We start from the raw sequence: 144,179 nt of genomic DNA on the forward strand, positions 1-144,179 counted from the left end.
ATTCACACAAGTGTTGATTAACTGACTCACTGAATGTGTGGATCAATTTATTTTACCTGTCATAAAAATGTAAAGGGTTTGAGAATGCTTGACATCCCTTACCATTAGTGTTGATGGATGCTACTCATTGTTCTGTGTTTACTGTGGCTTGGGCTCCTCTGCATGATAACTCAGATTAATGCAGACAAATGTCTTCAAACTCTTAAGAAAAATGTGCTCCCAGAGAACATAGCCAATTTATCACCAAAAACCAATCCTTTAGATCATTACAGGGGAAATGAATAGGCCTGACAAGAATTTGAAATACTTAAGGAAAACTTGATTAAAGTAGGCTTCATGAATGATTAATTATAAAATTTAATATCTGTGGGAGTTCTACTGACATTTAAATAAATGCCAACAACACAAACTGCAATTAAGCATTTGCCATAGCAAATAAGGCACTGTCAAGGTATTCATTCAGAATCACAAAAATTTAAAGATGTTATGTGCAGCTCAGAAATAAATGTCCATGGTTGCATGGTCAGAGTCTTGCACTGTGGATGCTTTGTTTCCGCCTGATAATTGCAAGTCTTGCTGTACAAAGGGGGAATGTCCTGGCCTCGTTCCCCTTGGCTCCTAGCTCCTCAGTCCTTTGCCGTTTGCTTTCCAGTCATCTCTTCTTTCATTGACACTTTTTCATTAAATCTCCAGTGACCCTCTGATGAGTAATTCCGAAGGCCCCAGCCTTCTTGAGTCTTTGGGATAGTTAATACATTGAGTCAACATTTCTTTACCATCTACTATGAGTTAGTGTTAGGCACTGGCTGGGGGCACGGTAATAAAAAAAAAGTCCCTCCTCTCAAGAAAACCAACCTTAAACTAAAAAAAACAACAAAAATATAAAAACAAAACTCAACCAAACTGAGCAACAGCAAGGTGTGTTTTAAAATCAGACTTGGATCCTGACCATAAATATCTTCTCATCTGATGGAAAAAGAGACATTAAGTAAATAGGCACTGAGATAAGCCTTTGATTAAAGTGTGGTGAGTGCTATGAAAGAGAAGCATGGTGTTCTGAGAAACAATAAAGGGGAACCCAATCTACATTGAGGATCAAGGCAGTCTCTCATAGAAGGAGACCTGAGAGAGGAGAAAGAAAAATAATCCAAATGGAGACAGAAAAAGGAATCATAGCCTGGAAGATGTGTTTGATTAGATAGCACTTGGAGAATATGAATCTTGTTTAGCAAATAGTTCTTTCCAATAGCAGAGACATCGTCAGCTATCACCAAGACACCAAATACCCATGGTGATAATGTAAAGGGAGCAATGACAGATGTGACTCAATTTTGGATGAGAGAGGCACTTTAAAAGCAGACATCTAAACAGACATGGGAAATAACAGGCTTCTCAGAGAAATAAACCCCTTACCAAAATAACAAAATGCAGCTGCACAGTGTGGGTAGTGGGCCCCAAGGCCAGGATGAGTTGGGCAAACTTCCAGGGCCAGGATGAGCTGATCAGACCCTCCTGGAATGTCCAGTTCCATAAAGAGAGGACAGACAGGTGGTCGGATTTAATGAGAAGTTGACTAGGCACCAACCAATCACAGATATCATTTCAAGGTAGAAGAGTTGGCCCTAAGTCAGGTAGCATCTCATATCATCTCCTAAATTTCAGCCATTGTTTGGCTCAGCTCTTTGCTAAGTCCCACCCATCAGGTCACTTTGCTATCCTTTCAATAAACCGTGCTTGCTTTAACTCTTAACTTCTGGTCCAGTGTTCCTAAGGACATGAACTTAGGAAGAGCAATCCAGTATCAATAAAACATGATGAAGTACAAGAGAAAGCACTTGTAGAGTAATGCTTTAAAGATAAGAGTTTAGCTTACAAAGTTTTCTTCATAGTGAGGTGTTTCAAACAATAGGAGAGAGAATAAAGTTGTTCAGTTATACATATAAGGAAGGTGAAATTCGTTACGTAGATATTCTGGCAGAAGAGAAAAGAAGTTCACTTCCTTTTCAAGACACTGACTCTGCTAAATTTCATTCAACACACAGGTGAGTTCTTAGGAAGCTGGTTTTCCTCTGACATAGAGCAGAACTCCCTTAATCCTTGATAATTATAGGGTACACCCATGGCCTTGGGAATGTAAAAGATGAAGTTATTGCCCCCAAAGCACTTTATGTATCTATAATTGCAAACAAGAAGTATCAAAGAGAAACTGATAGTTTTTGCAGAAATCAAACTTGGCTGTGTGGTTAGCACATCTGATTCAAACAAGAACTGTGACGTGTGCTCACCACTCCTGTTTGGACTTTTTGGACCTTAGGCCCTTTCATTCCTTATATAGAATAGGAAAAAGGTTTTTTTTCTTTTCATCTCTTTAAAATTAAAAAGGATTCATTACAGTAGTTCTTAACCCTTTCTACACACCAGAATTACTATGGCGATTTGAAAACACTGGCACTAACTTGGGAAGTCCTCATTAGGTGGGGCTGGAGTGAGCTTCAAGAGCAATGCTTTCAAATGCTACCCAGGCAATTCTGATGTGCAGCTGTGTTTGAGAAAGCTCCAAAGGCCTTAATTACTCTTTTAAAATTAATCCTTTTTTTCCCCTGAGAACTAAATAAACACTGAAGATACACTAAAGAACTCAAATAATTTGACTTTTTAAAAAATAAATAAATAAAAGGAGCTTGGAAAAGATCCCACCCCTACCTTCCCTAAGAGTGTTTGCGACCTCATTGGTTTGGCTTCATCAACCTCCTTTGTGGGGTGACAGGCCTCAACAGATGAATCTGGTTTTGGCTGGAGAGCTTAGCCGTTTCCTCAATGTTTTCACTTACCATCACTTCTACGTGGTTCTACCTGTCTATAACACTTGTCTAATGTTCTCTTTTATGACAGACTACATGTTTTAATTTGTGCTTCTGAGAATAGGGCCCCTGGAGCCTCATTACTTTCCCCATTTCTCTCCATTTTGCCCTCAGTTTCCTCTACACATGACAGTGTAGATCTTGATCTGAAACTCCAGGAGCTAGATGTGTTTTAGAACTCAAGATGTCTTAGACTTTCGAAAGGGAGACTCTGTACTCCTTATTGTACATATTTCCCTTGGTGGAGCTGGAGAACATTTTATAATCAAATGTTTTTGTGTTTGTATGGGAAACGTGACTCCAGAAGCAGGATGAAAAATGATTAATTATAAGCCTCCCATTTCCTTGGGTCAGGTTTTGCTACTGAATGGCATTGGTAGAAATTTTAAGAATAAAAAACTCTAGAACATCAGAGTTCCTTGCAGTTTGGATTGTGGCCAAGGGATGAAGGATGTTTGGTAGCACCATTTAAAAATTACTCTGCAAAACTGCCTTTGCTCAGACTTCACACATAACAAAAACACAGTGGCATGAAGTTAAACGGATTTCCACTATCAGTTGCCTTTTGAGTGCTAATACTTTCCATTTGGTCAGAAATGGAAACCCCAGAAAACCCTAACTTCTTTCTTTCTTTCTGATTTTTATTTTTGGTGAAACTAAAATAGATAAACAGATCCTTAGAAGCAGTTACCATTGAACCCTGATGACTCAAGTTTAGAAACCCAAATAGCTAATTGAAGCCTCATTTTTTGCCTAGGGTCATCTAGTAACTCCCCCTTTGTCAACCTTCAGACATTCCCCAGCTCCAATTGTAGTTTTATAGTTTTCATAGTTGTGTTCCCTGACTTTCTGATATACTGGCTTTCTTCAAATCTGTAAGAATATGAGCCCAAGAGTTCTCAGACAGGTGGGCATGTAGGAGAGACTGCACTAGTAAAGGCCATGTGGCCTCATTGTTTCATAGGCTGGAGAGCTCATGAGAAATTTGTTACGTGCATTTATTTCCATATTAGCTTAGTTGCTCTTGTAGAACAGATTTTTTTCCCCCTGTGTAGTCCTCAGAACATGTGGTGTAGTTGGTGGGTGGTAAAAAATATATATTATTTTAATAGTTGGCAGTAGAATTTGCTTTGGGAATAAATGATCTTGAAAAAAAAATATCTTATTGGAGTATTTGGGAATGAAAAAATTGTCCCATGACAGGATTTGGAAATCTGAGAGCAGAACAAATGGAATAGAATTACTGTATATTTAAAACAAAATTAGGACTGGTAGAGTGGCTCAAATGGTAGAGTAACTGTCTAGCATGTGTGAGGCCCTAAGTTCAAACCCCAGGACCCCCAAAAGTAAAATAAATAAATAAATAAATAAATTTTTAAAAAGACGAGGGGGGAGGGAACCCAAAGGAGAGAGAATGACTAAGCAATGTGAGAGACAAGCTTGGCTATTCAGTTCAAGTTGCTGAAGGGTGAAGAGTGAAAACTCACTTATTTCTGAAATTCTCTAAACTTCCTGTAAAATCTGTTATGCAAAGTCTTTGTGTGCATGCTTTTTTTTTCAGCCTTGTAAGTAAGCTGATTTTATTTACTTTTTTATTATTTTATAATAAAAAGGGTTAGGGTTAGCTTTTAGCTAATTTTAGCTTTTCATCTTAATAGTTTTATTAGAATATGTATGTTAATTATACAAAGGGGTTTCGTTGTGATTGATGAGTGACTTTTTTGTTTGTGTGTAAAACTCAGCAAGTTGGTTGAATACCAGTTCAAGAACATAGTGAGCACCAAAAAGTTGCAAAATGCTAAGTGGAGAGTAAGAAGTCAGCAGAAGGACGAGGTGTCAGAAGAATATAAGCCCTGGAGAAACCAGAAATCTTAGAGAAGGGATTCGACCTTCAACACCAGTGTGCTGGAAACGAGAAACAGTCTTGTCTAGATGTCAAGAGGTAGGGTGACTCAGGATGTCACCTAGATTAAACGGTAAATGGTTAACAAAGATTACAAATGACTTTTGAAAAAATGACACACTGGGCTTAGTAGAATGTCAAAGTCACTTGAATAATGGAAAAAATCTGGAGAATGATTTAGAAATTCTGGGTTTGGCTTCTATGACATTAAATAATTCTATGACTTGGAAAACACCTAACCACTTGGACTGCAATTCTCTCATATACAAGTGGAGGGAAGAAACTGATTACTGGTCCTCTCATCTGGAAAATGGCCCAGATGGTAACTAAGATGTCCTCAGAGGGATTGCAGAATTTAGAATCTGAAGTACCCATATGAAACATACCTATGTTTACATCTTACATCTGCCACTAACTAGCTGTGTGACCTTCACAGTTTCTATGAAGTAATAATAATACCTATGCCTCAGATGGTTTGAAAAGGATTAAATATTTTAGCCTAGCTAAGGCACTTGGTAGATATTAGGCCTAATTATTTTAGACATAAAACTCAATTTTTTTGCTTAGTTTATTTCTCTACAACATTGCAGGAGAAAAATTTCCAGTTCTGTTTTATAGGGGAGTACAACTTCACACCATGTTACCCATGTAGAACAGAACACGAAATAACATGAAGTAACATTAATTTAACTTCACATTTTGCCAATTAAATGGAATCGAACAGCTTATATTCAAATCCATGGACTACTATGACTACTGACTATAATGTACTAAGTTCTAACCAAAGAATTGTCTATTTAAGGAGCAGTATTCAGAGAAGTGATGAGTTTTGTCTACAGATTTCTTCATCACTATGTAGTTTATCTAACAGAAAGAGAATACTTTCTCAATATTAATTCTAGATCTCAAGTGTGTTTGTTTTAATAATCCTGGGAAATGCAGTAATGATGGAACTCTTTTTCACATTTTTGGGGGTAGCCATGGAAAAATTGTAGACTGCCACTGTCATCTACTTCCGTTTACATTTATAGCAAAAGGCAACCAATAAGCAGAGATGAAATCTCAAATCTATTATGAAAACAAGAAGTCCCTCTTTTATGTCTCAACATTTCCTGTCACTAAATAGACAGTCATTGTCAGAATGCCTTGGGTAGGTTTCCATCTCACTAAATACTGCTTCTGTAGAACTACTGTTTAGCATCCCATGTGAAGGGATAGGTTCACCTGCATTATTTTGTCCGTTATCTCTTATGTGTCCAGGCTTTCTGTCTCCTTACAGTCCTGGTTCTTTGGGAAGGGAAAGGGAACTCTTGCGCCATAACTCAGAAATGTTGATGGGGTCAGTTTTCCTGTCCTAAATCTGCTGTGTCTACTTCCTGCTGGTCTTTGTGGTATCTCCATTTCATACACCATGTGTGTCTTAGCTTAATCTATCAAAGGAAGCTAGAACAAATTGAATGAATCTGGGAATGAGAGGAAAGCATGTGTCATTCTGTGGGACCATATATTCTTTTAATTTTGCTTTTTTTTTTTTTTTTTGAGACAGCATCTTGCTATGTAGGCCAGGACTGTCTCCAACTCTTGATCTTCCTCACTCAGCCTCCTTCATGCTGGGATTACAAGTATGCAATACCACATCCAGCTTAATTCTTATTTCTGACTCACATTTGATCTGTTAACTTTGTGGGATAATTATATACTGTATTGACCCAACTCCCACATAATCACTCATAGGTTGAAAAATAATAGTTCTTAATGGATAAAAAATTTCCAAATGGTTATTATATTTCAAAAGCTTCTCATCTTTATGTTGTATATACTCTGCCCATATTTATGACCCTTGTATTTCCTTTCTTTGAATGGGTCATAGTCTTCTTCTGATAGGTATTTATGATCCCGAATTCCTAGTTCCTAAGAAATGAACAGGCTATGCAAGTTTCACTATCACATTTTTATTAAGATAATAATGAAGTACAAGAATATTTCATGCTGATTGACTTCATCTTTCCCTGAGGATACAACATGCCCTAAATTATAAATATACTTTAAGCTGAGAAGCCAGTGTTTCAGTTAAGTATAACTAGTCTTTAGGTTTTGACCAATGGGCAAGAAGCAATGTGACTGAATCTTGCTGGTGTATCTTGTGCTCAAGGGGAAATAAGATGCAAAAAATAATTTTAAGGGTTTAAACTTTTGGAATTAATCATAATCGATAAGTGAGAATATATTTTGGAAGCTCTAAGCCTGGGACTATCATAGTAAACAAAGGGAAATGAATATTTAACTTTTAAATAGCCCATTTCTCAGGAAAGCTGATTGTTTCAGATATCAGCACAATTTCACATAAGACTAAAGTCATAAACAGTGATTGCTTTCTCAGATCTACATATATGTATGTATGCACAAAGGTGGAACAAGGCCTCTGAACCCAGAGATGGTCTTGATATGAGTTGAGGGCTCTGGAAGATGAGTTTTTGATGGAGCATCATCTATTGTAGTCAGAGCATGAAGGATGCTACGGTGATGGCCTTTGGGACTAAGGTCTTCAGTTTATTGAAGTCTGATCAGTAACCAAAAAACCAGGTCGATTCAACTTCCAATGTGCTTGTTAAATCTGTGTAATTCTCATTTTTATCATCTCCACCCCCAGGGACACATCCTGTTAAGACTCCTAGAAACTTTCTAACTGATCTGTTTTACTTGTTCCCATTGAGTTTTCAAAACATAACCAAGCTGATCTTTTAAAGATTCAATTTTTAGGCTGTATTAAAGTCTGCCAGTGATTTCCCAGTGTCCTTACAGTTACCCCAAGTCCTCGGTGAGGCCTACAAGACTCCAAGTAATTTGGTTTTTGTCCACTTCTCCAATCTCATATTGGACAATTTTCCACAGTGATTTTACTTTTGGTCTTGGATATGCCAGTCTTTCCACATGAGGACTGTTATAGTGAGGGTTCCTTTTCCTGGACACTCTTCCCTAAACCCTTTGCCTAGTCTGGGCTTGATACGCTTCTACTGGAAGTTCTAAGAGGTATATTCATCTGTGATTAAAGCTCAAATATCATCCAACACTGAAGAGATGCCTTTAACAGGCCGATGAAAACACACAACTGGATTTATTTGACCTGAAAGTTTTTTAGCATGTTCTACACACATGTACACACACACACATACACACAACACACACACACACACACTTATTTAAACAAAAAAGTTTCATAAAATATGTTTGCAAAGGTTTGTGGACTACTGTTTAATCCTTAGAGCTAATGTTTTATTTCATTGTAGTTCAAATTACAGTTCAAACATATGAATCATATCCTCATAATTCTTAGAAACGTTGATCAAAACATTTATAGTCCATCAGATGTTATTGTAAGGTGGGCGGACAAACAGGTGATTATAGTGAAAAGGAGACTAATTCATTGGGCCAACTAATTGACATTTCAATAAGTAATAAAATAACTAATGTTTAATATAATTTAGATTCTACAGAGAGGTCATTAGTTGGTGGTCTGTAGGCCAGAACTAGCCTACACCTGTTTTGTTTAGCTTACAGTACTTAAAAAAAAAAAAAACCCAAACCATTTATGGCAGTATTTAAAAATTGGGAGAATGAAAATGAGACTTCTAGCTTCCCTTTGAACTTGGGGGGCTTTGATGGCCTGGGATTCATGTCCTCCACTTGGTAGCAATCAGCTAAAGCTGGGTGGCAGGAATTCACCTTAGGGACACAGAGTTTCTGAAACCTGAGCATGCATCAGAATCACATTCAGGGTTTCATTTGTTAAGCCACAGATCACTGGGCCCTACACTGAAGTTTCTTGTTCGGTTTGTCTGGGATGAGCCTCCAACTTTCATTCCTATTCAGATCGCAGGTGGTGCTGATGCAGTCAATTGGAGAGTGACACTTTGAGGACCACTGATGTTGGAAATGTGCTTTCCAGCTCCTCATACCGCTTCTCCTTATGTGGATTAGTCTACCTGGTTATCCAGTGCCATTTATCACCACACTTACATTATTACCTTTGGTATGTTTAGAGAAATACTTTTCCCTTTGTGTCTCTCTCCTGAAAGTGGAAAAAGCAAACAAATAAATAAACAGGAGAAATACACATATCCTTGTGTTAGCAAAGAACTCCAAATGTTTACCATATAAATACTTGGCCCTTTTCACTCATGTGCTCTTCCTATGTGGCTTCTGCAGTCTTGAATTTGTGATTATGGAGCTTTTCACACAGAGAAGAATAAATTTAAGCAATGGATTTTGCCTTTCAAGGCATTCAGACCTGGTGGTAAGTCCCTGGCTTGCCTGTTTACAAGCTCTGGGACACAGGGAATCTTCTGAATCTCATTAAGTCTTAGTCCTCCTCTATAACAAAGAGATTTTAATACCTACTTTATTGGGTTATTGTGGAGTTATAAGAGTGAATGTGATGTGTGTAGAACACAATACATGCTTAATAACTTTTATCTACCAAAGTTATCACTGACATTTTAGTATAGATTTAAAAATGATATAACCATAAACTAGACAAGAAGGAAAAAAACTAAGCCAAAATAGAGTTAAGAACCTGACTGAGTCAGAAAGAGTAAAACCCAGAGAGTAGCGGTTTGAAGATAGTACAAAGGACAACAGAAATGACATTTCAAAGTCAGTTTTTTTCTTTTCGTTTATTCATACGTGCATACAGTGTTTGGGTCATTTCCCCTCCAACTCCCCCATCCTACCCACCCCCTGCTTCCAGCAGAAACTGTTCTACACTTATCTCTAATTTTGTTGAAGAGAGGACATAAGCAATAATAAGAAGGACAAAGCGTTTTTGCTAGTTGAGATAAGGATAGCTATACAGAGAGATTCCTTGCATTGCTTCCATGCACATATGTGTTACATTCTAAGTTGATTCTTCTCAAAGTATCTTTTCTCTAGTTCATCAAAGTCAGTTTTAGAGTTAAAAAATAGTAGTAAGGAAGGAATATCTATCACTTAAGGAAAATTGTGTATATTAATAGATAACATGATAGACAACCTAGAACTATTGGACTTCTGTTTTAATTTTTTTATTCTTGGTCAAAGATAAATATTTTCAGCCAGAGGGGAGAATAAACATAGCTAAACATGGTTAGAGGAACCTAAAAACCAGAAAGCTATCCAAATGAGTCCATGTTAACAGAAAGAGAGCTATGTATATGCGTTCATATTAGCAATGCTTATATAAACCATGTCATAGGCTACTTGCAGAAAGGGCGTAAGGAGGTGGAGCCAGAAGTGACAATCTATGAGGAGTCACACAGCATGAATGTGTGCTCAGATATTAACACAGAGACCCATTTTTATTCTGATTTCCAAACATGAACAGAGGAAGAATCCACTCATTCTTGCAACTCTTCATGAATTATAAACCAATTAGTTTATGTTTACCCCAAGTGAAATATTAAATAGATTGTTAGTGAGCATTTAGTTAATGAAAAGAATGATTATAAATGGATGGCATTAGTTTTTAAATGTAAGCCTTTTCAGTATATTCCTTTTCCTTTCTCATAAGATTATTAAACTCATAGATCATAGAAGTGATTCACTCATTCGGCAAATATTTATTGAATAGGAATTACGTATGGGCATATTGGTGGTCTCATTTTTTTAAATCAGAGAAATAGGCAATATGGTCACCTGCTAATGAATGTGAGATAGAATCAAACATTTTACAGAGAACGGAGCAGAGATCTGAGCAGAAATGTGAAAAAAGAATGGTGGTAGTCTTTATAAAATTGGAAATACAGGAGTTGCAGGACCTGGTAAAAGAAAACAAGTTAATTTTTGGAAGACGTGTGTTTCAAAGGATGTGGGTGAGGAAGTCTATTAATGTACAGACATGGAGCTAGGAGGCCCTGGGCTGAAGACATGGATCTGGGATTCATTAACTTGAATGATTGTTACAGTTACCACAGTGGCTTACATTTTTCAGGAAGGGTGTGTTGAATGAAAGCCAAGACTGGAAAGCAGGACCATTAGCATTTTCAGAAAAAGAACTTACAAAGAAGACTGAGAAATAAAGATCAGGAAAGAAGAGGAGAATCAGAAAGGAGTGGTGCCTCGTGGCAGGAGAGAAGTTTAGCCTGATGCTCTCAGGAGCCATGGTTTGGTTGTGACAACAGTCAGCACTGTTGTGTGATTGTTCTCCCATGGCCCTCAGCTACCGGAGTGTAGAAAAGGAAACGGGAGATGGAGTGAATGTCTGAAAACAAGAGGTTTGCAGGGATCGAAAAATGGAAGAATAAGGAAGATGGGAAGTAAATTCATAAAGTGATTAAATGTGAGATTATATAATGTTGAGTGGGCAACCAAAATATTAGTAGTCTTAACTGAGACTCAAAAGTTGCATAACACAGTTGGAACAAATGTTAAGTAAAATCTAGCAGAGTGAAAAGTTTTATAGAGATGCATGTATATTCCTATACTTTGCTGAGAGATTGTGGGAGTTCTAAATGAAAAGGAAACAGTGAGTAATTCCTGTGGAATGAACCCAGACATATTCCCCACCATTTCTTCTGGTGATAATGAATCTTTATTTCTTTTTTTAAGAATGGATTTTTTTTTAAAGAGCAAAGAACTGAGCCAATATTTTTCCACCTGGACATAAGAACCACGTGGAAGTCAACAGACATTCACATAAGTGAAAAATACCTTTTGGATTTTGTAGCTGCCTTTGAATTCACTAATCATATCATCACCAATGATGATATAGCACGTTTGAGCACTTTTTATGTGTCTGGCAGTTACAGATGCTCTGTATCTATAGTAGATGTATTTCCTTTTACTCACCTTGACGTCTAACCTTGGTACTTGCAGACTGAGGTTAACAGTCTCAGGTCATTTTGGTTTCTCCCTCTTGTCCTGGAATTTTCCCTTTTCTGTCAGGCTAGACCTGACCATTCCTTCTTCCTTCCTTGAGTTGAGGCAAATGCTCTTGGAGGGGTTTTCACAGTGCCTTGCCCAGTGAGTTGGGAGAACACGGAACATTCTGGTCCTTGAGTCACCTGCTCCCATTGAGCTACCCTGAGATACATCTGACCTGCTGTAGTCCTTTAGGACTAGAGACTCACGTACGTTTGGCTGGATCATTTATAAAAAGGAATCTTTAAGAAGTACCATCTCCTTTTTGGAGTATTGCTACCTCTTCAGGGGAACTACCCAGAAGGAAGAGAATGTGGTTCCTAGACCCATTCTGTCTGTCATCATTCTCCTTCCCTCTGATGTCAGAGAGTTCTATTCTAGGCAGGAATAGAGGAAATGAATGCTCTTTGGCCTCTAGGCTTCTCCCACACATTTTATCCTTATGTAATCTTCCAAACTCTAAGTTCCCCTCTTTAAAACACACAGCCAAAAAAGTGCTCATTGGTTGTTTCTGCTTTCTGACTAGCTTCATTCCCTTCCCAAGACAGTGAGCTAATATTGCCTATATGATTGGAAAGGGGAAAAGGCCCCGGAGAAAAAAACATGTCCAAAGAACTGTCCCATTACATTCACATTAAATCCTTTATTCTTGGGGCAAAAAATTCAAAAAGTAGATGTGACTTGGATATTTACATTAAAGCATCCCTCCAAATCGAAGATTACATTATTCTGTCAAGAGGTTATGCAAAGTCAAGAGGTTTATGCTGCTAACAAAGATGGGAAAAGCCATGTGGGCAACTTTTGAGACAATTGATCAACCATTGAAATGGCTCAGGTCCTCCAGCTTTGAAAGTGCCTGGAGAGATTCTAAAGAAATAATGGCGACCAAAACTGAAAACCATTATCTGATGCCTACTGACTGTGCCTCTTCTCTTAAAACCTCTAGCCATTTAGTGGGGTTTTCTCTTCTATGTCAGGTGAGGCCTGACCATTCTTCAACTCTGACTTCTTCTCTGTTTGTGGCTCAACAGGATGGATGACTCTTAAGTGACTCTCAATCTCCTTCCTTGGGGTCAGAATTGTAATGCATCATAGTGGCTTCTGAACTTTTTCAGAATCCAATTATTAATGAACTTTTGTTGATGCTAGTTGGTCAGAGCCTTGCGTCAAGGTCTCACATACTGTAAAACTCAAGATGCTTACACTTGTGTTGGAGAGACCTGACATAGCATGACTGTGTTGGTCGGCTTTCCGTTACTACAGCAAATACCTGAGACAATCAACTTATGAAGAGAAAGGTTGATGTTGGCTTGCAGTTTTAGAGGTTTCAGTCTATCATTGATTTGACCCATTGCTTCTGGGCCTATAGTAAGGCAGCATATCTGGTGGCAGAATGTAGCAATACAAAACTGCTCACCTATGGCCAGAGCATAAAAGACAGAGAAAAGCAAGAATCAGGGTCCCACTCTCCCCTCCAAAGGCACATTCCTATTGACTTAAAGTTATCTAAAGACCTCCCACAAAGCCCTACCTCTTAAAGGTGATAAACTTCCCAATGTATCATGGTAGGGACCAAACCTTTACCACATGGATCTTTGGAGCACACTTAAGTCCAAAATACAGCAGTGACCGAAACATTTCTATCCAATTGCTCTAGAAGTCTGGAGATGAAGAATAGCATGAAACAGAACTATCAGCTGAGTCAAAAAGTCACATACAGCTACTTTTTGGAAGCCCACCTAAAAATAGCTCAAGCTCAATCTGTAGACATTCTAACCTTAATGAATATGACTGAGTTCAAGAATGATGGGTTATTCTTAGGCTTCATAAGCAACTGCAAAGGAAGTCCCATTCTAGGCAACATCAGTAATTAAAATTGTGATATCTATCTCCCAGATATAGGTTTTGAAGATTAAATGAGTCTGTATAGGCAAGAGGACATAGACTGCCATTCAGATATTTGCTGGTATTATTCATTATAATTACATACCCAAGAGGTGTAGCAGATTTGGTATGACTATTAAATCTAGAGTAAGGTCCTTCCCTTACACCCACCAAGTTGATCACTCTGGTATTTAAATCAGACTCTGAAAGCCTCAGAATACCAAAGCGCCCATTTTAAGATTGCTATTTAAGATGAGTGTCTTACCTTGTATGTTGGATTTTTGAAACCAATTCAATCAGAAAAGTACTCTGGTGTCGTAAATACCAACACATCAGCTCATCTACTTTTAAATTAATCAAAATATTTAGGCATCTTCATAGAAATTTCTAATATGCATAAATCAAGGCAATAACTATTTACTTCCTGGTACTGTAGTGTGCTTTGGGAAATCTCTGTTTGACTTGTATAAAAGGAATAAAAGCTAGTTTCATGGAACTCTATTGTCAGAAAAATGAATGCTTTAAAAATGCACTGATCCAAAGCCTGTCTAATGTTCTCTTTCAGGCTGCAAAGTATGTATTCCCACTGAGTCTTAGAAGGAAGGAAAACTCTTCTTTGCCTTCCTGTATCTCCTTTGGAGCTGGGCTCCTAGCCAGTGTGAACAGAGGATGGCTAACCTGCTAACCAGTTCATGGCCAACATGGCGTTCTTAATATCTCTCCAAGGCACTTAGGAAACTAGTTGCAGAGAGCTGAACAGCATCCAGAAAGCACCCTGAAGAGTCTACTTCTGCTGATTATTCCACAGGCTTAAGTGTTCAAATTGGTTTGAACTCTCCGGCACCTTGGATGTGAAGGGAGGTAGACAAGAAGCATGCTGGATGTGGCTAGGGGCAGGAGCACAGGGGAAAGCTCATGTTTCCGATATCTCCCTCGGGTGAAGTAGCCCCACAATTGTGAACTCAGACAACAAGGAAAAAGCTGTGACTCTAAAACATGAGGTTGAATTTCATATGCTAATCCCTTTCAGTACATTAAGAATTCTACCTTGCATTAGCATTGCTCTTCACAAATCCTTCATAGATTTAAAAAAAAAATTCTACTTTATCAGCTAAATTAATCCACACCCGCCTTACTCTCTAGACAAAAAAAACCCCAGGAATTATGAGTAAATGTCTGTGACATTTTGATTAATTGGAGTTGGTGTTGAGGGAACTTTTGGGCATAGCCTTTGGTTGTCTGCACTAATGTGGTTTGAGAAGATTGAGGGTTGTGTTGGAAGGTGTGGGCAGAGGCAGGGGAATTTGGAAAACATGTGAAACTGTTTACTAGCTTCTGTGTTTGTGACCTTTTAATGGCACAATATACAAAGAACTCAGCATTGCAAAATTACACGATTCAATGATAGAAATAGAATAAATACATACACAATCTATATTATATATAAACACATAAATGGAACACAAACATATAGATAATAGCATAATTTGTTTAAAACACATGTAGGGTTTAAATCCTTAGGAATTTTGTCATTTCATCCAGGAAAATGTAATAGAACACTGACATGTTGCCAGACATGGGAGGATGGAAATGAATTAGGAGGCGGTGAAACTTGGAGAATGAGATGGAGCAGAGGCTTGGACTTGGTACAGCATTATCTATAAGGTCTGACAGCGATCACAGGTGATGGCCACGCAATATCAGGAGAACCCACTACGAGGGTGAGGACAATGAGTTTTGATGCCAGAGCACTTCAGAGCAAGTGCTACTCAGGGTCTAATTAGCATTCTCTAACAGAATATGTAGTTTAAAATGTTATAGTAGCTATACCTAAAAATAAAAAGAAATAGGTAAGATAAATTAAGCAATATATTTTATTGAACTCCATATATCCAAAACACTATCATGCCAACATGTGACTCTAGCTGCATGTCAAGTGCTTGGTAGCCACACGTAGCTGCCATACTGGACAGCACAGAGAACAGCAAAGCTCTGGCACTAGCTGACTAGCAGGTCAGGAAGACCAGCTTGATGGCTGGATGGAAACAGCTGTCAACTGATATTAAAAGAGTAGAAAACATAAGATGTTAGACAAATCATTAAAAAAATGCAACTTCCCTTGTAATCAAAGTTATAACAATCAAAATATCACCGAGACATTATTTCTCATCTGTCAAAATAGCCAAGGTTGAAAACCCCCCACAGTTGTTTGAAGGCATGAAGTCATATGTTGCTGCTGCAGTGCCAATTGCTGTAACACTTCTGGAAAACAACTTCACATTTCATGTCAAGAGCTTTGAATTGTTTTTCCAACTTCTAAGACTCTACAAGAAAACATCATCACGATCATTACTGAATACTTAGTGCATGACAGATAATACGCTTAGCACTGCCTCTGTAGTAGTTTAAGTCTTTTATTCCTCAGAATAACCCTATGAAGTAGATGTTATTATCCAATTTTGGGTTTTGTTTTTGACATTCTGAGAATTGAATCCAGGGCTTTGTGCATGTTAGACAAGCACTCTACTATTGAGCTACAGCCTCAATCTTTTTTTTTTTTTTTTTTTTTCTGAGATAGGGTCTTGCTATACAGCCCAGGTTGGCTGGAACTCACCATCCTCCTGTCTCTTGAGTTGTGGGATTATAGGCGTGCACCATTACACTCAGCGTTACTGTCTTATTTTGTTATGAAACTAAACCAAAATATGGAATATTTTTATGCATTGTTATTAATATTATTAATAGAAGATAGAAGCTCTGTCCCCAAAATAACACTTAGACAAAGCTTAAATATTTAAAAATCAGGGAGATGGTTAATTAAGTGAAATTACCAAATGGAAATGACATATTTATGAAAGTGTTTTTAAAAGAATATGCGATGACATGAACAAGATCTGCTGCTACCTCAAAAAAGCAACAAAACAAACATTTACACATCTGGTGGCATAGGATGAAAACCCCATTTATTTCTCATGCATATGTTTGCAGGTTAGCTGGGGTGTGGCTCTGCTTTTGGCTTTAGGCAAGCTAGCTTTGCTTTTAAGTCTGGGCTCAGGTATGCTGCACTACTTAGATGCATCTTGATTTATGGTAGGGCTATGTCCCAACAAACCTCTGGCAAGTTGAAAATGCATTTAGTACACCTAATCTATCTAACACCTATCTAACGCAATCCCCTATACATATCAGTTGTCTCCCTTTGTGAATGCATGACTGACTAGGAGCTCTACCTTATTGCTGCTGTTACCCTGCCTCTCAAGAGAGTATCTTACTGCATATCAGTAGCCTGGGAAAAGATCAAAATTCAAGGTACAGCCTCTACTGACTATGACTGCTTTCATAACATCTCAAGTTGAGAAATTCTAAATCTAGTTGTCTTAAGTTGGGGACTGTCTGTATTCATTTTGTAGCCTAGGTTGAAGGAACATCTGCCATCAGGGGTAAGTTCTCCTCATGGCAGACTCCAGGAGTGTGTCTTGAGGAGTTGGGGAGGTATAGCCACATAGCACACTGAAGCATCTTCTGGCCTCATGTCTGTTAGCTTTGCACTGGCCAAAGCAAGTCACATGGTCCAGCCTGAAGCTTAGGGGGTGGGGAAGTGCTCTCTGCCTGCCACAAGAACATGACAGGCATGTTATATAAAATTCTAACTCAAGGAATAAAGCACAGGCAGCAATGATTCAGTGTACCATAGTCTGCTATCCATCACCATCCACATTCCTCCCTCATATGCTCATTTCCATCCCATGATCCTTAAAATCTTCTTCCCTGATGGCATCAGGCTAGATAAGAGCGGCTTGAGATCTATGTTAACTGCAGATGTGATTCCTTCTTGGTCTAAAGACCTTTAGATGAAGAAGACAAGAAATCCCCCCTCCCACATCCAACATATGATAGTGGAAAGGGAACAAGATACCCATAATAAACACCCCATTCTAAAGGGAGAAGAGTGAGATGCATATAGTAGTCATGGGGTTGTAGTAATTGGGAAACCCAGGTAGACAAGAGATGCTAGGTTCCCCTCCCATGGGGAAGGGCATGTACTTGGATTAGACTATATTATTGTTGCTTGGGTGTAGCCCCCCAAATCCCAGTCCATTCTTTCCTTGTGTCTGTTAGCACTATTGTTTTGGAAGTCCTTTGTCCAAATCCCCCATTACTGCTTCTACGGAGACTATGCCCTATTTGGTGACTGAGCAGTCTTCTCAGTAGGTTTCCTGATAAAGGAAGGGGAAGATGAATCCAGAGTCCCAGTTACTCTTAATCTGAGCTGACAGAAATTTTCTCTTTACAGGCTAACTTTTCATCTCTTGCAAATTCTAGAATTGCAGACTCTGCTAATTAGTATTCTATTTGTAAACAAGATGCATTTCTATGAACCCATCTCTTTTTGTAACTTTTCAGATATAATTAGCCACAAGTCTCTTATCCTTTCAGCATTTTGCCTTGAAACTAGCTTGCCCACCACCCTAGCTTTATCATATCCATTTTCTTGCCTTTTAGTTTATTGGAAGTAACAGTTATGACAAATGTTTCACTACTTTATAATGTGTACCAACATCTTTCCAGCCCTCTGTAACAATACTCTTGTTGCCTGCTTCCTTGTTCCCAAACTGATGGCACATATTTGTACATTTGTTATGGTAATACTCACTTTTAGTACTAATTTCCATCAATAATCAGCTAGTGCCACAATAAAACTGCACAGCAAAAGACCACAAAATCTCAGAGACACACAGCAGAAAGCATTAGTTTCTTATTTGTGTGAGTTGGCTGCGGTTTGGCTTGATTTCTGACTGAAGATCAGTTGGGCTTAGCTTCTGGCCTTGAGTTGGTGCAGGTTTGCTCCACCTGTACTCATTCTGTAGCTCGGGCTGTGTTCTTGTCAACATGGACATTTGCATTGCAAAAGAATCAGCCCAACCCATCAGCACATTTCAAAATTTTGCTTGTATCATGTATTAATCATGCCTTTTTATTCTGTATTTTTAATGCTTTGACATTTTGGGGCCTAACTAACCCCATAGGTACTGCCCATTCCAGATAAACTAATTCCTAGAGACAGCCAACAGTTTGCTTGTCAATGCATCTTTCATATACAGACCAGCCAAGGAGAACCTGACCACCTAGTCATTTCCTTTACCTTTAGCTCTTACACCCTGGGAGGTCTATATTCTGCCCTAATCACAGCAGGACCACGTCTCAGACACTAGCAATAGCTCATAGGCCACAGAGCCCACTGAAATTATTCAGTAGTCAATTTCAGACCTGCTTACTCTGCCTCACCCATTCCTTTCCAGGAAACCCATATGGCTCCCTTCCTCTGCCTCCCAGCTGAGCCCTGGGTCTCCCCATATCAGCTCCCCACCCCTGACACCACCTGTACCATGATGTGGCATGTTCTTTTCTCTTGTGTATGTGAGCATGACAAACTATCTTCTATGGCAGTGGTCTTCTCATCCATGGACTTTGCCATACCAAAATCACACAACTGACATTTAAAAATACTTATCCACTAATAATCTAATATTTGACCAATTTAATCACTTGGTGGAGACCAAAGTCAAGGCGCAGGGAATTACTCTCTGCTTACTAGATTGATGTGTTAGACAGGTGCTGGTTGCAGTAATGAAATATCTGATAACAATAAGTAAAGAAGGATTTGTTTTGGCTCACAGTTTCAGAAGTTTCAGTCCATGGCCTGCTGGCTTCATTTCTATGGACTTGTGCTGAGGCAGGCAGAGCATCATAGCGGAGGGGTTGTAGTTGAGCAGAACTGCTTACCTTGCTGTGGAAGGGAAGCAGAGGTCAAGAAGAAGGATCTGGAGACAAGATAACCTTCAAAGGCATGCACCCAGTGACCCGCTTCCTCCAAGTTAAGCCCCACATCCTAATATCCATGCAGCTATGAATTCACCAATGAGCTAACCCATTAACCCATTGAGCTAATCACCCCTGCTCTAATCAATGGGTTAAATGGGTTAACCCATTGATGAAGTTAGAAACCTAATTCAATCCTCTGTCAAAAGCCCATCAAGTAGCAATCAAGCCTTTAACATATGAGCCTTCAGGGGATATTTCATAAACAAACCACAATACTTGTCCAGAGTGAAGGCATGCTTCCACTAAGAAGGAGGAGTGAGATATACTCTTCACCAGAGTGGAAAGACTGTGAATTTTGTAAGAGGGAAGAAGAATTGGGACCTATTATTTGATCTGCCACACTGTACATGTGTATGATATCAGATAAAAGGTTGAGATATAAAATATGATTTAAAATTTGTGAAACACAATCTCTGTAGAGAAAAGCATTGGATGAAAAACATCAAAATGTTAATAGGGCATATCTGGGTGCTTTGATTATGGATAATTAAAATGACTCTTCTTCCATTTTACAAATTGCCTTTCATGTGAATACATTTGTTTTATAAGTTAAAATATACTACAGTGACTGGAAGCTGAGTCTTCTAAATATTAAACTGAAATTGTTTTAATACCTTCTTCTTATGACCAGTAATGGCTCTAAAAGTATGGAGAAGAGCTTTTGTTGGTTCCATCTGTGAGAATAGAAAGGTTTCCAGAGTAGAGAAAGATGTAGAGTCTGGCATGGGTTGTTTTCATTTTTGTTTTCCATTTAAAGTGCGTTGCCTAGATCACCAATACTGGTGTTACCTGGTAATTGTTAGAAACACACATTCTTAAAAAGATGACATGGAAAGAACTCTGCCAAACTCTTTATGAGGCCAACATTGCTTTGATACCAAAATCAGACAGAGATATAAAACAACAACAAAACTACAAAACCATACCCCTGATGAACATAGATGCAAAAATTTTCAGTAAAATACTAGCAAACTCAATTTAATAGCACATCAAAAGATCATACAGAATGGTGAAGTGTGATTCACCCTGGGGATGATGCATGATTCAACATACTCAAATCAATAAATGTGATACAACACATCAACTGAATGATTAGTCAGTATCATATCTTCTTAGAGGAAAAGGTTTCCTTTAAGATCAGGGACAAGACAAGGATGTCCATCTTCACCATTCTTATTTAATGTAATACAAGGAGTCTTAACGAGAGCATTTAGGCAACAGAAGGAACTAAATTAGAATGATGAAGTTCCATTATCCATTACGCAGATGATGTGGTTTATACATAGAAAAATCTAAATAGTCAGTAAAAGCTATGAGAACTTATGAAGAATTTGGTAAAACTGCAGAATACAAAATAAGCACAGAAAAAAGTATTACTTTTATACACCAATAATGAACTTGTTTAAAAAGAAAGTAAGAAAGAAATTCTATTCATGCTAGCTACAAAAATTATTTAGGAATAAATTTAACTAAGGAAGAGAAAGATCTCTATCATGAAAATTATAGAAGCACTGATGAGAGAAATTAAGAAGGACACACACAAGCAGAAAGACAACCCATATTCAAGGATTACAAGAACTAATGTCGAAATGACCTTGCTACCCAAAGAGATCTATAGATTCAATGTAATCCTCATCAAAATACTGATGACATTCTTCACAAAAATAGAAAAAAATAACCCCAAAAATTATATGGAGTCACAAAAGATCTAGAATATACAAAGGATTCTGAGGTGGTGTGAGGGTGGAAAGCAACACAATATCTGACTTTGTAACATGCTACAAAGCTATAGTAAACCAAACAGCATAGTACTAGCATAAAAACAAGATACACAGGCCAACAGGACAGAGAACCCAGAAACTAGCCTACATTCATAAGTCAACTTACTTTTGACAAAGGTGCCAAGAACTTAAGTTATGGTTTGAATATAAAGTGTCCTGCACCAAAAGCCTCATGTGTTAAAGGTCAGCTGATGGGCTTTGGGGAAGTGAAGGAGTACAAGGGCTCTAAACTCATCAGTGGATTTATCCTCTGACTGATTTATAATCTGATGCGTTATTGGGTGGTGATGGAAAATGAGGCAGTGGCGTCACAGAGGGCATTATCTGGAAGGATCTATCTTGTCCATGTCCATGGTTACTTCCCTGCTCGCTCTGCTTCCGAGTGACCACGAGGTGAGTAGTTCTCTCCATCACTCCATCTTCAACACAGTGTTCTTCCTCAGCTGACCGTGGACTGAAACCTGTGAAACCATAAGTCAAAACAAATCTCTCCTCCTTTTAAACTATCTCTCTCAGATATTTTGTCACAGTGATGAAAAAATGACCAATAAATGGTGCTGGCAAAATTGCAGTGCATATGTAGAAGAATGACACAAGATTCCTTCTTCTCTCTACACAAAAATCAACTCAAAATGAATCAAAGCCCTAAATATAAAACTGGAAACTGAAAATACCATAGAAAAGCACAAGAGAAATACTAAAGGCATTGGTGTAAGCAATGGTTTTTTAGATAGATACTCAAAGGCACAGGTGACAAAAGTAAGCATAGAAAAATGGACTTATATCAAACTAGGAAGCTTCTGAAGAGCAAAGAACACCTCACTTCTGTTAGACTAGCCATCATTAGCAACACCACTAACAACAGGTGTTGGCGAGGATGTGGGGAGAAAGGAACCCTCTTACACTGCTGGTGGGAATGTAAACTAGTACAACCACTCTGGAAAAAAATTTGGAGGCTACTTAAAAACCTAGACATTGATCTGCCATTTGATCCAGCAATGCCACTCTTGGGGATATACCCAAAAGACTGTGACACAGGTTAGTCCAGAGGCACCTGCACACCCATGTTTATTGCGGCACTATTCACAATAGCCAAGTTATGGAAACAGCCAAGATGCCCCACCACTGATGAATGGATTAAGAAAATATGGTATCTATACACAATGGAATTTTATGTAGCCATGAAGAAGAACGAAATGTTATCATTGGCTGGTAAATGGATGGAATTGGAGAACATCATTCTGAGTGAGGTTAGCCTGGCCCAAAAGACCAAAAATCGTATGTTCTCCTTCATATGCAGACATTAGATCAAGGGCAAACACAACAAGGGGATTGGACTTTGATCACATGATAAAGTGAGAGCACACAAGGGAGGTATGAGGATAGGTAAGACACCTAAAAAATTAGCTAGCATTTGTTGCCCTCAATGCAGAGAAACTAAAGCAGATACCTTAAAAGCAACTGAGGCCAATAGGAGAAGGGGAACAGGAACTAGAGAAAAGATTAGATCAAAAAGAATTAACCTAGAAGGTAACACACGCACAGGAAATTAATGCGAGTCAAACTCCCTGTATAGCTATCCTTATCTCAACCAGCAAAAACCCTTGTTCCTTCTTATTATTGCTTATACTCTCTCTTCAACAAAATTAGAGATAAGGGCAAAATAGTTTCTGCTGGGTATCGAGGGGGTGGGGGGAAGAGAGAGGGGATGGGGCAGGGGGGGAGGGGGTAAGGGAGGGGGTGGGGGAAGGGGGAGAAATGACTCAAACATTGTATGCAAGTATGAATAAAAAAAAAGAAGACAAGAAATAACAAATTCTGGTGAGGATGCAGATAAATGGGAACTCTTACACACTGTTCATGAAAATGCACATTAGTACAGTCATTAGAGACAACAGTATGGAGATTCCTCAAAAAAGTAAAAAATGTAACTACCATATAATCTAGTAATCCCACTACTGGGTGCATATCCAAGGGAGACGAAATCATTATACCCAAAACATTTTGCATTTTCACATTTATTTTTTTGCATGTTTACTTATGCACAATAGCTAAAATATGGAATCAACCCAGTTGCCCTTCAGTGAATGAATGCATAAAGAAAATGTAGTATATCCACACAATGAAATGTTATTTAGCTATGACATGAATGAAATCCTGTCATTTACAGCAACATGGATGGAAGGTCATTATGTTAAGAATAATCCAGACATGGAAATGCACATGTTCTTATTTGTGTTAACTAATAATACAATCTCGTAGGAGGATGGAATGGAATGGTGGTCACTAAGACTGGAGAGGGTGGTGGAGGGGGAGTGGAAAGAAGTCCAGTTATAGGCATCAAAACACAGAGTAGAGGAATTACTTCTGATTCTTTAGCATAGTAAGTTAACTATTGGTTAACACAATCAATGATGTATTTCAAAATGATTAGAAAACAAGAGCACTAAATTCCCAATTATTATGGTTTGGTGTCTCCTTAAAAGACTCATGTGTTGAATGCTCATTCCTCAGCTGGTGGTGCTAATCTGGGAAGTTCTGGAAAGTTTAGGAGGTGGGATCCAGCTGGAGGAAGTATGTCCCTGGGGCTGTGTACTTAGGGTATCTTGACCCTAGTGCCTTCTCCAATCTCTGCTTCTGTCTACCAGGAAGTGAAGATGGTCTTCCACCATGATGTTCTGCCAAAGCTCCTCTGGCCAACCAACATGGATTGAACCCTCTGAAACAGTGAGCAAAATATATCCTTCCTCCTTAAATTGCTATGTTGGGTATTTTGTTATAGTAACAGAAAAGTAGCTAATATACTGACAGATAAAAATTATTCTGAAGAAATGAAAATGCTTGTTACCCTGATTTAATTACTACACATTGTATATATGTATTGAATTATCCCATTAATGAACCCCATAAAGATGTAAAGATGTATAAATATTGCCTCAATAAAAAAGCCCATTAGATTCTTGTTGAAAACACACTTCACACACACACACACACACACACACAAGCACACATACACTTCTCTGTCTCTCCCTCTCTTTCTCTCTCTCACACACACAGAAAGAGAGAGAGAGAGATAATTTGAGAGAGAGATTAAAGAAATACACCTTTTCAGTTCTCACACCAGACCTACTGAGCCAGAATTTGCATTTTAAGAGAATTCTCCAGGTGGCTTGGATAACGATATTTGAGACTTGCTGATTTGCTCCATATTGTTTACTATAACATCATTGAAAGTAAACACAGTTTGCTTCACAGGCAAATAGATTGGTTGTCCTAATGATCAAGGGCCAACAATTCTCACATAATAAAAATGAATTATTCAGTGTATAATATTATTGATTGTCAGTCAGATGTGAGCTCCTTTTCCAGGTAGCATAGCATTTCCCTGACGAAGTTGTAACACATAGCTGTAATTGTGGATAATGTTCATAGGATATTAATTTCTTACGGCTACTATAATAAATTATCACAATCGTAGTGGCTTCATGCAACACAAAGTTATTACCTTACAGTTCTGGAGGTGAAAAGTCTGAAGTCTCAGTGGGCTGAAATCAAGGTGGCTGCCTTCCTTCTGGGGGTGGGAGGATAGGGGAAGATCAGTTTCTTTCCCATTTTCTGCTCCCAGAGGCTACCCACATTCCTTTGCCTCCTGTCATCTTACAAGCAGCAGTGCTCTAGTGTTTCTTCTGCTGTCTCACTCTAATGTCTTTCGTCTTCTGATTCTAGCTTTAAGAACCTTTTCGTTTACACTGGGTCCACTCAGATAATGCAGGAAAACCTTGCTATTTTAAGGTCAGCTGGTTAGCAACCCTAATTCCATTTTCATTCCCCTTTGCCAGGTAAAGTTCCAGGGATTAGGCATTATTCTGCCAGCAACATGGTTAGAATTAGAGGTCAACATCAAGTGCCACGCCAATGAAATAGGGATGTTTGTAGTCACATACCTCTGCAAGTACTATTTCTTTCCTGGAGTTTTGCAATGCATAGCAGCATAGGAAAGACTCAGAATTCTCAGAGAAAAGGAGCCTCTTTAACTTTGCCCAGCCCAGGACCTCATTTTTTGCTTGCATATTTCATGGAACTGAGCTAGAGAACTATGAAGAAACTCAGAGAAAAAGAAAGAGCTGGTTTCTGGCCAAAAGGAGTTGAAGGAAGCTTTTTCATTTTTCAATCATTGATTGCAAATTAATACTGAATTAATTAGTGCTTAGGGAATGCAGGGCAGAAGAGCTAGTGAAAACATCTGTAGAAATCAGAAGCTCTAATTACCAGACGCCTGTTTCATCACAAGGCAACGTCAAGCACAGCTGAGGTTGGGGGCGTCTCTGCCTATTTCCATCTTACCATTGACATATTGTGGCCTGTGAATAATTAAAAAAAATCTGTCTAGGTTATTTTCCTAATCTCTATGACTTTGTTTCTCATATGTAAAACTGGGTTAACATTAGTCCTTTCATCTAGTACCATTATGGGGTTTTAAATAATGTTAAAATGCTCTTTGACCTCTAAATACAGGAGTTATTAAATTTTGGTGGCAAATATGATGATGGCAATGATGATGAGGTCACAGGTGTTTTGTGGCATATGCTACTTTTTCCATTAACTTACTGCATAGCTCACCCATGACTATACACAATTTTATCAGGACAACCAAAGCAGCCAGCATCTTTCATCTTTTAGATATTTCATGTTGATACCAAGAAATACAAATTAGAGAAAGCTGACACTTGTTTTAAAAAAATTCCCAGGAGGCATTTGTTTATTGTAAGCATAATGATTGCTTACAATAAAAAAGCCCTGAAAGGTCTCACTTGTTCTAAGATTATTCATGCAGCAATTATGCTGTTGATGTCAATCTGTTTTTATGATAATATATTGTGAACTATTCTGAAACCACTCAAAAAAGCACAGAATAATACCCGCAGTCTTCCTCAGGGCCTCTCTTGCTAAGATATCTATTCACTTCCTTGATTAGAAAAAGAGAAGAAATAAAGACTTTTTTTTTTTAAAGAGATAAAGTACAGATCAGTGAAAATCTACAGATGAATCAGAACTTGTCATTTTAAACTTAAGAATCTCAAAAGGGAGAAATTGTTGGTTACTCTGACTTTAGAATGATAGTGTTATGTAGCAGTACAAACATTTTTCAAGCGAGACCCTGAATTGTGTGTATGACACACAGGGAGGACAGCTATTCATTGTATAGTTTGCCAAGAGCAAAGGAGTAATTCCAGGTCTGATTTTCAAGCTGGTTTAGGATTGCTATAGGTTTTTAAGAAAGTATTCATATTTCAAATGAGTATTATTATTTAGGTTTTGAAGGTTCTTAACAGTTTTGCAGAGTATGTAGCATATTAATGCAGTTGAGCTTAAGAATAGTTATAATGAAATGCTCACCATCTCTAGCAATAAAGGAAATGCAAATTAAAACCACACTAAGATTCCACCTCACCCCTGTTAGAATAGCCATCATTAGCAACACCACCAACAACAGGTGTTGGCGAGGATTTGGGGGAAAAAGGAACCCTCTTACACTGCTGGTGGGAATGTAAACTAGTACAACCACTCTGGAAAAAAATTTGGAGGCTACTTAAAAAGCTAGACATTGATCTACCATTTGATCCAGCAATACCACTCTTGGGGATATACCCAAAAGACTGTGACACAGGTTACTCCAGAGGCACCTGCACACCCATGTTTATTGCAGCACTATTCACAATAGCCAAGTTATGGAAACAGCCAAGATGCCCCACCACTGATGAATGGATTAAGAAAATGTGGTATCTATACACAATGGAATTTTATGTAGCCATGAAGAAGAACGAAATGTTATCATTGGCTGGTAAATGGATGGAATTGGAGAACATCATTCTGAGTGAGGTTAGCCTGGCCCAAAAGACCAAAAATCATATGTTCTCCCTCATATGCAGACATTAGATCAAGGGCAAACACAACAAGGGGATTGAACTTTGATCACAAGATAAAAGCAAGAGCACACAAGGGAGATAGAGGATAGGTAAGACCCCTAAAAAATTAGCTAGCATTTGTTGCCCTCAATGCAGAGAAACTAAAGCAGATACCTTAAAAGCAACTGAGGCCAATAGGAGAAGGGGAACAGGAACTAGAGAAAAGGTTAGATCAAAAAGAATTAACCTAGAAGGTAACACACACGCACAGGAAATTAATGTGAGTCAACTCCCTGTATAGCTATCCTTATGTCAACCAGCAAAAACCCTTGTTCCTTCCTATTATTGCTTATACTCTCTCTTCAACAAAATTAGAGATAAGGGCAAAATAGTTTCTGCCGGGTATCAAGGGGGTGAGGGCAAGAGGGAGGAGGTGGGGTAGGTTGTAAGGGAGGGGATGGGGGGAGGGGGGAGAAATGACCCAAGCATTGTATGCACATATGAACAATAAAAACACAAAACAAACAAAAAAAACCCCCAAAAAGAATAGTTATAATGGAGGTCTGAGGTGTGGCTCAGGGGCGGAACAATTCTTAGCATTCAAGGGGCTATGGGTTCAATCCCAGCCTGAAAGGAAGTTACTGTGGTTGTTTTACTGGTAATTCTACATGAAAAGGTCAAAATGCATATTAAAAAGAATATGTGCTTCCTGAACTTAATGAAGTTGAATCTCACTCTTGTTTGGCTAAATTAGCTTTGTTATACCCTTAAGTTGGGGTTATATCCAAACGGACAGAGTAAAAAAATACATCATTGACATATATATTTGATGCCTTTCTCCATGCTCATAGCTAGTCTGCAAAGGTTATGATTCGTTATGTGAAAAACTTATTACTACTGATATCTTCAATAACAGGACTTTTTATATATTTTCATTTTGCCTTATAGATACAATTTAGGCAAATAATTTGAAGAAAGATAAATAAAAGGTTAGATGAAGATGATAAAAGCAAGAAAATTGTTTCATATCCTCATTTTTTTCTATAAGCTGGTTTATAAAAATACATAATCATGTCAAGTAAATCTAAGAATTCGGGGCAAAGGGAAGTGCTCTGGGAGTAATGGGCTGAATGTTGACAGTTGAATCTGCCTGACTGAAATGGCTGTTGTCCTCTGAATTGGATTGTTCTAAGGACAAGAAGTTAAAATCCACTTACATCTGTTATTTTCACGAAGGAGGGGAGTGGTGTCACTGATCAGCTGAAAATATCTATTCTATTTTTAGCTCTGTAATGCAACCATGAGACTTTACAACAGAATCCAACATGTTTTGTTAGAAATTACACAACCAGTCACGACTGGCTGGCACTGCAGAAAAGTGAAAGTCACAGCAAAGGGAAGAGCAAAGAGCTATGGGAATGGCCTCCTGCAGTCGCTGAGGCTGGTTGATTTGCACCAATAGCTTGGTGAGGGAGGAGAGAGAAAGAGAGAGAGTTTATAATCTAAAAGAACATCTTTTAAATCCAGTGATTTCCACCATCAATTACTGTGGGTAAAAGTGGCTCCTGACTTTGAATGCTCATTTGTTGGGGTGCCTTGGAGATGGGGAATCCTGTCCTGACTCTGTTAGTCACTAGTTCTGCCACTCTGAGATATTACTCCCTTCTTTCTCAGTCTACTTCCGCCCAATACAGTTTGAATTGGACTAGATGACTTTCAAAGCATGCTGGGACCCAAATCTAAGCAGTGTAGTTTCATACCTTCTAAACTTTATATGTATAAACATATAACCCTTTTTTTAACTTCTCTACAGCAGAACTCAATTTTTTATAAATTCTATTTCAATGTGATGGCATTGAGAGGAAAAAAAAAAAAAGAAGAACCAAACAAACAAACCAAACCATTTTAATCCTGTCATTTCAAGGTTTTTTCCCCCTGGTTTAGAATTTAGTCTTATGATATAATTACCTAGAATTTAAATTTAGTTGATTCAAAATTCAAGCTTTCTGTCGGGGTGTCCGTTGTGTCCATCCTACTCTGGGCCATTGTCCTCCTGGATATTCTCCTTTTCCTCTTGTCACTGCTTCGCTTCTCACACTAGCTTCTGGGTGCATAGGGAACCTTGTCTAGTGACATGGAAGGAGAGGTGTGACTTCTGACCTGAGTTGGCCTCTACCCCATGTCCCATCTTGCTGGTCCCTGCTACCCTTCTGCATGAATCAGCATCCACTCCTGGTGCCTTTGGTTGTAGCCATGCCACCTGACCTTCAGGTTCATGTACTCCTTGCTCCCTCCTTGTTTTGTCCCCCAACCTTCATAGTTTTCTGTCCTTTCTGCAGCATTCAGGAACTGCTGACCTTGAGGGACCAGGAATACTAAGGCTTCCCCTAGATAGGCTGTATCTTCATTTCCATAGTCTTTGGTCTAAACTGTGACAGTGTAGAGTAGAGCAAGCACTCAGCAAACTCATTTTCGTGTACTTTTCTCTCTAGTATGCAACTTACTTTTCTGTCCTAAGGTCTTCAAACCTACCTAGAAGTTTACAGGATGCACCAGAGGTCTCAATTCTAGAAGGGAGGATAAGAGGATACCCACCTATGTCTGTCTTTTTTTTTGCCTTCCCCATGTCTGGGAGACATTACACCCACACCCTATTACATGTTCTATCTTTCTGTGTCTTACACTAAGAACTCTGCACTCAAAACTCTTAATTTTAACTCTTTGCAGTCTACAAAATTACTTTCCCCTCTTACAAAAGCATGGCTCTTGCAAATTTGAAATAAAAGACCTGTCTTTCTTGTCTTGAAAATATGCATTATTCACTTATTTAAGAAGCTAGCAGGTAAAAGCAGCAGAATTTGAATTAAAAGCTTCAATATCTTTGCTTAAAAATAGAACAACTGGACAGAAAAATCAAGGATACTGAAGAACACAATGGTACTAGTTAATTGATCTAAGTAATTTTCATAGAATACTCTACCCAACAATAGTGAATGCACCTTCTTTTCAAATGCTCACAGAACTTAACAGGTAAATGTCCAAGTATTTTGAAACTAACAGACTTCTAAATAACTAATGGGTGCTATGAACTGAATATTTGTGTGTCCTGCTTATCCAAAATCTCTATGTTGATGTTTAATCCCCAATGTGATGGCATTTGGGGACTGGGCCTCTGGGATTAGCACTCTATAACTAGAGATAACAGAGATGTTGCTCTTCTCTCTGCTCTCCATCATGTGAGGGTACAGAGAGAAGACGTTTACCTGCAAACCAGGAAGCAGGACCTCGTCAGACACCAGAGCTATTTGTGCTTTGATTTGTGGACTTTCTGAGCTCCAGGACTGTGAGAATTCCATGCTTGCTGTTTAAATCACTCTAGCCTGTAGTGTATTTGTTATTGTAACCCCAAATGACGAAGACAATGGATGAAATAGAAAGTTTTAAGGAAAATATTAAGTAATACATTGGATAGAATAAAAATAAAATATGATACATCAAAATATGTGACACACAGTTAAACCAAGGGTGAGAGGTAAAATTAGAACAGCAATGACTACGCTAGCTGTCTCAAATAAATAATCTAGTTTCCCATCTTAAGAACTAAGTAAGACAAGAGTGGAATGAGCCAAATGAAGAAGGAAGGAAATAATAAAGAGCAGAAATTCAGAAACTTGAAAATGGAAAAAATAATAGAAAGAATCAATGAAATGAATCATTCAGTGAAAAATCAGTGGAAGGTGACAAGATGAGTGTCACTGATATCAGGATGACACTAGCTTCAGAAATTGAATGGGGAAGTTTTCCTTCTTTTTTTTTTTTCCTTGAATAGATTGTGCAGAATTGGTTTTAATTCTTTAAATGGTTGGCAGAATTCTCCCAGAAAATCACTCAGAGGTAGAGATGTATGTTTTGGGAGTCTTAGAGTTATGAATTCCATTTAATAGTTATAGGGCTATTCAAATTATCTAGCTCCTATTAGGTGAGTTCTGTAGTTTGTACTTGAGGAATCGATCCATTCATTTAAGCTTTCAAATTTATGTGTATAGAAGTATGAGTATTTTTACATTAAAAGCAGGTCAGAACTATGAGACTTTCAGTAGAAAACAGAAAACAAAGCAGGAGAAACATCTTTAGGGCCTAGAATTCAGCAAATTATTCTTGTAGTTGATACTAAAATCAAGATACATAAAAAGAAAAATTATTGCTACATACCTATCAGAATGGCTAAAATAAAAAGTGACAACATCAAAACTGGCAAGGACAGAGAAATTGGGTTACTTAAACAGTGCTGGTGGAAATAAAAGTGATATAGTCTTTCCCAAAAACACACTGACAGTTTCTTAAAAAGCTAACTGCAAGGACCTAGTGACTGTATCTCTGGACGTTTATTGCAGAGAAGTGAAAGGTTATTTTAGCACAAAATCCTACACGTGAATATTCATATCAGCCTTATTTTTTTCTGTACAAAAGCTGGAAACAATCCGGATGTCCTTCAGTAGATGACTGGTTATTCAACCGTCCCTACTGCAGACTATTACTCAGCACTAAGAAATAATGAACCACTAATACTTACAAAAACTCAGATGATTCTAGAAAATCATACTGAGTGAAAGTAGCCAAATTCCATTATGTCTGACTATTTATGTATTATTTCAAAATAATAAAATGACAGAAGTAGAAGACAGACTAGTGATTGCCAGGAGTCAAGGAGGGATATGGGAGTAATTCCAACAGTGGCGATCAGGAGGCTCTCAGTGTGAGGCCAACCCAGGCAAAAAGTTAGTAAGGCTGCATTTCAACAGAACACAAGCTAGACCAGGTAGTTGGAGCCTATAATCCCAGTTACGTGGAGGCACAGGGAAGAGGATCTTAGTCTGAAGCCAGCCCCAGATAAAAAAAAAGGAGGAGTTCCTATCTGAAAAATAACTAAAGCAAAAAGGGCTGCAGTGTGGCTCAACTGGTAGAGGGCCTCCCTAGCAAGCAGGGGGCCTGAATTCAAATTCCAGTTCCACCAAAAACCAAAACCAAAACAAAAGCAAGCAAGCAAGCAAGCAAACAAACAAGCAAAAGTCCAGAAGGGATATGGGGAGGGGAAGAAAGACAAAGAAGTGGGTGTGTCTAAAAGGGTACAATGAATGGCCCTGTGGTACTGGACATACCCAGGTCCTGACTGAATCCATGTCAATTCCTGGTTGTGTTGCTGTACCAAAGTTCTGCAGGATGTGGATACCGGAGGCTTCTGGGAGGAAGGGGACAAGGGATCCCTGTTTTATGAGAATCTACACTGCTCTCAAATAAAAAGCTTAAATAAATAAATAAATAAAACCCCATAATGATCCTACACTTAGTACCTGAGCTGCATGCATAACTTTTAGTATCTAGAACAGTTTCTGGTGGACGGAAGTTATTTAATTTTGCTGAATGAATGGGAGTTTAAAACACGGAAGTAATTATTTATTTGATATTTATTAAAGATTCCTAGTCTTCAAACTTGCAGGCGAGCCAGGCGCGCTTTCTTTCTTGTGACCTCTGGATGTTTCCTCTTTTCCCTGCACCCGCATGGTGTTGGGTCATCTTTAGCTTTGTGGATGAGGCTTTGAAGCAAGAGTGCTCACAGAAGCCAGCTGGAAATTTTCACTTTTTCAAAGAAATGGTATTCAATCTTTCTTTCCCTTACTCACTGGGGACACCAGTTTCTTCCTGCTGGGTCTCAGCTGACACAGAGCTTGGGCAACTACTTTTCCTTTTTAAATTTATGGTTTTTATTAGCATATAGTAGTTGTACAGGGGGATACATTGTGATATTTGCATATGTGTTTAAAATATATCTTAGCTGGATTTACCGCCGTCAATCATTCTCCCTCTTCCGCCCTCCTTAGAACAATTTTCAGCAGGTTTCATCCTTCTATTTTCGTGTATGGATACAAAACACACCCACCATATTCACCCTCATTCCCCCTTTCCTTGTGCCCACCCCCCTCCCACTGGTACTCACCCCTGGAAAGGATTATTTTTCCCTCCTGCCCTTCATTTTTTAAGATTAAGTGTATATTGATAGTCCAGGGGGCAGCTACTTAACCCACTGTGGGTTACCTGGCCTCGCTCCTCCCCAGGTTTCTGTTTTGTGTGATCCAGAACCCCGCGAATGCTTTGGAAATGGGTGTTTTTTGGAGGAGGGAAGGAGTGGGGTTATCCTTTTGACCCACTTTCTGATAACTGCCACTGAGGACTCGGTTTACCACTGTGGGGACAGTCCCAGTGGCCTGGGAGGCAGAGGCAGTACAGAGGCTGCAGAACAGAGCAAGGTCCCTGAGAACTCATCCTGCTGACAGGTGTTTCCACTTCACATCTCCGAGGCTGGGAGATACACTTGTAGGTCATGAAGGAGATGAGCGGATTAAGGATCCATTTATGCTTCTGGGAAAACTGTGGGGACAATCTGTGGTCACAGCCGTAAGGATGTGGGGCCGGGCGTTAATTCATCCATCGCACAACTGATGGCGCTGCGCCCTCTGGTGGCGAAAGCCTGCGCTGCCGGGTGAAGAAATTCAAGCAGAGCCTTTAAAAAAAATTCAGGCAGGAAATGGCAAGGTCATTCATAAACGTGCCTAATGTATCTTCTTGATTTGAAGAGTAAGCCAGCCTATCCACAGCACCCAGAGGAATCGTCGATCATGACGCACCATTGCAAGGGGTCCCTCTGCCTTTGATGCTCCAGCTCCTCCCTCTCTACACCTTTCCATCCTCTGGGCTGCAAATCTTCCCAGTTATCCTGAGCTCAGCTCATCACATGCACATTAAGAATTCATCAAGATCGGTGATCTAGTCTCAGATTCATCTTTTCCTGTGAAATTGGGAATTTCCCAACGGAAGCAAGTTTAGTCCCTCATCTCTAAATGTGGGATTAGAAGCTGTTGAATTTCAAGCACTGAGGACAATCAACATTGCTCATGACTGTTTGTCCAGCCACACCACGCCAGGCCCAGCCTACCTCAGCTCATGCTTTCAGTGCTTGTCTCTGGGTTGTTCTTGGGAAGGCAGTGACAACCATGTGCTTATCACTTAGCTGAGGTCCCCACAGTCCCGATCCTCCCAGTCCTGTTTCACAATGGCCCCTCCTTTGCTTGGGGGCTTCTTTTCCCAAATGCCTTTTATTCACCCCCAGAATTTTTATTTTGTTGCTGTTTTTCCTACATTGGACAGTCACATAGGTTATCGTACTATTCGGCGGGCCATGGCTTTGACATTTTGGAATTCACTGTTAGGTAAAGGCGCTATATTCCCCTAAAGTCGTGATTCTCACATAGTGCAGGGAGGTAGAAGGAAAGATGGCTGTCCCAGCTTTCAGGGTGGGATTAGGTATAGTTTGATAAATCACAATTTATTTTATTTTATTAAAAAAATTTTTTTTTATTCATATGTGCATACAATGTTTGGATCATTTCTTTTTCCACCCCCTCCCTCACCCCGCCCCCTCCCTCTCCCCCTACCCCCTCAATACCCAGCAGAAACTATTTTGCCCTTATTTCTAATTTTGTTGTAGAGAGAGTATAAGCAATAATAGGAAGGAACAAGGGTTTGTGCTGGTTGAGATAAGGATAGCTATACAGGGCATTGACTCACATTGATTTCCTGTGCATGCGTGTTACCTTCTACGTTAATTCTTCTCAAACCTTTTGGGATTTTTTTTTAAAGAACCACAATCTTTATTTTAAAGTTGGAAATACCACTTAAGGATGTGTGAAACACTTATGTTTTTTAAAAGGGGGAACTGACAAAACAAGAAAACGGAAGCAGCGCTGTGCTGAGGGACAGAGCAGTGATGATGACATGAGCCACACTGTGCTTGCTGCCCATTAGGCATTGTGCCAGTTGGTCTTTCATTCCTGTAACGAGAACCTGAGATGATCAACTTACAGAGAAAAAAGGTTAACTTTGGCCCACAGTTTCACAGGTTGCAGTTTATAATATAAGCCATTGCTTTTGAGTCTCTGGTGTGTGTGAGAGGGAAGACATCATAGTAGCAGTGTGTGGTAAAGCAAAACCGTTCACCTCATCTCCAAGATTTCCTTACCTAGGAAATGGGAGCCATTATCCCCGCTCTGTGTGCTGTGCTAGGTTGCCATGAGACCATTCATTTATTCCCCCAAAACTTAAGTGCCAACCATATGTCAACTGAGATACAACGGTGATGACATACTTCTTACCTTCATGGATTTTATATTTGAAAGAGGGAGATAGAAAAATAACAGATAGTCATTACAAATTGTGCTAGGGCCTGTGAAGGCAGTAATGGAATGGTTGAGTTAGGGAGGCAAAGCTGAGGAAAGTGGAGGGTATAGCACAGTGTGACACTTGCCACTACATATGAGGGAGCAGGGGAATAGCAGAAGCTTAGAGGAGGTCACTTGTTAGTTGGGACCAAGAGACTGACTTAGAGGTAGCCATGGAGAAGCAATTAGAGAGGATGGAGCTTGACTGTTTCCTGGGGAACAGCATGTGCAAACACCATGACAAAAAAGTGCTGTGTTCATAGAACCTGACAGGAGACCAGCATGAGGTGGGCAAGTAAGTCATTGCATATGCAAGTGTGTTAAGATCAGTCAAAATCAGAGATTTTATAAATACTCTAAAACCAAAACACAGATGCCTTTGTTGCCTTCATGCCAGCTAAAGTCAAAGACTTCATGAGAGAAAATGGGTTAAAGACCCATACTTCCACTGGGCACGCAGAAGTGTGGTGTTTTCTGTCACTGCCCCTTTCCTAGTATGGCAGGAGAAGGGAACACCTGTGCTTGTCTTTGTGTATTTTCTCCTTTCTTGTTCTCCTGCATTCAAACTTTTGAGTGTATGTGCATGAATGTGTGTGTTCTGCCTTAAGAAATCCCTTGCAGCGTTTTCAGTGTTTTTGAGACAACCCTAGACCACTGGATGAGGAAGGCTGGGTGCCATTTTCCTCTCTACATTGCTTCTCCATGCTGTTTATTTTTAATATTTTTCTTTTTAATATACCCAAGCAATGATTGTAAAGTGCAGATAAGTAAAATTAAAAGATTACTTAATATCCTACCATGCTGCGAGCAGCTCATTAACATTTTAATATAGTCTTCTGTAACCTGTTTTCCCTTTCTTGCTTCCCTTGCAATTTATACATCTTACCACTAGGTGGAGACAGATTGCCATAAAATGATGGTATGATGGTAGATTAAGGTAGGCATTAGCTTTTTCCATTCAAGTTTTCCAAAGTCTGTTAAAAGTTAGCCTTTAAAAGTTACTAGCAAAGGGCATTGTATAAAGATTTAAGTGCCTAAGAAAAATGCATAGGTTGTACTTAATATTATTTAACTTCAAAGCTTAAAAATATTATTAATTAAGGAGTGTTTTTCCCCCTTGTTTAAAGTTTACTTTGGTGTCAAAAATCTTGAGGAATTTTCACATGGTTCTGAAGACTTTGGCTTGTTAAGACTTCTGCAAACCCTACTGTCAACTGGAAAAATCCTTTTTTTTATTCTTTGATTTTATTTTTCTAAGGCATTCTTGTATCAGGGAGAAAACAGAAATAGATATAAATTATATTTTAAAGAAATCTAACAACTTAATGGAGTATCTGCAACATGGTAGATTTCAGTACATACTCATTTCTCTTGCTTCTATTCTGAACCTAAGAATGTAAAGCTACCTTGATTTATTTTTCTTGAATTAGATAAAGACATTCTCCCTCCCTTCTTTCCTGTCTCTCTTACCAAAATGACAACTCTTCTTCATCACATATTTAACCCTAATATGTGTTGGGAACTGGCTTGGATCTGTTAAAGAAAAGAATGGTAACAAAAAAAAAATGAGACTAAGTGAAGGCAGCAGCTGGTTTCTTTTACACATGACCTCCACAGTTCTTTGAGAGACGATGAGCCCCATTGCTGGCCTGGCATTTTTTTCACAGGACATTGTGTTCTCAACAGAAATTGGGAAGATTTCAGCATAATGTCTCAATTACCTTCTTTTAAGAACAATATATGTATATTTGGCCTAAGAGGGCTAAGGTAGGATTTTGTATTTTTACTTTTTCTCATGCCATTGGATGAAAAAATAAAAAAGAAATTCTGATGTCTGGACCTCCAACTGCTGCATTATAAATATGCACAAAAATGTAACTGGAAATTCTGAGGAGAAAAGATTATCTGTGAGCTTCTTGTTCCAAATACCCTCCTTTTATGTGTCATTAAAGAAATCATGGTTTTGGGGAAATAATCTTATTTTTAAAATATTCCTTTCAGTGATACTAACTGCCTGACCCCCTTTCTGCTTTTCTATGTCACCCCTTCCCTGCCCCGCTCTCTGTCACACACTTAAGAAATCACCTAATCACTCTCTTGCTTTTGGTACAAGCTTTTGAACAAAGTGGAGAAATGGCCGTGTGGCCTAATAAACCAGATTGCCATGTCATCTACTGAGAAACAATTGTGTGTGAATAAGAAAATACTGAATGTTTCTGACAGTAATTTAACATTATCCATTTAAAAGTCATTTGATAATTTTAAAAAATGGAAATTTATTTTCTTATCCACATCAACAAACATTAAAATGTCTATAATTCCTTATGGCTATGTCACTTGATACACACAGTGCCTTTTTAAAATAAGACTCAGCAGAAAAATCTCCACAATAATCAGGAAGTTTGGAAGAAACAAAATTACTTTTTTAGTACAACTGAATAGAATCTTAAATCATTAAAATGTTCCTCCTTCTTAGACACCAGTTCCAGATGAAGGGTAAATCCTGACTATAGAAGTATTTTCTAGCTCAAATAGTGGAAGCATAGCCTGGTAGTTTGAGGCTGAAAGGAGTCTTGAAACCATCTTCTCTATGGTGCAGCCTCTACTTCTCAAGGGACTTGTCCAAAGTCCTACAACCACGGGGCAGTGCTGGGCCTGGAGCCCATGCTTGTGATGACCCAAGCTTATCCCATGTGCCGTGTTGCCCTCTCAGACCTGGACAGCTGGTATCTTGCTCAGCTTCTCCTCTGACATTTACTGAATACTATAAGACACATTTCCATGGAAAGGAAGTGTGCTTTGATAACTGAGCAGGTGTGGTGATCCCTAGGCCCAGATACAGAATTCTCACACCTGGACATAAACAGCATGAATGTGGTAGTCTAGAATTCAGTAGAATATTATTAATGCAGTCTGTAACCAATTGCACTAACACTAGCAGGAATCACAGAAGCAGGAAGCAAGTCATGCAAAAGAAGGATAAGTCTTAAAAGTGTGAACAATAGGAGTTCTTTATCTAAACTACCCATAAAGCTACTGCTTTCAATTATTTTTAGTTTACTTGAAGTGACCACATCAAAATTTGCATTTTGGTCTTCATCCTTGCCTGCTCCTAGAAGCTTGGTCTGCTACTTTAGGATAGAAACTTTGCATAAGTGTACTTTCTTGCTCCATTTTCCCCCATAATGCAACTCAGTGAGTTTCCTTGAATCTTATTTAGACAGTTGAGAGTGCATGTGTAGCACGAAACACTGATCTGCTTGAAATATGACTAACTGGACTTCCTTTGATACCGTTCTCAAGTCGCTAAAAATCGAGGAAACAGTGAGAGATTGACTGCTGGGAACTTCATTCTAAGCAAAGAGATTTAAGGTGAGGCGAGGTTTCTTAAGGGCTAACGGATTGGTTCTATCTATGTTTGTGTTTTGATGGAGTAGGTAGTAGCCAGGTGTGGCGAAATCTGATGTGCGTTCTTCTTGGATAAAAATCTTGCCCAACAGGTGTTGATTGGGATGCATGACTCAACTTTTCCAGGACAGTGACCAAGTTCTGGCTTACAGCTGAGAGAGCCCCTCCCTCTCTCCTCTCAGGTTGGCATCCTGGGAATTGGCAAAGACAGTAGTCTCAGTGAAGCTATTTCTAGAGAGTGATATTCACGAGGGTTAGTATTTGGCCTTAATTTCCTGAGTAAAACTTCAGGTGGAGCTCAGAGTCCTCTTTCACAGAGCTTTCAAATGTGAACTGGTTTGATCAAACATGTAGGGAACCCCAGAAATGGCATTTTTATCCACTGCTTCCTTGAAGTAGTAGGGGTGTAATTGTTTCACTGCTGTTGAATATTAATGACAGAAAGCAGCTCATTCCTTTCAGTCTCTTACTCTGACGTTAGCAAGACACCACACTCATTATTTGCACATTTTACAGCTTCATCCAAAAGCCAAACCACAAATGTTGATTAAACATCTAGCATAAGATTTAATTAACTGTGAGGCAGCTTTCTGTGGGGAAGCAGATTGCATTTCCTGACTTGCATTAAAACGACTGCATTCTTTCTTACATCTCTGACCTCAGTCCCTTGACTGGCCTTCACTTGTGACCTCCTCCAGGTCCTTCAGAACTTGAACTTGAACGTCTTCTTCTTTGTCTACTCAGATTCAGTCAAGCTGTATAAAGTCCTTCCTTCTCTGTGTTTCAAACGAAGTGTGCTCCTACTGTAAACGACTCCTTAAAATGTTGTGTTGTACCCATTTATGTGCTCTATTGCTGCAGTGCTTATGTCTGAGTCACCCCTGAAACTGTCCCCCATCTTAGGTCTCCATAAAATTTGAGGATTTTTTGCCTTTAAAGAGCTTACTATTTAAGTAGGGATCATGTTTAAAACAATCAAAAAATTGTAGGGAGGTGTTAATTCATTCAGCAAATTTTCATTAATTCCTTCGTTGGCATGAGTATAAAAGCAAATCAGGTAGTCTTGGTATCTGACTTCACAGAATTTAAAATTTGGGCTTAGAGACAGATATTAAATAAATTGTAAAAGTGATTTGTGATCAGTAAGGAAGTACAGAATGTGAGAAGAACACAGAATGTACTCAGGGAACAGCATGTTCAAAGGCCCTGAGGTGATAAGAAGCTCAGTCTTTTGGAGAAACAAAGACTGGTGCCCTTGGTGCAGGGATAAAGGGAGGAGCTGTCAGGGTCAGTTTGGGGAGCTGGCAGGGTCAGATGAAGTAGGAGAAGGTCATGCTGCTATGTTAAAATTATTTTAAATCCAAGAAAAATCATGGAAGAGAATTGAGGAAGACTGTGACATGATGAAATCAAGGTTTTTAAAACTCATTGGGTTTAGGGAGATAAATTGGGAGGGTAAATAATGATGGTGCCTCACTTTCATACATATGTTTATGTTACTGTGAAGTAAAACGGTAACAGAAAGAATATGGATTTGAGAGACTTGGGAACTTGCTCCTACAGCTTTTAAAGATTGTGTGTGTGTGTGAAAGAGAGAGAGAGAGGGAGGGAGGGAGGGAGGGAGAGAGAGAGTCTGATGAATGACAGAGGGAGGGAGGGAGGGAGGGAGAGAGAGAGTCTGATGAACGACAGGGCACAGAGGCATAAGGGAGAAGAAAAGGTCAAAGTTGACTTCCTAATTTCTAGATTCAGCAATTTTGTGATTGCTGGTATAGTTTTATTTTTAAATTTTTTTGGGGGGCCCCTTTTGGGGTTTGAGCTTGAGCTTACTGAATAGGCATGTGCTCTACCACTTGACCCGTGTCCCCAGCCCTTTTTACTCTGGTTACTTGTGACATGGTTTCATTTTTTGCCTTGGCTAAAACTGCTTAAAATAACTTAAAAAAACCAAAACAAAACTGCTATCCCACTTCCCACCATACCCAGCTTTGGGTTGATATGGGTCTCACGAGCTTTCTTTTTGCCTGGGCTAGCCTTGAACCATGATCCTGCTGATCTTAGCCTCTTGAGTAGCTAGGATTACACTGTGCCCAACCGATACTGTATTTTTAAATGCTTTTGTTGCCAACCCCAGCCTCCCTTATCATTCTTTTGAACTCAAAAGTCCACTGGGTCTCTGTAAAGTATTCAATTTAGCAGGGATCATTGGGCACTAATGTCTAATAAGGAATGGGGCCTGAATGCGTGGACTTGCTGGGAAGCAGCTCTCAGTCAGTGTGAGATGGGGAAATGGAGAACTAGAAGAGACAGAAAGCCTGTCTTGGTGACAAATGAAGCCATCTTACTGAACAGTGGGGAGGTCCTAAAAGGAATATATTAGACTGTTTGCAGAAAGGTGGTCTTGGCAAATTTGTGTATAATTCAATTCAAACCCATTTCCCACTGTTCTCAGCTGAGCTCCTTATCGTCACAAAGGTAAGACTACTCCATGAACTTTAAGAATCCAGTTGACTACTCTGGAGGTAGCAATTGGGAAGATTGTGGATGGAGGCCAACATGGGCAAAAAGTTAGCCAGGCTTCATCTCAACCAACAAGTCAGGCATGATGACAAGTGCCTGTCTGTAATCCCAGGTACTTGGGAGGCCTAAGTAAGAGGAGGATCACAGACCATGGCTAGCCCTGGGCAAAAAAACTCAAGACCCTATGTGAAAACTAACTGAAGCATAAAAGGCTAGGGGCACAGTTCAAGTGGTAGAGTGCCTGTCTAGCAAGTGCAAGGCCCTGAGTTTAAACCTCAGAACCACCAAAAAATAAATAAATAGTAACTAATCAAAACCCAACGAGAATCTAGCTGAGTTTTAATGTCCTTGATATCTGATTCCCTGCAATCTTCTCTGAGACACCCAGCTCAGAGGCCTCTTTTACTCATTAATGCAATAGATTAAAAAAAAAAAACAACCCAAAAACTATCTTCACTATTTCTAGCTCTCTGCCACGCCCACCTCTGTTTCCCTCTGTCCCACATACTGAACCAAATACAAACCAGTTCCTCCATCTACACCCTGTGTGCAAAGCACTAGGGGGCAGCAGAGGAGCTCTCATGGCCACGGCCATGGGCAGGTGCCACACAGGCCAGCTGAGCTGAGGACAGAGCTTTGCAGGAGGAGCAGAAGCCCAGGGCGTTCATGTCACCGTGGGGAGGCTTTGCAAGTACACTTGTCTTGTCTCACAAAGTAAATGCATTTCTGGTTTCTTTCGAAGCCATAAAATTAACTTCCATCAAGTAAACCCTAATTTTTCCTCACTGAATTTCATTACTGAATTGGGGATTAGTCCTTTGGAAAATAAACCCATCCTTATCTAATATTAAGTCATGATTAGGACTGCAGCAAATCTTTTTTTTTTTTTTTAAGTTTTAGCATGGTTGCATTTATTTATTTATTTTTTCTTTTATTATTCATATGTGCATACAAGGCTTGGGTCATTTCTCCCCCCTGCCCCCACCCCCTCCCTTACCACCCACTCCGCCCCCTCCCTCTCTCCCCCACCCCCTCAATACCCAGCAGAAACTATTTTGCCCTTATTTCTAATTTTGTTGTAGAGAGAGTATAAGCAATAATAGGAGGGACCAAGGGTTTTTGCTAGTTGAGATAAGGATAGCTATACAGGGCATTGAGTCACATTGATTTCCTGTGTGTGGGTGTTACCTTCTAGGTTAATTCTTTTTGATCTAACCTTTTCTCTAGTTCCTGGTCCCCTTTTCCTATTGGCCTCAGTTGCTTTTAAGGTATTGCAGCAAATCTTTTAAAATGGCCCATTTAAAGGAGAATAGTCATTTACCAAAACCACTGTCAAAAAGACTGAAATCATTATAAGTAATTCTAAAATATCAGCGACATTGTGCTATATCTGAATAAGTCATAAAATAGAAAACATTAAGAGAAAAAATATAGTTCAATATCAGATTTTTTTTTTCAGGGGTGGTACTGGAGTTTGGACCTGGGGCCTTGCACTTGCTAGGCAGGTGCTCTACTGAGTGAGCCATGTATCCAATCCTCTTTGCTTTAGTTATTTTTTGATAAAGTTTTCCATTTTTGCCTGGGAATGACATTGGACTGCAGCTTTCCCACCTCCACCTCCTGCATAGCAGGAATCACAGATGGGCACCGTCACACTTAGCTTGTTGGATAAGATGCAGTCTTGCTAATGTTTTGCTCAGTTGGCCTCAAACTGTGATCTTCCCAATCTCCGCCTCCTGAGAATCTGAGATTATAGATGTACACTACCATGTTTGCCACCCCCCCAAGTCCAGGTTCTTTAGAAGTAAATGATCAATCTTTTATGCTTGAATCTTTTGCATTTGGCTCAATTTTTCCATTGTCTTGAACCTCCTTATTTCCTGAATACTAAACATAAGTTATTTAAAAAATTCTTTCTGTACATCAGCTTGGGTTTTTTCCAAGTATTACCTCATGCTGACTCTTAACGTCCTAAGTGAGTAACAGCCTAACCCCTATTTGCATAATGGGTTACAGTTTAGACTTTTTAAATACTTATTATCTCATTTAATCAGTATGAGACTATGTCATATAGTGATTATTATTTCCTCCATTTTACTGATGAAATATAAAAGGATCAGAAAGGCTAAGTGACTTGCCAAAGGTTACATGCATTTTAAGTGACAGAACTTTGACACAGACCTCCTGTTCTTTAAAGTGTGGAATCTCTTTACAATTACCCACTGTCTTCCAACTTGCGTGTTAGAAATTATATTCACTTATTTATAAAAAAACACAGAGGCATATAAAGAAGTAAAAACAAAAGTTCACTGTATTTCAGGACAATGGGAAGCCACTGATGGCCATTTTTATAAAAGACAACTCTGTTTACAGTGAGGGAAATGGTGTGGACAAACCAGAGTGAGTGGAGGAAGGGGGACTGTGGCTGGACCAGTGGTTCAGGAACAAGTGCTGTGTCTGGGTGGTGGCAATGGGCATCGTGAATATGCGGCAGATTTGAGATATATTTAGGGGTTGGATTGTGCAGGCCTTGAAGATGGAGACGGGATGCAGGGATGCAGGAAAGGGATGGCAAAGATGAATTTCAAGATGGTGTCTGGGTGGCTGAGGTGCTATTTGCTGAAACAGAAAATATTACAAAAGTATTGGATTTTTCTTGACATGTTATTTGATTACCATTCAATTAATCAACAATTCTTGTTAACAATAGTGTTTTTATATCTTTTAAATTGCAGTTAAGAAAGGCTGACGTTAGCTACTGGAAAGGTACAGACAGGAAGATTGAGAGTTTGAAGCCAGCTTAGGCAAAATGTAGTGTGACACCTTGTCTCAAAAGCAAGACAAAGACTAAAGGGCTGAGGCAAGTAAATGGTAGAGGGCTTGCCTATCGTGCACAAGGCCCTGGATTCAATTCCCAGTTCTACAAAAGGAAAAAAAAAATGGAAGATTGAATTCTTTTTCCTGGAATATTTTTCTTTTTCAACTTCCCCAGTCTACAAAACCTAAACCTGACTTGTCTCCAAGAGCCTTTCTGCTCTCAGATGGTACCATGTGTATGTTTGGCATAGCTTTGGCTATCTCTGCTTACACTGTGGTGTTGATACGTATTGCTTCAACTAGACTATAATTCTCTTGAGTTATACTTTAACAAATATATACTGAACAAATAATTGAACTAATTATACTGAATAAACGAATGAATGAATTGCTTTGAAGTCCTGTTTTCCCCATTTTTACAGTATGTAGGATAGTTTTCCTATCAAAAAAAAGGAATCTTCCACAACATAAACAGATATCTAAGCCAAAGATGAGGACAGGAAGAGATTAGGAAGTACTTAGAGCTACAATACAAAATAATTACATGTTAGCTGCAGGCACATCTCTGTATAGACTACTGAAAGGACTTGAGATGTGATCTCAGAACTGTGAGTGATAATATTTTAGAAATCATAGAGTCATATGCCTCAAATGAATGGAAATGGGAGAATGCCACAATTCTAAGTGGGAAAAAAATGGTTGGTTCCAGAAACAATAAATCACAGATTTCTATTTGTCATGAACATAGCAAATTAACTGATTAATCATCTCAATTATTTATTCTACAACATATATTGTCTCCTGGGAATATAAGGTAAGTAAGATATTGATTGTGTTCTCAAGGAAGTCATGGCCTCTTTTGGGGAAACAGAAAAATGCATACAATAAGTGTAATATGAGATGAGCTGTAATGGAGGTATGTGTGTACCTCCACGGGAATACAGATGGGAGAAGTTAATTCTGTCTGCATATGTGGGCCGAGACAGAGTAGACAGGAAGTGACATTTGAGCTAGCCTTTAGATAATGAATAGGAATTCCCCAGTAATCAAATAGGAAAGAGTATAATAGGGAGGGAAAAATGTACAATCAACTTTTGAAAGAATCACAGTGTCTGTCTGAATAAGTGGAACAGAGATATGTAGGAGAAAATATGGTGGGATGAACCAGGAAGGGAGGGCAGAACCGAGAGAGAAAGGGCCAATCCTAGGAGCCATGACAAGGGCTCCATTTAGTAGGAAATTTTAGGGAACATTTTAAAAACACGTGGTTTATAAATGTGCAGGAAAAGAAGTAGTGATGGGCTTGTGGGGCTGAATTTACAATGGATGAATTGATTCGGTGCTGGAAATTTCAAGATAGCATAGCAGTGAAGTTGTAGCATGGTTATTGCTAACTGCTTTTAGCCAGGCTTACAGTGAAAATGCGGAATAAAAAGCGGAGCAGAAAGATTTGAAAAATATGTGGTATGGCCAGAAAAGGAACATATTTAGAGTTGTGAGCAAGGAGGACGCTGTTATTACAGCGATTGGAGACATTAAAAAGAAATCAAGTACTTTGTACTAGGAAAATAGAAAAGATATATTTTAAGATTTGGCTGGATTTCACCCATGGAGGACCAAGACTGTAAAGGTTTTAACTCATTTGAAAGACTTTGCCTTGAGAAGAGAGTTACAGGATGTCCTGCATGTGCACAGCCACATAGGGAAGTATTTTTCTGGGTTCTTTATCACTCAAGCTGGCAGCAGAACTTGTCATGATATCATCCATCTGCTGCTGGTCATTCAGGTATGCAGAATGCAGGACTTAGGGGTGTCATGGAGGCTTCCACCCAGATTTCAAAGGCAGGACTGGGAAGCCAGGCAATGTGTGGCAGGGTTGCAGTCCCTCAGGTAACCCTTGAAAGGGCAATATGTGAAGTTGTGATAGTGAAACCCAAGCTTCAGTGGAGATGCAGTATGTGAGAGATGCCAGGAGTGTGGAACATCCACTGAAGAAAGCCACAGGCAACGAGTGGAGTAAGCCCAAGAAAGACTGAGTGGGCAAAGTCACAGGGGCAGGGCTGCACAAGCCTGTCAAAGCTTACATCATGATACCGCATGTCCTGAACAACAAATATGGAGCTATAGGATTTAGTGTTTGCCCTGCTGGGTTTCAGTCTGCTTTGGTCAAATAGTTCCTTGCTATTTTCCTATTTTTCCCTTTTGGAATAGCAATGTTTACTTTGTGCCATTTTATCTTGGGTACATATAATTTGTTTTTGATTGTGCAGGGGCTCACAGCTAAGAGTTGGCTTTGAGTGTCAGAGGACACTTTGACCTTGACTTTTGAGGAATGTTGGCACTGTGAAGACACTGGGGACTCTTGGAGATGGACTAAATGTGTTTCGCACTGTGGGATGACCACAGCCTTTGGGAACCAGGGGCAGAATGTTTTGGTGGACTGTCTGTCACACGCTCATGTGCTAAATGCTTGGTGGTGCTACTCTGGAAGGTTCTGAAACTTTAGGAGCTGGGGATGGTTGGAGGATCCAGGTCATTAAGGCATATCTTTAAAGGTTATACTTGGTTCCCAGTCCTCTCCTTGTTCTCTGCTTCTCGTCTGTCATGAGGTGAACAGCCTTTTCTTCCACATGCTCCCACCACAATTTTGTCTTGTGTCACCACAGGCTCAGAATCAAAGGGCCAAGGACTAGAGACTGAAATCCCTAAAACTGAACCAAATAAAATCCTTTCCCCTTTCGTTGTTTAAGTCAGGTATTTTGTTCACAGTGACAAGAAAATAACTAATACAATCATCAAGTGAATGGGTTTTGTTGTACTTGCACAATGAGATACGACTCAGCACTAAAAACTGACCAATGGAAGCACGCAAAAACATGTATCTCAAAAACATCATTTTGAATCAAAGAGCACAGACATAAGTTGTGCACCCTCCCCATCCGTCTAATCAGCAGCGGCAGAAAACAGATGAAGATTTCCCTTGGGGGGAAGGGTGGAGGAGGATTTTACCTCAAAAGGGTATGAAAGACCTTCTGTGGTGCAAAGTTCTGTCTCTAGTGGGTCAGTGATCATTGCGATGTTCCTATGTTTCAAGACTCCTTCAACGATGCCCTTGGGTTGGGGATGTAGCTCATGGTACAGCGCTTGCCCAGTATGTGTGAAGTCCTGGGTTTGATAGCTAGCAATGAAAAAAAAAAGAGAGAGAAATCACTACCACCAGCACAAAGTAAAATGTGTGAAACAACAGAAAACCTCACAACTAACTATGCTGTCAAAATCAGGGAACCATATTGTATGTAGCTTGTACCCTAATAAGTTAAAAAGGAAAAAAAAATAACTAAAATCTAAAAATAACTTTGAGAGACAAAGGGTTATTCTGTCTTTATATAAACCATATAAAGAATAAGAAAAAACATGAAGACTCAACAGATGGTTGAGCACCAGTGGCTCATGCCTGTAATCCTAGCTATGTGGGAGGTTGACATTGGGAGGATCATAGTTTGAGGTCAGCCCAAGCAAATAATTCAAGAGATCTCATTTCCAAAATAACCAGAGCAAAATGGACCCGAACTGTGGCTCAAGTAGTAGAGTGTCTGGTTTGCAAATGTGAAGCCCTAAGTTCTAACCCCAGTCCCACTTAAAAAAAAATGACTCAACAGATGGATGGTGAATGGTCATGTCCAGGAAAGGAAGTCACAAAGGAAGAAATATAAATGATTAATAAAGTTAAAGAGCTATTCATGCTCTTTAATAATCATTTGAATGCAAATTAAAATGATTAAAGATTTTTTTTTTTGCCTTTTAATAGAAGATTTTCTTTCTCTTTTTCTTTTGGTGGTACTGGGGTTTGAACTCAGGACTTTGTGCTTGTAAAGCAGACACTCTACCAATTGAGCCACACTGCTAGTCCTAGAATAAGATTTAAAAAGATTATAATAGTGCTAGTTATTCTTGGTTCACAGTTCTCAGGAGTATAAATCAGCAGAACTATCTAGATAGCAAATTCCAAGAGCCTTAAAATTTCTAGTTGACTCTATTAATTCAAATATTAGAGCTATATTTTAAAGAAAATTCCCAAAAATGTAGATAAGTAAAATAAGTTGAATTCAGAATTATTTATATTACCAAAACCTAGAAATAACCTAAATATTAAATAACACGTAATGTTAAATTGTGATCTTCAGATTGCTGAGAAAAATCCAACAGACTTTCCCATCAAATAAAATTTTACCTAGAATCTTAATATTTTAAACACTCAGCAGGTCTGGTCTAATGATGGCAACATATGAAGTGTGTCCACCTGCTTGCCTCCTCCTTGGCTCTTTGCAATGAGTTTCGCAAAGGTAACTCTGAAAAACCCTATGACTTTGGGAGTACAGTTTCAAAGTAATTCCATTATACAGATTACTGCAATCATACAATGCTGCTATGAGTTTACAGAGAATATTAGGAGGTATGAGAAAACAATGAGAAAAACTCAAGCAAAACATAGAATTCAAAGTTTCAAAGGATCACAAGTGTGTAAAATACACAGAAAAAAGGGAATACACAGAGTGAAAATAGATTATATTTGTATAGTAAGATAATGCCTAATTTTAGTTTCATCTTTATACTTCTTTTGGATTCCCCAAGCTTTTTATAAGCATGTATTGTTTTTATGTTGAGGAAAAATACTGTGTGTATGAGCGTTTAAAGTCTGTCTTTCCCAACAGACATCATTTTGTTTTGTCAATATGTTGGTGGGTTAGTGGAAATTCTGGAGTCACAGCAATGTTATTTTAGTCCAATTTTTGCCAAAATTTCTCATGATATTTTATGACACAAAATAAAGGATGATGGGATGGGCGAAATAATGGACTATGGACTGGGTGAAGTACAGTCAGGTAGAGTCACAGTTGGTTGAACTGTTCACTCTGTTAAATTTATTGAACACTCGTGACTCTCCAGGTCCTCCACTAGGTACTGTGGATGTGAAATGAATGATGGGGCTCCTGCCTTCAAAAAGCCCCAGGCCAAGGATGACCAAACATGAGTGCAAAAAGTCACTGTGTGGTTCCATAGTGATGTACATCAACATCTGTGGATATACATACATCTGGGATAGACATAAATCAGTGTCAAAGTGTTCTGAACACTGAGGAATGACTCTCCTTGGGCCAAGGTCACAGAGGAGAGAACTTCTATGGTCCATTTCCTTTAATGCTGAACACCATTCTATGTGCTTTACCTTGCTATATTAGTCAGGGACATAATTGCAAGCAAGAGAGACAAGGATGGATTATGCAGAAGACGAGTTTATTATAAAGATATTGAATAGTGTCTGAAGAGTCAGACTGAAGACTGAGCTTCCAGGAGCAATAGCTAAAACCTGGGTATGGAATTGGTACCTGTGACCAGTAGAGTGATGAATATGTCTGACACTGCTGCCTGGGGATTCAACCTTGCTGTCACTCAACCCCAAACATGATGTGTCTGCACCTGCATTGTCAACAAGATGCTTGCTGAGAGAGACCTCCTGCTCCAAGCTACCTCATCAGGATGGAACTCTTGGGTGGGTGAGTAAATGTGGGTGGCCTATCCATCTGTGTTGCAGCTGTAATGCAGCTGTAAAGTATTTGTTTCATGACTCAAGTAGAGTGAACTCAACATTGGATATTGGGTGTTTGAAATATGCTGGACCACTAGAAAACTTGACCATTAGCCATAATACATGTCTTATCACTGAATCCTTATGATAACTCTATATGGTATTTTATTTTCTCCGTTCTTAAGGTAGGAAAATTTAGGATTGAAGAGGTCAAAAGTGTGTCCCCAAGTCTCTGAAACTAAAAAGTAGCAGAGCAAGGATGTTCTCGGGAGAGTTAGAAGTCTCTCTAGCTCCAAAAGTCATACTCTATCAACTGATGACACGCCATATCATGACTCACAAAGAAGTTGATCTCTGCCAAACCCTGAAAAAAATAGCCTCCACATTCAGGGTGGCTGGGACAGGGCTCCTTATGAAGGAGCAGGAGGAGATGACTCTGGGAAAGCAATGCTGTTGACTCATGTTTGTGTTTATCCCAGCTCACATGTTGAAATCCAATTTCCAAAGTGATGATATTTGGAGATAGGACCTTTGGGAAGTAATTAGATTATGAAGCTGGAACCCTCCTGATAGGATTAGTGCCTTTATAAGAAGAGATACAAGAAAAGAGAGAGATTGCTTCCTCCCTACTTCTCCCTCTCTTCCCACCCTCTCTTTTTTTCTTTTCTTCTATTCTTCCCTCCCCTTCATCCAGGAGTCAACAAAAGATGTGGCCATCTGAAAACTTGAGGGGTGCCTTTGCCAGACTCTGGATCTACCAGCACCTTGATCTTGGACTTCCCAGTCACCAGAACTATGAGGAATAAATGTGTCTAGGCCACCCAGTTTATGGTATTCTGTTACAGAAGTCTGAGCTGAGTAAGACATGTAGTGTGGTTTGTGACCAAGAGCAGAGGAGACGATGACACAATGGCCAAGGCCAGGCAGATTTAGGGCCAACTATGTTTCATGTCAGGAAGAATCCAGTGTCACTATTGTTCATAAAGGCCTTTGATAGAGGCTCCTTTTCCAGATTTTCTTTTCTTTTTTTCCCATCAGGGTGCCAACTTTCTCTCAGCTGGTCTAACTACCAAGTGTTTGTATTTTATTTGATAAGTTCTATGGAATTTTCTTTCCATAGAACATTCTGCATATCTGTCTTGTCAGAGACCCTCTCCTGGAGCCCATTTACAGAACCATTATGGGTTCAGGTAATGAAGAGGAAAAGGAGACTTCTAACTGGAAAAGTTATCTAGAAAGATAATTTTGATGATAGTGTGGAGTGAAGGTTAGGAGAGGGTTTAACAATGAGGAAGCTGTTATATACTTCCTAACAAGAAAATTATAAAGTCTTAGCTATGTAAAAATTGTGAATTGTTGTGTGAAAACTTAGATGGATATCTCTGCACAGTTGTACTTATAATTCAGCTGTACAATGACAGAAGTTCACCTGATCTGAGGTAGATCATTTTTGGGCTCTCTGTGAACTGCTGATAGTGCATACTAACCAAAAGAAGTCACCCTGAAAGTCTTTACGTTGAATGAATTGAAGCTCACTATTTCCTTGGGGGAGCCCCACACTGCTACTTTCTGGTCGAGTCATAAGAAGCATACAACTAGAGACTGTCATGTTAAATGAAATAAATCAGACTCAGAGAGACAAATACTGTAGATTTTTCTCTCCTATGTAGAATCTAGATCTAAAAAAAGAAGACACAAACATAAAAGAAGGATTATTAGGGGGGTAATCAATAGGAGGTGAGAGGGAGAAAAGGGGAAAATTTGATAAGATGGCTGATGTACGTTGTATTCATGTGTGAAAGGTCACAATAAAACCAATATAAAAATGTAAAGAAAGTGAGAGAGGGAGGGGTAGGAGAAGGCACAGTAAGAGTGGTAGAGGGAGTGGATATGATCCAAGTACATTATATGCATGCATGGAAATGTCACAATGAAACCCACTACACTGTAAATTAACATATATAATAAAAATTTTAAAAAGAGAACTGCCTAAAACCTTAGGTTCCATGTGTAAAAGAGATATAAGTAAAAGCATATTCAGGGGACGAGGGATAGGCAGTAAAATGTTGGGGAATCGTTTCACATATGTGAGAGGAAGAATCAAAGCATGGTGAAGTTTGAGTGAGAATAATGGAAGGCAGGAGAAATGTTTTCAACTATTTGAAAGGCCAGCATGGTGAAGTTTGAGTGAGAATAATGGAAGGCAGGAGAAATGTTTTCAACTATTTGAAAGGCCAGAATGTGAAAGAATAGTTAGATTTACTTCTTTTCTTTCTTATACACAGAGGGGAGAAAGACTACTGCCAGAAAGGAGATTTTAACTCACCTTAAAAAAAGTAGTTTGTAACAATGATAGCTGTTCAAAAAATAGAAATAGTCTGCCTTACAAAGTAGAGGGGCATTCAGAAAAAATGAGGGGATCCAAGGTTCTACAAAAAGAGATTCTGCATAAAAGTCAGGGGATCAGAGAACTGGGGATGGGACTGGGACTTGGAACAGTAATTAAAAGAGAGATAGATGACAAGGATAAGCCACTTGAACTCTTAATTATCTTAAATTCTAACAGTGTAATACCACATAGTCAGACATCACCAAGACTTAATTATTTAAATAAATGGAATATTATCATTGAAAAATAGATAATGGCCTAACAACTCTTGAGTTCTCAGCAACTTCTGATAGACTGGAGGAGAAAAGGGTGAGAAGACAGTCTCCTATGAAAAGAGCTTTCTAAATAAAAGACTAATTATTTAAAAAAAAAAAAGAGCTTTCTAACTTCTATCTCCTTTGACATTTGGGGTTTCTTTCTTCGGAACTACTGAGCAACAGTGAGAGTCCATGGTGAGAAAAATGCATTTTTATTGACTGAGAAGCAAATCATAAAAAGCTACTAATCCTGTTTTTATGATCATTGAACATTTGCTATGTGCCAGACCTTGCACACAAAATTTTGCAAACATTTAGTTCACTTTCACAAAACTCTTGGAAGTAATATTAATATAACCCATCATTTTATAGACTAAAAATTAGATAGCCTGCTATTATGTAGGGCTGGAATTATTAAATAGGTCACCTAGATAAATTATACAAAGATCTTCAGTACCCATAGTTCATCCACAGGAGTTTAGGATGCAAAGTTTATATAATTGTGAGCTAGTCTATCATTTTTATATTAATTAGACTGTGAAGATCAAGCAGCTTTTTTTTTCTTGGTAGTGTTCCTCTTTCATCCACTCTGCCTCTTTTGGGCAAAGTAGTGCTGTAGCTGTGTAGCCAGATGGATACAGCTTGGATTGTCAGGGGCTCTCTATGTTTATAAAGAACAGTTTCATGTTCATCTACCCATCTGCTTAGTTTCCATGCAACCATGAAATAGAACAGCTTTTGCATATTTATACCCTTTGTCTTCCTGCCATGCAGAGATGGAGAATTACATGGTCATTTAGAAGTTTGACTGTCCATTTAGGAGCATCTCATAACACCAAATAGAATAAAATTACAGAAAGAGAGCATTTTTCTTACTCTTCTTTCCCCCCCCTTAGAGATTATGTTTGTGCTACAGTTAACCATATGGGTACAATTTGTATTGACTAAAATTTCTTCCTATAGCAGCTTACCTCAGCTTGCAAATCAGTTCTCTGAGTGATTTGGCTCTACAAAATTCTAGCTGGTTCACAAAGTCCCAGTTTCTGTCCACCCCTTTGCTTTGTCTTTCTTAACGATCCTGTTGCCTTCTATTTAGTCTTGCATTGATTAGCCAAGGGAACAGTAAACATCTGTTTATAGCAAGGGCTTCTGGAATTTCAATAAAGATTCTGAAAATTCAGACAATAGTACACATTGATATTAGATCACAGCAATTGTAAAAATATGCTTCTTTGTCATACCTTATAGGTGATACATTTTTCTAATGACATTCTTCTTTCTATAGCTATCCAAGTCTGAGGATGACATTAATGAATCTCTTAGTAAATCTTCTAGTCTCTTAGCCTCATTGAAGACCTCTAAACTCCCTTCTATCACACACACAACATTGGCTAAGGTTGATCACTGCTGACTTTCACACATTCCCTTTCACACTGCATGCAGCCTTTTAGAAAACGATTTACCCTAAATTAGCCAGGCATGGTGGTTCATGCCTGTAATCCCAGTTACTCAGGAGGTAGATATCAGGAGGATTGTAGTTTCACACCAGCCCCAGCAAAAAACTAGCAAGACCCTATCCCAACCAACAAGCCAAACATGGTGGCATGTGCCTGTAAATCCAACTACACAGGAGGCAGAGATAGGACGATCATTGTCCTAGGCTAGCCTGAGAAAAAGTGAGAAAGACCCTATCTGAAAAATAAACTAAAAAGCATAACTGGTGGGATGGCTCTCATGGTAGAGTATGGAAGGCTGGAGAATAGTGTGATGTCTTTTAGGCAGGAATCTGAGCACAGACACCAGACCTTGCCAAAAAATTTCTGGTTTTGTATCTTGCTCTTCCTTCTGCCTGTTTTCAAGTGGGAGGAAGAAATCAGTAGCCTTCATAGGCTGACAGGAGATCTAATTAATTCACAGATCTAAGAAATGTTAAAGTTAAAAGAGACATTATCTTATCAGATTAGACCAACATTTTTCAAGCTACAGGTGTGACCCATTAGTGAATGGTAAAATCAATGCAATAAATTATGATGAATTAAACATGGTCACGAATTCTCTGACTCTGTTATCATTGAGAAAGAGGAGTCTGTTTCCTCTTTAATCTGCATTGACTTTAGTAATTTGTTTGACCAATAGAAGGCAGCAGAAATGTCATTCTGGGACTTCAGCTGTGAGGTCATAAAGGAAGAACCTTGCTGTTTCCATTCAGGTGTCTTGGACAGTCTTTCTGGGAACCCAGATGCCAAGCTGTGAGAAGTCAGACCATATGAAGTAGTGAAGTGTTGCTGATTAGTTGACAACCAGAGCTGAGCTCCCAGCTGAGAGCAGCATTATCTGCTAGCCACACGAGTGAGTTCTTTAGAATATCCAGCACAGCTGGATTTCCAGAAGTCTGCAACCCTGGCTTATATCTGACTGCAAATACATAAAAATCCCCAAGAAAGAACCCACCCAGTGGGGCTCATTAAATCCACAGAACACCCCAAAATAATACTAACATGTTGTCCTTAGCCCTAAGTTTTGTTATGCAGCAACATACAACCGTAACATAGGTCATGGTAATTTTAGTGAGGTAGAATAAAATAGAACAGAAAATAATAGGATATAAAGGATAGGCATTATTTTGCCAAAATTTGTATACTGTATATGTGTTTTAGAGAAAGACAGGGTGTATTTACATGAGGAAACTGGGTTGTAACATAACACAAATTTATAGATATAATTACCCACATACCACATAATTCACTCATTTATAATATCTGATTCAGTGCTTTTTAGTATAGTCACTGAATCTTGCAACCATTACTCTTCTCCTAAACCTTTGCCTATTTGCAATCATGTTCCATTCTTGCCTCCTGCCAGTCCCTGGAGGGTTTTATATCTATAGATTTACCTAATCTGAATACTTAATAGAAATGAGATCATATAATGTGTGATCCTTTGTGATTAGCTTTTTTCACTTTGCATGTATGTAAGCTTTGTCCATATTAGAGCATGTATTATTTCATCCTTTCTGCCTCAAATAATAGTCCACTGATGATGCATCACATTTGATTTTTTCCACCAACTGAATTACAAAGAACAAAGGCAACAAGTAGGAAAGAGTAACAAGAAGAGTAGATATTAATCCCATTCTAGCAATATTCAGTTTGAGGAGGGCAAGACGGTTGAACCACCATCTAGTTGGCACCCAGATCTAGTTTGCTTCTCCACAGGATGGAACCAAAGCAATAGGTGTAACTGCATGTGGAGGTGAGTGGATATGGGCAAGAAGTGGAAATTGACAGCAGAGAAAATGTAACTGGATGAACTCCAGAACCAGGGATAATAACAAAGCAAGAGAGGCAGAATTCTCTAGCACCTTGTTCCTGGCACCTCAGTTGGGGAAAGGAGACTCTCCCTTCCAATGGATTAAATGTAGAGAAGTCATAGGATGGCTCAGATGGCTGCACATTGCTGACAAACAGTGACTTGGAATCATCACAAGCTAGCTTTAAAGAAGAAATTCACTGTAGGTCTCAGTAAACTCTGAGTGAGATATCCAGGAGCCATCTTGAGAAGGGGCCTATTATCTCAGACTATACTGTTCTGGGGGATCAGGAAACCTAGCATAATCACATCTCAGTGTCCCCATAGACCACCCTGCTACATTGACTCTGTATGACAGTCTTAGCTGAGGGAAGGGTCTCTAGCACAAATCTGCTGAGAGTTTTATACTGTAGGGCAGGTGTTCTGTGATGGGGAGTGGCATGGAGGGAACTATCCTCTGGAATCAACAATTTTGCAAACCTACCACTTGTGACTTGGAAATACACCAGGCACATGTGGTTTTCCAGAGGGGCTAGCTATGAAGGTGCTGGGATAGAGGATAGCTGATCACTCAGTTCTAGCTACCTTCCTCCAGCACAGAACTTGCTCTCCCTGACCAAGGAGGTGTCTGGGGATCCACTGCAATTTTGGCATTGGTCACACCCTGGGTGCATAGACTGTATCCTCTCTCTGGAGGAATATACCCCTGATGTAGCCAGCATCTCACCTTAATCAGTTTGGCAAGACATACCGGGCACAGTCTGCATTCCACCACAAGTCATGTGGCAAGAACTGAGATGAAATATAGCAAGTTACTGTAGCAACCCACTCCCTACTCCAATATCTGATGGATATTTCAAACTTTAGAAGATCCTTGGAAAAGATTAGATTGGCATAGCCCATGATCATCTGTCTTTGCTTTTGAGCACATTACCTAGGAGGAATTTTTGACTATTTTTTCCTCTGCTTATTCTTTTAAGTTAAAAAAAAATTACTTTTATTTTATTTTTATTTTTTTATTTAATTTTTTTTCATTTTTCTTTTATTATTCATATGTGCATACAAGGCTTGGTTCATTTCTCCCCCCTGCCCCCACCCCCTCCCTTACCACCCACTCCGCCCCCTCCCGCTCCCCCCCCTCAATACCCAGCAGAAACTATTTTGCCCTTATCTCTAATTTTGTTGTAGAGAGAGTATAAGCAATAATAGGAAGGAACAAGGGGTTTTGCTGGTTGAGATAAGGATAGCTATACAGGGCATTGACTCACATTGATTTCCTGTGCGTGTGTGTTACCTTCTAGGTTAATTCTTCTTGATCTCACCTGTTCTCTAGTTCCTGGTCCCCTTTTCCTATTGGCCTCAGTTGCTTTTAAGGTATCTGCTTTAGTTTCTCTGCGTTAAGGGCAACAAATGCTAGCTAGTTTTTTAGGTGTCTTACCTATCCTCACCCCTCCCTTGTGTGCTCTCGCTTTTATCATGTGCTCATAGTCCAATCCCCTTGTTGTGTTTGCCCTTGATCTAATGTCCACATATGAGGGAGAACATACGATTTTTGGTCTTTTGGGCCAGGCTAACCTCACTCAGAATGATGTTCTCCAATTCCATCGATTTACCAGCGAATGATAACATTTCGTTCTTCTTCATGGCTGCATAAAATTCCATTGTGTATAGATACCACATTTTCTTAATCCATTCGTCAGTGGTGGGGCATCTTGGCTGTTTCCATAACTTGGCTATTGTGAATAGTGCCGCAATAAACATGGATGTGCAGGTGCCTCTGGAGTAACAGTCTTTTGGGTATATCCCCAAGAGTGGTATTGCTGGATCAAATGGTAGATCGATGTCCAGCTTTTTAAGTAGCCTCCAAATTTTTTTCCAGAGTGGTTGTACTAGTCTACATTCCCACCAACAGTGTAAGAGGGTTCCTTTTTCCCCACATCCTCGCCAACACCTGTTGTTGGTGGTGTTGCTGATGATGGCTATTCTAACAGGGGTGAGGTGGAATCTTAGTGTGGTTTTAATTTGCATTTCCTTTATTGCTAGAGATGATGAGCATTTTTTCATGTGTTTTCTGGCCATTTGAATTTCTTCTTTTGAGAAAGTTCTGTTTAGTTCACATGCCCATTTCTTTATTGGTTCATTAGTTTTGGGAGAATTTAGTTTTTTAAGTCCCTGTATATTCTGGTTATCAGTCCTTTGTCTGATGTATAATTGGCAAATATTTTCTCCCACTCTGTGGGTGTTCTCTTCAGTTTAGAGACCATTTCTTTTGATGAACAGAAGCTTTTTAGTTTTATGAGGTCCCATTTATCTATGCTATCTCTTAGTTGCTGTGCTGCTGGGGTTTCATTGAGAAAGTTCTTACCTGTACCTACTAACTCCAGAGTATTTCCTACTCTTTCTTGTATCAACTTAAGAGTTTGGGGTCTGATATTAAGATCCTTGATCCATTTTGAGTTAATCTTGGTATAGGGTGATATACATGGATCTAGTTTCAGTTTTTTGCAGACTGCTAACCAGTTTTCCCAGCAGTTTTTGTTCAAGAGGCTGCTATTTCTCCATCGTATGTTTTTAGCTCCTTTGTCAAAGATAAGTTGCTCATAGTTGTGTGGCTTCATATCTGGATCCTCTATTCTGTTCCACTGGTCTTCATGTCTGTTTTTGTGCCAGTACCATGCTGTTTTTATTGTTATTGCTTTGTAATATAGTTTGAAGTCAGGTATTGTGATACCTCCTGCATTGTTCTTTTGACTGAGTATTGCCTTGGCTATTCGTGGCCTCTTGTGTTTCCATATAAATTTAACAGTAGATTTTTCAATCTCTTTAATGAATGTCATTGGAATTTTGATGGGAATTGCATTAAACATGTAGATTACTTTGGGGAGTATCGACATTTTTACTATGTTGATTCTACCAATCCATGAGCGTGGGAGATCTCTCCGCTTTCTATAGTCTTCCTCAATCTCTTTCTTCAGAAGTGTATAGTTTTCCTTGTAGAGGTCTTTCACATCTTTTGTTAGGTTTACACCTAGGTATTTGATTTTGTTTGAGGCTATTGTAAATGGAATTGTTTTCATACATTCTTTTTCTGTTTGCTCATTGTTAGTGTATAGAAATGCTAATGATTTTTCTATGTTGATTTTATATCCTGCTACCTTGCTATAGCTATTGATGATGTCTAGAAGCTTCTGAGTAGAGTTTTTTGGGTCTTTAAGGTATAGGATCATGTCGTCTGCAAATAGGGATATTTTGACAGTTTCTTTACCTATTTGTATTCCTTTTATTCCTTCTTCTTGCCTAATTGCTCTGGCTAGGAATTCCAGTACTATGTTGAATAGGAGTGGAGATAGTGGGCATCCTTGTCTGGTTCCTGATTTTAGAGGGAATGGTTTTAATTTTTCTCCGTTAAGTATAATGCTGGCTGTAGGTTTGTCATATATAGCTTTTATAATGTTGAGGAACTTTCCTTCTATTCCTAGTTTTCTTAGAGCTTTTATCATGAAATGATGTTGGATCTTATCAAAGGCTTTTTCTGCGTCTATTGAGATGATCAAGTGGTTTTTGTCTTTGCTTCTGTTAATGTGGTTTATTACGTTTATTGATTTTCGTATGTTGAACCACCCCTGCATCCCTGGGATGAAGCCTACCTGGTCGTGGTGAATAATCTTTTTGATGTGTTGCTGAATTCGATTTGCCATTATTTTGTTGAGGATTTTTGCATCAATGTTCATTAAGGAGATTGGCCTATAGTTCTCCTTTTTGGAGGTGTCTTTGCCTGGTTTTGGGATAAGTGTAATACTGGCTTCATAAAATGTGTTTGGCAGTTTTCCTTCCCTTTCTATTTCATGGAACAGTTTAAGGAGGGTTGGTATCAGTTCTTCTTTAAAGGTCTGATAGAATTCAGCAGAGAATCTATCAGGTCCTGGACTTTTCTTTTTGGGGAGACTCTTGATTGCTGCTTCAATTTCATTTTGTGTTATAGGTCTATTCAGGTGATTAATTTCCTCTTGGTTCAGTTTTGGATGATCATATGTATCTAGAAATCTGTCCAATTTTTTAGATTTTCAAATTTATTTGAATATAGGTTCTCAAAGTAGTCTCTGATGATTTCCTGGACTTCCATGGGGTTTGTTGTTATCTCCCCTTTTGCATTCCTAATTCTACTAATTTGGGTTTTTTCTCTCCTCATTTTAGTCAGGTTTGCCAGGGGTCTATCGATCTTGTTTATTTTTTCAAAGAACCAACTTTTTGTTTCATTAATTCTTTGTATGTTTTTTTTGGTTTCTATTTCATTGATTTCAGCTCTTATTTTTATTATTTCTCTCCTTCTATTTGTTTTGGGATTTGCTTGTTCTTGTTTTTCTAGGAGTTTGAGATGTATCATTAGGTCATTGATTTGGGATCTTTCAATCTTTTTAATATATGCACTCATGGCTATAAACTTTCCTCTCAAGACTGCCTTAGCTGTGTCCCATAGGTTCCGGTAGGTTGTGTTTTCATTTTCATTGACTTCTAGGAACTTTTTAATTTCCTCTTTTATTGCATCGATGATCCATTCTTCATTAAGTAATGAGTTATTTAGTTTCCAGCTGTTTGCATGTTTTTTGTCTTTACTTTTGTTGTTGAGTTCTACTTTTACTGCATTGTGGTCAGATAGTATGCAGGGTATTATTTCTATTTTCTTATATTTGCTGAGGCTTGCTTTGTACCCTAGGATATGATCTATTTTGGAGAAGGTACCATGGGCTGCTGAGAAGAATGTATATTGTGTAGAGGTTGGATGAAATGTTCTGTAGACATCTACTAGGTCCACTTGATCTATTGCATATTTTAGATCTTGGATTTCTTTATTGAGTTTTTGTTTGGATGACCTATCTATTGATGATAATGGAGTGTTAAAGTCTCCCACAACCACTGTGTTGGCGTTTATATATGCTTTTAGGTCTTTAAGGGTATGTTTGATGAAATTGGGTGCGTTGACATTGGGTGCATACAGGTTGATGATTATTATTTCCTTTTGGTCTATTTCCCCTTTTATTAGTATGGAATGTCCTTCTTTATCTCGTTTGATCAATGTAGGTTTGAAGTCTACTTTGTCAGAGATAAGTATTGCTACTCCTGCTTGTTTTCGGGGGCCATTGGCTTGGTAAATCTTCTTCCAGCCTTTCATCCTAAGCATATGCTTATTTCTGTCGGTGAGATGAGTCTCCTGTAAGCAACAAATTGTTGGATCTTCTTTTTTAATCCATTTTGTCAAACGGTGTCTTTTGATGGGTGAATTAAGTCCATTAACATTAAGCGTTAGTACTGATAGGTATGTGGTGATTCCTGCCATTTAGTTATCTTAGTTGTTTGAAGGTTTGATTGTGTGTACCTAACTTGATGTTACTCTCTACTGTCTTGCTTTTTCTTATCCTGTGGTTTGGTGCTGCCTGCCTTTTCATGGTTAAGTTGAGTGTCACTTTCTGTGTGCAGGATCCCTTGCAGAATCTTTTGTAATGGTGGCTTTGTGATCACATATTGTTTTAGTTTCTGCTTATCATGGAAGACTTTTATTGCTCCATCTATTTTGAATGATAGCTTTGCTGGGTAGAGTATCCTGGGGTTGAAGTTATTTTCATTCAGTGCCCGGAAGATCTCACCCCATGCTCTTCTTGCTTTTAATGTTTCAGTTGAGAAGTCTGCTGTTATTTTGATGGGTTTACCTTTGTATGTTACTTGTTTTTTCTCTCTTACAGCCTTCAATATTCTTTCCTTGTTTCTGAACTTGTTGTTTTAATGATGATATGTCGTGGAGTAGTTCTATTTTGATCTGGTCTGTTTGGTGTCCTGGAGGCCTCTTGCATTTGTATGGGAATATCTTTCTCTAGATTTGGGAAATTTTCCGTTATTATTTTGTTGAATATATTACGCATTCCCTTCGCTTGCACCTCTTCTCCTTCTTCGATGCCCATGATTCTCAAGTTTGGTCTTTTGATGGAGTCGGTGAGTTCTTGCATTTTCTTTTCACAGGTCTTGAGTTGTTTAATTAATAGTTCTTCAGTTTTTCCTTTAATTATCATTTCATCTTCAAGTTCTGAGATTCTGTCTTCTGTTTGTTCTATTCTGCTGGATTGGCCTTCCATTTTGTTTTGCAGTTCTGTTTCGTTCTTATTTCTGAGGTTTTCCATATCCTGGCTGTTTTCTTCTTTATTGTTGTCTATTTTTGTCCTGAGTTCATTTATCCATTTATTCATTGTGTTCTCTCTTTCACTTTGGTGTTTATACAGTGCTTCTATGGTTTCCTTTATTTCTTCTTTTGCTTTTTCAAATTCTCTATTTTTATTGTCTTGGAATTTCTTGAGTGTCTCCTGTACATTTTGGTTGACCCTATCCAGTATCATCTCTATAAAATTCTCATTGAGTACTTGTAGTATGTCTTCTTTTAAATTATTCTTGTGGGCTTCATTGGGTCCTTTGGCATAGTTTATCTTCATTTTGTTGGAGTCTGGATCTGAGTTTCTGTTTTCTTCATTCCCCTCTGGTTCCTGTACTAATTTTTTGCTGTGGGGATACTGGTTTCCTTGTTTTTTCTGTCTTCCTGTCATTGTCCTTGGTGTTGTTACTGTCCCTGTACTGTGTGTAATTAAGTATTTTCTAGCTTGTAATAATAACAATGGTAATATTGAGAATGGAAGAGTGAGCTGAGATGGAAAGCAAGAAGTTAAAGAAAAGGGGAAAACAAATATACAGACAAGAGGGAGAAAGCAGAACAAGGTATCAGACAAGAGAGTTTCAAAGGTATAAACAGGGAGTGTTAGTGTACTAATTGACAGTAAGCTGAACACACAATAGAGAGACAGAGAGGATTGAAAATCAAAGATAAAAAAATAAAAAAATATGTATATGAAAGTAATATCTATTTATAAAAATGAATTAAAATAAAATGGAAAATAGAAAATTAAAAAAAAAAAAAAACAAAACCAAAAAAACTTCCAAGTTTATATGCAATGCAATTTCAGTCTTAATAATTTGGATGTCCGTCTCAATCTCCAGTCCTGGAGTTGGTGCCTCAGATGTTGTTCTGTAGTTGTCTCATCAAAGGGGATGCATAAAGTAGAACAAAACTACACTCACACACACACAGAAGAAAAAAAAAAAAACCCCCACCAAGTGTCCCCAGTTCAAATGCAGTACAGTTTCAGTAAGTTTTTTGGCTTGTAGGTGTAATTCGGTTGTTCTCTCATCAAAGGTAGGGAGAAAAAGAAAAAAAAGCATCTGGAGGCAGTTCTGAGAGTGGTATCTGCAATTGTGGCTTGCCTGCCTGCTGCTCTCAGCCTGTAGCTGGCGGCGTTATTTATGCAGATCTCTGGGGTGAGCTAGCACTCACCTGGTCCCACAGGCTTTGTTTGCTCAGAGTTCTCCTGTGCGGGGGGCCTCTGCTACAGCTTTCCCCTTTCCAAGCACTGGGAAAGGTGCCACTGCCCCGCGTTGTCAGGCCTGCGTGTTTATTTACAGTTCACGTGGGAAGTGGGTCTTCCCTCCTCTCACAAGCGTCCCCGCTCCTGGTTGCTGGGCGCACCCCGCTCCCGCCAGAGACTCTCCGGCCCGCCCCCAATCTTCAGCATTCAGGGCGCCCCACCCTCTTTCCAGCGTGTCTTAACTGTTCTTATTGCTTAGTACTCAGTTTCTCTTTTTTTCCCGGGTGGAGGTCAGTCTGTCCAGGGGGCTATGCTGCTCTGGCCCAGGCTTGTCTGTGGGGCTACCGTGGTATCGCGAAGCTCACCTGGTCCGCGTCTTCCCAAACCGTATGGGCGCCGGGCGCCGGCCACTGGCGGCCCCAGGGGCCCTCCTCGGTTCTCCGTTTAACGTGAAGTGGAGATTCTCTGCGCCGGCTGGAGATGTGGAGGAGTCAAAGTTATGCCTTTTCTCGGCGATTATGCCTGCAAAGTGTGTCTCCAGCGTCTCTCCAAGATTTCACTATAGGAGGATCACTTTCTGCTTCCTACCTCTAGCTGCCATCTTGGAATTCTCCTACTTTTATTTTATTATCATTTTAATTTGTTTATCCCTTCTTTCTCATTATTTCTATTTTTAATTATTTTTCCACTTTGTTCTTCTTTTTTAAAAAAAGTACTTATTTTTTTTCCTTTCTCTTCCCCAGTGCTCTGTGTCCTGGGCCTCATGCATTTTGGGTAGGCTACACTCACAGCTCAGCTGACAGGAATTAAGTCAAGCTCCATCTGGCTACAACTCAGTCTTCCCTGAACCATGGTGGACACTTCTGCTTCAAGAAAAGGGGGTACATAAGCTCCCAGTTATTGTCCCACTCCAAGGCATAGCTAAGGGAAGACTGAAGTCCTCCTTTTGGCTAGATAGCCCCTTAGTAGCTCAGAGGGAAGAAAACACAATGGTTTCTGTTATTGTAGCTACACCTAGTTAGGTCATGTAGGGTTGATAAGACTGAAGGTGAGCCCCATGGAGGGAGAGCTGTGATTCTAGCCTCTGCCTCTTCAACATCTATATCTGCCTTGTCTCCAGTTATAGAACAATAGCCTCAGGCCTTTGAATGTGATTGGAGCAACCAGCATCAGAGCTGATTTCAGCTGACAGAGCTACAACCAACTGGGCCTGTGAAACTCCCCAACTCTGAATATGAACTACCACTCCATAATACAAGTAATCACAAAGGATGCTCTGTGATTACTCTGCTGCCTACAGTACATCTGGCTAATGTACCAGAGTGTCCCCACTCTTACAAGACTTGTTGGGATAATGGGTCTCTCCAAGGCGATATGGTACATTCTGTGCCCAAATCCACAAACCTAACCAAAGAATCCCAGAGAGATTACACTTTGAAGTTTGGTTGGAAATAAACTCAACATTTCACAACAAACTGACACATACTGACAGAAGAAAACTGCATACTGAGAAGACCACCACATCAAAGTTGAAAAAATATCCATCCCAACAGATGTGCAAATCTTAACACAGAAACCCTAATAATATGAATAAATAAGGTACTATGTCACTTCTTGTTATGTTTGTATATAAAGTGTGCACCTCCCCCAAAGGCTTAAGTGTTGAAGACTTGGTCCCTAGTTGGTAGATCAAATCATTAAGAGGTGACTAGATCATATAGACTGATTAAATCAATGGATAAATCCACTGATAGATTAAAAATCTGATAATATTATGGGGAGTGATGGAAACTTTTGAAGATGATGCCTCATTGGAGGAAGTAGGTCATTGAGGTTGTGCCTTTGACAGATATCCATGTACCTGCCCCACATTCTCTCTTTTTTTCCCAGAAGCATGATGTGAGCAGCTCTGCTCCACTGCATCCTCTCCATTGTAATGCTCTGCCTACTACAGGTCCATGGAGATGGGACTAAGCAACTGTAGATGAAATCTCTAAACCCATGAGCCTAAACAAAGTCTTCCCTTAAATTGTTTTCTCAAGAACATTTTCATAGTGATGAAAGATTGACTAACACCTCCTGAAGGTCATAACTCCACAGTGACAGATTCCAAGGATGTTGAAGTAGATGAAACTCTGGATGAAGAATTCAAAAGAATGATTTTTAAAAGCTCAATGAAATCCAAGAGAATACAAGCAGATAGTTGAATGAGTTAAGGAAGACAATTCAGGATATGAATAAAAAACTAGCTAGCATTTGTTGCCCTTAATGCAGAGAAACTAAAGCAGATACCTTAAAGCAACTGAGGCCAATAGGAAAAGGGGACCAGGAACTAGAGAAAAGGTTAGATTAAAAAGAATTAACCTAGAAGGTAACACCCATGCACAGGAAATCAATGTGAGTCAATGCCCTGTATAGCTATCCTTATCTCAACCAGCAAAACCCCTTGTTCCTTCCTATTATTGCTTATACTCTCTCTACAACAAAATTAGAGATAAGGGCAAAATAGTTTCTGCTGGGTATTGAGAGGGGAGCGGGAGGGGGTGGAGTGGGTGGTAAGGGAGGGGGTGGGGGCAGGGGGGAGAAATAAACCAAGCCTTGTATGCACATATGAATAATAAAAGTAAAATGAAAAAAAAAAAAAGAAGATAGAAAAAAAAAAAAAGGGCAACTCAATAAATAAATAGGAATTTTTTTAATAAAAAAGAACCAAATAGAAATCTTGGAAATGAAAAGCTCAGTAGAAAGCTGCAACAAAAGACTGGATCAAGTAGAAGAAAGAATATAAGTGCTTGAAGAAAAGTCTGCAAAATAATACATTCAGACAGCAATAAAGAAAAGAAAATAGAGGCAATTACAAGATGGTGGCTAGAGGGAGGAGGCAGAAAGCATGCCTCCTAAAGTGAAATCTTGGAGAGATGCTGGAGACACACCTTGCAGGCAAGGCCACCAAGAAGAGGCAAAACTTTGACCCCTCCACACCTCCAGCCTGTGCAGAGCATCTCCACTTCACATTGAGCGGCAAAACCAGGAAGGGCCCCCGGGCCGCCAGTCGCATGTGCCCAGATGGCTTGGGAAGACACGGACAAGGTGAGCTAAGTGGTACACGGTACTCCCACAGACAACCCTGGGCCAGATCAGCATAACCCCCTGGACTAACCGACCCCCACCCAGGGAAAAAACAGAAACTGAGTAATAAGCAATAAGAACAATAAAGACACGTTGCAAAGAGGGTGGGGCGTCCTGAGTGCCGAGGAAAGGGGAAGGGGAATCCTTCCTGGAACTGTAAATAAACAAGCCAGGCCTGGCCAGAGAGGGCGAGAGCAGCAGCGTGCGCCCAGCAACCAGGAGTGGGAAAGCTTGTGAGAGTGGCGGAGGAAGGAAAACTCCACAGGAGAGGGGGGAAGAACCACTTCCCACGTGAGCTGTAAACAAACATGGTGGCCAGCAGGAGCAGCAGCACCACCCAGCAATCAGGAGCGGGAAAGCTTGTAAAAGTGGCGGTGGGAGGAAAACTCCACAGGAGTGGGGGGAAGACCCACTTTCCACATGAGCTGTAAATAAACAGGCAGGCCTGAGAAAGCAGGTGCACTGTCACCTGTGCTTGGAAAGGGGAAAGCCTGTAGCATAGGCTCCCGCACAGGAGAACTCTGAGTAAACAAAGCCTACAGGGCCAGGTGAGTGCTAAGCTCACCCCTGAGATCTGCATAAATAACGCCACCAGCAACAGCAGGCTGACAGCAGCGGGCAGGCAAGCCACAGCCTCAGATACCATTCTCAGAACTTTCTCCAGACTGTTTTTTTTCTTTTTCTCCCTACCCTTGATGAGAGAATAACCAAACTACACCTGCATGCTGAAAAACTTACTGAAACTGTATTGCATTTGAACTTGGGACACTTGTGAGTTTTTGTTTGTTTGTTTTGTGCAGTTTTGTTCTATTTTATTTTTCCCCTATGATGAGACAACTACAGAACAACATCTGAGGCACCATCTCCAGGACTGGAGGCTGATGGACGAACACCAAAATTATTAAGACTGAAACTTCATTGCATTTGAACTTGGAGATTTTTATTTTATTTTTTATTTTCTTTTCTTTTTATATATATATATTTTTTATTTACTTATTTTTTATTTTAATTCTTTTTATTTTTTATTTTTGATTCTCTCTCTGTCTCTCTAATGCCTTTTCAACTTATGATTGATTAGTACACTGTCTCTTCCTATTTATATCTTTGAAACTTTTCTTGTTTGTTTCTTTGTTTTGTTTTTTTCTACTTGTTTATTTGTGTTTCCCTTTTCCTTTAACTTCTTTTCGTTCCATCCCCTCTCACCCTTAAATTCTAAATATCACTAGTGCTATTATTGTAAGCCAGAAAATACTTAATTGCACACAGTACAGGGACAATAACAACATCAAGGGCAAAGATGGGAAGACAGAAAAAACAGGGATACCAGTTTTCCCACAGCAAAAAATTAGTACAGGAACCAGAGGGAAATGAAGAAAACAGGTACTCAGATCCAGACTCCAACAAAGTGAAGATAAACTATGCCAAAGGACCCAATGAAGCCCACAAGAATAATCCAAAAAAAGAAATACTACAGGTACTCAATGAGAATTTTATAGAGATGATACTGGATATGGTCAACCAAAATGTACAGGAGACACTCAAGAAATTCCAAGACAACAAAAACAGAAAATTTGAAAAAGCAAAAGAAGAAATAAAGGAAACCATAGAAGCACTGTATAAACACCAAAGTGAAACAGAGAACATGATTAATAAAGAGATAAACGAACTCAGGAAAAAATAGACAACATTAAAGATGAAATGACCCAGGATATGGAAAACCTCAGAAAAAAGAAAGAAACAGAATTGCAAAACAAAACGGAAGGCCAATCCAGCAGAATAGAACAAACAGAAGACAGAATCTCAGAACTTGAAGATGAAATGGTAATTAAAGGAAAAACCAAAGAACTATTATTTAAACAACTCAAGGCCTGAGAAAAGAAAATGCAAGAATTCACCGACTCCATCAAAAGATTAAACTTGAGAATCAAGGCATCAAAGAAGGAGAAGAGGTACAAGCGAAGGGAATGCGTAATCTATTCAACAAAATAATAACAGAAAATTTCCCAAATCTGAAGAGAGATATTCCCATACAGATGCAAGAGGCTTCCAGGACACCAAACAGACCAGATCAAAATAGAACTACCCCATGACATATCATCATTAAAACAACAAGTTCAGAAACTAAGGAAAGAATATTGAAGGCTGTAAGAGAGAAAAAACAAGTAACATACAAAGGTAAACCCATCAAAATCACAGCAGACTTCTCAACAGAAACATTAAAAGCAAGAAGAGCATGGGGTGAGATCTTCCGGGCACTGAATGAAAATAACTTCAACCCCAGGATACTCTACCCAGCAAAACTATCATTCAAAATAGATGGAGCAATAAAAGTCTTTCATGATAAGCAGAAACTAAAACAATATGTGATCACAAAGCCACCACTACAAAAGACTCTTCAAGGGATTCTGCACACAGAAAGTGAAACCCAACATAACCATGAAAGGACAGGCAGCACTAAACTACAGGAAAAGAAAAAGCAAGACAGTAGAGAGTAACCTCAACTTAGGTACACACAATCAAACCTTCAAACAACTAAGACAACTAAATGACAGGAATCACCACATACCTATCAGTACTAACGCTTAATATTAACAGACTTAATTCACCCATCAAAAGGCACCGCTTGACGAAATGGATTAAAAAGGAAGATCCAACAATTTGTTGCTTACAGGAGACCCATCTCATCGACAGAAATAAGCATAGGCTTAGGATGAAAGGCTGGAAGAGGATTTACCAAGCCAATGGCCCCCGAAAACAGGCAGGAGTAGCAATACTTATCTCTGACAAAGTAGATTTCAAACCTACATTGATCAAGCGAGATAAAGAAGGACATTTTGTACTAATAAAAGGGGAAATAGACCAAAAGGAAATAATAATTATCAACCTGTATGCACCCAATGTCAACACACCCAATTTCATCAAACATACCCTGAAAGACCTAAAAGCATATATTAACTCCAACACAGTGGTTGTGGGAGACTCTAACACCCCATTATCATCAATAGATAAAAGCAAGAGCACACAAGGGAGATATGAGGATAGGTAAGACACCTAAAAAATTAGATAACATTTGTTTCCCTCAATGCAGAGAAACTAAAGCAGATACCTTAAAAGCAACTGAGGCCAATAGGAGAAGGGGACCAGGAACTAGAGAAAAGTTTAGATCAAAATGAATTAACCTAGAAGGTAACACACATGCACCGGAAATCAATGTGAGTCAACTCCCTGTATAGCTATCCTTATCTCAACTAGCAAGAACCCTTGTTTCTTCCAATTATTGCCTATACTCTCTCTTCAACAAAATTAGAAATTAGGGCAAAATAGTTTCTGCTGTGTATTGAGGGGGTGCGGGGGAGAGGGAGGGGGTGGAGTGGGTGGTAAGGGAGGGGGTGGGGGCAGGGGGGAGAAATGACCCAAGCATTGTATGCATATATGCATAATAAAAAAAATTTAAAAAAAAAGAAAAGAAAATATGAAAGAATGAAGGAAACTTCCAAGATCTCCTGGACACCATTACAAGACAAAATGTCTGCATAGTTGGCATATCTAAAGGAGAGGCACTAGTAGGTAGATGGCATAAAAAATCTATTCAGTGAAATAGTAGACATGACCATTCAGGTAAAGGAAGAATTTAGAACTTCAAAAAGACATGACCAGAAAAGAATATCTATAATATATGAGAATTAAAATTTCAAAAGTACAAGATAAATAATATGGAATATTAAAGCAATAATATAGACTAGTAAAACTTTCAAGAGTGAAGTGCCAATTCTCATTTAAAGGCAAACTCGTTAGACTAACAGTAGACTTCTCAGTTGCAATTCTAAAGTCCAGGAAGGTAAGAATGGTGCATTTCAAGTCCTAAAAGAAAAGAACTGCCCACCAAGATTACTATACTCAGCAAGGTTATCTTTCAGAATTGAAGGAAAAATGAATTAAATATTACCAATACAGAAAACCATCAACCTTCTAAGATGAATGAAAGAGGAAGAAATGAACATAACATATTCAAAATAATTAGAAGAAAGTCAACACACTAACAGAGCAAATACAAACCTTTCAATAATAACTGCAAATGGTCTTAATTCTCCAATTAAAAGACACATATCAGCTGAATGGATTAAAAAACAAGATGTAACAATATGCTGTATACACGAAATCCACAATACCTATAAAGACACACACACACACACACACACACACACTGAAAGTGAAAGGATGGAAAATGTATTTGAAGTGAATGGACTCTAAAGCAAACAGGAATAGCTTCATTATTGACAGAAATGACTTTAAGACAGAATCAGAAGAGACAAAGAAGGTCATTACATATGGATCAAGAGGACAATTCATTAAGAATATATAACTATTATAAATACATATGCACTAAATGTTGGAGCATCAAATTTTATAAAACAAACACTACCAGGCAAAAAGAGAGAAATAAACCCCAATACAATAATAAGTGACCTCAGTACTTCATTCTTGCCCATACATAGAACATACAAACAAAAATGTGACAAAGAAATGTCAGAGTTAAATGAAACTGTATGCCAAATGAAATTAACAGGTATCTACAAGATATCTTATCTAACAGCTGCAGAATACACATTCTTTTCACTAGCACTTAGAATCTTTCCCAAAATAGACCACAGATTAGATGACAAGGCAAATATTTACAGATTGAAAAAAATGAAATAATTTCTCCCATCATAGCTGATCACAATGGAATGAAACTAGAAATTAACAGCAAGAGAAACTGCAGAAATTATGCCAACACATGGAGATTGAATAACACACTACTGAACAAACAGTGGGTTATTGAAGAAATCAGAATGAAAACAAAAATGGAAATTCAGCATATTAGAATCTGCAAGATACAGCAAAAGCAGCACTAAGAGGGAATTTTGTAGCAATGAGTACCTATAGAAAAAATAGAGAGCTCTCAAATAAATAGCCCAATGATGAATGTCAAATCAGAAAAACAAGAGCATCACCATCTCTAGTCTTAATGGAAATGCAAATCAAAACCACACTAAAATTCCACCTCACCCCTGCTAAAATAGCCATCATCAAAAACACCACCAACAACAGGTGTTGGCCAGGATGTGGGGAAAAAGGAACCCTTGTACACTGCTGGTGGGAATGAAAACTAGTACAACCAGTTTGGAAAAAATTTGGAGGCTTCTTAAAAACCTAAACATAGAGATTCCAAGATGGCGGCTAGAGGGAGGAAGCAGAAAGCTAGCCTCCTATAGTGAAATCTTGGAGAGATGCTGGAGACACACTTTGCAGGCATAATCACTGAGAAGAGGCATAACTTTGACCCCTCCACACCTCCAGCCGGCGCAGAGAATCTCCACTTCACGTTAAATGGAGATACCAGGAGGGCCCCCGGACTGCCAGTTGCCGGCGCCCAGATGGCTTGGGAAGATGCAGACCAGGTGAGCTTAGTGGTATGCGTTACTCCCACAGACAAGCCTGGGCCAGAGCAGCATAGCCCCCTGGACAGACCAACTTCCACCTGGGGAAAAAAGAGAAACTGAGTAATAAGCAATAAGAGCAATAAAGACACGCGGGAAAGAGGGTGGGGGACACTGAGCACCGAAGATTGGGAGAAGGGAATCCTTCCCAGGAATGTAAATAAATAAGCTGGGCGGGCTGGAGAGCCTCTGGTGGGAGCGGGGGCGTGCGCCCAACAACCAGGAGTGGGAAAGCTTGTGAGAGTGGCTGAAGGAGGAAAACTCCACAGGAGAGGAGGGAAGACCAACTTCCCACGTGAACTGTAAACAAACATGGTGGCTGGCAGGAGCAGCAGCACCGCCCAGTAATCAGGAGCAGGAAAGCTTGTGAAAGTGGCGGTGGGAGGAAAACTTCACAGGAGAGGGGGGAAGACCCACCTCCCACATGAACTGTAAATAAACACGCAGGCCTGACAACGCGGGTGCAGTGTCACCTTTCCCAGTGTGCTTGGAAAGGGGAAAGCTTGTAGCAGAGGCTCCCGCACAGGAGAACTCTGAACAAACAAAGCCTGCGGGACCAGGTGAGTGCTAAGCTCACCCCAGAGATCTTCATAAACAATGCCTCCAGCAACAGCAGGCTGACAGCAGCGGGCAGGCAAGCCACAGTCGCAGATACCATTCTCAGAACTGTCTCCAGACTCTTTTTTTTTCTTTTTCTCCCTACCCTTGATGAGAGAACAACCGAATTACACCTGCAACCTGAAAAACTTACTGAAACTGTATTGCATTTGAACTTGGGACACTTGGTGGGTTTTTTTTTGTGCATGTGTGTGTAGTTTTGTTCTGCTTTATGTGTCCCCTTTGATGAGACAACTACAGAACAACATCTGAGGCACCATCTCCAGGATTGGAGACTGAGATGGGCACCCAAATTATTAAGACTGAAACTTTATTGCATTTGAACTTGGAGGTTTTTTGGCTTTTTAAAATTTTCTATTTTTTCATTTTATTTTAATACATTTTTATATATAGATTTTTCTTTCATTTACTTATTTTTTATTTTTATTCTTATCTTTATTTTTTTTATTTTTGATTTTCAATCCTCTCTCTGTCTCTCTAATGTCTGTTCAGCTTACTGTCGATTAGTACACTAAACTCCCTGTATATACCTTTGAAACCTTTTTGTCTGATACCTTGTTCTGTTTTCTCCCTCCAGTCTGTGTATTTGTTTTTCCCATTTCTTTAACTTCTTGCTTTCCATCTCAGGTCACCCTTACATTCTAAATATTACCATTGTTATTATTACAAGGTAGAAAATACTTAATTGCACACACTACAGGGACAGTAACAACACCAAAGACAATGACAGGAAGACAGAAAAAACAGGGAAACCAGTTTCCCCACAGCAAAAAATTAGTACAGGAACCAGAGGGAAATGAAGAAAACAGGTACTCAGATCCAGACTCCAACAAAGTGAAGATAAACTATGCCAAAGGACCCAATGAAGCCCACAAGAATAATTTAAAAGAAGACATACTACAGGTACTCAATGAGAATTTTATAGAGATGATACTGGATAGGGTCAACCAAAATGTACAAGAGACACTCAAGAAATTCCAAGACAACAAAAATAGAGAATTTGAAAAAGCAAAAGAAGAAATAAAGGAAACCATAGAAGCACTGTATAAACACCAAAGTGAAACAGAGAACATGATTAATAAAGAGATAAATGACTCAGGACAAAAATAGACAACATTAAAGAGAAAACCAGCCAGTATATGGAAAACCTCAGAAAAAAGAATGAAACAGAACCGTAAAACAAAATGGAAGGCCAATCCAGCAGAATAGAACAAACAGAAGACAGAATCTCAGAACTTGAAGATGAAATGGTAATTAAAGGAAAAACCAAAGAACTATTAATTAAACAACTCAAGGCCTGAGAAAAGAAAATGCAAGAATTCACCGACTCCATCAAAAGACCAAACTTGAGAATCATGGGCATCGAAGAAGGAGAAGAGGTGCAAGTGAAGGGAATGTGTAATCTAGTCAACAAAATAATAACAGAAAATTTCCCAAATCTGAAGAGAGATATTCCCATACAGATGCAAGAGGCTTCCAGGACACCAAACAGACCAGATCAAAATAGAACTACCCCATGACATATCATCATTAAAACAACAAGTTCAGAAACTAAGGAAAGAATATTGAAGGCTGTAAGGGAGAGAAAACAAGTAACATACAAAGGTAAACCCATCAAAATCACAGCAGACTTCTCAACAGAAACATTAAAAGCAAGAAGAGCATGGGGTGAGATCTTCCGGGCACTGAATGAAAATAACTTCAACCCCAGGATACTCTACCCAGCAAAACTATCATTCAAAATAGATGGAGCAATAAAAGTCTTTCATGATAAGCAGAAACTAAAACAATATGTGATCACAAAGCCACCACTACAAAAGACTCTTCAAGGGATTCTGCACACAGAAAGTGAAACCCAACATAACCATGAAAGGACAGGCAGCACTAAACTACAGGAAAAGAAAAAGCAAGACAGTAGAGAGTAACCTCAACTTAGGTACACACAATCAAACCTTCAAACAACTAAGACAACTAAATGACAGGAATCACCACATACCTATCAGTACTAACGCTTAATGTTAATGGACTTAATTCACCCATCAAAAGACACCGTTTGACAAAATGGATTAAAAAGGAAGATCCAACAATTTGTTGCTTACAGGAGACCCATCTCACCGACAGAAATAAGCATATGCTTAGGATGAAAGGCTGGAAGAAGATTTACCAAGACAATGGCCCCCGAAAACAAGCAGGAGTAGCAATACTTATCTCTGACAAAGTAGATTTCAAACCTACATTGATCAAACGAGATAAAGAAGGACATTTCGTACTAATAAAAGGGGAAATAGACCAAAAGGAAATAATAATTATCAACCTGTATGCACCCAATGTCAACACACCCAATTTCATCAAACATACCCTGAAAGACCTAAAAGCATATATAAACGCCAACACAGTGGTTGTGGGAGACTTTAACACCCCATTATCATCAATAGATAGGTCATCCAAACAAAAACTCAATAAAGAAATCCAAGTTCTAAAATATGCAATAGATCAAATGGACCTAGTTGATGTCTACAGAACATTTCATTCAACTTCTACACAATATACATTCTTCTCAGCAGCCTATGGAACCTTCTCCAAAATAGATCATATCCTAGGGCACAAAGCAAGTCTCAGCAAATATAAGAAAATAGAAATTATACCGTGCATACTATCTGATCACAATTCAGTAAAAGTAGAACTCAACAACAAAAGTAAAGACAAAAAACATGCAAACAGCTGGAAACTAAATAACTCATTACTTAATGAAGAATGGATCATCGATGAAATAAAAGAGGAAATTAAAAAGTTCCTGGAAGAGATAGCGTAGATAAATAGGACCTCATAAAACTAAAAAGCTTCTGTTCATCAAAAGAAATGGTCTCTAAACTGAAGAGAACACCACAGAGTGGGAGAAAATATTTGCCAACTATACATCAGACAAAGGACTAATAACCAGAATATACAGGGAACTTAAAAAACTAAATTCTCCCAAAACTAATGAACCAATAAAGAAATGGGCACGTGAACTAAACAGAACGTTCTCAAAAGAAGAAATTCAAATGGCCAGAAAACACATGAAAAAATGTTCACCATCTCTAGCAATAAAGGAAATGCAAATTAAAACCACGCTAAGATTCCACCTCACCCCTGTTAGAATAGCCATCATCAGCAACACCACCAACAACAGGTGTTGGCGAGGATGCGGGGAAAAAGGAACCCTCTTACACTGTTGGTGGGAATGTAGACTAGTACAACCACTCTGGAAAAAAATTTGGAGGCTACTTAAAAGTCTAAACATTGATCTACCATTTGATCCAGCAATACCACTCTTGGGGATATACCCAAAAGACTGTGACATAGGTTACTCCAGAGGCACCTGCACATCCATGTTTATTGCGGCACTATTCACAATAGCCAAGTTATGGAAACAGCCAAGATGCCCCACCACCGACGAATGGATTAAGAAAATGTGGTATCTATACACAATGCAATTTTATGCAGCCATGAAGAAGAATGAAATGTTATCATTCGCTGGTAAATGGATGGAATTGGAGAACATCATTCTGAGTGAGGTTAGCCTGGCCCAAAAGACCAAAAATCGTATGTTCTCCCTCATATGTGGACATTAGATCAAGGGCAAACACAACAAGGGGATTGGACTATGAGCACATGATAAAAGCGAGAGCACACAAGGGAGGGGTGAGGATAGGTAAGACACCTAAAAAACTAGCTAGCATTTGTTGCCCTTAATGCAGAGAAACTAAAGCAGATACCTTAAAGCAACTGAGGCCAATGGGAAAAGGGGAACAGGTACTAGAGAAAAGGTTAGATCAAAAAGAATTAACCTAGAAGGTAACACACATGCACAGGGAATCAATGTGAGTCAACTCCCTGTATAGCTATCCTTATCTCAACCAGCAAAACCCCTTGTTCCTTCCTATTATTGCTTATACTCTCTCTACAACAAAATTAGAAATGAGGGCAAAATAGTTTCTGCTGGGTATTGAGGGGCGGGGGGAGAGGAAGGGGGCAGAATCGGTGGTAAGGGAGGGGGTGGGGGCAGGGGTGAGAAATGAACCAAGCCTTGTATGCACATATGTATAATAAAAGAAAAAGGAAAAAAAATATCCTTCTTCCAAAAAAAATCAATGAATAAACCTAAGGATGCGAAAGACCTTCACAATGTAAACTGCAAAACAATGAAGAAAGAAATTAAAAAAGGCACTAGACGGTGGAAACAACTTCCATGTTCATGGACTGACAGAATTAAAATTGTTAAAGTGGCCATAATACCTAAGTTGATCTGCATATCCAGTGCAATCCATATCAAAACACCAATGACATTTTTCACAGAGCTAAGAAAAAAATCCTGAAATTCATATGGAAGCACAAAAAATAGCTAATGCAGTCCTGACAAAAAAGCAAAACTGGTGGCATCACAAACACACTTTAGAGCCATAGAAACCTCATGATATTGGCAAAAAAGGAAGGTAGAGCAATGGAACAGAAGACCCAGAAAAAAATCCGTTCATCTCCAGCCATCTGATTCTCAACAAAGGTGCCAAAAACATATATTGGAGAAAGGATAGCCTTTTCACCAAATGCTGCTTGCTGTATAAAATGGACATCCACATGTAGGAGATTGAAACTTGACCCCTAACTCTCAGCCTATAAAAAAGTCAAACGAAAGTGGATGAAAGACCTTCATGTTAGGCCTAAAGCTTTGAAAACAGAAAAAAACACAGAGGAAACACTTCACAATATTGTCCCAGGCAATGATTTCCTGGTTAGGGCTCCAGCAGCTCAGGAGACAAAAGCAAGAATTGATAATAGATGGGATTTTAACAAATTAAAAAGCTCCTGCACAGCAAAGATAACCATCAACAGAATAAAGAGTACCTACAAAGTGGGGGACAATGTTTTCTAGGCATTCATGTGACAGAGGACTAATATCTAGAATTTATACAGAACTAAGAAAACAACAAAACAACAAAGTAATCCAAGAAAGAATGGGCAGGTGATCCAAATAGACATTTATCAAAAGAGAAAGTATAAATGGCTAAGAAATACATTATCTTTAGCCAACAGGGAAATGCAAATCAAAACTGCATTCATTGAGGTTCCACCTTATCCCAGCTTCCAGTTAAATTTGCTGTAAACCTGAAAGTTCTCAAAAGATAAAGACTATTAAAAAGAAAAAGGTAATAGCCAAGATTCAATTAAAAAAGTAAGAAACTCTTTGGCCTATCCTTTAGTAGGAAAGATGATATAAAGTCAGCCAGCACATATAAACTATAAATAAGAACTCTTGTTGTTTGAAAATACTCATAATTAACTTGATCTGTTTATACAGGAATACTGACAAAATGTGAAGGGTTACCTATGTGGTTAGTGGATTTTTTTTTTTCATCAAAGACAAGTGAAAAAAATTTTCTAACTGGGTTATAACATTAAAATGATTTACTACCTCATCACTCTTAAACAAAAGGTCCAATTCAAAGTGTGTTCAATCTTGATGTATGCCATATGTCTGAAAATACCCACTGAATAGAAAACTAGATGTGAGGATAGTAATGCATATACATGGTAACCAATTAATACTTCAATGAGGTTTTGCATTCTGCAATAGAGAGGTGTTGGATAATTCAGATATGTCATAGGGAGGGGCCATTTAATCAAATTATCTCTTTTTAAGATGAGCACATTAGGGTCAAAAACAGTGAAGTGATTTGACCAGAGACCAAACAAGGACTCCCACACAATTGCTTTTTTTTTTTAAATCACAGATTCTAGGCAAATAATAGACCCAAATAGTAGTATAAACACGTACTTAAGAAGTGTTAAAGATGCTGAAAGGGGGTCCTCAATATGTCTCTAGAATGGTCTAAGCAAGAAATGCCTAACAAATGGGGACACAGCTGAGTTAGCTTGCCATCACCTGTTCTTATGGTCACCTATCTCTTTCCTCAGCGGGTCTACAGTAACCTCACTTTTAGGACAGGTGACACTTAAAATCAGCTTGCCGTCTACACGGTCTTCTGGCTTTCATTATATCTGGACTATTACAGTATTGTCCAAAATCATACCTTTTCTTTTAGTCCCACTCCATTGATTCCATCCTGTATGTGCCCCTAGAGTTATTTTTAGAGAATGAAAATCTTGTTACATCACCTTCTATGCCTAAGACCTACTACGCAGAGGATAATACCCAAGTTCTTTAGCCTGAAGTACAAGGTACTTCACAATTTAATCTTGGCTTATCTTATCAACCTTTCTCCCTCTCTTCTCTGAGCTTTCAAATGCTCTATAATTTCCAACCTACCCATTACATAGGTCAAAAACCTTGGAGTATCATCCTTGACTCTTTGCTTCCTTTTATATCCCATATCCAATGATCTATGGATCCATAAAATGCATCATATTTTCTGCTCCAAAGAATATTTTAAATCCTTAAGTGATGAAAAAAGAGCCATTATGAATAATCGTGGAATAAATCACTTTCTCTTGCATAGCTCTTTTCTGTATCCCCGGTAGCTTATACGAAACAGCCCTGCTACAAGTTTCAAGTAAAGAATTTTAAGGCTTAATAATGAAACCAAATCAAGGACATCAGTCAGGCAATCCAGCTGTTAAAGCAGCAGGAGAACACAAAATTCTGTTCAACATTTCATGCAAACAGTCCAGTTCTTGTGCCCACCCTCTGTATCAGCTGCAAGAATGAGTGAGGGGACAGTGTCATAACCAGCAAAGTCTGTTGTCGACGATGCAGGAAACTGGTGGCAGGTCAGATACTGTGAGGAGATGGCATTTTCACATACTGGGGCTGAGCTGTTGTTTGTGAGTGGCTGTGACAAGAATAACTGTCCTTTCCTGGCTGATCTGCCAAAGGTCTCACCCTAAAGCACTCCAAGAAAACTTGCTTATTCAGCTACTATCTCTTACCTTTAAAGTTTAAGATAAATAAAAACTTGGAGTGTTTCTGAGCCTGAACTCATTGTATATAAATGATATTTGAAACCAAGACTGTGCTAAGGAAGAGGGTTTGAAATTGAACAATTAACCAAGTGGCACAGGAAAAGATGCACTTTTCATTATACTGTGTTTTTAAACCACATTTTAAAATAAAACATCTAATATTGTGTATCTATATGAAAGAAATCATGAAAGCAATGGTTATGAAAGTACAATGAGAAAGTCTTGCCCATATCTTATAGGACTTATAATAAGACTTATAAATCTTGCCCAGACAGACTTACAATTCTTTGTGCCCAAAGTGATTTTCCTTGTGAATGTTCGCTTACTATAACTTGATAAACATCTTTCCAGTTCATGACAGATTATTAATGAAAACAAATAGTATTCTCGTTCTTTGTATTTTTGTTGACAATGCAGTTTAAGATAGTGATTCTGGGGACAGGCTGACGGTAGTTTTTGTTTTTTTTTAATAACTGGTGCCACTGACTAGTATATGCATTTGGATAAATTATCTAATCCTCACAGGTGTTTGGAATAAGGTCTGGTTCATGTACCCAATATATTTTATTGTTATCTTTATATGCTCAGAACCTGGCAAATTCCTGATATTTAACAATAGCCTAGTTTTTCAAGTCCATCAACTGTGTTGTTTTCTGCCTGTATAATGAAGAATCTGAGATAATTAACTGATGAAAAGAAAAGGTTTATTTGGCTCACAGTTATAGAGGTTGCAGTCCAAGATTAAGTGGGCCTATTTCGTTGGCCCTCTGATGGGTGTGCCATATAACAATGACAGGTTGTACATGGTAGAGCAAGCTGTCACCCCATGGCAGGAAGCAAAAAAGAAAGAGGACTGGCTGGGATCCCACAATCCTCCTCAAGGGCATGTCCCAGAGACCTAAGGACTGTCTGCTAGGCCCCACCTCCCAGGGTTCCATCACCTCCCTAAGCACAATCCTGGGCACTAGGCCTTTGGTATATGGGCCTTTGGGGACTTTGAAGACCTAAACTACAGCATCCACATTGTGGCATCCATCAGTCCTTCATTTTAAAAAAATGCTGATGATGTTCCATGAAGGGATGTACTACATTTCATTTATCCATTCATCAAGTGATGGACATTTGGGTTTCTCTACTTTTTGATGTCTATGATGTTGCTATGAGCATCTATAGGATATATAGCATCTCTTGGCTATGTACTTAGGAGAATTGCTGGTCAAATGGTAACTCTCCGTTGAGCATTTTGTGGAATTCTGAGATTATTTTCTAAAGTGGTTGTACCATTGTACATGGCCACCAGCAGGGGCCTAAATCCTTCACACCCTTGTCAATAATTGTTTCCATAAATAGTTTTGATTATAGACTCCCTAGTGGTGGGAACTGCTGTCTTATTGTGGTTTTTGACCTGAATGTCCCTAATGACAAATAATATTGAGCATATTCCCATACAGTTAATTGCCATTTGTGTATCTTTTTTAGGAAAATGTCTCCTTAGATATTTTGCCCATTTAAAAATTGGGTTATTTCTGGTTTTGCTATTGAATTGTAGGAGTTTGTTTATATATTGTAAATACAAGTCCCTCGTCAGATATAGTTTTTGCAAACATTTTCTCCCACTCTATAGGTATCTCTTTGATACAGAAAAAGGTTTTAATTTTGATGTCCACTTTATCTATTTTTTCTTTTGTCATTTGTGCTTTTGATGTTGTATGCAAGAAACCCTTGCCTAACTCAAGGCCATGAAGGTTTACTTTTATGTTTTCTTTTAAGAGTTTTATAGTTTTAATTAGCTCTTACATTTACATTTATGATCCATTGGAGCTGATTTTTAAAATCGTGGTAGAAATACTAAACAGGAAATCTACCGTCTTCATGCATTTTCAAATGTGCAATACAGTATTGCTAAATTTGGGTAAAACATTATTCAGTGGGTCTCTGGAACTTGTTTATTTTGCACAACTGAAATCTTATCTCCATTGCACAGCAACTCCCATTGTCCCCTCCCTCAAGTCCCCAAAAACCACTCTTATTCTCTACATCTATGAGGCTGACTACTTTAGACACCTCATCTAAGTATAATCATAGTTACCTGTTTTTTGTGTCTGGCTTACTTCATTGACATAACATCTTCAAAGGTCATCTATGCTCTTGGATCTGGCAGGATTTTCTTCTTCTTTTAATGATGAATGATATTTCATTTTGAGTATAAAACATGTTCTTTATTCACTCATCTGTAATGCATTTAGGTTGTTCCCACATCTTAACTTCTGTGAATAATTCTGTAATGTACATGGAGAGTGTGGGAATGAACATGTCTCTTAGAAACTTATTTGCTATTTGCAGTGCCAGGAATCAAACACAGGGCCTTATGTATGCTAGGCAAGGGCTCTACTACCGAGCTACATCCTCAGTCCTTCCTGGAGATCTTATGTTCAGTTCTTTCAGATAAATACTCAGAAGTTGTATTGCTGGATTGCATAATAGTTCAATTTTTGGAGGAATTTTCATACTATTCTCCATAGTGGTCATACCATTTTACATTTCAAAAAGAGTGTAGAAGGATTCCAGTTTTTTCACATCTTCACCAGCACTTGATGTATTCTTTTGTTCATTTTTCATTGTTTTTGGTAAGAGTCATCCTCATGGGTGGTGATTTCTCCTTGTGGTTTTGATCTGATAACTGTCAAGCAAATAATCACTGATCAGTGATCTTGAGCCTCTTTTCATATACCTGCTGACTTATTTCACCCTGGCACTGCCCTGCTCGCAATAACTTGCTGAAGTCAATAATATTATTATCCCAACTTAAAGATGATTAAACAGAAACTTACAGTAATTAATCTGTGCTATGTCACAAAGTGAATGGAAAACATGATTTGTACCCAACTCAATACTAGAACTCTTAACCGCAATGCTACGCAGCTGGCTTCTTGGTTTATACCAATACCTGCTCTAATGAATAAATGACTCCCAAGAAGTCAATTTCCAATTTGTGATATTTTTATTCACCTAAAGAACTGTGCTAAATAACTTTAGTTGATATTTCCTTAGAGATTTGCCCAGAATATGCAGGGCTTCTTAGAAGTGGAAACTATTGAGTGTTAAAATCTTTTGTAGCAAGTTTAGAGCTGATTTACTCTTCAATTGAGAGTAAATTATCACTGTACTGTGTACTAGGCATTGTGCAAGTGGCTGTTCTATAAGAGAGAGACTGAAAAAGAGAGAAACCTTATCTGGTCACTGCCTATTAACAGCATTTCCTGGAGTACCATGGGAGATTGTGGTCTACTGAAGTTGTATTGAGAGAAATAGTTTGGCTAACAGACATAGGGTAGATGAGAACTCTATTTTGCTGAGAGTTTATTTGTGGGTTGGGAATTTGTGCTGACAGTGCTGAACGAGCTGGGGGGCATTGAGAATTGTGACAGTAGTTTCACAAATTCCATGTAGTGCATTCTATTGTGTAGGCTCTATAAGTTTTGAATATACCTTTTAAATTTTATTGTCAAGACACCGGTATATCAGGGTCCAGGAAAACTATATTAAAGAAAATCCATGCTTAGACACAGTCTAGTGAAATATAGGAAGAAAATTCTTAATTATAAAATAAAATCACATGTCTTAGAAAGGAACAATGAAATCAGATTTGCTATGGGAAAATAATCTTCAGGTATGAAAGAAATAGGAAAACAAATTCTTGGCACATGTCAGTCACAACTTAAATATTTGCTAAGCATGTTTATATTCTTCTGTATGCACATTCTCAAAATATATACAACACAGTTAATTTTCTTTTTTTTTTTTGTGGTACTGGGGTTTGAACTCAGGGCCTCAGGCTTGTTTAGGCAGGCGCTCTATCACTTGAGCCACACCACCAGCCACCGGTTGCTTTTCTTAAAGATAAAATTCTGGAAAAACATAAATGTGCACCTAGAAATTTTCGAATCAATGGAAAGAATCTTTAACAAGAAAGTGTAACTAGGACATACAAGAGAATCATACATTTATACTGCATACCAATTGTCAAGGAAAAAAATAAGGAGGGCCCTCTAATACAAAATTTAGCAAAAAGAAATACATGATGAAATTAATCTGAGTTGTTTAAAAACATGTTAAAATGCTCAGTTTTATTAAAACAATGAAAATTTAAACATCAGAAGGGTACTATTTTAACCTATCAAATTCACACAAAAAACTGAGATGATACTGTTGGGTAGCAGAGATTGAATGTAAGGAATATTTTAATATGTTACTTACGGAAGTGCAACTAACTTGAAAATTTGAATTAGTGGTTTTAAAAACAAATATTGCCTTTGATTAGTTACTTAAAAATTACCATTTGAGAAATTACTAGCTTCCTATTAGCTTTGTGAAAGAAGGTTAAAAGAAAAGTAAAATATCTGAAGCACACAAGTCTAACAAGATTATTTTTTTACCTACTTACTCAAAGATTTAAGGCATTTCTCCATTACTTTTTACCTCCAGCATTACTATTATCATTTCGACAACATTCTGATCCTCAATTCTTTTTGTGGCCCTTTTTTTTTTTTGTCACCCAAAGCCTTTGGAATTCTTTTATTTTCAGTTTTTCAAGGAACTGGGCACTTGTAGGTTCTTTCAATCTTCAAAGTCATGTCTTCTTTCTGTGAGATTTTCTTATACAATTTGGTCTTCTTTCTTTGCTTTTTTTCTTTTTTTGTACTTTCTTTTGTTTTTGTTTGATTTTGATTTTATGCTGGAATTGGGGAGAAGAAGTTACCTGGCTTTATAAATTGGAGTCAGTATTGTGGTTTGAATATAAAATGTCTGCCCCCCCACAAGCTCATGTCCTGGGGGCATAGCTGCCAGTTGATAGATTCATGACTTGATGACATTATTGGGAAGTGGTGCCAGTTGGAGAAAATTGGTCATTGGGGGCATGTCCTTGAGGGCTGTGTCTTGCCCTGCCCGCTTCCTAAATTCCGCTTTCTTTGCTTGCTGTCCACTATGAGGTGAGAAGCCTGTCCACGTGGTCCAGCTGCCATGATGTTCTGCCTCACCACAGGCCGAGAGTCAATGGAACCGAAGGCTATGAATTGAACCCTCTGAAATCATGAGTCAAAATAAATCTTTCCTCCCTTTAATTGACTTTTCCTAGGTATTTGTCAGAGTGGCATGAAAGTCTGACTTCTTAAGAGTCAGGGATCTAACTTCTTCTTCCTCAGGCTTTTAACTATTCTTCCTTTTTGTAGGCTTAATCTCTGCTTTCTTGGGTCCTTCAGTATTTCAGATTATCCTCTACAAGTCTGTAGGTATCAGCTTTCCTTGCTTTGCTGTGCCTTCATTCATTCTGTGGTTCCAGTCTTTCAAAATGTTGTTGGAATGTCTGGGGTATCTTCTCTCTTTTTTCGTGCATTTGAGGGTATAAACTTAAAATAGTTCTTTCTACAGAAAGGAAAAAGAAGATAACTGTGCATGAGGTAAGTGTGGGTCTATCTACTGCATGCATCCAGCAGTTAGTTGCAAATCTATCATGCTTTAAACACAATACAAAAATCTGCTCAGACTCTTCATGGGCTTTTCTAAGGAACTTTATTCTTGAAAGCAGAATCCCTATTGAGACCCAAGCATACACCTGAGCTAAGATAAATTAAATAAATTTTATTTGCCAGAGTTTGAATTACTATATATAATAAAAAATCAAAGTCACTAGTTATTCAGCGAGCCTGTTTTATCATGGATTTCTTACTTATAAGCAAGAATAAGCATGGTCAAAAAAAAACAATAAAAAGAAATTTCAAAAACAAAAATTGTTAATTCCTTGTGTGCATTCTGCAGCTAGACTGATGTGGAGAAGTTCTCAGTCAGTCTTGTGCTGTCATCCGTTGTGTTTAAATCATTATGTGATCTTCTGAGTGTTTCCCTGCCCTTAATTCTATGAAATATGTCTCCCCAAAAGCAAATGGTGTCCAAAAAGTAAGGCAGAGAATCCTTCCAAGCCAAAAAGAGCAGATAATGTACTGAATTTAAGCAATAAAGTGAAAATTTGAGATTTGTTGGAAAGTGACATGTCTTTAGGGAGAGTTGGATAGCATTATAGGAAACATGAAGTAAGCATCCACAGACTGCCACGGTTCTCTGTATCTTGAGCATTTGTAGTTTTTTCTCTGTAGAGGAAATACACCCACAGATACCAAGGGCCTACTGTATCCTTAGTAGAGTGTAAAAGAGTTAATAAATTTGTTTCTAAGTTTAGTGTATTTTTATTTTCAACAGTAAGTTTTGAAATAAATTTTCGGAAAGTTTAGTAATCTCTCTCTGAGGTCATAGATGTTCAAGGTATCAGTCATATTCTGGGGTGAAGTGGATGTTTAGGGAGTTAAGTATGACAGTCTTGAGGGTTTGAAGAGGGCTGGAGTAGTGGGATGAAGAGTAGAAGAAAGGAGTCTAAGTGATTCGACAAATAGCATGCTTTTAAGTTTGAAACATTTAGTTTCAAATTTGTAGTTTATTTATGGAGCCCAAGTGAGAAGGCCCAAGTAGATTTTGACAGAATTTATTTTATGTACCTGGCTAATACACAGAATAAAAATCCCATACCTTTAACCAAGAACAGCTTTCCTTTCATATAGGTACTGTAATTCATCTCTAAGGAGGTCATTTTTCAACACAGCCACACTACTTCTACTATAAAATTGATTACCATTTTTGGGAATACATTTTTTTCCTTAACTGACCAATTAGTACATAAAAGCACATAGCTCTTAAATCTATTTTTGTAGGAACGAATGAAAAGCTAATCTAGAATATAAATCTAGCCAGTCTTTTTGATAATCAGGTGTGTGTAGAATGTATCATTTATTGTCTTCATCCCTCTCCTTTACCAATATGCTGCCTTGTAAGGAGTTAACAAGAAGAATTTAAAGATGATAGTTCTATAAAAATGCTGGGTTGCTATTAATCCTAGGAAATATTAAAGCTGAAGCCTTTTGTGATAAATTCAAGGTATTAAATTTATCATATTTCATGACTCTTGATGGATTAGTTTGATTCTTACAACTTTCATATCCTTTGTCTTTATATAAATTAAAATCTTTTGTACTTCATATTCTTCCAGTGCTTGGGCTCTTCTCAACCAACATTTCATATTTAGAAAGTACTACTCACGTCATGTCTTTCTCTCATGTGACTTGGATAGTCCAAACTTCTGCTTCGTCCAAGAACCTCTCTTTGCTACCATTCTGCTATGTGTGGAGATTATCCTTTCCTGGCATGAAAGCTGAACCTTTTCTTTATTTGGTTATTTATTTGTTATCTTTATTATGTAACACATACATAATACATTTCCCAACAGTAGTGCTGCTGTCATTGGTGCCTTTCATTTTTCACAATAAGATCTTAGAAGGGATAGGACACATCTACTCAAATCTGTAAAGCTTCTGATAGGAAGCTCACACCTACCTGCAGGTTGGATTCTTAGCTCATTCACAAGACCCAATTTTTCCTCCACGTTCATGAATCCTGATAACCTAGGTCCTCATTGTCCTTAAAGTCCACTTTGTTTCAAGTACTCTAAGCCATATTATTGGCATTCTGTCTGATTCTTGTCAATAAGATTGTGATTTTTTTTATCCAGTAATATTGTGTCTTTCCATACTGAAGCCTTGCCTTGTGTTCTGCCAGGTCACCTCCTAAGATTGGAAGCTCACTCCTATACATCAGCCTGGTGGCTAGGTCTGGCCCTGGCCTTCCCATGACACAATTTGGTTCCTATACTCCAACTACTTGCTGGAATTTCTATTGTTCTGTTCAGAATATCTCTTTCTCTGGAATGAAATTTTAAAAAATTGCTTAAACCCTGCACGTGACTCAGGAAAGGAAGGAAGAGATATAGAAATGGAGGTGGAAAGGAAGGAAAGTTTGTGTACCTTCTATATTCCTGGCACTGTTACATACATGCAAGAGTTCATTCATTGATGAATGAATTCTTTTATCCCCACAACAATTCTGTGAAATAGCAATTGTTTCCATCTCAAGGAAACAATGAGCTACTTGTCCCAGGCTCTGAGGGAGTAAGAGGTAGAAATTAAATATGAGCTTTTTGCTTCTTCATCTCTATGGTTTTAGCATACCAGGATATAACTTGCCCAGTTTGGCTGATTCTGGTTTTATATTTCCCACTTCTTGGTTCTAGATTGCTTGATGTTTAAAGAGAATAAAAGCAATTTATAAAATATGATTATAGACTGACAAAATTGGAAGCCAGTCTCATTGTTTCATAGTCACAACTCACATTGAGTTTTCAGTGATGATGATGGTAAAATAAACACATATAAGACTTGCTGTAAAATGACAGAAAAATCAGGATATCAGTTAATAAAATTAGAAAGTAGGGAGACATTTTTAGAGTTGTTTAGCATGAATACTCCAGAGACCATTTTAATCATGGTATGGGTTTCAAAGAAAATTATTTCTTTTGGACCATTAAGAAAGATACAAATCATTACACATGATTAATGGAATCCCACAAGTTTCTCAAAGAAGAGCAACAACTCTTTGTTGGCTGACATTTGTTTTAAATAAAAGGAAGCATCTATAATTGCAAACTTCAAATTAAAATGTTATCAGCAGCATTAATAAACATTGGCCCCATCCTTCGTTTTCATTAATATTAGTGCTTATTTAAGTATTTATTCATTTTAAAAATGCTATAGAAACTAATTATGGGGTTTCCAAATGAGATACTCTGGAATATCTCATGAAATCTCTGGTGAAGACAACGACCTTTCTACCTCTGCTGACTAGAAGGTGATGTGGACACTCCTGTGCACTGATCTCTGGTCTGACCTGCATCTTTCTAGAATGCCAATGTGTGAAGGAGAACCAGGGACTTTATCACGTTATGTCAAAATCACTAGTGAGTCATCCACTTTTTAATCAGAAAACTAATTAATTTTGTTGGTGACAAAAAATTTGGTGGATACTACAGAGCCATAGCAATAAAAACAGCATGGTTCTGGCACGAAAATAGACATGAACACTTGTAGAACAAAAGACCCAGATATGAATCCACCCAGATATACCAACCTGATTTTTGACAAAGATGCCCAAAACATATGATGGAGAAAAGAAGCCTCTTCAACAAATGTTGGTGGAAAACTGGATATTTGCATGCAGAAAACTGAAACTAGCTCCCTGTCTTTCACCTTGTACAAGTATCAACTCAAAGTAGATCAGGGACTTTAATGTAAGGCCTGAAACTTTGCAGCTAGTGCAGGAAAGAGCAGGGAGTAGACTGGAATTAATAATCATGGGCAATGAATTCCTCAATAGAATTCCAATGGCTCAGCAACTGAGAGAAAGGATGGACAAATGGAACTACATGAAATTACAAAGCTTCTGCACAACAAAAGAAATGGTCAGCAAGTTGAAGAGACTGCCACAGAATGGGAGAAAATCTTTGCCAGCTATACATCTGACAGGGGACTGATAACCAGAATATATAGGGAGCTCAAAAAAACTAAACTTCCCCAAAATCAATGACCCAATGAAGAAATGGGCAAATGAAGTGAACAGAGCTTTTTCAAAGGCAGAAGTTCAAATGGATAAAAAATGCATAAATGTTAAGTATCCCTGGCTATAAGGGAAATGCAAATTAAAACCACTTCACTCCTGTTAGATGGCTATTATCAAGAACACAGCAACAAATGTTGGCAAGGATGTGGGGGAAAAAGGAACCCTCATACACTGCTGGTAGGAATGTAAATTAGTACAACCATTGTGGAAAACACTGTGGAAGTTCCTCAAAAAACTAAAAACAGAACTGTCATAGGATCCAACATTTCCAGTCCTGGAGATAAACCTGAAGGAATGTTAAGTCAAGATACAATAAAGACACTTGCAGCACTGTCCATCATAGTCAAGCTATAAAAATAACCCAGATTTGCTACAACTGATGTGTGGATTAAGAAAATGTGAGATATATAGATATCTCTATCTGGAATTTTAGTCAACATAAGGAATAATAAAACAACTGGGACCATACTAAAAGTCTAAAAACTCCTGGGAGGTTCTTAGCATATGATATGTGATGAACTTTGTATTCTAGCACATAATATATCAGGCACTTAAATATATTCTGAATGAATGAAAACTAGATGGGTCAGAGGATATTCTTAATAATTGCATTAATTGGTAATTAAGCTTTATGTTCATATCATTTGGCTCTGAGGTAACTTTAGAGTCTAACCTGAATCCAAACTGAACTTAAGGTCAACTTTGGTGTGAAGGTTCAATGCCCTGGTCTCTTTAACTCACTTGGATAAGAGGTTGGTTATCCCTCTTGGAGTAACTTCTGTCTGCTCCCAATTGCAGTGACAAACTTTAACAAGGGCAGTGAAATGAAACCTTGGTGGGCACATTACAAAGAGCTTTGGCTCAGAGACATTCTGTTAAATATTTGAATGTCTTTTCATGGCAGGGTTAGGGTAGGAAAAACTTAGCCACAGTGCACTTAGGGACAATGTAAAAATGAAATCTTTTTCATCCTTGGCAAAATAAAAGATAATTTGTATAAAAGCAACTAGCAAAGAGCCTGGCATATACAGCAGGCACTTAAGTACCGGTTCTTTTTTTTTTCCCCCTTCTTGACAAGGACAAAGTAAGCTTAGAAAACTATTTTTTTGTAACATCATGTATGTGCATGTGTATGCACATGTGTGTTTGGAGGAGGACTCTAGGCAGGGAAAGAATGAGACAATTTTGTTCTTAAAATATGCAAATGCAACAAGATAAGACACTGAGCATTAGTTACTTTGCCCTTCCTTGCTTCCTGCATGATCCTTTCTAATTATATTTTGGTATTCAGCTAGGGCTACCCACACATACACCTATAGTGCAAAAATTCAGAAGGGGAGGATTCAGTGCTCAGCTTTTGAGTGTCAAAGTAGGTATTTGAAGCCTGCAGCAGAAATAACAACTTTAAAAACAACAAGAAAATGAGAGAATGTTGAATTGCCAGAGCCTGGTCTTCTGGATGTCAAAAACAGGATTCTGATTTATGGAGTGGGTATTGAATTGATGTAGTAGAAATAGTATGTACTCATGTATGATGTATAAAAATGGAAAAATGAGACATGTTGAAACTATTCCAGGAATGGGGGAAGGAGATAAAGGAAAATGATGGAGGGGTGAATTCAACTATGACATAATATAAGCACTTTGTAAATGCCACAATGTACCCCATGTTATGAATGTATGAGTAAATAAATATTCCCTGGATAGGGGAGTGAGGAGCAGATTAAACACAGTCAGGAGAAAGACACTGGTGGGTACCTTTTACCAAAGGATGCAGCCTACAGCCATGGGAGAGGAGTGAAGAGTGGTAAAAGCTTTATGTAAGTTACAGGGGTCTGAAAACAGATCTAGGACTCTACAAAGTAGGATGTGAATTGAGTCCTTTATCACCATGCTATGGAACAGGGAGCACCCAAATTCTCCCATGCACAAATGAGAGGAAGGCACAAATGTGATGCAGCATAGAGCATGGAAAGGTGAGAATGACTAGAAAGGGTCCCACAGGTGGGAGAACATGGTGCAGAAACAGATTCCAGTGGTGCTTATGTAGAAAGATGACCAAGTCTGCAGGCCAAAGCAAGGGTTATTTCTCAGCATTTGCTTCCCAAGGCTGATGACCATGGCTGAGCTTCAAATCTACCCCTCTTCCAACCAACACACACACACACACACACACACACACACACACACACACACACACACACACACAATCCATGATGCTAACTCATTTTTTTCCAGCATTTCAAATTAACTTCAAGGAAAAATGGGGTAAGGAATTCCCTATATCACCAGGTTTACCATCAGGTGGAATGGGGCCATGAAATAGAAACCTTCTTGTTATCAGAATATAAAGAAAAATGTGTGTTTCACAGACACTTAAGTCTGTACATAGTTTTAAATTATATATATATATATATGAACATGCATCAGGGCTGAATATAAGTGATGGTGGGCACTGGAGTGCTTGGGGGCTCCTGTCCCATTTACAGACAAAAAATATATTTATAAAGTTACTAAATATTTTGGGTAAGTTGATTGGCACACATCTGTAAGTTAAGTTTTGCACATAATCACCACTGGTTATTATATCTTCTCTGCATGCAGATTTTATCATGGTATTATTGGTTCTTTTATAATTAATATAGATATAATAATGATATAATGAACACTTTATTATACTCTTGTCTTGCTTCTTTGGCCTCCAACCCAATCTCCCCCTCATTGATCATAACACTCTCTTGCTTAAAACTTTACAATGATTTTCTACTACCTACAAGATCAAATGGCCAGAGCAGGGCAGATGCTGACATTCCCCTCATAAATCCTAATTAGCCCTCAGATTAGATTTTTTTGGACCCTAGCAAAATTCTATTTTTCTTTATTCACAAAATTGTAAATGGATACTTGTGAATTGATTTTTTAAAATCTACTACTATGTGCCAGGAACTATGCTAAATACCAGAAGGCAAAAATGAGGAGAACATGTTCTCTGCCTTAGAGGATCTCAAATTAGAGTGGAAACACACGTAACATATAAACCAACCATGAAAATACCATGTAGTAAGTGCTAAAAATATATAGTGATTTAACCTTTACTGGGGACATATGTGACTGATTTGCTAATCCCTTTTCATGCATTATATAATTTTATTTTCCAAACAGCCTACAAGGGAGGTGTCACCCTTACTTTGCAGATGAAGACATGAAGTTTTAGGGAAGTTAAATAGTTGGCTCAAGGTCACACAACAAATAACTGGTAGGACCTGAATTTGAACCCAGGTGTGTTCTGAGTGTCTGAAGGCCAAAATGAAGGGGTACAAAGTGCTGGAGAATCATTAAAATCCAAAGTCATCATGAGAAGTAGAGAGATAGAGATATTGTGAAAGTAGACTGGGGGATTTCACCAAAGAGTTATTCTAGGATTATTCTACTCACCCACAATGGCTTTACTATTTATTCCTCCTCCTCCCTTGCCAACAGGTCTAAAAATTCTTCCAGACTCTGCTCTATTTCCTGTACTTCCATCACCATTTCTATCATGTTACCATAGGCCCAGTTACTTCTTTTAAAAGATTTCCAGTGGCTTCTGTTCTCTTCCAACATGGGCAGGTGGATTACTGGAAGTGATGGTGAATTGGAGTTTTGATATTCAAACACTTAGCTGCTTCTTCTGTTCAATGGTAGCCTGAGAATAGGGTTTGTAAGCACATAAGCCAAAAATGATAAAGGAAAAAGAACTTCTCTCAGATTTGCTGAATACTATGATATCTTTTTCAAATCATACCATAAAAGAAATGACCTTCCTTTATATATAATAGAACTAAGTCAAGTATAATTATTCCATCATAACCTTTCAAAATTTGTAAAACACAGTTACAAATTAAAAGATAAAAAACTCTACATGAACATAGCAGGAGCTCCACCATTCTGTGTGAACATATTTATTTCTCTGAGTCACATTCTGTCTTAGTTTGCTTTGTGTTGCTGTAACAAAACACCTGAAGAAAGGTACTTTATAAAGAAAAATTTATTTAGTTCACAGTTTGGAGGATAAATGCTCAAAAATGAGCAGTTCCATCATTTGGCCTCTGGTGAGGGCCTCTCCCTGGCTGCTTCACAGCATAGCAGAGAAGTGGAAAGGGGAATAGCTGCATGCAGAAGTGACCGAGCATGTGGAGGAGCCTTGCTTTAGAACAAATATCACAGCTCTTGCAAAACTAACTCTTCTTCAAGACCAGCATTAATCCTTCCTGAGGGTGGTATTACCATGACCTAATTACTCTCTACCAGGAACGCTCTCTTAGATTCTACCCCCTCTGCACCATCACACTGTAGACCAAGCTTCCAACACATCAGCCTGTGAGGGACATACTCAAACCATATCCAAAGCAAAGCACGGTCTCACTTTTTCATTGAAACATCTAGGGTCTTTCTTCCCTGCCTGCATTTCACACTCTCCTCCTCTTTTCTTTTCCTCTTCTGTATGTTCTATTTATATCCTTTGCTTCTCCAGAAGCAAACCATGGTCCCTTTAAGAATAAGGTAATAGTTATATTATTTATAGTCACAGGCTACGTACTATCATCTTTCAGACATTTCTGCTCACCATTTCTCATAAATACAAAATAGGCCTTAGTGCTTTAAAATTCCTTTATAGAGGAATACTGGCCTTCTCATACGTGACCTGAAAATGTGTTGCTTATTCTTTGTACTAGAAGCAGAGGTTAACCTAAAGGGCCCCAGCTCATTTTTATAACTAGGTTGGGACTGCTGATGTTTTTGGCAGGAAGCTTACATTGGGCAGAGACTTAGAGCAACCAAGAATGATTCTCTCAACAACCTCTTTCCCCTGACCATAATGAAGGAAAGACGAAGGAAAACCACAATAGAGCATTAATATCTTTTAAAGTCCACAAGATTTCTTCAAGCTAAATGTGTATTGCTGTTTTCCTGGTGCATTGAATTTTTTTCATTTTTATGATAATATAAATTTCTTTCTTTCCTGTCATGTAACTCTTTGGCAAAAATAAAACACTCCTAACTTGTCAATTATTTATTCAGAGGTGATATGCTTTGGTCAGAAAAGCAATGGAATAAGAGAGATCAGTGTTTTGCATTCAGTGCCACAAATTAAGAGAATTTTGGGGAAAATTGCCCCATGTCTTGGTAGTCTAGATGCCATAACAAAATATAGTCTGGGTGGTTTAAACAACAGAGATTTATCTTCTCACACATCTGAAGGGTGGAAGTCCAGGTCATGGCACTAGCAGAACTGAGCCTTCCCTCCTGATTTTTAGATAACCACCTTCTCCCCATGACCACCTGTGGAAAGAAGATACATTTTTCTCTCTCTTATTATAAGGTCACTAATCCTATGGGAGGAAGCTCCTCCTCCTTTATATTCTCATTTAACCTTAAGTACCTCCTTTAAAAGTCCTATTTTCAACATACGAGTTTTAGGTAGACCCAATTAAGTCCACAGTGCATTATGTCTTAGTTTCTTAGTCTAAAACATATGTAATAATACCTAATTTACCTAGCTCAAAGGGTAAAGATCATATGAGGCAATGAATGTATATGAAAAATTTTCTAAGTTGTAAAATCCAGTGGGAGATGTAGCTCAGTGGCAGAATACTTGCCTGGTATGCATAAGGCCTTGGGTCCAATCCCCAGCATCACAAGACAACTAAATTGTAAAATTCTATTCAAATGTAAGATGTTAATTAATAAAAACAATATAATAGGAGAAACATACAATAAATAGAAAGGCCAATGTATTTCTGAGGTCTGAGTTATATACAGATGTTTGAAAACTCCCTTGACTGTCTCAACCCAGCCTAGGCAGACAGGAAAGCAATTGCTATAAGAATGTCCTAAGGTAGGTTACTACTGTTAAAATGTGTAATATGTTAACAGATAATGAAATATTTGTTTTTTCTAAGCAGTTAGCACCAGGATATCTAGTAATTATCTATTATACTCCTTCTAAAGTACAGTCTACATGCAAATATTAAATTCACTATCATAATAACACTTAAATACCACTAGTAGATGTAGTCACGTCTGAAACATTTCTACAGTAGAACTCTATTTGCAGTGTCAGATTTATGTAAATAATATTGAAAAATTAAAAGCTTTACCACTATAGTTCCTTAATTATTATTTATTTTTTTTGCATACTGGCAACTGGCAATATAATTAGTGCTATGTAAAATGAGAGAATAATAGTACATTGGCATGAAGATTCACAATACATTCATAAGATCAAATAATTCAAGTGAAAGAACAGAGGTTTAAAAAAAAGATTACTGGACTTAAGGGAAAAGAAAGAAATTTATATTACAAATTGTGTTGCCAGTGACTCTGATAAACAAAAACAGAAGGTAAATCAGAATAGAAGGGTAAATGCAAAAACAAGTAAAGACACACCAATAAGTTATTTACATGTACTAGAAATACGTTCAGTATATTAAGACTCATCTGCTTTGAGTGTCCTGTATAAATACAGAACAATAAAACCACAGTTAGATGTATACATGAGAATGTGGAACTGCTGACACCCTAGCAGCGGTGTGGAAGGTAATTTGGGGACACTCAGCACAATGCAAGCAACATAAAATCAAGAACACCTATTAGTATTTGAAGAATTGTCAAATATGTGCTATGGTTTGTGCAAGCAAAACAAAACATTTTTAACTTGTGTAAAACTGGGTCCCTATTAAGTCTATCAACATCATGTCGAACTTCAAAAGACATGCACCAATTTCCCTAAAGAAAAAAAAACTGGATCCTCCCCAAATAAGTAAATAAGCATAATTAAATTAAAAATGGTTATTAGACATTGTCTTTTTTTTTTTTTTGCAGTATCAGAGTTTGAACTCAATGCTTTATGCTCGCTAGGCAAGTCCTCTACTTTTAAAGCCATGCCCCCAGCCCTAAATGCTATATCTTTGATTCCTTGGGGCTATTAGTTATTTGTAGAGCTGTTTCACCTTTGTCTTCAGCAATTGTCCTGGTGATCATGCACCATATGTGCTGCTTTTAAAATGCCTGTGCTCACATTGACATAGTTCTGCTTCTGTGTTAGTCTGTGTGAGAATTGGGGAAAACAAGGTTCTCAAAGGAAAGGTCTCCCTACCCACTGAAACCTAAGGGAAGAGCTCTTCCCTGGTTCTGGGGCAGTTTGATCTCTCATTTTGTAGAGGCAACTGGCCACATTTATAATGATAACAACACAACACACAACAATAAATAATCAAAACCAATATTTCTCAGTTGGAATCCATGAATGACTTCATGGGATCTGAAAGCGCCATGCAAGTCCATAGCTTTTGATGGACTATCAAAAGGTGCATGACCTAAAACAGTTTAAAGCCACAGATATAAATGTCAGCTAATTAGATTGTGATTCCCCTCATAGGACTTTCTTTAATGTTTATTATTATTAATAGTAACTATTTAAAAACCTACATCATACTTTTATTATGTGCCAGGCACTATGCTTAATGCCACAGAAAACACAAATATGAACAAGACATATGGCTCCTACACTCATAGGTCACACAGTCTTGAGGCATAGTCAAGAAATTTATGCCACAAAGGCCAAAAAAAAAAAAAAAGGCAGACTGTGATAAAGACCCCATGGAAGACCTTGTATGTGAACTGGATTTTGAAAAATGAATAAGATTTTACAAGGTATAGTTTGGAAACAGCATAGTAAATTATTGGGTATACCCATAAAGTATCTTAAATTAATGTTTTCAACATTAGTATGTTAAAGAACTATGAGGCAGGGAAGGAGGCCAGGAAATACTTGCAAAACATATTACAGGATATTGAATTATTAGAATGGTTTTTATAGAGGACATCACACTTGATTTCTTATAAAATGATCTTTTTTGGTGATTACTACTATCTAACATCTACTAATATAAATTAAATTAGCTCTTCTATTACAGTTATGATGGAGGTTTTCTTGCTGCTTGGACAGCAAGAAGATATTGGTTCTAATTTTCTGTTACAGAACTTGAGAACACAGATACCCAATACAATGTGAAGCTTTATTATTCAGTGCTAAGGCAGTGATGGTGATCAAAATGGGTCAGGCAGGACAACAGGATGATCTAGGCAATAGCAATATTTAAAGTCAGTGTTGGCTCAGCCAAGGCTAAAGGGAAAGGTTTGTTAGTTATCTCAAAACAGTGTGAGTTAAAGACAAAAAGCTTATGAAATCATTGAGGGATGATGTTTTAGAGAGGGGAGGGAAGGGGGAAGAAATACACTTTGGGTATATGCACTTTATAGAGGAAGATTAGGGATGATAACAGAGGACAGAGAAGAGGTAAAAGGATTATGTCATGGAACAAAATGTGAGAAGGAAATGGTGGTCAACAATGTATAGTCTTGAGGGACAGAGAGGTGCATATGATCCAACAAAAAGCCATTGTATTTGAGAGTGATACTTCACTCAAGAGCTTTAAGAAAGCAATTTGGAGTGAGAATGGAAGGGGTAGTATGGAAGCCGCATTTAAAGGAATCAAAGAGGTAACCCAGCTGAGGGAGTAATGCTCACACCTGGGAAGGAGTTAGTGGTGAAATGAATGCAATTGTTCACTTAAGTGAGAGGGTCAAAGGGAAGTATGCACCTAGAAGTAAACCCATGGATCTACAGGCAGCTGATTTTCAACAAAGGGGTTGAGAACAAAATATTGGAGGGCAATCATTTTAATATATTGTGCTTGAAAAGTTGAATATCTGCATGAGAAGAATGAAACTGCACCTTATCTCTCTCCACCTAAAAAAAATCAACATAAAACAAATTAAACTCTTAAAATGTAAAACCCAAACTATGAAACTACTACAGTAAACAGAGGGGACATGCATTCGAAGATTGGAATGGGCAAAAATTTTTTTGTAGAAGACCTCAAAAGTGTAGGATACAGAGGTAAAAATAGACAAGTGCGATTACAGCAACCAAAAAGCTTCTTCGCAGCAAAAGAAATAACAGAGTGAAGAGACAACACACAGAATGGGAGACAATGTTGTGAGGTACAGGAATGCTGCTTCAGGAGCTCGTGTCTTCACTGGACTTAGTAATAAGCTCACAAGACATGGATAGGTCACACACAGGTAGATTTACTAAAAAAAAGAAGACTGCAGCTGGAGCAGTGCAGTGGAGCCCAAAAACTGGTGGCTCCCTGCTGAGGTGAAAGCTGGGTTTTTTAACAGATGCTTTTTCTTTGGGTTAGGGTAAGGTTTAGGTGGGTTCTTTCCTTTGGTCATGTGGACTTTCTTCAATGAGCTTGTCTGTTTGTTCCTTATGGGGTGGGGGAACAACCTTGAGAGAATCCTATCTATCAGCCCTGTGGCAGATTGATGAGACCATATATATTCTCAGGCTGCAGGGCTGATAGTGCTCTTCATGGGGGATGTGATACTGACTCACTCATCTGTCCCTTGGGTTCCCAGACCCAACAACAATAACTGCAAATACTATACATCTAACAAGAGATTAGTGCAGTAGTTACATTTGCATTGCTGTGACAAAAATACCTGACATAAATAGCTTGTCTCCATTGATTCTGAGCCTGTGGTGAGGCAAAACATCATGGTGGCAGAAGCATCATGGTGAACAGGAAGCAGAGCAAAATCAAGGACCATGGACTGAAATCTCTGAAACCATGAGTCAAAATAAGTACTTCCTCCATTAAGTTATTTATGTCAGGTATTTTGTCACAGCAAAGCAAAAGTAACTCATACAGAAAATTGCTACTAGGAATAGTTTCTAACCAATTCCTGAGATGCCTTGAAGGCATCTTTCTTATTGTTCTGGTGCAAAGTATTTGATTTCTTTTTAATGGTTCTCTTTAACAACCACACCCTTCTTGTCCTCAGCAATGATAAATGTGGTCCTTTTCAGGCCAACTGCATGTTTTTCAATTCTTTCTACTTGTTTTTTTTGCTCCTGATTCATACTGTAAGCCTGGCTAAAAGCAGTCAGCAATAACCAGGTCACAGTCTCAATGCTATGCTGTCTTCACATCTCCTTTCCTAAATTAATTAGTCCATAATTTTAAATTCAGCCTCACTTAAAGTCTCAGGATACGGAACAAAATGCAGACAATTTCTTGTCAGAATGTAACATGGATGCCCTCCAGTCAGCTCCTAATAGAGTTTTCATTTCTAAATAAAACCTAAAACCTTACTTGAGAAGTCTTTACTGTCTGCATTTCTATCAGCATCTGGTCTTCTGAACGCTCAGCAGAATTACCCTCTAAACTCTGTTGATAGCATCCTAGGAACTTTCTAACCTGCTTCTCTAAACTTTTCCAAATTCTTCCCATGAGCCATTTCCAAAGGCTGAAGAAAACCTTCTTCAGGTTGTCGTAGCAACAGTCCCATGTTTATGGTATCAATTTTCTGTGTTAATTACCTTCCTCATGACAAAATACCTGACAGAAACAACCTAAGAAAAGAAGGATTTATTTTTGGCTCATGATTTCAGAGGATTCAGTCCATGATAACTCTGTCCCATGAGTTTAGGTGATCATCATGGTGGTGGAAATGTATGGTGGAGGGAAGATGTTCTCATGGCAGACTGGAAGCAGAGAAAAAGGGAGCACAGGAATAGAACAGGGAAAGATATAGCCCCCAATGATACATCCCCAATGACTTATTTCCTCCAGCTAGGTCTCATCTGCTACTTTCTACCTCCTCCCCGTAAAGCCATCATATTGAACCCACCAAGGGATTAATCCATTAATAAGGTCAGAGCCCTCAGGATCCAATCACTTCCCAAAAGCCCATCAGCTGGCAACCAACCCCCTAATACATAAGACTTTGGGGGACATTTCATATTCAAATCATAACAGTATCCTGAATATCTGAGGAGCTCTAAAAACACAATAGCAACAACAACAGAAAAAAACACCAAAGAGTCTGATTTAAAAATGAGCAATAGACCTTAACATTTCTCAAAAGAAGTCATTCAAATGGCTAGCACAAATAAGAAAAAATGTTCAGAATCACTAATCACTAAAGAAGTACAAATCAAAATCACAATGAGATATCATCCAACCCCAGAAAAACATAGTCATTATTAAAAAAATAAAAGTAAGGATAACAAGGGCTGGTGAGGATCTGGAGAAAAGAGAATGTAAATTAGTACAGTCATTATGGAAAACAATATGGAAGTTTCTGAGAAATTAAAAATAGAGCTACATAAGATTCAGCAATTTCACCACTGAATATATATTCAAAGGAAATGAAATCAGTACTTCAAAGAGAGCTCTGCATGCCCATATTTACTGCAGCACCATTCGTAATTACTGAGATACAGAATCAATCTAAATGTCTGTGAACTGATGAATGGATAAGGCACATGTGGTAAATATGGATCACATTGTGTCACCCAGTACAATATTATTCAGTGACTGAAAAGAATGAAATGTCCTTGTGTTTGCAGTATCATGGATTAAATTGGAGATTATTATATTAAGTGAATTAAGTCAGGCACTGAAAGGGAAGTAGTACACAATCTCACTCATGTATAGACTCTAAAAACCTTGATCTCATGAAAGTGGAGAACAGAAAGGTAATTACCAGAGGTTGGGGAGAGTAGGAGAAAGAAGGATAAGGAAAGTTTGTCAGTGGGTGCTGTTACAGTTAGGTGGGAACAAGGAGTTCTGATGTGCCACTGCACAGTATGGTGACTATAGCTAACAATAAAGTACTGTACATCTCAAAAAGCTAGAAGAAAGGATTTGGAAAGATTTCACCATAAAGAAATGATAAATGCTTGAGGAGATAGATATGCTTAATCTGACTTAAACATTGCACAATGTATACATGTTGAAATATCATATGTGACCCCATTAATTATGTATCAGTTAACAAATAAATTAAATGATCAGAAAGGAAGGCATGCAGGAAAAGAGTAGGAGGGAAGAAAATACTGAAGGAGAGAGAGAGAGGAAGAGAGAGAGGGAGAGGGAGAGAGAAAAAACAAGGGAGGGGGAAGTAGGAAGGGAGAGAGGGAGAGAAGTTTAGAATAGGGTAGGAGAGTAGAAAAACAATGAACTTGGAAATAAATCCTTAGGTAGAGATAAAGATCAGTAATATAGTAAACTGCTTTAATCTTCCTTATAAAATTCCTTCTTTTGTATAGGGAATAAGTAAATCTAGCATTAGAAGCTTTCAGGACTGGAGTCAGCATAGTCACTGGGCATTCTCTAATAAATGAACAAAGTAGTGAAGATGAGCCCAGTTGAGAGAGTGTGGATTGTCAATGTCCCAAACTATGCTGGTTCCATGACTCCCCCAGCCACCATCCAGCATCCAGGAAAGCAGGGCAAAGGCAGGCAGAGAGTGTGCTAATGGGCTGAAGACCAACATGGGAGGCTGGGCAGAGGTCAACAGAAGGAGGTCTATTGGGTCCAATCTGGATAGAGAGGAACATGAAGCTGGGGTGCACATTGTTTTGTGTGAACTGGTCCTGTGTCCTGAGGTGAGTATAAATGTCTGGAAATGATAGAGCACAGAGTGAAGAGCATGGGCTTTGGGGTTAGGACAGGCCTCTTAGGGAATTGCCATACTGGGTGAGACTGTTATAGGGTGGGCCTTTAAAATGCAGGCACTCTGTCCTTGAGAGGCTGGATTTCTCAACACCCATGAGTAAGAACTAATGATTAACTACATTTGCCTCTTGTATTCTATCAAGAACAAATCAAATTTATATCTTTTTTTTTTTGGCAGCACTGGGTTTGAACTCAGGTCCTTAAACTTGCTAGGCAGGCTCACTTATCCCTTGAGTCACTCTGCCAGCCCCAAGAAAAAATTAATTGGATAACATTTCCAAGTAAAATAAATACAATGGTAACAAAATAAATAAATAAAAACATATTCTCTAGAAGCCTAAGAGTCAGGCAATGTGGAAATTGGATCCTTCATTGAAACACACAATCTCTACTGCTGAAAGTCTAAACAAATATCCACATTTATCTATAAATAATAAAACATTCACTTCAATTCACAGAAATTAAAAAATCCTTGTGTGTGTATTTTGACAATATGAGGGTTTGAACTCAGGGCCTTGCACTTCTTCACTTGAGCTCCACCTCCAACCCTTGCTTTTAGGTTATTTTTCAGGTAGGGTCTTGCTTATTTTTGCCTGGGGCCTGCCTTGAACCCTGATCCTTTTACCTATGACAGGAATGTACCACCACATATGCAGCTTGTTTTAGTGAGATGGAGACTTGCTATTTTTTTTTTTTTTGGCCTGGATGGCCTCAAACTGTGACCCTTCCAATCTCTACCTCACAGTTAGCTGGGATTATAGCTGTGAGCCATTGTACTTAGTCCTCTTCATGTGTTTTGATCTGTACTGTGTCTTTAGGAGACTATTCACCTAATATATTAAGAGGAAAAATATTGACCTCCTTCCACATCCATGCTATATAGTTTATCTTTGCTCCTGGGCCTCTTATCATAGCTTATGTTTTGCTGGGTTTTTTTCCTCTAAAGGGTAAAAATTATTAAGAAAAAAACTTTCAGACAAAGAGATTAATTTCTCCTTTATTGAGGGAAAGACTTATTCCTTCAAGGAATATAATTTATATTAAAGGTCACGAATCTGAGCATTAAGCATTAAAGAAATGAAAGTTAATTAAAGGCAAAACCAAATTTTCTCCCCCCAAAACTCTATACAGCACCCTGTGATAATTCTGAACAAGAGCCAAGGGCCCTATAACACATTATTTCTAAAAGGATAAAAAAATTAATTTTCTTTCCTACTAGAATTTCTTTTTTCAAAACACATTTTTCTTAAAAAAAAAAAGCTATGGCAGTATATTTACACAAATTAAAATGCAACCATTTTAAGCCTGGTAGTTTGATAAGTTCTGACGAATGCATATACCCAAGTAACCCCCACCACAATCCAGAAAAAGAATATTTCCATCTCACTGAAATGTTCCTAGCCTATTTGCAGCTACTTCCCCACCCACCCCTACCCAAAGCGACCTCTGTTCTACTTTCTGATGGTTTAACTAGTTGCTGGATCCAGAATTTCATATAAATGGAAACCCACAGAATGTCCTCTTTTTTTCTGGCTTCTCCCACAAACCATAATACCACTGTGTCCATCACTGACTTATTCCTTTCCAACTGCTGAATGGTGTTGCACTGTATGGTATCAGAATCTGTTTAGCCATTAACCTGACAGATGGACATAGGTGAAATCTCTAGTTTAGGGTTGGTATGAATAAAGCTACAATGAACATCTAAGTGTGAGTCTTTTGATGGACACATCTTGTTTTCTTTTGAGTATGTTCCTTGCACCACAGGATGCATGACCAGTGTATGTTTCGTTTTGTAGGAAAGGAACAGCTGTTCTCCAGGATAGTGGCACCATTGTCTCATTCCAATCAGCAATATCAAAAGGTTCCAGTTGTGCTGTGGTTTTGCTAATATTCTAACAATAGTTTATTTAGGTTTTGACATTTTGACTGCAGGATTTTTTTTTTTTTTTGTTTTTTTGAGATAGGATCTTTTTAGGTAGCTCAGGCTGGCCTCAAACTTACGATCCCAAGTGCTGTGATTACAGGTGTACACCATCCTGCCGGGCTGTAGGAATTCATTGGGATCTGATGTGAGGAAGAAATTTTCCAGTGAGGATTTATGTTTTCCTTTTTTTCTTGAGCTAGAGTGAAGATCAAATATCTCTGCATTGGAAACTTCCAGATGTTCCAATTTAAGGCCAACTGTTTATAATTTCCTGTTTTTCTGAGTCCCTGTATTTCTGAGTACAATTCTTTTCCATGTGCCAATTCTATCACATTCCCACTCCTAATTACTTGAAGTAATGATTGAGTCTTTTCTCTTTTTTTTCTTTGTGGTACTAGAATATGAACTCAGAGCCTCATGCTTGCTAGGCAGATACTCTACCACTTGATCCACGCCCCCTGCCCTTTTTTATTTTAGTTATTTTTTAAGTAGGATCACGTCTTTACCTGGTCTGGCCTCAGACCATGATCCATCTACCAATACCTCCCATGTAGCTGGGATGACAGACATGCCCCACCATGCTCAGCTTGTTGGTTGAGATGAACTCTAGCTAACTTTTTGCCCTAGCTGGCCTCATACTGTGATCCCTTGATCTACACTTCACAAGTAGCTGGGATTGCACACATGAGCTATTGCACTTAGCCTTGAGTCTTTATTTCTTACAACTAAGAGAAGTTAAGAAATTCTCCTTGTAGATACAGTGGACAGTATGCCAGATTAGAAAGCTGGCGGTTCTTCCTCATTCTATCATACAGCCTTGACTCTAACACCACCTTGTAACATCTACCCTCCAGTGTCTTCAGGAGAATATTCTAGGATTACTTTGTCCTACCATGCATCACACAGATCCATGCTGGGCTTCAAATGGTTGGTTCAGGAACCAATCTGGTGGTTAATCAGAGAAATAGAAAAAAGGGATATGAAAGTCCCAAACCATACTCCATGTGCAGAAAGAATTAGCTGTGGAAACCCAGCAACATTCAGCTTGCAATATCAATTTCTGCATTTTGGTTTACATGAAATTTGGACCCATTTCTTTCTCTATTAAGCAAATATAGTATTATGCTTTGCAAATGCAGCTCCTGTTTTTACTGATTGCTGAAAATAGCATTTGAGTACTTGGTGATCTTTCTAACTGTTGGTTTTTGGCTGTGCCTCAGGTTCACCAGGTGAAACTAGCTACACTACTTTCTAATTTAGAGTGCTTATTGATTTACATAGTAATATAGTGTCGTTTTGGTCAGTTGGTTTATTGATTAATCACTGCCTCAAGCCAGTATTACTTCTCTAGTCAGGAGGACAGTTCAAAGGCTCTTCACACCGAAGGGCTGTTTTCTCTGTCTACTGAATAACCAGAGGTTAGTGGTTCACAAGCACTTTTGATACCTGAAGGTCTGCTGGCTCCTTGTTTAGAATTACACATTTAGTCACAAATGTGCATTTTGTGTTCTGGCTGTCCACGGGACGCTGAGCAGTGCATGTCTGTGCATCTGCCAGGACACATCTGCACTGTATTTGTGTGTACAGAAGGAAGATGAATTAAAAAGAAATCACGGTGGAATTACAGACAACATTTTCCTCACTACTATGTCCTAAGCATTCAAATGGAGTTATACGGTGGGATTACTTACTTTGAGACAACTGGAGTTGTGGGTTTTTTTTAATAGACTTTATGTTTTATAGAGCAGTTTTAGGTTCACAGCAAAATCAGAAAGTGGAAAGTCTGGGTTCCCACCTGTCTTTTGATCTCACACAAGCACAATCTCTCTGGCTACCAACATCCTGTGTAAGGGTGCTGATTTGTTACAATTCACGAACCCACGTTGACCCAAGTCCAGAGTGTACACTGGGGTTTACTCTTAGTGTTTTCCATCTTCTTGGCTTGGGCCATGCATAATGTCATGTGCCATTCATGGTATCAGACGGAGTGCTTTCGCTGTCCTGGAAATCCTTTGTGTTTGGCCTGTCCATCTCTTCCTTCCCCTTTGTCCCTGGCACCCACGGGTATTTCTACTGTCTCCTTACTTTTGATTTTTACAGAGTATCCTATGGTAGTACCTAGCCTTCCCAGATTAGCTTCTTTCACTTAGGAACATGTCTTTTCATGGCTTCATATGTCATTTCCTTTTAGTGCTAAATAATATTCCATTTAATGGTTGTCTCACAGTTTGTCTGGGGGAATTTTTTTTTAAAATGCCACTCTCTGGTGGAAGTAATTGAGGATCGAATAAACTACTCATAGTGAAAACAGGAAATGAAAGACCTAAGATATTTTGTTTTGGGAATGGAAAGACACTGCATACTTTTTATAGAAATACAAAAAAGCCAAGCAAAAATTGTTTGCTAGACTGAACATAAATGGCCTGCTCCCTGGAATAAGACTGTTGTACAGGTATTGAAAGAAAAGTGGACCACAATAAATCATGTTCATTATCATGTCATTAATGAGAAAACAATTGCCATCTTAGTGACTGTTCTCAGGACACAATCTTAGAATATTAAGTTAGCCAATGATCATTTTAGGAGAAAAATGCCAGGAAAGTGGTCAGAAGAAAGATGTTTCTCCATGCCTGGTCTTTAATTAAGTGATTACTTTCATAGAGCAGCGAGTGGAGGCTGGCGGAGTGACTCAAGTGGTGAAGCCCTGAGTTCAAAACCCCAGTATAAAAACAAAAATGAACAAAGCAGTGAGTGAAAAATTCAGATTCTAAGAAGCATTCTTAGAATAAAAGAGTCATTCACAAAATTCCTTTGATTTTCTAATTGAGACTATTAATCAACAATTTGATATTACCTGTGCCCATTTTGCATGCCTTCTTCCTGTAAAATTTTGTTCCTTGAATTGTTTCAAAACTTCAAATAGTGGTTTCAATAGGGAAGACTAGGAGACATTTTTTGAAAGTTTTCTCTCATGGGGTAAGATGAACCACCTCCCCCTTTGAGGTGACTGATGGTGGGAAAATCCACTTTAAAGTTTTCATTTTTTTATTTGGGACCTGAGAATTATCCTTTGTCTGATCTCAAAAAAGAAATACCACAAAGTAGTAACCATGCTTAATTTTCTGTGACACAAAACAACTTTTGTCTTTCTATTTTTGTAATTTATATGAACATTTCCTTGGGATGGTAATGGAGCAGAATAGCATTTCTACTCTTTTATCCATTAGATGATTAATTAGTTAATTGAAGTGATACTCACTGGGCACCTACTATGTGTCTAATAGTGTTCTAAGTACTAAGGATAAAATAGTGGACCAGACAGAAAAGAACTCAGGAGCTTTAGTGGAGAACAGACTCTTAGAAAATAGACAAATGTGCTAGTTTTGAGAATGATAGAAGCAATGAAGGAAACACAACAGGTTAAAGAAATAATCACTGGATGTGGGATACTAGAGGTACTTAGAGAGGGATGTGGGTACCATGTAGGACGAGGTGCTTAGGGAAGGATGGTACAGTCCTAGATAGCAAAGAGCATCACTATGGAATCTATCATCTATCTATCTATCTATCTTCCTCACTCTGCATTTTAGGATTCTCCTGCTCACTAACCTTAAGGTGAATCTTACTGAGCAAGTCCATCCATGTACGTAATGGTCCTATTGTGTGCATCTTTTTACTTAATAGACAAAAGATACATATTTATGGAATACCAGAGCCAAGCTAATTAGAATGTTCATTATCTTTTTTTGGTTGGAACATTTAAGAGCTACTTTCTTAGTAATTTTAAAGTAGGCTTCTCTCTATTCCCTGCCTGCTCCAGTTTCTAATAATCATCATTTTGCTTTCTGCTTTTGATTTTTTATTTATTTTTTTATTTTTTTCATTTTTCTTTTATTATTCATATGTGCATACAAGGCTTGGTTCATTTCTCCCCCCTGCCCCCACCCCCTCCCTTACCACCCACTCCACCCCCTCCCACTACCCCCCCTCAATACCCAGCAGAAACTATTTTGCCCTTATCTCTAATTTTGTTGTAGAGAGAGCATAAGCAATAATAGGAAGGAACAAGGGGTTTTGCTGGTTGAGATAAGGATAGCTATACAGGGCATTGACTCACATTGATTTCCTGTGCATGTGTGTTACCTTCTAGGTTAATTCTTCTTGATCTAACCTTTTCTCTAGTTCCTGGTCCCCTTTTCCTATTGGCCTCAGTTGCTTTAAGGTATCTGCTTTAGTTTCTCTGCGTTAAGGGCAACAAATGCTAGCTAGTTTTTTAGGTGTCTTACCTATCCTCACCCCTCCCTTGTGTGCTCTCGCTTTTATCATGTGCTCATAGTCCAATCCCCTTGTTGTGTTTGCCCTTGATCTAATGTCCACATATGAGGGAGAACATACAATTTTTGGTCTTTTTGGCCAGGCTAACCTCACTCAGAATGATGTTCTCCAATTCCATCCATTTACCAGCGAATGATAACATTTCGTTCTTCTTCATGGCTGCATAAAATTCCATTGTGTATAGATACCACATTTTCTTAATCCATTCGTCAGTGCTGGGGCATCTTGGCTGTTTCCATAACTTGGCTATTGTGAATAGTGCCACAATAAACATGGATGTGCAGGTGCCTCTGGAGTAACAGTCTTTTGGGTATATACCCAAGAGTGGTATTGCTGGATCAAATGGTAGATCGATGTCCAGCTTTTTAAGTAGCCTCCAAATTTTTTTCCAGAGTGGTTGTACTAGTCTACATTCCCACCAACAGTGTAAGAGGGTTCCTTTTTCCCCGCATCCTCGCCAACACCTGTTGTTGGTGGTGTTGCTGATGATGGCTATTCTAACAGGGGTGAGGTGGAATCTTAGTGTGGTTTTAATTTGCAGTTCCTTTATTGCTAGAGATGGTGAGCATTTTTCATGTGTTTTCTGGCCATTTGAATTTCTTCTTTTGAGAAAGTTCTGTTTAGTTCACATGCCCATTTCTTTATTGGTTCATTAGTTTTGGGAGAATTTAGTTTTTTAAGTTCCCTGTATATTCTGGTTATCAGTCCTTTGTCTGATGTATAATTGGCAAATATTTTCTCCCACTCTGTGGGTGTTCTCTTCAGTTTAGAGACCATTTCTTTTGATGAACAGAAGCTTTTTAGCTTTATGAGGTCCCATTTATCTATGCTATCTCTTAGTTGCTGTGCTGCTGGGGTTTCATTGAGAAAGTTCTTACCTATACCTACTAACTCCAGAGTATTTCCTACTCTTTCCTGTATCAACTTTAGAGTTTGGGGTCTGATATTAAGATCCTTGATCCATTTTGAGTTAATCTTGGTATAGGGTGATATACATGGATCTAGTTTCAGTTTTTTGCAGACTGCTAACCAGTTTTCCCAGCAGTTTTTGTTGAAGAGCCTGCTATTTCTCCATTGTATATTTTTAGCTCCTTTGTCAAAGATAAGTTGCTCATAGTTGTGTGGCTTCATATCTGGATCCTCTATTCTGTTCCACTGGTCTTCATGTCTGTTTTTGTGCCAGTACCATGCTGTTTTTATTGTTATTGCTTTGTAATATAGTTTGAAGTCAGGTATTGTGATACCTCCTGCATTGTTCTTTTGACTGAGTATTGCCTTGGCTATTCGTGGCCTCTTGTGTTTCCATATAAATTTAACAGTAGATTTTTCAATCTCTTTAATGAATGTCATTGGAATTTTGATGGGAATTGCATTAAACATGTAGATTACTTTTGGGAGTATCGACATTTTTACTATGTTGATTCTACCAATCCATGAGCATGGGAGATCTCTCCACTTTCTATAGTCTTCCTCAATCTCTTTCTTCAGAAGTGTATAGTTTTCCTTGTAGAGGTCTTTCACATCTTTTGTTAGGTTTACACCTAGGTATTTGATTTTGTTTGAGGCTATTGTAAATGGAATTGTTTTCATACATTCTTTTCCCGTTTGCTCATTGTTAGTGTATAGAAATGCTAATGATTTTTCTATGTTGATTTTATATCCTGCTACCTTGCTATAGCTATTGATGATGTCTAGAAGCTTCTGAGTAGAGTTTTTTGGGTCTTTAAGGTATAGGATCATGTCGTCTGCAAATAGGGATATTTTGACAGTTTCTTTACCTATTTGTATTCCTTTTATTCCTTCTTCTTGCCTAATTGCTCTGGCTAGAAATTCCAGTACTATGTTGAATAGGAGTGGAGATAGTGGGCATCCGTGTCTTGTTCCTGATTTTAGAGGGAATGGTTTCAGTTTTTCTCCGTTAAGTATAATGCTGGCTGTAGGTTTGTCATATATAGCTTTTATAATGTTGAGGAACTTTCCTTCTATTCCTAGTTTTCTTAGAGCTTTTATCATGAAATGATGTTGGATCTTATCAAAGGCTTTTTCTGCATCTATTGAGATGATCAAGTGGTTTTTGTTTTTGCTTCTGTTAATGTGGTTTATTACGTTTATTGATTTTCGTATGTTGAACCACCCCTGCATCCCTGGGATGAAGCCTACCTGGTCGTGGTGAATAATCTTTTTGATGTGTTGCTGAATTCGATTTGCCATTATTTTGTTGAGGATTTTTGCATCAATGTTCATTAAGGAGATTGGCCTATAGTTCTCCTTTTTGGAGGTGTCTTTGCCTGGCTTTGGGATAAGTGTAATACTGGCTTCATAAAATGTGTTTGGCAGTTTTCCTTCCCTTTCTATTTCATGGAACAGTTTAAGGAGGGTTGTTATCAGTTCTTCCTTAAAGGTCTGATAGAATTCAGCAGAGAATCCATCAGGTCCTGGACTTTTCTTTTTGGGGAGACTCTTGATTGCTGCTTCAATTTCATTTTGTGTTATAGGTCTATTCAGGTGATTAATTTCCTCTTGGTTCAGTTTGGATGATCATATGTATCTAGAAATCTGTCCGTTTCTTTTAGATTTTCAAATTTATTTGAATATAGGTTCTCAAAGTAGTCTCTGATGATTTCCTGGACTTCCATGGTGTTTGTTGTTATCTCCCCTTTTGCATTCCTAATTCTACTAATTTGGGTTTTTTCTCTCCTCATTTTAGTCAGGTTTGCCAGGGGTCTATCGATCTTGTTTATTTTTTCAAAGAACCAACTTTTTGTTTCATTAATTCTTTGTATGTTTTTTTTGGTTTCTATTTCATTGATTTCAGCTCTTATTTTTATTATTTCTCTCCTTCTATTTGTTTTGGGATTTGCTTGTTCTTGTTTTTCTAGGAGTTTGAGATGTATCATTAGGTCATTGATTTGGGATCTTTCAATCTTTTTAATATATGCACTCATGGCTATAAACTTTCCTCTCAAGACTGCCTTAGCTGTGTCCCATAGGTTCCGGTAGGTTGTGTTTTCATTTTCATTGACTTCTAGGAACTTTTTAATTTCCTCTTTTATTGCATCGATGATCCATTCTTCATTAAGTAATGAGTTATTTAGTTTCCAGCTGTTTGCATGTTTTTTGTCTTTACTTTTGTTGTTGAGTTCTACTTTTACTGCATTGTGGTCAGATAGTATGCAGGGTATTATTTCTATTTTCTTATATTTGCTGAGGCTTGCTTTGTGCCCTAGGATATGATCTATTTTGGAGAAGGTTCCATGGGCTGCTGAGAAGAATGTATATTGTGTAGAGGTTGGATGAAATGTTCTGTAGACATCTACTAGGTCCACTTGATCTATTGCATATTTTAGATCTTGGATTTCTTTATTGAGTTTTTGTTTGGATGACCTATCTATTGATGATAATGGAGTGTTAAAGTCTCCCACAACCACTGTGTTGGCGTTTATATATGCTTTTAGGTCTTTCAGGGTATGTTTGATGAAATTGGGTGCGTTGACATTGGGTGCGTACAGATTGATGATTATTATTTCCTTTTGGTCTATTTCCCCTTTTATTAGTATGGAATGTCCTTCTTTATCTCGTTTGATCAATGTAGGTTTGAAGTCTATTTTGTCAGAGATAAGTATTGCTACTCCTGCTTGTTTTCGGGGGCCATTGGCTTGGTAAATCTTCTTCCAGCCTTTCATCCTAAGCATATGCTTATTTCTGTCGGTGAGATGAGTCTCCTGTAAGCAACAAATTGTTGGATCTTCTTTTTTAATCCATTTTGTCAAACGGTGTCTTTTGATGGGTGAATTAAGTCCATTAACATTAAGTGTTAGTACTGTTAGGTATGTGGTGATTCCTGCCATTTAGTTATCTTAGTTGTTTGAAGGTTTGATTGTGTGTACCTAGCTTGATGTTACTCTCTACTGTCTTGCTTTTTCTTATCCTGTGGTTTGGTGCTGCCTGCCTTTTCATGGTTAAGTTGGGTGTCACTTTCTGTGTGCAGGATCCCTTGCAGAATCTTTTGTAATGGTGGCTTTGTGGTCACATATTGTTTTAGTTTCTGCTTATCATGGAAGACTTTTATTGCTCCATCTATTTTGAATGATAGCTTTGCTGGGTAGAGTATCCTGGGGTTGAAGTTATTTTCATTCAGTGCCCGGAAGATCTCACCCCACGCTCTTCTTGCTTTTAATGTTTCTGTTGAGAAGTCTGCTGTGATTTTGATGGGTTTACCTTTGTATGCTACTTGTTTTTTCTCTCTTACAGCCTTCAATATTCTTTCCTTAGTTTCTGAACTTGTTGTTTTAATGATGATATGTCGTGGAGTAGTTCTATTTTGATCTGGTCTGTTTGGTGTCCTAGAGGCCTCTTGCATTTGTATGGGAATATCTTTCTCTAGATTTGGGAAATTTTCTGTTATTATTTTGTTGAATATATTACGCATTCCCTTCGCTTGCACCTCTTCTCCTTCTTCGATGCCCATGATTCTCAAGTTTGGTCTTTTGATGGAGTCAGTGAGTTCTTGCATTTTCTTTTCACAGATCTTGAGTTGTTTAATTAATAGTTCTTCAGTTTTTCCTTTAATTACCATTTCATCTTCAAGTTCTGAGATTCTGTCTTCTGTTTGTTCTATTCTGCTGGATTGGCCTTCCGTTTTGTTTTGCAGTTCTGTTTCATTCTTTTTTCTGAGGTTTTCCATATCCTGGCTGTTTTCTTCTTTATTGTTGTCTATTTTTGTCCTGAGTTCATTTATCCATTTATTCATTGTGTTCTCTCTTTCACTTTGGTGTTTATACAGTGCTTCTATGGTTTCCTTTATTTCTTCTTTTGCTTTTTCAAATTCTCTATTTTTATTGTCTTGGAATTTCTTGAGTGTCTCCTGTACATTTTGGTTGACCCTATCCAGTATCATCTCTATAAAATTCTCATTGAGTACTTGTAGTATATCTTCTTTTAAATTATTCTTGTGGGCTTCATTGGGTCCTTTGGCATAGTTTATCTTCATTTTGTTGGAGTCTGGATCTGAGTTTCTGTTCTCTTCATTCCCCTCTGGTTCCTGTACTAATTTTTTACTGTGGGAAAACTGGTTTCCTTGTTTTTTCTGTCTTCCTGTCATTGTCCTTGGTGTTGCTACTGTCCCTGTACTGTGTGTAATTAAGTATTTTCTAGCTTGTAATAATAACAATGGTAATATTGAGAATGGAAGAGTGAGCTGAGATGGAAAGCAAGAAGTTAAAGAAAAGGGGAAAACAAATATACAGACAAGAGGGAGAAAGCAGAACAAGGTATCAGACAAGAGAGTTTCAAAGGTATAAACAGGGAGTGTTAGTGTACTAATCGACAGTAAGCTGAACAGACAATACAGAGACTGAGAGAGGATTGAAAATCAAAGATAAAAAAAATAAAAAATAAGTATATGAAAGTAATATCTATATATAAAAATGAATTAAAATAAAATGGAAAATAGAAAATTAAAAAAAAAAAACCAAAAAACTTCCAAGTTTATATGCAATGCAATTTCAGTCTTAATAATTTGGATGTCCGTCTCAATCTCCAGTCCTGGAGTTGGTGCCTCAGATGTTGTTCTGTAGTTGTCTCATCAAAGGGGATGCATAAAGTAGAACAAAACTACACTCACACACACACAGAAGAAAAAAAAAAAAAAAAAGCCCCACCAAGTGTCCCCAGTTCAAATGCAATACAGTTTCAGTAAGTTTTTCGGCTTGCAGGTGTAATTCGGTTGTTCTCTCATCAAAGGTAGGGAGAAAAAGAAAAAAAAGCGTCTGGAGGCAGTTCTGAGAGTGGTATCTGCAACTGTGTCTTGCCTGCCTGCTGCTCTCAGCCTGTAGCTGGCGGCTTTATTTATGCAGATCTCTGGGGTGAGCTAGCACTCACCTGGTCCCACAGGCTTTGTTTGCTCAGAGTTCTCCTGTCTGGCGGCCTCTGCCACAGGCTTTCCCCTTTCCAAGCACTGGGAAAGGTGCCACTGCCCCGCGTTGTCAGGCCTGCGTGTTTATTTACAGTTCACGTGGGAAGTGGGTCTTCCCTCCTCTCACAAGCGTCCCCGCTCCTGGTTGCTGGGCGCGCCCCGCTCCCGCCAGAGCCTCTTTGGCCCGCCCGGCTCGTTTATTTACAGTCCCGGGAAGGATTCCCTTCCCCCAATCTTCAGCGCTCAGGGCGCCCCACCCTCTTCCCAGCGTGTCGTAATTGTTCTTATTGCTTAGTACTCAGTTTCTCTTTTTTTCCCGGGTGGAGGTCAGTCTGTCCAGGGGGCTATGCTGCTCTGGCCCAGGCTTGTCTGTGGGGGAACCGCGGTACCATGAAGCTCACCTGGTCCGCGTCTTCCCAAGCCGTATGGGCGCCGGCCACTGGCGGCCCCAGGGGCCCTCCTCGTTTCTCCGTTTAACGTGAAGTGGAGATTCTCTGCGCCGGCTGGAGATGTGGAGGAGTCAAAGTTATGCCTTTTCTCGGTGATTATGCCTGCAAAGTGTGTCTCCAGCGTCTCTCCAAGATTTCACTATAGGAGGGTTGCTTTCTGCTTCCTACCTCTAGCCGCCATCTTGGAATTCCCTCTGCTTTCTGCTTTTGTAAGCTTAACTTTTGAGGTTCTACTAATAAGTGAGATCATACAATGTTTGTCTTTCTGTGTGTGGGTTTTTTCACTTAGCGTAATGTCTTCCAGATTCAGCCATGTTGCAAATGACAAGCTTTACCTCTTTTTAAAGATGGAATATTGTTTCATTTTCTTTATCCATTCATCTGTTGATGGACAGTTAGATTGATTTCCAATCTTAGTTATCCAGATAAACATGGGAGTGCAGACATATCTCTGACATACTTATTTTATTTCCTGTTGACATATATGTAGCAGTGGAATTGCTGGATCATAAAGGTCCATCTTTAATTTTTTTGAGAGACCTCCATACTGATTTCCATAATTGCTGTTCTAATTTATATTCTCCCCAATAATGTAGAGGGGTTCCCTTTTCTCCAAATCTTTGCCAAACACAGATTTTGTTTGTTGAATTTTGAAAATAGCCATTATAACAAGTGTATGATTTATCTCATTGTGGTTTTGATTTGTATTTCTCGAATTACTAGTGATATATTTTTTATGTACCTGTTGGCTATTTACATGTCTTTTTTGGAGAAATACCTTTTTGAGTCCATTTTCTACTTTTAATCAGGTTATTTGTTTTCTTACTATTGAATTGTAGGAATTCCTTATATATTTGTATATTAACCTTTTATCAATGCATGGTTTGCAAATATTTTCTCTCATTCTTCAGGTTATCTCTTCATTTTGCTGATTGTTTCCTTTGCTGAGCTGAAGATTTTAGTTTGGTACAATCTCTTTGTCTATTTTTGCTTTTGTTATCTCTGCTGGGTTCACATCACTAGTCTATGACCAGTGACATAGAGCTTGTCCTCTATGTTTTCTTCTAATTGTTTTATAATTTCAGGTCTTAAATTTAAGTCTTTAAGCCATTTGGGGTTTATATATGGTGTAAAATAAAGGTCCAATTTCATTTCTTCTGTATTGTGGATATCCATTTGTTTCAAAATAGTTTATTGAAGATTGTTCTTTCTCCATTGTATGTCCTTGTCATCTTTTTTGAAGATAAAATTTTGAAGATTCACTATGTTGTATGGATTTACTTCAGGATTCCTTTCTATTCTACCAGTCTATCTTCTTATACTGGTTAAGACAGTAGTAATAATGCTTTGGTTATTAAAACTTAGTAGCATATTTTATAGTAAGGTAATGTGATGCCTTCATCTTTGTTCTTTCTCAAGACGGCATTGACAAATAAGTGTTTTTTTCTAGTTCCATATAAATTTTAGGCCTTTTCCTACTTCTATAAAAATCCATTGGGAGTTTCATAGGAATTGCATTGAATCTGTAGATTGCTTTGGGTAGCATTGGTTTTTTTTTTTTTTTTTTAATAATGTTACTTATTCCCATCCATAAACATGGGATATTTTTCCATTTATTTGTATTTGATTTAATTTATTTCATCAATATTTAATACATAGGTCTTTAATCTCCTTAGTTAAGTTTCTTTTTCAGTATTTTATGTTTTTGGATGCCATTGCAAGTGGGATTATTTTCTTGACTTGTCTTCTGTATAGTTAATTATTAATGAATAGAACTGCTTCTGATTTTTGTATGTTGATTTGCACATTGTAATTTTATTAATTTTGATTTTTAGTTCTAACAAATTTTTTGTGGAGTCTTTAAGGTTTTCTATACATAAGATTTCTGTCATATGCTAACAGAGGCAATTTTACTTCTTTGTAATTTAAGTGAATTTTACCATTTATTGCTCTGGTGAGGATTTCCAGTACTATATTGAATAGATGTGGTGTGAGTGGACATCTTTGTCTTATTCTTGATCTAAGAGGAAAAGCCTTCAGAGCTTTTTACTCTTGATCTGTGGGTTTGTCCTATGTGGTTTTTTTTTGTTTTATTATGTTGAGGTACAGTCTTTCTATACCTGATTTGTTAAGAGTTTCTTTTAAGTCATTAAAGCTGCTGCATTCTTAAGTAAAAATAGGCCATCATGAGCCCTGAGATATTTAACAAATATAAAAACATAAATAAGAAACCGCTCTTTACCTCCCAAGGAAGAAAAACAAAGCCAGAGACAAATAGCCCCAGAGGAGTCAGAGCTAAATTTGAGAACAGGTGAAAGTTTAAACAAACAAATGGTGGGTCTAGCAATAGAGCCTGGTGAAAAGGCATTTGTGCACTGTGCTGAAAACACCACTGTTTTCCTAGAGGAGCAGAAATATGGAGAGTTCTGTGAGGAGGGCACTGAAGTGGAGAGCATATAATGCAGTAGATAACAGACTGAAAGCCAAGGAAATTGGGGAATGATTAAAGCACAGAATGCAAGAAGAAAAGGTAAGGCGTCAGAAACTTTAATAAAAACCAACCAATCACTCAACCTACCACCAACCAATCTACAAAAATAGTGAAGATTCAAAACTGGAGCCAAGTAAATGTGACTTTTAGCAATTGGTGAGGAGAAAGTAGAATGTTTTCCAGCTAAACGTTAAGGTTAGCCCCCAAGAGTCAGAGGGGTCACGGAATTAGGATCTGGGAGAAGGAAGAATACAGTATGCCCAGTATCTGTGCAGATAGCAAGACTTTACGTGTTTATAACAACATAAGTGGTCGACTGGTAATCAATTTGTGCAATGAACTTGTAAAGAAAACGTAAAAGGTTTTGCCATCATAACTGCTGTCAGACTTGATCACATCAAGGTGAAGCAAGAGCTGACATTGTTTTCTTCATTTACTTCTACATTTTCTAACATTTCCAAGTGCGTTTGAAAGAGAGAGAATATGTGTGCAGTGATGTGAATTACACCATAACTACAGAGATGACACCATCCCCTGTTATATCCAATTTTCCATTGCCAGCTAAAATTAATTTCAAGAGCATAGCCATTTGTAGGAAAACTCAAGAAAGGACTGACAACAGGTGGATTAATTTCCATGCTTTTCTGAATAGCTGTCACTCTTAAGATACCCTAGAACCTGACAGTGCAAGGAGATGCTAAAGTGTTAGTATTTCATTAAAAATAAGCTCCTGGAGGTAACAGAGTAACTACTTAGCATACTTTTGTAAAGCAGAGTACACGCAAATATATTTGCAAGAAAGCTCCCAGAGAGCTCAAAAGCAAAGCATCTTCATGAATTGACTCACCTTTTCAACATCTGCAAAAAGCATAATAGGAAAATCTTCACGTTCTCAGAGGTGAACATTCCTGTGTGGGAATGATGGTTATAACACAGCTGTCAAACTGAATGGGACCTTTGATTTCACAAGCTAACAAACATGAAGGACCTAGGAAGTGTGTGTGTGTGCGCGCACGTGTGTAAGTGCACGTGTGTGCGTGTGTGTGTGTGAAAGTAGTGGAAAGAGAGCTATTCTGAACACTGGTAGGTGTCACCTACATTTACACCATACAAAGATGAACACTCTTGGGTTGTTCTGAAGAGGACAATACTGGTGGGAAGACAGAAATGAAGATGGCAATGGGCCTTAAAAGCATGAAAGGAAAGGCAAGAAATGGGGCCTTGAACAAGAGACAACATTTATACCAGACATCTGAGTTGTACTGGACAGTTCACTTTAGGGGAAGCAGAGACAGTGGAAGTGGGGAGTAAGGGCTGAGGGCAGGGGAAAGCCCCACAAGATAAGCACACTCCGAACAGCTTGACTACTGCATGGGATGCTGGACAAGGGTTTTGAGGGGACCTACACAAAAGCCTGTGTCAAGTAGAATTTATCAGTTATTGAAGCATGCCTGAAGGGTTAGAAAAAGATTATTAGTTATGAAAGGGATTAGTTTGGTGACAGCTTAAGATTACATTCTGTTGGTATCAGAACATAAATAAGGAACAGTTACTACTGTCACACATTCATGCAATTTCCAAAAGCACATTTGGCACTGTGTATTTGGAATTTATCTCTTCCTCTGGTGACAAGTAAAAGGGAAAACAGAATGATATGCCCTGCCTCCATGTGACTCAGAGGACATTGGCATCTCTCCAAGCAGCAAGTGTGACCTGGGAGACAGATCTAAAATAGAGGTTTTGTGATGACTTCCCTGTTTTTCTCCCTTCCATCCTCACAGCTTGTGACCAAGTTCAACCTCTGCATGCAGGGATCTGGCGTCTTGGTGGGCGTGGGAGGGATTGAAGGAATTCAGATTCCTACACAGATCAGTTCACATAGTCTAGACTAACCAGCTCAAAACCCAGTTAGTAGCCAAGGCCAAAAAACTTGTGGTCATGCCTGTGTCTCCTTTCTCTCACACCCAATAACCAATCGATCACGAAAAACACATCTGGAATCTAGCCAGTTCTTACCATATTCATCGTGGGCACAAAGGTCATAACCATCACATCTTATATAGGTGACTCCAATAGCCTTCTGACTTCTGTCCACTTCTTCCTTGTGCCCTACAATCTCATCTCAATACCTCTGTCTAAAGCTCTCCCGTGGGCCCTGTTCCATTCAGAACGAGGTCCTACAAGGCTCTGCACATTAGGACCCCACAAGTCTCAGGCCTTGTTTCTTTCTTTTCTTTTCTTTTATTGTTTTTACATTTACTTACATGTGTACACATTGTTTAGGCCACTTCTCCTCTCCAATCACCCTCCCCCCTCCACTCCTGTTCCACCCTCTTGTTTTCCAATTTTGTTGAAGAGAAAACATAGGAGATAATAAGAAAGACATAGTGCTTTTCTAGTTTGGGATAAAGATAGCTGTACAGAGAGATTCCTAGTGTTGCTTCCATGCATATGAGTATTGCAACCCACATTGGTTCATCTCTACCAGACCTCTTCACTACTTCCTGGTCCCCTTCCCATAGTGGCCTCTGCCAATTTAAGATTTCTGTAGTCACTCCTCTATAGTGAGCTCATCAACCACATTCAAGTTTTAGGTTTCTTTTCCTTTCCTTTCCCTATTTCTCCTGAGCATGTTCTCCCCTCAGTGTGTGACCCATGTGCAATAATATTACTGCATTTGTTTTAGGTCTATAATCTGCATATGAGGGAGAACATGCAATTTTTCTCAGGCCCTGTCTCTTACTCTTTTTCTCCTTGTTTTTACTCCAGCCACACTGGCTTTTTGGCAGACCCACCTTGCTCTTGCCTTTCTGCTCTTCCCTCTGCTCCCTGTGTCTGGAACACTCTTTCCCCAAATGGCTACATGGTTTACAACCTTCCTTCCTTTGTGTTTTTGCTTACATGAAACCTTCTTAGAGAGGCTACCCCCGGCCATCTTATTTGAAATGTACCCATCCTGTCCTGTCTCTTTTCCTAACTTTATTATTTGTTCTCCATTGCATCAATCACCATTTGCCACATATTTCCTTATTGTATTTATTGTCTGTCTCCCCTGATAGAGTGCAAACTCCTTAGGAACGGGAGTTTCATATGCCGTTATGTGCTTATTGGTTAGAGCAATACCTTTGGAGTGGATGAATGAACACGTCTTATTTCTTATTCCTGCTACTAGGCCCTGACTTGGTAGAGTAAGTGTATCCCTGATGCAGATCTGTCTGAGGTCATTGTCTTAATGGCTTAACCTGCTACCAGCCTTCAATAGCTTGAGCTTGTTTATCTTTTGTCACTGCTGCCCTTTCACCCACCTAACAATGAAGTCTCTGCCTCACCCTCAGTCTTGTGAAGCAGGGATTGCTCTTCCTACTAGCACTCTGTAAGGCTGCATGCTGGCTGCCAGCCAAAGTCACTTTCTGTGATGAGTTCTTAGGGCTCCTCTTGTCTTCCTCTCCTGATTGGCACAGTAGCCTGTTATTGCTCACCCAACTTTCTGATTGCATAGGAAGTGTGGCGTGTTGTCTGTCACTATGCTTTCCAAGGGTTGTTCTTCAGCACTGTGAGTCTGGCATCACCTGTCCATCTGATGTCTCCAGTTGGAGTACAACATGTGGTCACATTTTCTTTTTATATTCAAATTAGGTAACTGAGTCCTTATCTTAATCATTGTGAAAAGACATTTATTTCATTCCAAAGAGTAACATCAAGGACTCTATTTAGCCAATTAGGAAGTCTTGGGTTGTTGTCACTGCCACACGGTGTCACTGTTGAAACATTAGCAGCCTGGCATGCTGGTGTTGCCTTTGTCTGCTGGCAGTTAGGCTGTGGTTACCTGGTGCTGAGGGGTTGGAATGTCGCTACTGTCATCTGGAAATTCTGGAGCAATTCTGTCCACTGGACAAAGATGTTTTGTTGATGTAGGCCGTGGCTGCCAGCTCAGAGCAGGAAGAGGAAGACTTGCTCTCTATGTGCTACCCTCAGTTGCTGTCACTCTACAGCATTGTGGGCTTAGACTACTGGTATTACTACTTCTTGGGTGCCTTGCATGTTAATTCATGCACACTCACATTTATACATCTATACGGTGTCCCACCAGACATGTCAAAGGGGCCAGTTCCTAAGTGGTTTTCAGCAGCTTCCTGTACTGCCTATAACCAGCTCTTCTAAACTCCCCAAGAACACAGGAAATCCTTCTCTTTCCTTGACTTAAGCCTGCCCCATTCTTCACTTCAGAAAGAGTGACTTTTTTTTTTTTTTTCAGAAATGGGGTTTGAACTCAAGGTCTCACGCTTGCTAGGCAGGTGCTCTACCACTTGAGCCACTCTACCATCCCTGTTTTGTATTGGGTATTTTTAAGATAGGGTCTCATGAACTATTTGCCTCGGGCTGGCTTTGAACTGTGATCCTCTTGATCTTTGCCTCTTGAGTAGTTAGGATTATAGGCTTGAGCCACTGGCACCTGGCAAGAGTAAAATTTCTTTTAGAGAGTAGCCTGGTCTTTTACACATACAGTTAGGCCTATGGTCTAGGCCCTTGCCTCATCCAATTGGATATGATACTTTTTAGATTGCATATTTCCTGTTCTGACTATAACGTTTAATTCTTTTGCTGCTGCCTTAATTTTAGGATATGATTGAGCTTGATTTTGATGGAAAGGAACCCAAAGGGAGAACATTAACTGTAAGACTAATGCTACAGGAATGACAAAGGATGAGAAGGGAACTCTGATAGCACTTAGTCATTAACAATACATTATAAATAGTTGCCATTGATTAGGAAAATGATGTGTATCTGGCACTTTTAGGTGCATTATGTCTCTCAACTCTATACCAACTCTGAAAGGCAGATATGATTAAGAGGAATGGAGAAATGAGAAATCCAAGATGCAGAGAAATAACGCAACTCAAACACAAAGCCATATGCCACAGAACCAGATTTTAAACTTTGGTCTTTGGGATTGTAAAGTTCGGAATCTACTATACTTCTTATGAGTGAGTAATTACTGAGCATCTTAGGTCTGTGACTGCTGAGGGAAATACACATCATCAGTGATTTCCAGCCTCCTGGTGCCTACTGAACCCATTTACCACCCATACTAAATGTTCCATCTTTTATCTCTGGAAGTGTGTATTCAAGTTAGCGTTCCTTTATGTTTTGGAACATTCTTATTTCAACCTCTTTTAGAGTGGGAGTGCTAATTTCTAATACATCCTCTCATATTTCAGATGAAGGAGAAGAGGGGGAAAACAGCCATCTGTAAAGCCCTCTGAGATGCCTTGGAGTCACATCACTGTCCTTATTGGCAGGTTAGTCCTGTGCCTCCAATAAAGGCGAGAGTTATCTTGGTAAGAGATGTTGTCTTTTGAAGTCTGATAAAAGGTCTGAGTTTAGGATTACTTAGCAAGGTGCAATTTTTCTTTCCTGTTCTTCAGAGTTTAAATGACCCCTATAATTGATAGGCATTGTAGTCACAAAATGAACTGGAGAAGATAAAAAGGCACTACCTTCAAAAACAGTGAGAATCTCTCTCCTTTGGTGTTGGCTTCATCTCACACTTGATAATTTGGTAAGGTTCTGACTGTTGCTCTGTGGTAGCTTCCATATGACTCAGAAAAAGTCCCTGGGCTCTTCTACTCAACCTGAGGTCATTAAAATGCTTGAGCAAACTTTTAAGTTCCTGTCTGTTGAATAACAAACAGAAGAGAGAAATGTAAGTAGGAGGTATGCGTGGATCAGGCATCAAAATGTTGCAGAAATTATCTCAAAAGAGGAATTTTACCACTTTGCAATGTCTCAGATGGATATCAAGGATCCCAAATCCTCTTGTATTCTGACATATTTTGTCTTGATTTGCCTTTAGTATTTACATGTAGGAGTTTCTTGATTTTATATTTGTTGATGTCTTACAGTTCATCCCAGGGAGGCAGACAAATTCCCAAATTAGTACAACTAAACAAGATTTTTTATCCTTGAAGCTAGAATATTTACTTTGTAAAGATTTGTTTTGTTTTGTTTTCTAAAATGGAAGTAGGAATAAAATGATGAAGAACCTGAAGTCCTAATCCTAAAATGGCCCTTCCAACAGGGTTTATTTTGCCCAATTATTTCATTTTTATTGAACTCTAAAGTCATTCACACTTCAGTTCACATAGACAGGGTCACCAATGTCATGACAATAGCCTCCATCTTAGCCTGTAATTCCTATTCTTCTTTCTGACTCTACAAGTCCATACCTTTTTGGATTACTTCTTTTTGAGGATAATGGTGTATAACTAAAACATTTTTCATTAACTAAATGGAATATATTTGAAATATGCACTCCATTAGTTTTCTCAGTAATGTATAGGTCATATCATTAATTACTGAATGCCATGGGTTGTTTTGCTTTGATGATAAACTAGGCATATCAGATGTTTACTGTCATTTCTCAAAAGTTAGTCTTCATTCTCTTCCATAAGCCAATGTTAACTTTCCTTCATGATTTGTGCTAGAAGGCAGAGCAGAAACTTATGGGTTTGGTAATAGGAACTAAAATTTAGAGTATACAGATTCTCAAATCCACTCTCTACATCATGCTCAAACTAAAATTGATGGAACAAGGTAGCTTGCTAAAACAAATTAGGACTGTCAGTATCTCAACTTCTGGCTAAAATTCAAAGAACTAACACATTTCAAAAAGGCAATGGAGTCTATTCTGAAGTAATAAAAATAAATCCTTTCTCTAAAGAATAAGAACATTAAGTATCTGTGATGCTTGCTGGAACTCTGGGTTGAGTTTATAAGATTATACCAGGGACCATAAACTCAAATGTCTTCAGGGCTAGGTCAGTAATATCAATTTTGGCTTGGAAGGCTGGAGGTGAACTGGCGAGTTCTCCTGTCTTCTAGTAGGGGCAGCTACTCCTCAGCTCTTACAAGTTGTTATTTGGAAATGAGGACCTGGCCTTGTCAGAGCTTTTATCTTTTCAAGAGAAGCCATAAATCCAGGTTTGTATGAGGAAATTCCTGTGCCCTTGGCCTAGACTTCCACAGGCTGTTTCACTTTTATCTTAGATACCGTCTGTATCTCAGAGAACAATCTTGTTTGACACTGGCTATGTAAGTCAACAATCCAAATGTTCTTTAAGGGTAGCCAAAGGAGAGGGACTAGCACAGTATCCAACTGATTAATTCTGCTACAAGACAGACTCTTTAAAAAACAATTTGACACAAGTTATGAACATAATTGTATAATTAAACAGTATAAAAATCAACTGACCACTAATTACTAACCTTTGCTTATATATAAGGGATTATGTAATTTGGGGCTACATCCAATGATCTACACACAATTTCTTGGCTAAATGTCACTGTAATTAATAATTATTCTTGGGTGGTAGAGACCTTGAACTCATCTCAGACATGGAAAACACATTGCTAAATATCAGCCTTGGTCTTTTGGACTCCAGGTCTCTTTAGTTTCAAAAGATTATACTTTTCTTTTGCCTTTGATTCCTCTGTTGTGGGATAGGTCTATTTGCAAAATATCCTCACTGATGTGAAGGCTCTTATAAACTCAATTAAATGCATTTGCATGCATTTCTCAATTATCCTCATTTATATGCTCCAAACTCCTAACTCATACAACCTTAATGAGTTGGTTAACTTCTTTGTGCCTGAGACCTAACATTCAGGTGCTAGCTTTAAAACTTTCCAAAGCTCTCCCCACCATTTTGGCTAATGCATTGTGTTCTTTGGTTTTCAGGTTCATGCTCTGATTAGGATACAGTTCTGTCTTTTCTATACTTTAGTGGTTGTAGACAAGTCTGAGATGTGTTCCTAACCCATTGTGGTTTACCTGTTCCTCTGCTTCCTCCTCCATGTTCCCAATGCATAGCTTACCACAAACCTGTGTAGGACGTGTGTGTGTGTGTGCACAAAACTCTTCAAGAAATTGATGTGGTGCATTGTATCTATATTTTCCAGAATGTAGTACAGTTCTTGGCACATGTCAGGCCTGTAATGAATGAACAAACTCTCAAACTAGTCATTCTGATTTTATAAAATTATTTTTTTCTCTGCAGAGTTTTAAAATACATTTAAAAAGACTGCTTAATTTTGAGAAATTACATTTCTTCAAAGTAAGATACAAATATTTATGAAAAAAATATGAGGTATGTTGACACATAGTTTGGTGCCCCACTTAGACTCCACACTATACACACACACACACACTCTCTCTCTCTCTCTCTCTCTCTGTCAACATATATATATATATATATACACACACACACATACACTATGTGTTTGTATCTATATGTAACTATATATTCTTCATACACATGCTTTAATGTATGTGATATTGACTCGGACAAACATACTGAAGCCCAAACACAAACGCAAAGTTCTAACCTAATTGGTCAATCTGTTTGGGTCTAGGGATTAACTGCACTGCAAACTCATCCTCTCTCCTGCACGTTTCGTGTCAGCACAGTGTGGTTTCTTGTCTGGGGACTGTCATGTAAATACAGAACAGGTTCAGCGTGTGGCAGTTGTGGTTATTGTTTACAAAATATAAGGTGACCCCATTTTGAGCACAGGGCAGAGATTCCTGAACATGAAGAATGCTTATGTTTGCCCCAGGGATATTAATCAAAAGAAGAAACCATATTTAGGCCAAGCAGCTTTGAAAGCACACTTAGAAATCTTCAGCCAATTCATCACATGCAGAAAAGTTCCCTAAAAGGAACATTTGTGCTCTAGCTTTGATATGATTTAGTTTTATGTGCGTAATAAATACATTTGAAGAAGTATGTTCAAGCTTGCAAGGCTGAAACCTCAATCTGTATAGCATACATCAAAAATTTACATTGTGGAGAAGAAAGGGTTTGTTTAACTTAGAGTGGTTTGACTTGTAATCGTAACGCATAGTTGATTAGATTGTCTCTTTCCTGGGAAATCTCGATCAAGAGTCTAGAACCTGCATTGTCCTTGCCTGGTTCTGTTGACTTGAAGGTCTGTGGTTATTACAATAAGTATAATTAGAAAAGCTCTGACTCTGCAATTCAAATCTTCATGATTTGTGTCTTTATCAGGAAGTAGGCTATTCTTCTTGACTGGTCAGGAGAGAGAATTCAATAAACAAAATTAAAAAAAGGTTAACCCAGAATCAAAGGTAGAAATGCTGTTCTATTGTTTGTCTTTAATCAACACTAGTGATTGTATCTGGACCATTTGTCTTTTAAAAATTATTTTAATTAGTGTGTAATAATTGTACATTTTTATAGATGTATATGTAATTATAGTGTATGATTTTGATATATGTGTATAATGTACTGGTCAAGTCAGGGTAACTAACATATCTATCATCTCAAACATTTTTTATTTATGCTGAGAACATTCAAAATCCTTTTAGCTACTTTGAAATATATAATGAATCATTGTTAGCTGCAGTTACCCTACTGTGCTACAGAATGCTAGCACTTATTCCTCCTAACTGTATTTTTGTGGTCAATCACCAACCTCTCTCTATCCCTATTCCCTTGCCAGCCTTTGGTAACCACTATTATACTCTTTGCTCCTGTGAGATCAACTTATTTAGCTCCCACATTGACTGAGAACATGCAGTATTTCAGTGCCTGGCTTATTTATTTTCACAGAATGTCTTTAATGTGTCAGCAGAGAGGGCTGGTTGGCCAATGATACTTAACCAGTAGACTGGGTGAGGAATAATTTATCAGCTTATGTATCCCCAGAAATCAGTTCATATTTACTGGAAAGTTCTGCCCAAAGGCTTCTTGGCATCTATGGATCAGGCTTTTAGAAAGTCTAGAACTTCTGGAGGTTTTCTGAGATAGTCACTACAGCAGAATAAGATCAAGCTAAGAGCAGTTTCTGGTGCACTGTGCACCCCTAGGCATTCTTGTGAAGAATATAAGCTATTTCTACAGCCAAAAGCCCGAGAGCCCCTGGGTAGGCTTCATCTTATTTCCCAGGGTCATGGATGAGAAGACTGGTGTTGGCTCCCAGCTCTGGTGTGTTTAATATTGATAAAACAGCTTGGAGAGATAAAGATTGTTCTTTGAAGGACTCACAGATAAGGATTAATAACTTGCCCCTATAAAATACTAAAATCTATAATTATTCCCATTTAAATAAAAATATCTTCTGTACTTCACAACAAATTACACTCAGGTCATTCAATTTAATCTAAATTTAAGATATTCAAAGGCCAGTCGTTTCTCTCATAGGCCTTCTTTCTATAAAGATGAGCTCACAGATCCATGGAGCCTTTTAGTTAAGCATATTTTTCAGAGTGGCTCTTAGCAACCTCCTGAAACTTTATCTTTGTGTGTCATTAATAGGTTGTAGCAAGGATTCTGGCCATCGAGGGCACCATTACTGATTCTGTAGTGAGTCAAGTTCCATTTAGACTTAGGGTTAAGCCATTTCCTCTGATGAGGTAAATGAACTATTCCTGGCTTCTACTGGATATTCATTATCTGGCAGGAGTAAGTCACAGAAATTAAAAATGAATTCTTAGGAAAAAAGGGCCTATGAGGAGGAACATTGATTTGAATATATTCTACCTTTTTCTGAGTTTTTACTTTATTCATGGAGGTTTGTCTGTTGCTTTGCTGGCATTGTCTTTACTATCTTCTCAGCTGCTGTTCTCAATACTCATTTGACACTGATAACACACAGGTGACTTTGGTACGGTGACCTAGGAGTCCCATGGTCTGGGCTGGATTTCTGTCTCTGTCATGTCGAGATAGACTCTGAGTGAGTCACTTAACTTTGAACCTTGATTTGCTTACTTAAGAACAAGGAGTGCTTACTATACTGGAGTATTGACTAAACAAAGTGTCTTTTACTGGAGGCTTCATCCATGCTAGGTCCTATCTTAAATTCTTTACATGCATTATTCTCATTCAACCTCCAAACAACCCTCTGATGAAATTACTTTCTTTTGTCATTATTGTGCTGATGGAGACACTGAGGCTCAGAGAGATTAAGTTACTTGCAGGGTGGAGGTAGGATTTGAGCCCAAGTGTGCCTGACAGCAAAGCATGTGCCCATACCACTGCAGTGCTGCTCAAGGAAGGGCTTTCTGTTCTCCTGTGTGGCCTGGTCAAGGGCTTACATCCTGTTACACACTTGACATTCTGCAACTCTTTCTTGTGTCTGCTTCGTTTCCCCTGTGAGGTTGTCAACATCTTCAGCGCATATGGCATGCTTTTGTTTTTGATCTGTTCTCTTTTTCCTGGTATCTAGCTCAACATTGAATTATAAAAGACATTTGCTAAGTTTCCTGTTGATTTAAATGTGTACTTTCTGGCTTTCTTTCCTGCTGAGGGCTTTTTTGAAGGCTTTCATGTAAGGGCTAGGCAGTAATGTCAGAATTTATTTGCCAAGAATAATGGCTGTACAATAGTGATAATAACAATGTAGGTAAGTATTACTGAGCATCTATTTTATACCAGATAGTATATGAGTATTATCTCATTTACCCCCCTGACAATCCTAGGACTAGCAGTCTATAATGAATCTATTTTATAGATGAGTCTTGGATCAATTATGTAACTTACTTAATATCACAGAATAAAAGGCAGTGCTTAGAAGCCTCAATCTGAAACTATTAGTTTGATTTTAGAGACTACACTCTCAACTACTAAAGATAGGTATGAGATGGGCATAATAGGGCTTGACCACCTTCTAATTTTTTGTTTTATAACTGTTCACTTTTTGGTAAGTACATTTTTATTTGATAAAATGTACATAAAATTCACTATTTAAACCATTTTTAAGTGTACCATTCAAGTTCAGTGGCATTAAATACCACCATCCATCTCCAGAAATTTCTCATCATCCCACACTGAAACTTTGAGCCAACTTGCCAATAACTAACCAGCCCCCATCCCAGCCTGTAAATACCTTTCAAGTTATAAGCTTGACCATTCAACATGAGAACTTCCATCATAGCGGACCTTACAAAGTCTACCTCTCTAACCATCTTATTCAGTAAGGTTCCAGGCCTTGCAACCTTCTTGGACTTTTGCTTCCCCTCTGATACCAAAGACCTATAGTCAGAAAGGTCTTTGGTGACAGATGGTTGATTTTGTGTAAATAAGACCTTTAGCATATTTTTCCTATCTTCACAGCATATTCACTTTTCTGCTGTTAAAATCACATCCCCATGATATGGGCCCAGAATCTCCCCCCACCCCAATTCTAGGCAGAACCTGTTCTGCCCTCTTGTTCTCCAATTTTGTTGAAGAGAAAACATAGGAAATAATAAGAAAGACATAGTGTTTTTGCTAGTTTGGGATAAAGATAGCTATACAGAGATTCCTAGTGTTGCTTCCATGCACATGTGTATTGAAACCCACATTGGTTCATCTCTACCAGATCTCTTCCCTACTTCCTGGTCCCCTTCCCATAGTGGCCTCTGTCAGTTTAAGATTACTGACAGAATTCACTACTCTACGGTGGGCACTTCAAATTTTAGGTTTCCTTCCTGTTCCGTTTTTCTCCTGTACACATTCTCCCCTTAGTGTGCTACCCGTGTCCAATAATATTACTGCATTTGTTTTAGTTCTATAATCCACATATAAGGGAGAACATTTGAGTTTTGGGCCCAGAATTCTGAGTCACCAGTTTTATTTACTACCAAGAAAGTTCTGACAGCAAAAGGAAACTGCTGAATTTAATATTTGTCAAGGTAAGAGAGAATCCCCTGTATTCTGGGCAGAAGATTCCAGTGTTATCCGTAGCTCTATAATGGGTAGAGTTGAAATGAAACACTCAGGCTAGAAGTACTAGAAACAATCCATCTGTGTACATCAGGATCATAGAGAGGGTAACTGGCAGATGTGGGCCTCTGGAACATCATTTCTCAGATGCTTTCTGGTTGTACGTGTTAGGACAGTCTTCATCCTGGTTACCCTGCTTTATGGAACGAACACAGAGTCAGAGCCAGAGTCCACAGCTGTTTAATACTGCATTATGTTCCATGACTTCACTTTCTCTGCAATGCTACAATTGCTTTGTTTTCTCCAATTTCCACTTTGTTTACTTTTATGTCTGCTTCCACATATGCTGTTTTTGGTATCTAGTTATACTGAGCAAATTCTCTCCTTTCTCTACATGTCTTAAAACAGCTCTATCCTCCTGTGAAACCTTTTTTGACAAACCTAACAGACTTTGATAATTTTTTTCATTTGATTATTTCATTATTTACCTTTATTGATACCGAGGCCCCATTTTTTACTGAATGTCAATAAAGGGTGAAAATACATTCTTGAGCCATCCAATTTCTCATGGGAACACACCCACAGAACCAGAACAGGGAAAAAGACAAAACATCATTATGACTTCTAAGCAGAGGTTAGATTTATTTTTAAAAAATTTTTTTTGTGGGACTGGGTTCTGGACTCAAGGCTTCATGCTTACAAAGCAGGGTCTCTACCACTCGTGCCACACCTACAGTCCATTTTGGTTATTTAGGAAATGAGGTCCTGCGAACAATTTGCCTGGGCTGGCCTCGAACAAGGATCCTCCTGATGTCAGTCCCCCAAATAGCTAGGACTATAGGCGTGAGCCAGGATATCTGGCAGGTTTTGTTTTTGAACTTTATGTACATGGAATCAAACCAGTTATATTCTTTTGCTTAAAATATTCCTTTCATATAGCTTGAGATTGGGAGATAAATAATATTGCAACTGGTTATTATGTCATTTATGTCTTCTGTATATATCCTCTCCATCTCTTTTGTTTGTCTTTGAATTTTTAAAAACAGAGACCGAGATACTAATCCCAGTTTCCTGCAGTCTAATTTTGCTGATATTGCCCTTTAATGTTTTCGTAGACATATGCCTCTGTCTCATACTCTCTGTGAATTTGTGGCAGGGAAATCTGAAGAATCTGAAGGCTTGAGCAGAGTCAGGAGGCAGAAAAAAATCCCCAGTATTCTTTTGTAGTGTCTCCTACTACAAATAACCATTGCCTGGCTGCAAGGTGAGGATGTCACGAGGAAGCATACAAAGCTCAGATCATTTGTCCAAAGTCACAAAGAAGGCAAATGGCACAGCTCAAACCAGACACGAAGTCTCCCGGAGTCCAATCCACTGCCCTTCACACTACAGAGTAGCATCAAAAACTGAACCTGAATTTTGAAGGGCAGCTCACATATATTTTTACTTACTATTAACCCATATATCGACTCTTGCTTTTGTGTGTCCTCTGGTTGGCAGACATGGTCTGTGTTTCTTATGATGGCAGTGGTTTTGTGTGAAAAGAAAGTAGAGAGGGAAGACCTTGGTGGCACTTTTATTTTAGAAGAATGGTGGCATTTAAATTCAGTAATGTATCCATATTCTCTGTGCTTGGCAAGGTGGCTATAAACCAAAAGAAAGGCAAGATACATCCACGTCCTTACCATTAAGGGGCTCCCGAGCCTTTTCTATTCATAGAACCTTGCATGCGGGAGGGACTGGTGATATTTGCATGGTTAGTGGGAAAAGAACTAGCTTGAGTGTGAAGGTGAAGAGTAACCTCTTACTGTGTCCTTGTCTACTTTTGTGACAATGGGCAGGCAGTCTGGTGACTCTGGGTCGTAGTTTCCGCATCTGTAAAAAAGTAGACCTGTCTCAATGGTAGTTATGAGGGTCAGATGAAATAATTATTGTTCAACGTATTAGAGTATTGATACTATTACAGAATCCTACTTGGATATTGCACAAATGGGACTAGCCCTTACTTTAAAAGGGGTTGGCTCCTTTTTAATAATTTTTAATAATTTTAACTTTTTCCCTTTGAATGAACCCAAATCTCCCTTATTCTAACTTTTACCATTGATTCTAGTCATTCTTCTCCAGTATAAATATGTCTTTCTCCTGATAGTACTTCAGATATTTGAAGACAAATGTCGTCACGTTTCTATTTTCTAGGAAAACCATCCCTATCCCACAATTCAAACTAGCAGAGTAGAGTCCATAAAAGAATCACCCAGCAGTTTTTGTTTGTTTATTTGTTTTGTAAGCCTTTATTTTGAAAAAGCTTTGCAGGTGATTCTTAAATTCTTAATTATCTTAAATTGTCTCTAAAACTTTTTGCACTTGCCAGTATGCCTCCTAAAATATGACTCACTCATCCAAACAAATACTGCAGATATATGTGAGCCGGTTGAATTAGGGTGTGCTATTTATTGATTGTAACAACTCTATTAAGTTCTTCAGCTGCATTGAGTTTTTGGTAATGATGGCTCAAACATAATACAAGTTTACCTCTCATTCTTATGAGTTTAAAATGGACTTCTGTGATTGGTGGGTGGCCTCTTTTAAGCATTGGTTTAGGGAAGCAGATTAATTGACTTCTGTTATCTTTAAAACATGGCCTCAGGGTAATTGTGCTCACCTTCATCAGGTTGGGGTGGAAAAAGAGCGTAGAGCATATGGGCCTAGCATGAAGTATGTGCTTCACTTCAGCTCATAAAACCACACAGTCACATTCACTGCAAGGAATCCGGGAAACATGCAACTAGGAAGAAGAAAGATTGGGTTTGGGAAGCAGTTGGCCTACTGCCACAGTGTAGCATATAACATGACTGCTTCTTCTGATGTTATAAACACCACCTATTAATAAGCTTGCAGGATTTAAACTGCCCAGATAATGAAAGACACCTTCAACAAAGTTGGAAGACAAGGATAGACTAGAAGAAAGTTGTTAGAACATCTCAGTGGTTTTGGTAGTCATGTTACTCTATTGACTCATATTAAATAGTCAACTAAATGTGTTTAGTGCTTTTTAAAAGAAATACTAAGTCATATCTCCCCCTCATTCTATAATCATTCCACTGGTTTTTACTAATAATAGCAGCTCATATTTATATCATATTAATGCAGACCCATCATTCTAAGTCTTTCAAGCTATTATTTCTTTCACCAGAGAGCACTGTAACAGTCACACATTGTAACAGTCGGGGTATGTCTTACTTCAAAGATGAATTGTGAATTATTCTTCTAATGTCACTTCCTTCAAAGGGAGAAGACAAACTGCAAAAGTAATTAAGGGAGACTATGGAAATAAGATTTGTTATGTCCCTAATTCAAGGTAGGATTTAGATCAATAGAAAAAGGGTAAGAGGAAGAGTATTTACGTACTGTATTTTATTTAAGGAGACACAACCATTCAGAAAACAACAGTATTTTAAGTCTTGGCAGACAAGGAGGATAAAAATGAAGACTAATGTGGAGGAAATTTGTCGTTGCACTGGTGACTGCAATTTTTTCTTCTCTTGAAGACAAAATTATTGCCAGATTTTGTTTCCCTATAGATGCACACTGTCATTGCTCTACTTAAGATTTCAATATCCACAAATCAGTATAGGAACTATTCATGCAGGAAGTCACCAAAAAGGAACACTTTAGGATGTCTCTGGACAATCTAGTGATTTCTAGAGCTACATCGCCGCCTGGTGGGAGGTAATGGAATTACAGTAAATTCACAAAGCCATGAGTAGATTCAGGGCTTACAGTTTACATCAGCTGTAAAACCATTCGGCTAATTATAGGAAACAAGAATAAGAACCCACCACCACCACCAGATATGTAATTCTCTGAAGTAAACTTTCCTTATTGCAATGAATTACATAAGATATATTGATTTCTTCTCCATAGAGAACTCTACTGTTTTGCTGCATGCACTATAAAGACCATTGATTGATACTGTTCCATTTAAGTGCTGTTGCACCTCTCACAAAGTACCGTCTTATTTTCTGGTATGCAGTTATCGACAAGCTAAACTTCATCAGGAATGTTATTGACATCATTTCTAGAGGTGAGGGATGTGGAGGGTGGAATAAGCCAGAGAGAAATTTCAAAACTTTTCCATGAATACAGATTGTTCACACACATAATTCATATATCTAAAATATAACTGTATTGATTACACTTTGAGTTTTCATTGCAGTTAGTAATATCTGTCTTTGTAGCTTTTATGAATAATTTTCTTGTAAATCCCTGGTACAAATATGGATTAACATATTATCAGTCTCTTGGGCGAGAAATAGAGATGAGGATTTGCTGTCTCAGAATCGCCAATGGTCCCTTTGAGGATAAAGGCTGTGTTTTACAGAAACAGAACACAGTATTTTAAAAATCGTATTAGTTATTTATGGCAACAAATTAGGCAGCATAAAAGGGTACCTTGCTTTGGGCCTAGGGAAATGAGAACTAAGAGTTACTTCAATTTATTGGGCAGACATGGTGAGGAAACTAATAGTTGGTAATATTCTAAGAATCCTAAATTTAGTTTGAACTTCAAATACATTACCTGTTTTTGAAAAACCAGGTGTTATTTTCCTAAGCTACAAAGGGCACCATGTTTTGAATGCTACCTCCCAACTAAGGTTGAAACTTCATTGGCATTGTAACAGTGTTGAGAGGCAAGACCTTTAAGATGTGGTTAGTTAGGTCAGGGGCTCTGCCTTTATCAGTTTATAAATGCTCTGCTCTCCATGACTCCATTTGATTCCCATAGCAATCCTAAAAGGAAGACAGAGTTACAGTGACTTTAGTTTTTTACAGGTCAGGAGATCAAACTTAGAGCAGTTTTTCCTTGCCCAAGACCATCAAGTTCCTTTTGATACGTGATTTCTGCAGGCCATTTCCTCTCTAATTACCATTATTCCAACCTCATCATGGTCTTCTGTGCCAGGTACAAAGCAGGAGGATAATGCAAACTGACTCCTGGGGGATTTTTACCCCCAGCACTTTGCTAATCCAAAGGCCTCATACAGAAAAACATAGTATCCAATAACTCAGTACTCTATCTTGTTTCAACAACAACAAAAGTGACACTCAGAAAGATATGATTTCCAAACTAAATGTGAAAATAATAATAATTTTAAGTTTCTATAATTTCTCCAAAATAATTAACAAATACATTTTTGAGCTCCCATTTAACTGTGAGTTGTATGTATTCAGTAAATATTGGTCAGATTGGTAAGTTAACTTTTTCATGCTAAGTGGAGGTCATGATGTGATGGAGGGACCAAGTCTGCTTTGATAGCTCATGGCAGGTCAATCTTTCCCAACCATTCTTTATGTTAAAAATGGACCTAGTAATGCCTATTTCATGGGGCTTTTGTGAGGAATAAATAATGCATGTAAGGGACTTTGTAAGTGCATTATATACAGCAGGAACTCAGTAAACACGGACATACGTGAAACATATTTTCTGAGTTGGCTGAGAGATTTATACTGTAAGAGGGGAACGCCACTAAAAACATTAATGTATGAACTATTTAACACATCTGTATTATGGCAATGAATAGGCATAATCCAATAGCATGTTTTAGTTCTTAAAAATGACATTTAATTCTTTTTTTTTCTATAGAAGGCAAAAGGAGCCTCATTGTATTATTCAGCATTTGTATGACATTGAGGAAGCCACATGGACCTTTTTTGAATTTCAATGTCCTCATTCATGAAATGGAATTCTCTCTCCTTGATATCTTTTCTCTGCGATTATAAAAACAAATGCGTTTGTGAATGTGAAGGAGGCTTTCTTCTCTTTTTAGTGTGTTATGATAGAAATCTCTCCATATAGCACTGCTTCCTGAGTACCTCTGTGAGGCAATGAGGCCTCCACCAACTGTTTGAATCTCAGATCCAGATCAGTGTCTGGTTGACGCTTCACATTAAGATAGAAGCGGCTGGTTATTTTGAATCACTATTTCCAGTGGTTTTTCTCCTGGATGTGACAGTCTTTCCCATCAAATGTACCGTATTTAAAGTTGCTGTCAGAGGCGTATGGACAGGCTTGGGTGAGTTTGACATCAGTGCTCTGCTTTGGCTGGTGCTGATATTATAATCCTCTGACAGGGCTGTGCTCCTGAGACGTCCGGGGCAATCTTTCTGTCCCAGGAGTGACAGTATAGAGTGAATTAGCCTTGATTCTTCCATCACTAATTAGAGGCCACAGCAGGCCTGCCTCAGGGCACAGGCATAGATTGAGCTTCTGCAACAAGTCTAATGAAGTACCTTCCCCGTGTTCAGAACGCCAGTTCTCTAAAAATTGCCCCGAAATGTAAAGCTCAAGAAATGCTGAACTAGACAATCAATTTACAGACACAAGAGAAAACAAGAAAAGTTACACCGATAGTTTAAAGGAAATACCTACACTTTCTCCAACCCTCAGTTTGAAAGTGACCTTGACATATCAGATAATTTATCCCTTGGATCCAGGATGGACTATAATGGAACCATCCTAGAAGTCAGAATCTATTCTAAATTTCTACATGCTGGAAGTGCCACAATTGTTTTGTAACACATCCAGCTACCCAACAATTTTCACTGTCCTCATTACTGTGACATATGACTTTTATTCATAATTGAATATCACCCTTTTGTGGAACAGTGTCTCCATGCAAGAAACTTCCATAGTGAGTTGACAACCAGATATAGAGAAATGAAAGAAAATTAATGGAGGTGCATAAAATTCTCAATATAAACTTATATTTTTATATAGTGCTATATATTTTTCATAGCGTTTTTACATCTAGGTTCTCATAAGAGGGAATTTGCAGTGAAGTTCACAGACCTGGAACAACAGGCTGAGACAAAGCCATTAGGGAAAGATAAGGTGCAGCTTCATAGCATCTTAGAGTGAAAGAGAATCTTAAATTTTGTCAAGTCTGTCCTCTCTCCCACGCAGACATCTTTTTTGCATGCTTAAGGGGTAATTGACCAGCTCCTGCTTAAACAGGGCTGATGCAGGGACATGGTCAAGGATGTGAGGCCGTGTTGTCCGTGACTGAATGCCCCATCTGCTAAGATGTACTCTGTTATATTTAGTCCAAACATGCCTCTTGAAACTCCTTATACTTATGCATTTGTACTTGGTGACAAGCATACAATGTGTTCTTGACTTGTCTGACAGTTATTCAAAGTTTAAGGACTGGAAATATGGCTCCACCTTGCAAATCTTCTCCATGCTAAATAGCCCAGAAATCCCAGCAAGGATCGTGGTTCTGTTTGCAGGCCCCGAGTCTCTATATGTGTACCTGTGTCGGGACTGACATTTGTTCCCTGCTATTTAAAAAGTGCTCTGTGCAACTGAGGCCAATAGGAAAAGGGGACCAGAGCTAGAGAAAAGGTTAGATCAAGAAGAATTAACCTAGAAGGTAACACACTTGCACAGGAAATTAATGCGAGTCAACTCCCTGTATAGCTATCCTAATCTCAACCAGCAAAAACCCTTGTTCCTTCCTATTATTGCTTATACTCTCTCTTCAACAAAATTAGAGATAAGGGCAAAATAGTTTCTGCTGGGTATTGAAGGGGTGTGTGGTAAGGGAGGGGGTGGGGGCAGGGGGAGAAATGACCCAAGCACTGTATGCATATATGAATAATAAAAATAAATTCTCTCTTAAAATAGAGCACCTGGACCTATGAAAATCCTTCCAAGTGTGGTACCAAGACCACAAAATTAGTGACACCATTTACCTTGTTGTGTACATTACACACAGCATATTTGTATTTAAATCTCCTATCATAGCTTTAGATTTTATTTATGTTTCAGCTAATTAATACCTTATAGGTAAAGCCTACTACAGTTACGAACAAGGATAAGATCTAGGTATTTTCACACAAACTATTGTTACTCAGGCTTGCTTCTTCTGACAATTGTGCACTTAGTATTCCAGATGCATGCATGGGAATATACAGATATTATTATTGAACTTTATTCAGCAAGGTGGAATCAGTCTTTCTATTCTATTGGGATAATTTTGAAGTTTTATTTTCTCAAATATCATCAGTTCTCTCTCTTATCTTATATCATTTTAAATATGGATGAGCATGTCTCCATTTAAGACACTTGGAAAAAAAGCAATAAAATAGGGCTCAGGGCAGAACAGATTTTGTATGTTATTAGAATAATGTGCTTCTAGAAACTTCCTTCATAGAATCACAGTAGGTTCTACAAGTGTTTTCTGGATAGAAACATTTGTTGGACACTGCTCTGTTTTATGACCTGGAATACAAAGAGAAAGAGGTGACCTTGATGTCCTTGGGAAACCCACTGTCTAATGAGATTCTGGATCCCAAGATCATGCAAGGACATCTCTTGTCAGGGCTACAGTTCCTTCATCAGGCTAATTATGGGAACAGAGTCCATGTCTGTGTGCCTGAGGCAGGTCTGCTTTGCCACCTAATTAGTGATGAAAGAGCCAAAGCTAATTCGATTTAGTCTGTCACACTCTAGACTGAAGAATTATCCCAGACATCGTGTGAACACAGCTTCTCTTGATATTATCAGAAAGGACAGACAGCACCACAAGATTTTTTTTTTCTCCCTGAGGAGTTTGATTAATCAAAGAACAAATGTGACCTCCTGAAGTGTATACATTAGAGGGAAATAAAACAAACTCATCAGATACAGTGCATATAGACATATTCAGATTCCTGTGGCAATGTTAAGAAAGACTCATTTCTGACCAATTTTGTATTGCTGGGTTGATATCTCAGAATTGATCTATTGCCAATTGAGATAAGCCAAGTTTAAGATCTAAAGTAATTTAGGTAAAAGTTAAAGAAAATCTAGCTCTGTATAAAAAAGACAGGAATATTTTTTAAATGGTCAATTGAAAAAAACGACCATTTGAGCCTTTTATTCAATTTTCAATGATCATGGAGTCTACTTTGGCTTACAGACCCCTCTTGATTCAACCTACTGCCTTTCCCAGTTCACTGTCATGACACTTGACCTGCGCTGAGCCCTAACATTCTGTCCAAAAACAAGTCAGCTAATGTTTGTTAGATACCTGTTATAAAACAGGCTGTCAGAGCACTCACATTCTGTTGTAGAGAAACAGATAAAGAAGTAGGTCATTAAGTAAGTAACAGAACTTTAGTTATTAATAAATGGTACAAGGGTGGTAAGCTGTAAGTGAGGTGGGGTATGCTCCTTGTATTGGGCCAGTGTGAAGTCAGTGTTGTCATGTTCTGAGGGAAGAAGGTTCCTGGAAGAGGAAATGAAGTTTCTCTCTGTCATATTGAAATACTCCTGAGAGGGGCCTCTCACCTCTGTCTTCAGAAGTCTCAGCTTGGACCTCAGCCAGGGGTCTGCCCTACCTCATTTTCTTTTATTTTTATTTCTTTTATTCATATGTGCATACAAGGCTTGGGTCATTTCTGCCCCCTGCCCCCACCCCCTCCCTTACCACCCACTCCGCCCCCTTCCTCTCCCCCCCACCCCCTCAATACCCAGCAGAAACTATTTTGCCCTTATTTCTAATTTTGTTGTAGAGAGAGTATAAGCCATAATAGGAAGGAACAAGGGTTTTTGCTAGTTGAGATAAGGATAGCTATACAGGAAGTTGATTTGCATTGCTTTCCTGTACATATGTGTTACATTCTAAATTAATTCTTCTTAAACTAACCTTTTCTCTAGTTCCTGGTCCCCTTCTCCTATTGGCCTCTGTCACTTTAAAGTTTCTGCATTAGTTTCTCTGTGTTCAGGGCAACAAATGCTATCTAGCTTTTTGAGTTTCTTGCCTATCCTCATATCTCCCTTGTGTCCTCTCGCCTGATCATGTGATCAAAGTCCAATCTCCTTGTTGTGTTTGCCCTGGATCTAATGTCCACATATGAGGGAGAACATATGATTTTTGGTCTTTTGGGCCAGGCTAACCTCACTCAGAATGATGTTCTTCAGTTCTATCCATTTACCAGCGAATGATAACATTTTGTTCTTCTTCATGGCTGCATAAAATTCCATTGTGTATAGATACCACATTTTCTTAATCCATTCGTCAGTGGTGGGGCATCTTGGCTGTTTCCATAACTTGGCTATCGTGAATAGTGCCACAATAAACATGGGTGTGCAGGTGCCTCTGGAGTAACCTGTGTCACAGTCTTTTGGGTATATCCCCAAGAGTGGTATTGCTGGATCAAATGGTAGATCTATGTTAAGATTTTTAAGAAGCCTCCAAATTTTTTTCCAGAGTGGTTGTACTAGTTTACATTCCCACCAACAGTGTAAGAGGGTTCCTTTTTCCCCCACTTCCTCGTCAACACCTGTTGGTGATGGTGTTGCTGATGATGGCTATTGTAACAGGGGTGAGGTGGAATCTTAGCATGGTTTTAATTTGCATTTCCTTTATTGCTAGAGATGGTGAGCATTTTTTCATGTGTTTTTTTGGTCATTTGAATTTCTTCTTTTGAGAAAGTTCTGTTTAGTTCACTTGCCCATTTCTTTATTGGTTCATTAGTTTTGGGAGAATTTAGTTTTTTAAGTTCCCTGTATATTCTGGTTATCAGTCCTTTGTCTGATGTGTAGCTGGCAAATATTTTCTCCCACTCTGTGGGTGTTCTCTTCAGTTTAGAGACCATTTCTTTTGATGAACAGAGCTTTTTAGCTTTATGAGGTCCCATTTATCTATGCTATCTCTTAGTTGCTGTGCTGCTGGGGTTCCATTGAGAAAGTTCTTACCTATACCTACTAACTCCAGAGTATTTCCTACTCTTTCCTGTATCAACTTTAGAGTTTGTGGTCTGATATTAAGATCCTATATCCATTTGGAGTTAATCTCGGTATAGGGTGATATACATGGATCTAGTTTCAGTTTTTTGCAGACTGCTAACCAGTTTTCCCAGCAGTTTTTGTTGAAGAGGCTGCTTTTTCTCCATCATATATTTTTAGCTCCTTTGTCAAAGACAAGTTGGTTATAGTTGTGTGGCTTCATATCTGGATCCTCTATTCTGTTCCACAGGTCTTCATGTCTGTTTTTGTGCCAGTACCATGCTGTTTTTATTGTTATTGCTTTGTAATATAGTTTGAAATCGGGTATCATGAAACCTCCAGCATTGTTCTTTTGACTGAGTATTGCCTTGGCTATTCGTGGCCTCTTGTGTTTCCAAATAAATTTAACGGTAGATTTTTCAATCTCTTTAATGAATGTCATTGGAATTTTGATGGGAATTGCATTAAACATGTAGATTACTTTTGGGAGTATCGACATTTTTACTATGTTGATTCTACCAATCCATGAGCATGGGAGTGCTCTCCACTTTCTATAGTCTTCCTCAATCTCTTTCTTCAGAAGTGTATAGTTTTCCTTGTAGAGGTCTTTCACATCTTTTGTTAGGTTTACACCTAGGTATTTGATTTTTTTTTTGAGGCTATTGTAAATGGAATTGTTTTCATACATTCTTTTTCAGTTTGCTCATTGTTAGTGTATAGAAATGCTAATGATTTTTCTATGTTGATTTTACATCCTGCTACCTTGCTATAGCTGTTTATGGTGTCTAAGAGTTTTTGAGTAGAGTTTTTTGGGTCTTTAAGGTATAGGATCATATCATCTGCAAAAAGGGATATTTTGACAGTTTCTTTACCTATTTGTATTCCTTTTATTCCCTCTTCTTGCCTAATTTCATAGAGTTTTTTGGGTCTTTAAGGTATAGGATCATATCTTCTGCATATAGGAATATTTTGACAGTTTCTTTACCTATTTGTATTCCTTTTATTGCTCCTTCTTCCCTAATTGCTCTGGCTAGGAATTCCAGTACTATGTTGAATAGGAGTGGAGATAGTGGGCATCCTTGTCTTGTTCCTGATTTTCGAGGGAATGGTTTTGGTTTTTCCTTCCTCATTTTCAAAGGCTACCTGAGAACTGGCCCTTGGTTTTGACAATTTATTAATGTTATTTGTAAGTTCTCTCTTGCTCAGGGCTTTGGGTTGAACTCTTGGCTTACAGTCTCCTTTACAACTCCTACCTCCTTCAGAGCAACATCCTCCAGATATCTCTTCTGACGAGAGCACAGGAACTTCCCCATGTGTCCCCAGCGTGCTCTGTGCTGTCCTTTCTCCTAGAGCTCACCACTATGCTGTGCTTCCACCTCCAGGCCAGGAGCCTTTGACGCAGGGTCTAAATCTGCAGACGACAGTTTCAACATCGAGCACAGGTGAGGCCCTAAACACTAGTGAGGAAGTGTGATGAGATTTCAAAGTGGTTTCATATTCTTTTATTTTTTTTGTGGCAATACTGGCGTTTGAATTCAGGGTCTTGCACTTATTAGGCAGGCACTCTATTTTTTTTCCTAATTCTTAAAAAAAAATTATTTTTGTGCTGGGTGGGGGTACATTGTGGCATTTACAACAGTTCTTACAAATCAAATATATCATTCTTGAATTCATCATTTTCCTTTATTTCCCTTTACCCCCATTCTTGGAACTGTTTGAACAGGTATCATTTTTGCATTTACATACCTATATACACAGTATTTGCACCATATTCACCCTCCGACACCCTCTCCCACTGGTACCAACCAGGGGTACCAGCCACTGGTACCTCCAACAGGACCTGTTCTGCCCTCTTCTCTGATTTTTCTGCTTCTTGAGCCATGTCTCTAGCCCTTTTACAGTTATTTTTCAGACAGGGTCTTGCTTTTTCCCCTCGCCAGCCTGGGACTGTGATACTCCTACCTATGCCTCCCATGTAGCTGGGGTTATAGACACTCCAAGATAGGGTCTCACTAACTTTTGCCCCAGCACACCTTGAACCACAATCCTCCCAATCTCCATCTCTCGGTTAGCTGAGATTACAGGCATGAGCCACTACACCTGGCTCACAGACTGAAATTTTTAAGTTTGCCTCATTTGGATGAGTCAAATTGTCATATATAATGTCCCCTCTCCCTTGCCATATATTTTGAATATATTTTTCCTGATGGTATCAATTACCAAGAGTAATTTCACATGACTATATTTTTACTTCATTAGAAGTCATGGTACTTTGTGCAATCTAATATAATTCCACTCTTCTTAAAATAGCTTTGAGCAAGCACTGTCACAGGACAACAAACTTCTTGTGGTAAAAGATCTATATATTTGTAATTCAATCCTTATGAATATCTTGCTGCATTGTAAACAACATTTGCTAATAAAGCATTGATGTTCATATTAGAAAAGCAGTTCATTTTAATATTTATACATTAAATATTAATATTTTGTTTTCTAATCATTTATATGCATTTGTTCTCCAAGAAGTCTCATGAGACTTTTCCAATCATTCTCTTTGACACAGGAAGAAACCATAATTTTCTAAGAAAATAAACCTGTAGGAACAGGAAATTTTAAATATGACTTAAAATTCAGTAACAGTGACAGTCTTATGAGTGTGATAGAATAAGTAATATGATTTTGGGAAAGGAAGAGAGTCCCCAAGATTCTCCTCCAAATGATATTCCAGTCTTTTCCTGAAATTTTCCAAACAAATTTTCTTCTTGTTAGAATGAAATTCCCTTTGAAGGGATTAGATATTAAGCCTTGTTCGTACTGAAATTTAGATGGCTAATAGCAGGATTTTTGTTTTTTGGCTGAGAAAATGTTGATAGCTTATAAACCTCTGAACTTTGGACAGTGAAGGAAAAGAAATAAGAAAAAACTGCAGAGAGGATCCAAAATGGTGACAGGGATACAGACACAGACCACATGAGCTCTGTGAATTGGGGACCTTGCTGAGATGCTGCAGACACACTTGGCTGAGGTGAAGCACCAGGGAGAGCTGAAACTTCAGCACCCTGAACTCCTAGCCTGTGGAAGACTTCTCCACACCACAATACACTGAAAGAACAAGTGGCCCCCACACTGCTGCCATCTGCCAGGCCTCTGCCCGTGGGCCTGCCAACCCACTACTCACTGGCCCACAAGGCCTCTACTCTGCAGAACAGCCAGGCTGCCACTCGCCAGCCTGCCAGGCTTCTGCCCTGCAGGCCCACCGGGCTGTCCCCCACTGCCCACCAGGCCGCTGCCCTGCAGACCCACCAGACCTCTGCTTGCCTATTGGCTTGCCAGGCTGCTGCCACGTCTACCTGCCAGGTCGCTGCTCCACAGAACCGCTAGACCACCACTCGCCCGCCAGCACACTGGCCACCACTTGCCACAGGAGGGCTCCAACACCACCAGACACTGGCTCCAAACCTGCCTAGGAGATGCAGACAAATAGGACTGGATGCCAAAGGAGTAACACCAGAACTACTAAGACTGAAATTCTACTGTTCCTGAACCAGGAATTTTTTTCTCTTTTTTTTATTGTCTTTTCTTTAAATGTTTGTTTGCCTTGTTCACTGTCTTATTGTCCACCATATCTCTCTGTTAATTTCTTTGGTTCTCCATCTTTTTTTTTTCTTTTCCTTCTTTTTCTTTTTTTCCCTTCTTTCTTGGTTTTGTTAGTTCTACTATTGTAAGTTAGCTAATACTAAAGTACACATACCAGAGACAGAAACAGTACCAAGCAGAATGTTGGGAAGATGAAAAAAGGATGGAAACCATTCTCCCCACCAAAGTAAATTAGTACAGGATTCAGAGGGAAATGAAGAAAACACATACCTAGATCCAGATTCCAACAAAACAAAGATAAACTATACAAGGAATCCAATGAAGCCCACAAGAACACCATGAAAGAAGAAATCCTGCAAGTAATCAATGAGAATTTCATAGAGATGATACTGGATATGGTCAACCAAAATGGTACAGGAGGCACTCAAGAAATTCCAAGACAATAAAAAAAAATAATATGAGAAAACACAAAAACAAATTAATGAAATCATAGGAACCCTAAATAAACACCAAAATGAAACAGAGAACACCATAAATAGAGAGATAAATGAAACTGACAATATTAAAGAGGAAGTAAC

Source organism: Castor canadensis, chromosome 2 (assembly GCF_047511655.1).
Source record: "Castor canadensis chromosome 2, mCasCan1.hap1v2, whole genome shotgun sequence".
NCBI lineage: Eukaryota > Metazoa > Chordata > Mammalia > Rodentia > Castoridae > Castor > Castor canadensis.